General features: G+C 40.1%; 1 protein-coding gene across 3 annotated transcripts; it reads right to left on the bottom strand.

Moving 5' to 3' along the window:
• Positions 1–53,393: 53,393 nt before the first annotated feature.
• LOC131255385 (flowering time control protein FCA) lies at positions 53,394–115,153 on the bottom strand. Of its 3 annotated transcripts, none has more exons than XM_058256080.1 (19): positions 114,698–115,153; positions 109,451–109,521; positions 108,305–108,383; positions 100,279–100,361; positions 100,099–100,162; positions 81,701–81,768; positions 73,197–73,263; positions 73,011–73,090; positions 72,849–72,913; positions 72,689–72,751; positions 72,413–72,575; positions 72,208–72,291; positions 68,050–68,616; positions 67,707–67,910; positions 67,381–67,617; positions 67,253–67,291; positions 55,943–56,008; positions 55,805–55,850; positions 53,394–53,741 (listed from the first exon to the last, which is right to left on the bottom strand). In XM_058256080.1, exons 1-19 carry the CDS (start codon positions 114,981–114,983, stop codon positions 53,734–53,736), a joined length of 2,340 nt encoding a protein of 779 aa, XP_058112063.1. In that variant the 5' UTR covers positions 114,984–115,153; the 3' UTR covers positions 53,394–53,733. The 3 variants fall into 3 exon arrangements, with proteins under 3 accessions (XP_058112063.1, XP_058112064.1, XP_058112066.1); XM_058256081.1 differs by having other exon boundaries at positions 100,111–100,162; positions 114,698–115,152; XM_058256083.1 differs by lacking the exon at positions 72,208–72,291.
• Between the last annotated feature and the right edge of the window lie 29,026 nt (positions 115,154–144,179).

The following is a 144,179-nucleotide window of genomic DNA, read 5'->3' as shown; positions in this document are numbered from 1 at the left end:
AGAATTTAATCTAAGAAAAGAAACAAATGTACTTGGTTTAGGGAATTATCTTATTCAATAATAACAAGAAAGAATTAAGGAACGATTATTGCAAGATGTTTTATTTATTTTGAGTTCATTTACATCCTCATACATCCCTTGATTCTAGAGTAAATTAAATACAATTAAAGGTATGCGATAAATGAATAAATTTGAATATCGATTTCGGCAGCATTCCGGATCGCGATATAATCATCTAAACAAGGAATCCGTTACGTGAAAATGATATTATCTTGACTGATCTCGATTGATCTTGGTTAAATTTTGAAGAATCCCGCCCTGTTTGTGTGATTTAAGCCTCCCACGATGCTTAACAATCAAAATTCATCATCAAAGAGAAATTGTCCACGCAACATAGCTATTGCGCAATCAAATGGGCGAACTACTCCATTGGTTTTGTGGCTCACTGGTTGCACACTGCACAACAGGTACCCTTAGTACCTATCTCTCTGAAATTCTGAAATCTTCTCCTCTTGGCTCTTGAAATCTTCCAATAATGCAAAAGAAGGGGAAATGAGGTATTTATAGCTTGTCACACGTGTGAACTCTCATATCCGCGCAACACATCTTCGTTGTGTGTAAGGTGGGTCCCATTGTGAGAGGCGCAACAAATCATCTTGATCTTCCATTACGCGGCCACCATCTAGGCATTGTGCTCTACACAATGATAATTTAATTCTAATATGTGTTACGCTCCGCGCAACCAAAAGATGTTGATTATCATCTTCTCCTTTTTTTTCTAATTTTGTGCTCCAACAGATGCCTTATTGATCCTTCATTTGATCACTTTTGATGAAATGGAGGATCAATCGATATTACAAACAAAAAATCACTTCCCAATCTTCATTAGTGTGCAATGACCAATCTCGTTGCACTATTGGGTCCGCACAATGGACTCGGGTCCAGACCGCTATATAAAGAGGACTTCACTTCATTTCTCCCATCTTCCTTCCTAGAGTGAATTCCCCCTTGCGCATAATTCCTCTTCCATGCAATGCCCTTAGTGCACAACAGCGCCTTTCGTGCAACAAAATTCCTTACGCAACCAAATCCGTGCAACAAAACTCCCGCTCAGTCGAATCTGCGCAATAGCTTTGCATTCTGCAGAAATCTCCCAAGTGTCTATACTCTACCGAACTTTCTCCAACCTTTAATGGCTCGATCCAAAAGACAACGTTCTTCTCAAAGGGAGCAAGCTGTTGAATCCTCAAATCCTCTGTCTTCTACAGAAGATCACTCCCATAAGAGAGCTCGAACATCTGAAGACTGATCTTCTCTTTTCAAGGAACCAAGTCTTCCAGTCATCGACTTCTCTGATTGCATCATACTCCTCGCCAGGCCAACCCGCAACGCAATAGTGGTGGGCGAGATCGAGAAATCGCCTAGAGAAGGCCACAAATCCGATTGGGAGACCTAGTTAAAATCTACGGTGAACTTTTGCACTGAAAGCACACGTCAGAAGAGTAAAGCTGAAATTCTATAAGAAAATATCAAAGAACATAGTATCAAATGCTACCAAAACGTATGGGATGGCATAAGATTTCAGGAAGATGTAATCAAATTTTAAAATCCTCATAAGGATGAGACCATCATTATTCTGATGAATCTTCATCGCCATCTCTCCATGCTCCAAAGTGAACCTTCTGACCACATGACACAGAATCGACTGCTCTTTATCACAAATTGGGTTATTAAAGATCCAAAGATTCTAGAAGGCTTTCTCACATAAAAGGGGCTTCAACAAAAGATGAGTCAAGTATCATACATGAGGTTCCTCATACCACGCTATAAACCACATTCCCTATATCCCACTCATTACTCTGAGACCGTTCAACAGCGTTTTTGCAAGAAAGATTCTTTGTGGGGAAGTGATGAGTTTAGAACGCATAGTTTTCTCTCCCACAGACTATATTACAGTGCATGGGCCAAAACTATTCTTCACAAATATACGCAGAATCTGACTGACATCAATTTCTACATCGCCATTGAAGCGGCCTTAGACTTCTTCCACAAAGATACCATGATATACAAAGGTTTCTTGAAATATTGGTCTCCTATAACAAACTCCTTCCATCTCCCATTTGGCAAAGTGAGCATTACTCTTTGGGATCTACACCGCATGACAGGCCTTCCTGTCTTGGGAAAATTCCTCGATGAATTCATTCCCCTGAATGAAGAGTTCGTATATTTTGACCCTGAGAGAACTCCTTCAATCTCTGCGACAACCATAGAATTATTTCGGGAGATATCCAGGTTCCTTGATATTCACAAAGTTTCTCTGTTTCAGTGGTTTGCACACTTTACGAGACATTTACAGTATATTTTTTGATTCCTTCTTCTTTTACATATGCATCTATCTTTACATCATTATATTTTCTTACACATTCTCTTATTTCTTTTTTCAGATTTTCTGGCAGCCATTCTTCAGACATAGAGTCCGTTCGTCAAAAGATAAGAGGCCCTGCAAATTTCATTCCCAAGACTAAATTGACTGCTTTCCTTGTTTATTGGCTAAGCTTGGTGGTGTTGCCAAGTTCCAAATGGGTAGATGCCATTCGTCCTACCTTGTTCATTGCTGCTGGGGCGATGGCCGAAGGCAAAAGATACTCGTTGGCTCCCCATGTCTTATGCTCTCTCTACAGAGCATTTGCAGATGTCGTGACACATTGCTCAAGTCTGGCCATAGGGGCTTCCTCTTCCTACACTCTATGGCACTATTTCTCTTATTGGTTAGTCATATACTTTCCTCAGATGTATGGTGATCTTGAGAAGGCTTATACCAACCTAGAACGTCCTCCTCTGTTCCACTACCACAGGCGTAAAATGCCAAAAAGAACTTATGATTGGATTGTTGATAAGATTAAAAGCATGAAATCCATCGACTTTTTTCAATTTTCCATACTCATCAGGCCGAAGACAGAGACGTGATAGATAACAATGATTTGGAGCCAGTTGAAAGAACTTTTCTGATCTGCATAAGGTCCTGCAGTCTTCCTCTTCGGGAGGGGAGCGAGTTCTGGTGAGAAAGCTACTATCCTAGTAGGTTCACAATGCAGTTTAGATACGACCAAACCATTCCACAAGCAGGAGAAGCGGTTACCCGCGTAATGCGAAGTTACGGGGTAGGTCCATATAACTGGGCCTTGATATGGAAACAATTATTAGCCGGGAACTTCGGCTCCCATTTCATTTTATTGGGTTTCAATCATCAGGTACATGCCTCATTTGCCTATATGCGTTGGTGGGTGCATCAATTCTATCTGGTGCACAACTGTTATCTGGTGGATCGTCTTATTTGGATTCCTCCCCTGAAATTGAGGAACTATAGACTGGAACAAGGAATTGGTTACTTCATAGAGAGGGATCATGCAACTACTCCTGGCCAAATTTGTCAAAAGAATTCTTTAGAAGAACCTATCCGTGAGATAAGTCGGTTAATTCTTTGGAGATGGATAGCCTTTGGGTCTTCTTTAGATTTGGTCAAGCAATTGGAAGGACAAGCTACTTCTATGAATCGACCTAAAGCTCCCATCACTTCTTTGGACTCTCCTACCCAAGGGACAAAATATTACACCATGACCGCAACTCCTATTGCAAAATCGCCTCGTCATTCTCCGAGGATTCATTCTCAAACTAGATCCCAATCTCCACAGGCCCCTGCCCAGTAGGTTTCTCCTCCTCTTCGGGATGTTCGCCTTTTTCCTATTAAGATGAGGTTTTCATCTGAGTACAAGGAAGCAATTTCTGAAAGTAGTTCATCAAGCTGTTCGGTAGAGATTGAAACTAGTACAACATCTTCTACAATAAGTCTAACTACTTAAGGTGATGTTCTGTTAGATGATAATCAAGAGGAAGATGCAGAGGTAGAGATTTGAGAAGAAGGTGAGATTGAAGTCGTTCCAGTCACATAGGTCTGACATGAAATTCAGTAGGCTTCTTCTCCAATGGTTCGAGTAACTACTCCTGTTGAGGAGGAGTAACTTGACTATGGAGACCTTTGTCACTCCCTAGGCATGAATATCTTCATATCTTATGACATTTTGTATTCTCCTTCGCCTGTGGAGATCACTGATGTGGCTAAACAAGGCCCCGCAATTCTTCCTACCATCGCGGACGTTTCTACTTCAAGGAAAGTTGAAATTTCTGTACCTGAATTATAGGAGACAGTAGAGGCATTATTTTCACCTCGAAGGTAGAAGAGGACCAAGACATTTTAGATATTCTGCTAGTTGCTGACACAACTCATGTTGAAAGTGTGGCATCTGTACGTCCTGCTCCTCTCCAACCAATTGCTCAGAGTCTTGAATTTCCCTCAGAGCCTATTGATGTACTGACACCAACAACCTTGGACTCGAGTGCTAGAGCTAAAGAACTATCGTTCAATATTACACTCAACGATGTGGATATTTCTACGTCTTCAGAAATGGGAATATCTTCACTACTAGATGCTCCTCAACTTGCTGCCCGCAGAGACGGTATATGTCTCCTTTCGAATTTATTTAATTTCATTCTTCATATTATTTACTGACATTACGTTACTTTCCTTTTCTTTTGAGTACAGTCATCCCTTCTTCGAGCGGGTTTGAGGGCTCTAATTCAATTGCTACAATATTGGACAAGATTTCTTTAAATAAAGTGTCCCCTATCATGCTTTTACTGCTCAAAAATGTTATTTCTGCCACTATAACTGCTTTCAAAGACCCTGAACAGTGGCCTTATTAAGATAGCGCATTGGTTGTTCTTGATCACTCAGTGAGGATGACACATGTGAATATCCTTCCATTGCATAACTCTTTATCTCATCTCTTTAGTTCCTTGAATAATATGGAATTGGCACGAAACATGGTTGTCGTTCTAGAAGTTTTAGAACGCCAGAAAGAACTAATGTCTTTAAAAGAGAAAGTCTCTCGGACTGCCGCTGTTATATCGGGCTATAACATTGAATATCAATCTCTTCAAGAGAGACTAAAAGCTTCTGATCAAAATAGGATAATTATAAAAAAAAAAAAATTACTCTTTTGAAAGAACAGATCACCCAGCTTGAAGTCTGAGAATGAGAAGAAGAGTTGAATGTAAGTAAGGTCAGGGAAGAGATAGAAGTCACTATTCATCACATCACAGATCTTAAAAAGTCTGAGATGATCAAGGATGAAGAAGTTGTTGCTTCTTTGGAGAAAGAATTATCTGATGCGCTTGATCAAGCCAAGATCATCCTTGAAGCTGAATTGACAAATGCTACGCACAATTTCAGTTGAAAGAAGACTTGCGAAGATACATAGTAGCATTGGGCATGTCAAAGGACTTATAAAGTTTTGTTCATATGTAATTGCACATTTCATTGTAAAACTCAACATATTATGAATGAACTTTTGATCTTAATTATGGCATAATGAGCATATTTCAAAACTTTTATGAATATGGGAAATGACTAGATATATGCTCGTATCACATTTTCTTTATCAGTATTTATAGTCATATTTTGATGAGGCATGCAATTTCATCATATGATAGGATAACGATATATTTCATTATTACTAGTGTCACATATGTGGTATTCATTTCAATGGGTGGAGCTAATTTTCAATTTTAGTTAGCTCTAAACGTACTACACATAGTTTAAGCTCTTGAGTAATTGGAGCAATCACAATTTTTGAGACACTTAAGTAGTTGGAGTTGAGGGTCTTACATGAATGGTCTCTATAACTCTTGTGAGTTTGTTGAACCACTACGGCCAGGGAGTTCACAAACTACGATCCATCAAAGGGGCAGAGTGAAGCTATGGGGGCAGTGACTCGGTAGGTTTTATGCACAGGGTTGGCCGTAGTAACTCTCTAGAGTTCAAGGGGCTCACAAAGCTACCTTAAGGGATACCAAATCCAATGCCACCAGTCCATCAATGAGGCGGTAGCTCATATAGAGGACCCATCCCCATGAGTAACTACGGAATCAAGCTAGGAATTTGGGGGGTCTTATGCATGGTTGGCCTATTTATGAACGAACCAAAGAGCACACAGTGCAAGGTTTAACCCATTCATGAGAGGGCATTTTCTTTTACCATCCCCCATGGCGCTGTCAGAAACTATATAAATGGCATTGGTCTCACGCGTGGTTGGCCATATAAGCGCACTCCGTTGCCCACTTGGGTCTAAGCATGTGATTGCCTTCACAGGCTTTTTTTAGGGCCACTAGCTTTTCATTGCTACCCGCATAATATTTTGGCGAATTGCCTATATGATAGGTCTTATGCATGGTTGACCGTATAGGCACACTCTGCCACCGTAAATGATAAATCGCCATCACTGATAATATAGGGCTTATGCGTGGTTGACCATATAGGCGCACTGTGTTGTCATAAATGATAAATCACCATTGCTGATAATATAGGGCTTATTCGTGGTTGGCCATATAGGCGCACTCTGTCGCCGTAAACGATAAATCATGGTAATATTTTGATAGTATTTGTGGTTGTCATAATATATCAGCTTGGCAATAACATCAATTTGGCGATTAGTGATAATAAATGATGATCGACGATAATAATTGACAATTGATGATAACATGTGGCGATTGACAATAATAATCGGTGATTGGGGATAATATCAATTTGATGTAGAGAGCTTTGATATGCTTGTGAATTTGTCTTTTCATTCATTTATGGAGAGGGATACATGGCATTGCCTGTTAAGGCTTTTTCATTATTCTACTTGTCTTGCCCCCTTTTGATTGGGACAGATTATCCTGATAATCTTCATAATCAAAACTTCATCGATCTTTAAGGATAATATTTTTTGATGAAACGGGCATTGACGAGTATACCAATGCCTTGTTCGTTCTGATTTACAACTCAATAAGCTCCATTCGTGTATACTTCAGTTATTACATACAGATCGTCCCATTTGGGGTCGAACTTGCCCCCTGTTATGTGAGTGAGCACTATACGTCTTTTCAATGTTAGCACCATATCGCCTTTCTTGAAGAAGCAATGTTTGACTTTCTTCTCAAAGGTCGTAGATATTTTTTTAGGGCCACTTGGGCCTAATCGTTGTTGGGCTACTATCCACTTTTGATCGAGTATATCCAACTCGATCAGCCTTATTTTGGCATTTTCACCGTCTGTAATTGATTCATGTACCGTTACCCTGAGTGACGTGACTTGCGTTACAATAGGAACAATAACTTCAACACCATATACCAACGAATATGGGGTGGTTTTTGTTGCGGTTCGATGAGTAGTTCTATAAGCCCATAACGCTTTCTATAATTTCTCATCCCAATCACGTTTATTTCTGGTGATGGTTTTCTTCTATATTTTTACAATCATCTTATTGAAAGCTTCTGCCAATCCATTGGTTGGCAGATAGTAAGGCGTTGAGACTGAATGTCGAATCCCCATTTTCTGACATAATTTATCCATACCCCTGTTCTTGAAAGAGGTGCCATTACCGGTGATGATCGTTTTCAAAATACCATGGTAATATATGATCGCATGTTGGATGAAATTTATGATATCCTTTTCTTTGATGTTTCGTGGTGCGATTGCTACAGTCCATTTGGAAAAGTAATATGTTGCTGCTAGAATGTATTGTCATCCTTTAGACGAAGGTGGATTAATGGGGCCGATAAATCTAGTCCCCATGCTGCCTAGTCCCCATGCTGCGAAAGGCCAAGAGGCTACCGATTGATGAAGATCTTCGAGCGCACATGTATAATATCTCTATGGATTTTGTAAGGCCCGTATCCTAGTCCGTACCATTCCTTAGACTTCCACAATCCTCCCCTTCAAATTCTGACAACCCACGACCTATAATCAGCATTTGCGCACGACCTTAAGTCGCATCCTGTATATCTGAGTCGACTCAACCCGAGACTTGTACTCTAACGACCGCGCCGTCACTGCGATTCCAACGCTGTGACTTGCGCGCCGGTGCGATACCTAAGCCAGGAGTTGTGGGCCGCGCATATTTCAAGGAAAATGCTACGTGTTGCAAATCTCGAGAGAATCTCTACCCAAACATCACATCAATCAATCAAGTACTAGTCAAGTACACATCCCATCACAACCCATCACTCTACCCATCACACCCATCCCTCTCTTACACAAGCCATTCCCAAAGTCAACTCTTTCTTACACCACTCATCCCTCTCATCCCATCCTTCTTACACAACACCATCCCTCTCTCCCATCCATCACTCCATCCCATCTCATTCTCTGTCATTTTCCAAGCAACCAAGAGAGAAAAATTCTAAGGAGAGAAAGTGAACCCAAGATCAAGGCCCATTTTTCTACCCCAATATCTCACCATCCAACCCTTCAATTCTCATCATCCTCCATCAAAGAGGAAGCCTATGAGCTAAGGAGTCCAAGGATCTAAAGAAGAGGACCATAGGTGGGTGATTTGTAGGATTATATTGTGTTTTGATGATGGGCCAAGTGGGGCCTACCGATTGATGGTATGGATCTCACTTTGGACTCTAGGTTTGGCCGATGCCCCCCCTGATTCATATGATCATCCCATGATAGGGCCATTCTCCCCGGACCCCATTATGATGTTTATTTTACCATTGTGAAAGGTCATCTAGACCTTACATTTATTTGGTGGAAAGGGATCTCCATTGTTGATTTTTATGATTTAGGGCCCACATGATTTAGGATTTATTTTGATGTATGTATTATATTTGCATGGACCACCTAGGGAGGGCTCATAGTGGCGAAACCCCTCCCCTCCACCGCGCGTATCTCTCTCTCCTTCTCTCTCTCTCTCCTTTTCGTGTATGATGGCCCACCATAATGTATGCTCTAATCCACACTGTCCGCACCATTCACTGATTGGACGGTGGGACTTCACTGTAATGTATGTGTTTTACCGCTGCTTGTCTAACACATGGACCCACCTTTTATGTGTGCATACACACTGTCCAGGGGTTGGGCAATTAAAGAATGTAATAAATATATATAATATTATATAATATAATATAATATTATACGGTGGGACCCACCTCTGTGGAAGAAGATTGGCTGGTGTACGTTACACAGCTATATGGCTGTTGTATTGAAGTCAGCAAGTGGTGTGGGGTCTGATCATGAGGTATGTATATCCACACCATCCAGATTGCTGGACGGTGGGACCCACCGTTGAGGTATGTGTTATATCCAAGCCGTCCACATGTGGGACATGTGGACCCACCTTGATGATGGGTTTCATCTAGGTCATTCATCCGCTGGATGTCCAGGACGCTTGAATGAAGGACAACACAAATATTTGCCTGATTCAAAACTATTGGTGGGTCCACACTTGTGGACCCATTTGATATATATGTTTCATTCATGCCATCCGTCCCTGGGACGGTAGGACCCACCTTGCACGTGTGGGGTCTCCATCATCTAGCTTGGACGTGGACCCCACCATGGTTTATGTGTGATATCCACACCGTCCAGATGGGTTGGACGATGGGGCCTGTTGTAATGCATGTGTTGCACCCACGCCATCTAGCGGCTGTGGGGCCCATGTGATATAAGTGTTATACATCCACATCGTCCAGTTGTTTAGGACGGTGCTGGATGCACCATGATGTAAATGTTGTATTCACACCATCTGCCCATGGACCCTACATGATGTATGTATTTTACGTCCATGTCATCCATCTGTTTTATACTCACGCCACCCATCTTATGCAATGCGGCCCACTTGATGTATATAAGGCCCACGCAATGCGGCCCACTTGATGTATATGAGGCCCATGTGATACAGCCCACTTGATGTATATGAGGCTCATGTGTGAGGCCCATGTGATACAGCCCACTTGATGTATATGAGGCTCATGTGTGAGGCCCATTATGATGCATATGAAGCCCATTGATGCAGCCCATTGTGATGTATATGAGGCCCATGTGATGCGACCCATCGTGATGTATATGAGGCCCGTGTGTGAGGCCCATTGTGATGTATATGAAGCCCATTTGATGTGGCCCATTGTGATGTATTTGAGGCCCAGGTATGAGGCCCGTTGTGATGTATTTGAGGCCCATGGATGTGGCCCATTGTGATGTATTTGGGGCCCATTTGGAGAGGCCCAATATGATGTATATGAGGCCTTAAGTGAGGCCCAATATGATGTATATGTGGCCCTTGTATGAGGCCCAATGTGATGCCTATGAGTGAGGCCCAATGTGATGTATGACCCATTGTATAATAGATATGTGGCCCAAATTGTGATATGTGATTCCACCATGATGTGTATGTTTATAATGCCCATTTATCTCCTAGTTAGTATAAGACTATGGGTGTAAGGCCCGTATTCTAGTCTGTACCATTTTGTAGACTCTCGCGATCCTTCCTATCGAATTCTTACAACCTGCGATCTGTAGATAGCGTTTGAACGCGACCCTAAGTCCCATCCTGTAGATCTGAGTCGGCTCGACTCAAAACTTGTACATTAGCGACTGCGTCGTTGCCATGGTTCCAACGCTGCATCTTGCAACAGATAGGATGCCTAGGCTAGGAGATGTGGGCCCGTGTTTATCTCGAAGAAACGCTGTGCATTTACAAATCCCGAGAGAATCTCTACAACCCATTTCATCAATCAATCAAGTCAAGTACACATCCCATCTCTAGCCTATGCTTTCTTTCTCCCCAAGACAAGCAACCCACCAAAGTCAACTCTCATGTCACTCACACCCATCACTCACACCCATCACTCCACCCATCACCCATCACCTCTCTCTTACAACCACCCTCTCTCTCTCTCTCTCTCTCTCTCTCTCTCTCTCTCTCTTTCTCTACTCATTTTCCCAAGCATCATGAGAGGTGACCATCCAAACAAGAGAAAAGGAGAAAAAAAGCTAGGTGTGGCCCACTTCCTACCCTCAAACCTTTCAATCCAACCCTTCAATTCTCATATTCCACCATCAAAGAGGAAGCCAAGGAGCTTAGCTTTCCAAGGAACCAAGAAGATCTAACGGTGGGTGTTTTATAGGCTTAAATTTATATTTTGATGATGGGCCAAGTGGAGCCTACTAATTGATAGTATGGATCTCACTTTGGACCCTAGGTGTGGCCAATGGCCCACCATGATTCATATGTTCATCCCATGATGGGGCCATTCTCCATGGACCCCATCATGATGTTTGTTCTCCTAGTGTAAAAAGGTCATTTAGACCTTACATTTTGGTGGAGAAAGGATCTCCACCGTTGATTTTGATTGAAGGGCCCACTTGTAATGGGACTCACTTGATGTATGCTTTGTAATGCATGGAAGGGAGGGCCCATAGTGTCGGGTCCCTCCCATCACACGCCTCTCCCTCTCTCTCTCTCTCTTTCCCATGTGTCGTGGACTCCACCTTAATGCAGGATGCATCCACACCGTCCATCCCGTCTCTTATATATGAGACAGATTCAAATCTCGGGTGGAGTACACTGCTGGACAGCATGTTCTCTAATGATGTAGGGCCCACTGCAGGGTCCCATCGTGATGTGTGTATGGTATCCACGCCATCCAGCTGTGGGTCCCATGCATCTAATGAGTTGCTGTATGGACGTCAGCAAGCGGAGGGGGTCTGATCATGAGGGATGTGTTATATCCCAACCGTTCATCTGGGACCCACCTGATGTATGGATCTCATCCACACCGTCTGTCCATCTGGATGGGACCCACCATAAATATGCTTTATACCCACACCGTCCATTTGTTTTATATCCAAACCATATGTCTAATGAACTGTGGGCCAGCACTCGCAGCAAATAGTTGTTGTATATGACGTCATCAAGTTCTGTGGGGTCCTCCATGATGTATGTGCTTCAGATCCACACCATCCAAACCGCTAGATGGTGGGTCTGATCATGGGTCACGTGTAATATTTGGACTGTCCATCTGCTGGATGGCCAGCAGCCATAGCTGCTGGATCAACGCCAGCAATTCTGTGGTTCCTACATGATGTGGGTTTCATCTATACCGTCCATCTGTATGGACCCCACTGCAATGCATGGGTTCCATCACATGCCATTCGTCCATCTGCTAGGTCACACCAGCTATATTGTTGCTGTAGTGATGTTAACAAAGGTGGGCCTGATCATGAGTTATGTGTTAGATCCAAACCGTCCATCCACTTGTGAGCTCGTCTTAAGGCTCGAGACTAAAGATAAGATAGATCTACCTATCAAGTGGACCACATTGCAACAATCAGTCGAGGATTGAACGTCTACCGTTGAAACCTGTTTGGGGTCAAAAGTTTTGGATCAATATGAAATTTATTTTCCTCTTAATTTAGGTATTTGAGACCTTATGAACAAATTGGATGGAAAATCAACATTATGGTGGGCCATGTGATTACTAGCAGTGAAAATCATTACCTCCACTACTAGTTATAGTATGGTCCAGATGATCTTTCGATATGATTCATTTTTTTGGGAATGTATGAGGCCCATGTATATGAGGCCCACTTGATGTACATGAGGCCCATGTGATGTGGCCCACTTGATGTATATGAGGCCCATGTGATGCGTCCCACTTGATGTATTGGAGGCCCACGAGTGAGGCCCAATGCGATGTATATGAGGCCTACGAGTGAGGCCCAATGCGACGTATATGAGGCTTATGAGTGAGGCCCAATGTGATGTATGAGGCCCATTAAGTGAGGTCCATGGAGATGTATGTGAGACCCTTATGTGAAGCCCAATATGATGTACATGGGGGCCATTGTGGGGGATGAGGTCCACCCATGATGTATGTGTTATATACATGCGCTATCCATCCTTTTCCCAGATAATTGGAGGGCCAAGGCCTTGTTATGATTTCGATTCCGATTTCCAAACGGACTGCACCTTAGGACAATGGTGGTTAAATGTCCACCGTTGTAAGCTTTCCTAGGGCCCATTGTTAAGCCCATTTCCACCCTTACCCATTGGGCTAACCCAAACTGTTGGGCCCCCATTGATGATGATACCTTTCACAGTCCTTGCAGGGGACCTCGCCTTAGAATATATGATATGCTAGTACATTGATGTAAGTTATGATAGTCTAACATGGACCATTCCATATAGACTTCTATATGATTAGTGGGGCGTATCGTTTTGCCCCTACTCTTGTAAGTAACATACCGGTTAAGACCGATCATAGCCTGCTATATCTGATAATCATGCTAGTGTACTTAGTCTAATAGGACACACTGAGAACATGCTTAGTATTGCATCATGATACATGCCATATGCATCATTTGTATGCCTGTTATGAGGGTGTTTGATCATAGCATACGCCGTTGGGCTAAGACATTTATGGGACTCCTTATGAGACGGAGTGTACCACATGATCGCAGGGTACGCATAGGACTGATGTATGTCTGGATGATATGACTCATGCATCTCACATTTTTGTGACATGATCACTGAACGCCCTAGCGAAATTAGGGCCGTGGCCTCCACAGGCACATTGTGGATGGCCAGATTGGATACCAGAAATACTTGGTTCTAGCAATGTGGGCACATAGGATGTCCTTGGGTGAAAGTCCCAGAACCTTTTGGTACCAGGGGATGCTCTAATGTCTAGACCGAGTGGAAACATGAGTGCACGAGTGCCGAATACCAGTAGGCCATGTCTCCCACTGTGTCGAGGTCGGTTGGAAGGGGGTGTAGCGTTATCCACCCAAGTGAGGGGGTTGTAAGCTAGGCTGAGTTTGACTAGCTCACAAATGGGTCCACTATCGACGAGCTAAGTAGGTATTAGCAGACTACTGGTCAGGCAGATAGTGTGGTCTCTTTCACTCGCTGGGTTATACAACTAAGCAGGCGGCAGTCAGTGTGGAGTGTACTAGACCCCGGTGATATGCCAGAGAGGAATTGTACTGATATATGTACTTGATGAGGATTGGCATGTTTGCGTTGCATCTTCCATATGACATTTGGCTATGTAAGCCTCGCATCGCATGGCCTTAGTATGGCTAATAGCATTCATGCCTTGCATCGCATAACCTTAATACGACTGATAGTATTTATGTACTTACCAGTATATTTATGCATTACTCTAATATTGCATACTTGACACTTACCTTGCGCACACACTTACACCACCCTCTAAGATTTTCGTAAGCTTATGCACAATCGTTGCGTGCAGGTGGCGTCGGATCGCAACAGCGTTGAGGTAGAAGCGCGTGACAGATTATTTTGAAACTTTTTGATCATCTTGTATTTTCCTTTTCGCATTGTACTCAAATGTTTCATTATAGTAGATATGTGGTGATGTTGTTTTGTGACTTGGTTATACTTGTGGTTATGCTCCATTATAAAAAAATTCATATTAAAAATCCTCCTCGTAGGATCTCAGGATCGGAATCTGTTATATGGGTGCCAAGAGCTGAGAATGGGGCACTATGGAGGTTGTCGGCGTCGGATTCGGCGATCGAGAATTTTGTGAGTCCAGTTTTTGAGTTTGTGGTGTGGCAATGGGCCCCCATTATAGGATAGGTTCTAAGTGGGCCATGCCTTGGGAGCAATGGTGGTTAAATGTCTATATTGTAAGAGCAATGGTGGTTAAATGTCCACATTGTAACTCCCCCAGGTCCTGTTGTTAGGCCCATTCTCATCTCCTCTTAGTGAGCTAACCCAAATCGTTTGGCTCCCACAGTTATTAGTATGACCCACCTTACTTTAGTGGATTAACCCAAACTGTTGGGCCCCCCTCTATGGATTATGCTTCCACCATGCCTTATAGAGCCACCTTGTGCTTGTTGGGCCCTTATAAAGTCCAGATTGCTACGTGATGGGATGGGCAAGGAATCCCACTCCTTGTTCTTAGGCCCATTCTTGATATGAGTAGGCCATCTATTCATTTAGGCCCATCCTTGATATGAGGAGAGTGCATCAGCACCTATATGGAAGGATCGGTGGTATCGGATTTGGTATATCCACTGTTGAGGACTGATCCTCATGTTATGGATTAGATTTGCTGTCCTTCTATGGAACCCTGCTGTATATATGGGCCAATTATCGATTACGACTATGTTAGTATATGCACTGAGTATGTGTTTGCATAGCATTATGATTATATGAGGCCCATTGTGATTATATGAGGCCCATTGTGATTGTATGAGGTTCATTGTGATTGTATGAGACACATCGTGATGGTATGAGGCCCATTGTGATCGTATGAGACCCATTGTGATTGTAAGAGGCTCATTGTGACTATATGAGACCCAATTGTGATGTATGAGGCCCATTATATGTGAGGCCCATTATATGTGTGAGGCCCATTGTATGTGTGAGGCCCAATTCTGATGCGTGAGGCCCACCATGTGTGGGTGATTATGTGCACACTACCCATTTACTTATACAGGCCATGGGCCGTCTTATACCAACCCACCATGATGTATGTGATTATAATTATGCTTAGTATACTTCATGATACATGCTCATATGCATCATCTGCATACTTGTTGTGAGGAGTGATTGAGCATAACATGTGCCATTGGGCTAATTGTTTATGGGACTCCTTAAGAAGTAGAGTTGCCCCACATGAGCGTGTGATATGCGCAGGTTTGATGTATGATTGGATGGTATGACTCATGCATCTCACATTTCGTGATATGACTACCATACGCCCTAGCGACATCAAGGTCGTGGCCTCCACAGGCATATCGTGGATGGCCAGATGAGACACCGAAAATCTTTTTTTACATGGGGTGTGATAGATGTCCCTAGGTGAAATTCCCTAAATCTTCATGGTACCTGATGATGCTCCAATGTCTAGACCGAGTGGAAATATATGAGCACATGAGGGCTGTATACCAGTAGGCTGCGTCTCTCACTGTATCGTGCTCAGTTGAAAGGGGGTGTGCCCTTTCCTGCCTGAGTGAGTAGGCAATGTTAGGCTGAGTCTGATCAGCTCATAAATGGGTCTACTATCAACGAGTTGGGCATCGATATTAGTAGGCGAATAGTGAGGTCTCTTTCACTTCCCAGTTATACTCTTGATGAGGCGGCAGGTGACGTAGAGTGTACTAGACCCCGGTGATGATCCTAAAGATGTACGATACTGATATGTGAACCTACTAAGTAAGAGTTGCATACTCAGCATTTGATTGATTCATTCATTCACTATCCACTTGGGTTGGTGGTGTGCAATCAAATCATTGTGTACCTTCGCAGTGGCCAGGGTTTCGATTGAGACACACGACCAACCTGAGATCAAGAGTTTACTACATTAAGTCTGGTTATCCAAATTTAGGTATGAGACTGGTTTGGATAGAAGTCCCTTGTGATGGACCCCACAACCTGCGATACTACGTACTATCATCTCGACTTCACGCTCTATCTTGGTCATTTCTTTTATACCGCATATTGCATTGCATCCCCAACACATGACATTTGGTTTACCTTGACCCCACATTGCATAGCCAATCTGCATACTTTGATATTGTATGACTCTTAGACTTGTCAATATTTCTGCTTACTTTGATATCATATGACTCATAAACTTACCAGTATTTTCGATATTATATGAATTGTGGACTTGTATTATATACTTGGCACCTACGTTGCGCACACATGTACACTATCCTCTAAGCTTTCTATAAGCTTATGCACAACCGTTGCGTGCAGGTGACGTTAGGTTGCAGTAGCATTAAGGCAGGAGCATGCGTCGAGCTTGTGGAGATTTTGTTATTCATGTATTTCCCTTTTCAGCATTGTAATCAAATGTTCATATTAGTGGATATGTGATGATGATTTTGCCTTTGTTACTCTTTTTCTTGACCGCAACGTGATTACTACTGCCTTGCCCATATTTTTCAGAGATTTAACTGTGTGTATGTTGTGGCTTCCTCTTTCTCTAGATCTCATATTTTCATGCACAGTTTCCCAGATGGATAATACATTTGTCGTCGCTTTCCTATTTCTTTCTTTCTCTTTTCCTATCACAATCTTGCCTATATTTATCATTATCTGCAATATGTTTTATAGTGTAATGCAGTTTTCCGTGGGGTGTCCTAGCAAGCAATGATAGTGACAATAGTTTCTCTCTTTTGTTTTCTCAGCTTCTTTAGGGCGCTTGGGCTGGGGCAGTTCTATTGTTCCGGCGATTAGCAATTGTTTCATCATAGGAACCACATCTTCTCTTTCAAATGTATACCCTTTGTGAGAATCAAACGGCTTGGGTCTTTTGTCACCTGTGAGTCCCCTGTAGCGATCCGCATCTTCTCTTCTTTTCATTCTTCATTTGTCATGAGGAACATCGTTCTTCTTTTCTCGGTCGACGACAATTGCAATTAACCTATTCGATCATCTTATGTTTATCTCGCTCTGAAATGTCGGCATCTTTTTGGTCATCAATTCCAATGCATGCGCCTTCATGGCGAGATCACGGAAGGTTCATATGTCAGCACTTGTGAGGCTGAACGCGATCCCTGTTTCCATTGAATTTAGACACATTTTCACTTGTTCCTTTTCCTCTGGAAACTTGTTGCATGATGCCCCCAATGTTTTCCATCGATTGATAAATTTCTCTACCGGCTCATTCTCTCTCTGTCGCATAGATGCTAATTCGGTGATGCTGAGATCTCAATTAGACAAGAACAAATTTTCCTTAAACATGTCTTGCATCTATTCCCAGGTTTGTATAGATTCAGGGGTCAACTTGAATACCATTGAAATGCTTTCCATGTTAAAGTCGAGCCGAATAGTAGTAGGCAATACTGGGGTACTGTAGATAAGTTGCCCATAGGAGTGATAAAATGCATAAGATGTTCTTTTGAAGATCCATCTCTGTTAATCTTCTGATAATCTGGGTGCTTGAAGTTAGTGGGGAACGGTACATCTTCTACTTCTCTGGGGCACGAAGTTCTGTATCGGAATCTCCCCAGATGTTCTCGTTCTATCTTGGTCCTAACTACTTCCATTATTACTTTTCGCATTTCATCTTGTGTGATCACTCTTGCTACGGGAGCTAAACCGGGCGACCCTGCCCTTGGCGAATGCGAGCCTTTAGGCTGCTGTTCATGTCTATTCATAGTGGCCATCACGGGGGAGCCACAATTTGAGCCACGTTGTGAGCGAGGGTGGCCAATGACTCTAGGAGGCTTCATTCTTCCATCAGAGTTCTCTGTGCTTGTGCCATTTCGGCCATGTGCTCATTAGTAGTCGGCAATGGATTTTGACTTGTTCCTACCATGCATACAGCAGCCTCTCTGCTTCTCAATAGAGTTGTTGCTGGAGTGGGACAAGAGTATCTAGTGTGAGAGAACTTGACGAGAGAGGATTCTTGTTGGACTCTTTGATATTTCCGCAAGATTCAACTGATTTAGACATGGTTTGTGGAGGCGTTGTTTGCGAGGATGCAGTGAAATTTTCAGAGGGAGATACATCTTCTGCAGGTGACTTGCCTTTTTCTTTCCTAGTCCATTGGACATTTGCAATAGGAAGAGCTAAGAAGTCTTGCGATGTAAAGGAACAAGGAGACTTTCCAGGATATAATGCTGGTGGAGCAAGCGTTGGGTTCTCTTTTGCTACATTTCGTGTTATCGGTCCCCTGATCATTTGTGATGGGGCTAGTTTAATAGTCGCACAAGCTCGCATTCTCGACCTTCGGGGAGATACAACAATCCATTCATCACCGTTGTCTTGTGCTATGGGTGACACGGATATTACCCCGGTGGTGGCTCTTGGTACCTTTCTTTTGATCAAGATTGGTTCATCTGTTCGATTTAACAATTTGTTATGAGCATATTCTATAACGAACCCTGTTGGCATGAAGTAAAAGACTGTCTTGTTTATAGAGGTTATCATTTCTATCTAAGTGAAACTATAAGTCTGTCAAAACAACGCGATACATTATTAGTAAGCGTTTGGATATATTTGTACTTTGGAGATGAAGGGGAGGATGTTCCCAATGAGAGTCATCATTTTGGCATCTATGTGGCGCCAAACAATGATAAACCTTCTCTTGATAATTTTTCAAGTTTTTTTTTGAATAAGAAATAATGTCCCCAGTAGAGTCGTCATTTTGTTTCGACAAGCAACGAATGTAGTTAGTTTGGGAAATTATCTTATTCAATAATAACAAGGAAATAATTAGAGAACGATTATCGCAAGATGTTTTATTTATTCTGAGTTCATTTACATCCTCGTACATCCCTTAATTCCAAAGTAAAGTAAATGCAATTAAAGGTACGCTATAAACGAATAAATTTGAATATCAATTTCAGCAGCATTTCGGATCATAATATAATCATCTGATTGAGGAATCTGTTACACAGAAATGATATTATCCTGATTGATCTCAATTGATCTTGGTTAACTTGTGAAGAATCCCGCCTTGTTTGTGTGAACTAAGTCTCCCACGATGCTTGACAATAAAAAAATCATCACCAAAGAGTAATTGTCTGTGCAACAGAAGTGTTGTGCGATCAACTGGGCGAACTACTCCATTGGTTGTGCGGCTCACTAGTTGCGCCCCGTGCAATAGGTACCCTTAGTACTTATCTCTCTAAAATTTTGAAATCTTCTCCTTGGCTCTCGAAATCTTCCAATAATGCAAATGAAGGGGAAATGGAGTATTTATAGCTTCTCACACGTGTGAACTCTCATATCCGCGCAACACATTTTCATTGTGTGGAAGGTGGGTCCCATTGTGTGAGGGGCAACAGATCATCTTGATCTTCCATTGCGCGGCCACCATCTAGGTATTGCGCACCACGCAATGATAATTATTCTCTTATATGTGTTGCGCACCACGTAACCAAAAGATGTTGATTTTCATCTTCTCCTTTTTTTTCTAATTTTGTGCTCCAACATCAGCAAAATGGAAGAGTTGTATAAATAATTATAAAAAGGACTAAGGATTTAAGAATCTTCAATCAATAGATTTTAAATTCAATTCATCTTCTCGAGTTAATAACTCAACTAGAATTGGATTCCAATCCATTCTAATTGAAAGATAACACATTAATATCAGTAAAAAATCCAACATATATTAGAATCATGATAGGCTTGATCTCTCATGAAGATCTAGGTGATCACATCGCAAGGAATTGAAAACATCTAATGTACCCACAGGTGACAATAGATTAAACAACTTTGCATATTGATTTATTCTCCAATATATGAATTCAACCATATCCAATCACAATTCAACATAAAAAATATTAACTTTCGTTGAAGAAACGAATTAGACCTCAAATATCCATTAAAAGGTTCATCCCTTAGCCTTAGCTAAGAGATTAAAAAAGCATGACTAACATCTTAAACAAAACATAAAGAAAAACTAGAAAATAAACTAGAACCGAAGGATTGAGAATGCAGGATTATTATGAAGAAGCTCTGCAACTTTAGGTCTCTCTCCTCTACCTTAATTCGTACTTAAAATAACATAGAACACCCCTTTAAATAGGCTAATTTCGCACCGACTTAGAACCAACTTCAATCTTCGTACTTTTATTACGCTTCGGTTGCACCGACTGTAGCCTTTAATTGCACCGAACATTACTTCGATCGCACCAAATTTGTCTTTCAACCACAACAGAATTTCTTATAAAGTCTTTGTCTCCCTTAAGTTGCATTGAACTCTTCTTTGATGGCACTGAACCTAACTTCAGTTGGACCTAAGCGTTGAGCCAAATTATCTTTAAAAATCACAGTTTGTTGTTGGACTATTCTATGCACATTCGGTCAGACCGAGCTAACCTCAAGTGAGATCGAACTGTCTATTAATTCTGTTATTAAATTGTGTGATTTTTCAGTCCTTCATCCTTTGTACTTGGTTTTCTTAGATCTTTGGCATGTGAATTCTTCATAATGACTTTATAATCTCCGAGTATTCTCTCGATTATTCTTTTGAACTTTAATCATCCTTCTTAAGCATGATTTCCTCTTAGTTTTCTAAATGACTTCGCATATATAAAATATATGTTAGTTAATCAATTAAGCATTTTGAATGCATGAAAACTAAAGTAATTGAGAGGATAAATATGTAATATTTAAATGTTATCAATCAACAGTTCCCAGATCCTATATAAGACTCCATAATTCCTTCCCAATATTCCTCTCCCATGCTATTGTTGCTTATGTGTCTTTCTATCACTCCACACTTTTCTTCTCTTTGCACTCGCTTCCTTTGGAACACTTGGGTAGTCTTTCACATTCTTATATCCCTCTTCTAAATTCTCCTTTAGCCTAGACCCCTCCACACTCCTCTACATGTGGCCATAGTAATTGTAAATTGTTCCATATCTATTCCCCACCATTGACAGTTCATGCTTTCACCCATGTCCCTTGTTCCTTTTTCCAACAAAATTTTATTTCTTACTACTTACATACAAATATAACCAATAATAACATCCACTAATAATATAATAATTATTTAAATCTTATTAAGTAATACATCAATCCATGCATGCATGCAAATAAACATACAACCAACATCCATCCATCCATTCATCCGACCATCCATCCATCATCCAACTGTGACACCTCATACTTTTCCATACTTAGACTGTTACTAGGGAGATCTAATTACGTTATGTATGTGTGAGAATACGCTATCATCCATCATTCATTGATTCGTACTTTGCCATCTTAACTATCGGATTTTGCACTTTATCAAACCACAACATATCTGTAAGTTTTAGGAATAATTTACCTTTGATAAACCTTTAATCTCTCAACATAGATTACATCATGAATGGTTGTACAACCCAGAAACTAAATCAGCTTATATACCTAATCATATATTTATCTAATCATCACATCATTTTGGAATCAACTGCAGAAAACGCATTGGGAAAATTTTAATGATCTTAGAATCGTTGATGAGTGATTCCTGGCATTGAGATTTGGGATAGACCGTTCAATCTTAAGATAGACCATACATTTACATTAGGACTCTTCAAAGTAACCATGGGCCAATTAGTGTACATCAAGATCCATAGTTAATCATATTTACAACTGTTAATAGGCAATCCATTGAAAGTGCCCTGATTTTTCAATTACGTGAGTATTGAGTCAATCTGTCAAGTGAGCCCCATATTGAAGAATCACAAGATCAAAGACTCATCAACTAAAGAAGGTCGAGAGCTCCACATAGGTAAACAAAGCCTCACTTCCCCAAGTAAATCATTGAGGTATATGACCCCATCCATAAGAACCTAAACTTACCCACAACTGTTTCTGAAAATCCCTTGGTAAGCTTAGTTTTGAACATTTTGAGTATTGGAGGAAATATGAACTATATAGGTAAATTCAATGTCCTGACGATTGCATCAATACGCAATCGAGGACAATTTTGATGGAATCAAACATGGTTCAATTGCATCGAAATCAAGCCTAAATAGTACAACAACAAACTGAATATATGCTGGGTATTGTCTATTACATCCAATGAAGTTCGATGACATCGAAACTTATGTTTTGATGGCATCAAACCCACTTTGATTGAATCAACCTTGGACTTCTTCCTTGCACCATTTCTGAAATACTCTAAGTGTTCCTCGATGTAATTGAACCTCCCTCGATAGCATCGAGAGTAAGTTGTCAATGGCATCGATGCTCGTTCGATTGCATCTATGTAAGGACCAATTTGTCCAGCAAGCTTTTAAGGAAAATCTTTTATCTTCAATTACATCAATGACCGTTCGATGTAATCGAAATTCAAATTTTGATAACATCGAAGGTCTGATCGATGACATCAAAATAGGGGATAAACTATCCAGAGAGTTTTTATTGAAAAATCATATTTCTCTCGATGGCATTGAAAGAAGATCGATGACATCTTCGAAGGAATTAAAACAGTGATTGATAACATCGAAAAAGGCCTCAAACAGTCCAGTAATCAAAGTGTATTTTTCAAAGGAATCCCAATGGCATTGAACCATCCCCCAATGACATCGAAGTGCACGTCAATGACATCAAAGGTTACTCAATGAGATTAGATAAAATCTGTCCTGCACCTAACTGAATATCTTGATGTAGAAAGTCGATGCAATCAGAGAAGGTTCGATGACATCGAAATTCAAAATTCGATGGCAACGAATACCCTTCGATGGCATTGACAATGTCAAATTTTTGCCCATTTTTTTTACGATGGGGATTTATCTTTATATACTGCTTGTGTTTGTTCACCACCCCAAGTATAGGGTCGCGATGTAGTAATAATCTCGGTAAGACTGAGGTCAAATCCACAGGGACTAAACCTTGTACGTATTCTGAAAGTAACCAGAACTAGAACTAGAAGAAGATGTAATCTAAATCAGAGAATATAGGATAATAATTGTAAATTATTTAACTAAAACTTCTAAAATTCAAAGGTGGGAAACTAGGGTTTCCAAGGATCCACTTATAGAGATCAGGGAGATCTATGTTTGATTAAAAAACACAATTGGAATCAGAGTCCCATCTTCATCCAATTAGAAGATATCTCGTTAAAACTCAACTATGAACTTCCTTTGATCTAGTTCTCAAGATATGAGAGGTATTAGAACTAGAATTGATTCCATCACAAAACCATGCCCATGAGACAAAGCAAACAACAGAATGTACTAATCCACAACTAATCTGGGAGAATTATGAACGTTAGGAAGGATTCCATCATCCAACTATGTCCATGGGACGACGGTGAACAACAGGGTTCCCAAGTTCACAATCCCTGTAATTAAAAAAACACACTCTAAGCTATCGCAGATCTATTATAATTTAAGTCACAACAAACCATTAAAAACTAAAAGTATTTCTTACAATCAAACTAAATTCAAAGGTAGTTTAACTTAACATGAATCAAAGCCATAGAAGAGATCCCATCATGCTACAAGCTTCACATCTTAGCCCTAGCTAAGAGGTTTAGCCAATCACAGACATGATTGCACTAAAATCTCAAAAAAAAAACATTAAAGGAAAAGAAAAACCAAAGAAGGAAGAAGGAGAACTTGATGCCGGCCACACTCTTTCTCTCTTTCCATGTCGAATGCACGTCCTTGGATGATGCTCTCCATGTCTCTCTCTCTCCTTTTATAGCAGCAGGGAGGGTCGGCTGGAGAACGTCGGTGGTGTGCGTAGACTTTACGCAGCAACAAGTTTAGAGAACTCCTCATGCAACAACCGGTTTTAGCAAAAACGGAGATCCCATTGCGAAATTTGTTCCGGTCAGGCTTCTTGGCCTTGGTTGGTTGTCACATGGGAGGAGTTTGGACGGTCCAGATTGTCTGTCCGATCATGATTAAGATCACATAATGGACCAAGGTGGGCCAAACGCTGCTACGCACGTCCTTGCTCATCTAACTGCGCTGGGATACTCGGTGGGCCCCTAGTCGACGTCATCAGAGAAATCCACCCCGTCCATTGGATTCGTAGTGGAATTTTAGTTGGTAATGGATGCATTTGCTGGAGTTTGGTGTGACCTAAGGGATCAAATCTTCCTACCGTTCATCCTGTGTTTGAACGTAATCCTCTGGTGTGCACGTGCATGGCGGGACATGGTTACCATGGTTGTGGTCGAATTCTTCTCCTTGTTTGAATAGACATCTCGGATCATCATTTGGATGATCGTGGTGGGCCGTCTCAACTCTCAGCGGACGGACATCTGCGTAAGAGGAGTTTTCCTCACGCGTGAGAGAACTCAGGTCAAACTGGTATTGACCGGTTTTGTGATCCGGTGCAATGATGGTGTGCATGTGCTGCGTGCACACACCACTCAAGGTAGGGTCCACAGTGATGTAGTGTGAGATCTACACCGTCCATTCATTTTACCATCTAGCTTAAAGGTTGAGTTCAAGATTGAGGCATATCCAGAGATCAGGTGGGCCCTAAATCGATGATTTTGTGGCTGATCTTTCCGTTGGGCCACTTCCACAAAGATCCAATGGCTGAAATTTTACGTGTACGAGTACTTTATGATCCTCAAGCTAGACATAAAGTTTCGAGCAAATCGGATGGTGGGAACCCCATGATCTTGCATTCAAGATGATTTTCAGGCCTCTTTATCTTCGATCACTTAATTTCTTCGAATCTTTGGCGTGTGGATTCTTCAATCTCGGTCTCCTAAGATCTGTCCCTTGCCTTGGTGATTCTAGAGCATCAAATCTATACTTTTAGTACCATTTTTCAATCCAAGCTCTTAAATTCACCTTGCAACACAAACATGATTAAAATAGAGCGTTAAGCATTATCATGTTCATAAAACCAAGTAATAACTGGGGTCTAATATGCAATATTTGACCCTCAACAGTGTTGTTTCTTGGACTTTTGAGCTTATATTGAAGAGAGTTTTGAGAGAGTAAATATCATAGTTAATACCCTAATCCTCAAGCTCTCTTTCCCATAGGAGTTCATCATTCAATCTATTACTCAAGCATTTATTGATATATTCAATAGCTTGGATTGAACTATGAACTCCAACATTCATTGATCTTCCAGCAGTACTCTTTATTATCAAATCATTGTGCTGGGATCATTGAATACAAAGCTCATGGGAATCTTCTCTAGGTATTTATTTCATATCATTTAGTAGAGAAGATTAAACCAAACCCTAAATCTCACAACCTCACATCATCAATTGAGACATCTACAAGTGGTTGTGGTTTATGGGAGCTGAAGATTCTTCACCAATAAAGAAGACCATCTTCAGATTGTGCTAAAAAGGGGCTCACTCACTTATTTGTAAGTATAAAGAGTCCATTGAGTCTGAACCCACTCTTTGTGTATGATAGGGATTTAGAGTTTAAGTTGACAAACTCGCAAGTCCTTTTGTAGGCCTCCGACGGGAGAATACATTGTGTCCTTGTGTAGGACTTAAAGGTTCTTATGTAGGACCGTGGCCTGTTGTAATGCCTCAGTTTCCAAAACCCAAGTACGAGACTCATTCCAAAAACCCGAGTGTTAATAAATCAGGTGACTAACAAAATATCAAAATCATAGTGCGATAGCAAAAACAAAGCGAGAATAGTATCATATCATCCACATATTTGACCCACCTAGCTGGGGGCCTTAAATACAAAATTTATAAGTTTCAATATACCAAAATGACTATAAAGAAAATGTTGTCTACTGGTTAAGCCCAAAATATTCAACCGCTTTTTGCTACGGCTCTTCTTCATAGTATCCATCTTCAGATCCGACCATCGCACCTTCAAGGCCTGTATTGCAATCACCTCCATTTATACCTGCATACTCTGTATGGTTGAACATTCGATGAATGAGTGGCTAGCTCAGTGGGAATACCCCTCAAGATTACACACTGCCGCCTTGGCAAACATAGTTTAAAGAAAAATAATGAAATATTCAAAACAACATGATGCAATCTTATTTAAAATGCATGTATGCATGAATGCACATAGACCTGAGGATGCTCATCTAGTTAAATTTTGGGCTCGTCATCCATGCATAAGACCGGTCACTAGCGTAGCATATCTCATACAACATAGTGACCAAGTCCTTATGTAGGTCGATAGTTGATAGTCTGGGAGCTAGCGAAACGATACCCCACTAAAACTAAGGGCACATACTACAGCATTCAGAATTAGCTACCTATCATTATCAATATGCTATAAATGCATGATTACCCAAACTGTTATTATTCCAATTACAATCAGCCTGTTTGAGTAACTCAACGGTCACTACGGGGGGCTCGTCACCAAGCGTAGGCCGACAACTTGGGCATAGTGTCCCATGACCACGATCCCCAGTCCATGAGGTCTTCCACTTTAGGATGTTTAATAAAACCCCTCAACAAGTGGTCAATCAATTTAGGTACAAGGAATTTTACCACTGCATGATTGGGTAGGTATGAATTTTCGAAGCCGTAAGGGCAAATACCAAATCTTTGGTCAACAGTAAAATCGGTGTGGTAAAAATGATATGCATTAAAAATTGCTAAGACAGGATGGTGGCTACGTTAAATCAAATTGGTAAATAATTCATCCCATGGCCATATAGGTGGAAGTATTCCCATGGATGGTAAGACCCCATTGAAATGATTCTCATCAAAATAACCTCCAAGTCGAGGGTCCTATTTCTCACACAATCTATCTGTTGCATCCTAAGTGTGGCTCACATGCAATAGTGGAATTTTCCACGTATAATGCAGTGAATTGAATTTTGTAGGCGACTTACAACAAATCACTAACATGTAGAGATGTACAAGATTATATAATGGTAGTAGAATTTGAATTTGTAACGTGGGATCATGAAAATAAAGTATGAACCATTAAGTAATACAATGTTAAAATATGGAATTCAATGATCATTGCATATGAACAATATTTATGAATTATCAACTAGTATGTGAACCTAGCATGTAACATTTATTTCATGTGAACATGGTTTATCAATCATAGATCAAGATGGGACAGCTAATAGAATTTGGTGATTTAACGCAAATAATCAGAACCTTAAGCTAGCGATCATAATTTAAATGGATACTATGTTCGACTAACTTAGAGATGGAAAGCCCAAGGGGAAAAGTCATCACCTTTTAGGGCGAATTCCCCTACGTAGTCCCTCCCTTTTAGCAATCCAATTTCCAGCGATCAACCCTCGATCCAATGCCACTCGATTAAATACCTAGGGTCATTCCAAATAAGAGCTTAGGATCAATAATCGTATTAATGGATGATTCCAACGGATCCTGGCTACCTAGGCCTAATTTAACCTAGGTTTCCTTTCATACAATGGTGGAGAGGTCTGTTTCCATATGTCCCACGTGGACGTCACCTTTATTCCTATCTTTGAATGGCCCATGACATTTCTTAGCCACCACAAATGTGTAGGGATTGTAGGGACTTACCCAACCCATTGAAACTAGGCCCAAACCCAGCTGATTTGGCCCAGCAACCTACGACCCAAAATGCGGCTGGACTGATTGGCCTAGCCTAACTATGCGATCCATTGAGCCTTGTTCAAGTGCGGCCCATAGCTACAGCTGGGCCGACTGACCTAGCCCAGCTATGCGGCCCAGGTGGTGGCTAGTTCTAGACCAGATCACGGCCTAACCGTTAGGGCCTACTGTGTGGTTGGGGCCCAATCCAGACTCGGCCCAGATCCGTGGCTGAGCCCAATTGGATTTGGCCCAGATCGTGTGGCTGGGCTTGGTCCAAGCCACGCCCTAAGTTAGTGGCTACACTCGGCCCACATCTCAGCCCATTTTGGTGGTTGAAACCCAGCTCAAACTTAGCCTAAGTCTGATTTCAACCCTAATCTGGGGCGGATTCCAGCCCTGATCTCAGGCTCGTTTCGGCCCTGATCTCAGGCAGCTGAGTCCGGTCTCTCCCAACTTGAGGTGAACTCCCCGGCTTGTGTTAAAATAGCGGTGAAGACCACTTTAGTTGAAGTAGGAATATGTCAATATGTCCTAGAGGGGGGTGAATAGGACTTTTTAAAGTTTTTATGGTTTATTTAAAATCCTATTACACTAATCCTAACAACAGGCACACATTAAGATTACTCAAAAGTAACTCTACTAGCTTCCAAGCCTGGTAGAGGATCTAATCACAAACTATTTAAGGAGTAAACAATATTCAATCTAGTTTATGATGGATATGACTATGTAGGTGTGTGAGGTGTGATTACAAATATTCAAATATGAAAATATTAAAACAAATCACACAAACAAAAGAATAGCAATCTTAAACACAGTCATTTTTATAATGGTTCAACTACTTGTCTACTCCACTCCCGATAACTGCACTCAACCCTTGAGTGTACCAGATTTCACTAAGGAGGTTTCACAGCAGTTCACCTCAAACCTAAGGTTTTAAATCAGGTTTACCTTCAACCTTTACAACCTACACTGAGGCTGACTGTTTATGCTCTCACGAGTAAGGGTCAACACAACACACCCACTTTTAGGCATACTGGCCAAGGATCTTCCATAAGACCCTAAGGTTTCACATGGTTTACCTCTAACCTAAGGTTTTAGACAGGTTCACCTTCAACCAGATGTTTATGCTCTCCACAGAGCAAGGGTCCACACAACGCACCCACCACATACACTCCCGCTGGAGGCCTCCTACGAGGGCTTGAAGGGGTGAGAAACACCTTTAACCCAATCCTAAAAAGGAATGATCATAAGTGTCCTCTGGACTCTGGTTACTTACTGATAAGCTGATGAGTCCCTTTTTGAACGTTGATGAAGATCTCCTCCTTGTTGATGAAGAGTCTTCTGCTTCCTTGATCTGCAACTTAAATGATGTACCAATACATGGCGACGGGTTGGGTCAAGGTTATGATGGAATCCTACTCTCTAAATATTTTCCTATCAGGAAGATAGAGCGATTTCAATCATCTATGCATTCAAGGCATCCCAGCTTAATGATTTACCATTAAGGTAGTAGCTGAAGGATCCTTGAATGCTGAAGTTCATTCCCCAATCCACTCTATTGAATATCAATGATGAGGGTGGATTGGAGGATGAACTCCCATGAGAGAAAGGGCTTTGGGTATATGATCTAAGGTTAAACACTCAAAAGCACTCTCTTCTTTCTCTACCAACAACAATAGACAAGCTCTCTTTATATAGGTAAAAGGTTCCAACAAATATAAAACGGTCACATTTATGACAGAGTTCGATATCATCGATCGTATACTCTCGATTATATCGATTGGATGCTCGATGATACAAACTCAAATGTCATACGCTTTTGAAATCTTTTACCAACTGGTCGAGGGCATCGATACTTGTGTCGATGTCATCAGATTTCGAACTCGATTTCTTTGATACGAGGATCGATTCCTCGACATTTGAAAATGAGAGAGACTTGCCTTGAAATATTTCAGGTTTATAAGAATGATCGAGGGACCTTCGAGATCATCAGAATTTGAATGTCAATGATATCGATAGCTGCGTCGATGCATCGAAAAATCCAGAGGATTTTCCATTAAGCTTGCTAGACAGTTTCTGTCTTTATTCAATGCAATCGATATGGCTTCGATATCATTGATATTTGAATATCAATTCTGTCGAGTGACCCCCGATCATAGATAAACATATCCTAGAATAATTGCTGGAAATATTAGCGCCCATGATCGATAACATCGAGAGCCTTCCGATATTATCGAGATTTGAACTTCGATGATATCGAGAAGATCGTTGATATATCAATGCACATGTGATTTTCTTAGGCAAAAACAGGGGCACCGGAGATTTGTCTGTCGATATTATAGAGTCACCTTCGATGGACTTAAGATTCATATATCGATGATATCGATAGGTAGATCGATACATCGATAAATCAGTCCAGAGATATATATAGTTGTTGGACACTTTTGTCCTCATTTCAACGATATCGTTTAAGCATCGAGGACATCGACAGCACAGGTCGATCATATCAAGATGTGTATCGATAGAATCGACAAAGCAAGAAAACTTAGAGAATTTTCTGATTTTGAAAAAAAATTTCTTAACCTAAAAACCTAAGATGTTCTAGTTATTTTTAAGGGTTTTATGTACTTGGTGTTTTGGGACAAGGGATGTGAGGCTCAGATTTACCTGTGGCGAGCTTGAACACATCCAGTTGAGGCAGATGCTTTGAATTGATCTTCCTATGAGGCTCTGTTGTCTGACAGACTCAACATACATGTTAATTGACAAACCAGGGCACTTTCATGTGTTACACCAGCTGTGCAAACCCTATAAATTTTGAGTGGAGTTGGGCCCGAAATGATCGGATTTTTCGACTGAAATTTGGGTTCGGTTTCTGTTCTGACCCGCAAAGCTGGCCGATACTAGCCCAATAGCCATGGCTAGCCCATCGGGGTGTGCTGCCAGGTAGAGACGGAAGGAGGTCTCAATTATCAGGGTGGTCTGGGCATTACCTCAACTGATCTTAACATCAGTTAGCTCGGCGACGTGCACCATTGCTGGAATGCTTCGAGGCCGGTCAGTGACGCTGGCATCAGCGGTGGTGGCTCTAACCCGAACAACCTGGTGCGATAGTACTCCTTCCTCCCTATCTCTTCTTCCTAGCCTCCTCTCACCCCTTTAGAGATGCCACTGGTCTGCACTGGTTCGACTCAATCCGAACAGGCCGGGTTGACTTAGTGTGGCACCAAGTTCACACCTACCCTATGTCGTTCACTCACCCTATCCATCTCTCTCTCTCTCTCTCTCTCTCTCTCTCTCTCTCTCTCTCTGGCCCTCTTACGATGGTACTATAGGTCTGTACTGACCTAACTCGGCCCGAGCTAAAACGATCTGGGTTGGTGTAGTGCGGCACCGAGCCCACACACTCCGATCCTCTCTTATGTTTCCTCACACTCTCTCTTTCTCCCTATCCTTTCTCTCTAGCTTGGTGAGGATCCCGAGGTAGATGTTCCTATTTATAGGCATGAAGCATGCTCCAACCGTCCTAGTCGACAGTCGAGATGGGTGCGGCTGTAATCATGCTCCCATTCTCGATCCTTTGCATCTATGGGATCAATCTAATGCAAGGGATGGGTTTTTGCCACTGCGGCCCACTGAAAAAGTACTTTTGATTACCTAGTGGAGCCCATGTCATGATGATGGGTCATCGGGTTAGACGAAGAAGATGATGTAGCCATCAATGGTGGATTTTTGTCTACGGCATATTTGTGTGATCTGGTCCATTTGAATGGATTAGATGGGGATGCTGATCATTGCAGGGCTCACTTTTCCCAGCAATCATAGTCATTTCATCCTTCTCACAAACTTTCTCTGCCTCCCTTGATTTCTCACGAGATGAGAAGTCTCTTTGAGGGAGCCGTTGCTGCCCTACAAGGAGCGACGGGGATCTCTCCATGTGACTTCGTGGAGGGTCTGGATCGTGCTAGATGGGTTTCCCAAAAGGGAATGCTTGACTGGCCTTTCCATCCTGTAGACAAGATGTCTGCCCATTTTTGGCACTGAGAGAAGCGCTGAGATGCGCTCTCAACGGACGACCAACATAAAAGGTGTGGTGTTGCCACGGATTGCCAAGTTGGTAGATCCAACATCGGCGTGGATCATTCGTCTAGACGTGTGGCGCACATGATCTAATCGCGCCATTGTTTTCGCATGTGCCCGCATGCATGGAGGTCAGCGTTTCACTGGGTTCCGATAACGTGGACCATTCGATCATGATGGACGGATTAGATGACGATGATGGGCCGCAGATTAGGTGGATAAGAGTTCCTGTTTTCAAATTTTTGGGTTGGTGGGAAGTATGGGAGAGGAATTCTGCCTTTTTGGTTTTTCATTGGGTCAAATGTTGTTTGATCCGATACTATTGTTCGGCACACAGCGGGTGCACAGCTCCGGTGCACACGCATCATGAACGTGGGGCCCACCACGAGGCGTGTGGGAGATCTGTTCTGATCATTTCCTTTGAGGGCCCCTGTAAGGGCCCTTGGTTAAAGGTTGGCCATATTTAAGGCTCAGATGGTTCGCACTACGCAATCTCATGGCTGGGTTTGGTTCAAAATTGTTATCCCATGGCCACATGTGACCCTAATAATAGTGGCTGGTTGGATATTTACTATCCCCTTTGGGATGGTCGTAATTGTTTTAGTTCCTATCACTTTATTATCAGATGACCAATCTATTAGTGAAGGTTATCCTTGTGGCTAGTGGATGGTCCCGTTTAGCTCCCAGGGGACCTTGGTGGCTTGTCTAGGTGTTGATGGATGGTTTCAACAGGGGGTTGGGGGGATTCTTCTTCTTATATCGTTTTAAGTTAGAATCATCTATAAATTAGGTTTAAATTTATACTAGCATGAGTTCTAATGGTAACACCTATGTATCAGAGGTGCGGGGTGTTACACCTGTGTAGCTTAAATCGTTAGGATGTCTTGTGTAGGCTCCCAAGTAGTGTCCTTGTGTAGGACTTTTTTTTTGGGGTTAGCTTGTTAGTACACACTCATGTTAGTACACACACTCCATGTTAGCCACCCTCACTAGGGATCGATACCAAGACCTCAAGTGTTGAAATGAGGTATCTCCACTCAATCTACCAGTTGAGCTATGGATCTGGGTGTTCCTTATGTAAGACTTATTTCCTTGTGTAGGCACCTAATGATGTCTTGTGTAGGCTTCTTAGTTAACCTTGTGTAAGTTGTGAAGGTTCATGGTTAACCTAATTTAAAACCATTGGATAATGAAATTCGATACACTCTAAGAGAGAGTGCATCCGCTGGGAGTGGAGTAGGAAAGTAGCCGAACCACTATAAATGACTGTGTTTGGGATTGTGATTTGTGCATCTGTTTACTTATGCTTGTATGGTGAATGCTTAATCATATGCTTGTATGGTTAGATATATGCTAGAACTGATAGATAGTACATCTCACACACACATGTACACTATCTTATAGACTAGTTGCTTTACTTGCATATCATTTGTAGTCTATATGTGTGATTAAGACCCTTTATTGGCTTAAAAGACTTAGAGTTACCTTGCCTTACTTAACTTAATTGGTAAATTAGTTTAAAATAGGCATTGTCTATTTTAACAAGTAAATAATTTATGAAAGTCCTATTCACCCCCCTCTAGGACATTTGGACATAATTCCATACTTCAATTAGTGGTTCTACCGCAATTTTATCCATCACTTAATCTACCGCTAAGCCATTAGACTTTGAAAACAATTGCTAAAACCTATCCAAACTAAGCTAGGAACCTTCATAATGGTTGATAACCAGATCGTGATATAATTTGACCGTTGATGTTTGAATTGGAATCAATCTGACCATTGTATCAATGGAAAACGTCATTTAGACATAAGATCTTGAAGTATGGGCCTCATAAACTATGAGTATATCCCATGAAACATCCCGAAATTTTCGCAACCCGAGTACATACTCGTGCCGAGAATTTCAGGTGTTAATAATGTATAAATTGGATGCTTTAAAAATTACACCATATTTTTTTCATTTAGATCACATCCAATTACTTTCTTGAAGGTAACCTTTCACGAGAATAAAAATGATTGTATTTATTATTTCATTAGAGTAAAAGAATTCAACAAATTATCAAATACCCTCTCAATGGGAGCTTGTTATATTATCGAGTTTGTAGCAAAAATATAAAACTAAATTATAAAACTATCTTCTTATTCATTCAGTATAAACTTCCATAAGGAGATGATCCTCTAGGTCTTCAATCTGTACATCACCTATATCATCTGTACGGTTGGAGAGGGTCAATGCACTACTCATAGTGATGGTTATCCTTTAATATTAATAATAATTCAAGAGATTCATATAAGTAATATAAGGGTTCTGATACGTCTCGTACTCCACTACTACGAGTGGTATCAGTATGCACAACCAATGTATATATGAATGCATGCCAAGCAGAGTGTGTGCGGCTCATCATACATAGTGATCATCACAATGTGAAATATAATTCATAGAAAACCTGACTAGCCCCGCATTCTCACACTACGGAGATTCATCGACATGTCCAACGCTACCATGGATTTACGTGAACACCTCGAGGTGGCACAATACATGAGTAGAATGAATTACGTGACACGATTTTTTCATGGAGCGACTATTTATGACATCTAATCCCTAAAGTGATGTAACACGCATTGCAAATTAATTACTTACATAAATTTGTGCACCACTACCCAAACCCATGGAATTATGCGTCAAACAAGAGGGTCTCTACCTAGAGCACATTACATTTATGATAAAATATTTGAATCACTGGTTGTGATGCCTTTAACACGTCACTTGCACCAAAGAGGAAATAAATTGAATCATGAGAGTTTTGAAATTTCAAGACACATGCCCAAGCCTTAAAGTGATATAGCACAATGCTAACATAATAAAGGAGAAAAGTAGCGATAAACTAACTCAACAAAAGAGGAAAGTAGCAATGGCTAACTCAACAAAAGAGGAGAGTAGCAATGGCTAACTCAATAAAAGAGGAGAGTAGCAAGGGCTAATTCAACAAAATTGGTAAAGGCAAGGGCAAGACTTGTATCTATTACCCACATAAAATAATAAAGATCACTCGTAATTAACATCACACCATAATTCCCAAAAGGTAAATAATTGTTGGTGGTAAATTAAACAATTGCAGGAAGAGAATCATGGTAACATGAAAACAAGAAAAGGCAAGATAAATCATATCGACTTAAATCAATGTAAGCTTTTAAGGAATCCCTCACATAAATTCATAAATATCACGCATAATTAACTTCACACCTTAACCATAATTCTCAAAAGATAAATAATTGATGATGGTAAATTAAATATTTACAAGAGGATTCATATCATCTGAGAGAACAGAATAAATCGAACCAACTCAAGTTAATATAAGCATAAAGGAATCCCTCACCTTAGCCTTAGATCTAAACTCTACGTAGATGTCCATGTAGGAAAGTTTCTACGTGAAAAGCTTCCACATGAATCACCTTCTCTCTCTCTCTCTCTCTCTCTCTCGCATGTGAGAGGAGACGGGAATGCACACTCCTTTTTAAAAGGAGTGGGCGTGTGAGAGGGGTGTGTTTCACATCCCACTTGAATTGGGTTTCTCCAAATTTTTCTTTTCTAATGATCTTTCTTTAAATCTAATTCATCCATTGTGTCAGGGACATTGAATATAGTCGGTGTATATGATTTTCTTGGTGATATGAAATTTAAATTGGCTAATCTTAAAAATTCTCCTAACGAGTGTCAAAATGAATTTGATCTCAATTAACGATCCACACTTAATGATCATGGCCCAATTTTGAGAGAAATGTGTAGTCAAGATAGGCAATTGATTGGACAAATTTTGGTGGTTGATCGATTATGGAAAAAGCCTAAATCTAAAACTTTACCTTTTTTACCAAAAGAAATGAACTGGCTTCAACCTTCAACGGTGTAGGATTATAGATCGAAGCCTAAATTTTGTATAACCACATAGTTATATGAGACCAGAGTGTGGTCCAAATTTGGGTTGTGATAGATGGAAGAAAGTAGTTAAATTAGAAGATCCATATTTATAAGGAGTTGGTAGGCCTTGATCTTCGTGCCTAAGGAAAAGCTTACCAAAGCGGGGTCTTCATATTTCACACTTGGTCCATATGATGGGCAATCCAAGTCGTTCATATGAAAGGAAATATCCTACTATAACCATGAGGTTCCTTCACTTGATGGACACCAAAATGAATGGTTAAGGTCCTGATTTGTCAATTGGGTCACTTTTACATTGATCTAAGAGCCAAATTTTGAAATGTATGGTTCATTTATGATACATAAGCATGGTATAAAATTTTACATCAAACGGATCATGGGAACCATATGATCTAGAATTCGGGGTCTAGGTTAATAATATTTTCGTAATTATTGTTGATATGAGAGTTTTGGAAAATCTAATGGTTATAGGCACGTTTCTAAGTAATTCTTACAAAAGAACTTATATCTAAATCATTATGAATAAGGAATTATTTACTAAACTAATTAAGAGAATGTATATATATCAACCAACATAATGGATGGTAAGATGCTATATATGTTAAAAATAAAAAACCTTGATGGTTAGTATTCTGATTATGTATGTAAGTGGGCGTACAATCAGTTTTGTAAACGGATGATCACAAGTGAGTTTTTGGAGTGATCGAGAGGTAGAACATGTATACTGTTAGATTCAAGTGACTTGTTCGCATGTATAAGTTTCTCAGATTGTAGTTTTGATGATAGGTTAAGCATATTCATAGGTGGTGAACAAGATAAATGAATCAAAATCTCAATTTGATATATATACGAGTGGATGCTGAGATCAAGTAGGTAGTTTACTATGATCATGTGGTCCAAACCTAAAGTGGATAGTCAGATATCTTTACGTAGCGGTGAATAGTTTGACTGAATGGTGGGTTATGATGGACAAGTGAGAATACTTAGGTATATGATGATCCTATCTCAAAGTCAACGGTCAGATGGCTTGATCTATAAATGGAGATTATTCCCAACGGTCAGATTTGTGTTAGAGAATAAATGTAAGGTTAGAATAGCTAGATTGGTATCGTACACATGTACATAATAAGTTAAATTTCATGATAATACTTGAGAACTTTCAATACTCAGGTATTGAAAAGTTCAGGGTGTTACATCCCATCCTTGATCTAGGGTCCTAACTTGAGACAAGGAACTTATTGGTCGATGTGGATTAGACTTCAAACCCATCTGATTGTTAGATTGATAGAATATGTCATTTTGTCACTCAAATCAAGTTGTATGGCCCATTTGAGTTGTGGATTGGCCTCATTCTTAGTCAGATGACCCAGTTGGACATGTAGAATCTCATGATTAGAGTGGATTTCACAACCCACCACACAAGTATCATGTGTGCACAAAAGCGTGTGCACTTACAGTGCACCGGACCCATGTTCAGGTCAGATTAGGCGTTTACCCGAGCTTCTCTGAAAAGGAGAGTTTTCTTCCCTCCTTTTTTGCTAATGATTGGACAACATCCATTAATTTGAAATCTGACTCACCATCATGATTGTCCTGGATGATCTGAATCGTCCATCATGTTCAGAGGCAAATCTGACAAAAAACAAATTGTCCATACAAGTTCATAAACATGCGTGTTTGCACAAACATAGACACAATTAGTGTGTGTGCACGAACTTATTTTCAAAATTGAAAATCTGTATCAACTTGGTGAGCTAGCAAATCCTAGAGATCCTTTCTCTCTTAATCATAGTCGTTCATCCAGCAAATTCCAGCCCTTCGAACTAGGGCTTCTAGTAACACCCCAGATTTTTTCCAACTTGGAGATAGACATCCTTAGGCAATGGGTCGATCATAACATCTTATTAATTTCTCAAAACTCAATCTCTAAGTTTAAAATCACTTTTTTTTTACCCATTTCCTTCAAAATCTCACCTTTTACCACCTTATTCTTCAAATTTTTCTAAGTACTTTCATATTAGACATATATTCTAAAGTTTAAGTGATAAAGAACAATACTGAAACTAAAATTTACTATAAATAGTAAATAAATAAATAAAATAGATTTTTGACCATTGACCTTTTAGAATATCATGAAATAAATAGGTTATTTGGATAGATCAGCTTCTCCTACCCCATAATCATATATTGCATATCGAATAACTCATTCTAGGTTGCAAAATACACCCATTTTAAATATCGGGTGGCGAAACCACCACCAGACAGTCTAGCGGACTGCGGCGGCACCGTGCTGACTGCGGCGCACCCCGGTTCGTCCAGGCCTGTCGGGCCGCAACGGGCCCGGCGGCCCGTTTTCTGCCTCATTTTTTTATAAATTTTCATCCGATTTTGAAAAGTCATCTCTCTCGTTATAACTCCGATTTAGGTGATTCAAGAGCCAGATTGAAGCTTGATAAGTCTAATTTCATATAAAAATAAGTAAAAAATATAATAAAAATTTTAATATAATTACATATAGGTCGTTGTGACAACTATCCGAAAATTATTAGTTTGGACAGCTGCTGCTTCTAGAATTTTTAAAATTTTTCTACGATACAAAATCTAATAAAATTTGGTAAAGATGAACTAGACTTGATGATGAAATACTAGAAAAATAAATTAAAATAATATACTAATTAAAAGTGCCAGAAGGGGGCGTAGAACTACCCTAGGATCATATTCTGTCGTAATTAGGGCATAATTTAGTTAAGTACGAAACTGAATACTCAGTAGAATTAGCTTGAACCACTTTAAATACGGACTACAAGACCCAAAATGAGTAGAACCGCTAATGCTACATTACCTAAAAACTTAAGATCCATCTCTAAACCCAGTTGCTCTCGGGAGCACCTTGAAACTCCGTATTGGACCTGGACCGCGCGTCGAAAGTCCGATGACGGCGAAACTATACGGTTACGACCGCCTCATTGGACTTGACTACCGTCTCAAAAATTAAGTCCTAATAGTAACCAGAAACGCACAACTTGAGCCCGAAGCGAAGTGTGTGAGAAATACGAATACCTTTAGAAAATAAACTCAAACTTTAGTGAATTGAGTCGTTCACTTGCAGGTCAAATCTAAGGATTCAAACCGTCAGAATCGAACCCAATTACACCCTCGTATTAGGAAAAATTTTCAACACATGTCAATGTACTTGTGGCCCTGATCGAGTGTCGGTGACTGTTGAACTGAAAATGGTCCGCCACGGTCGATCTGTAAATCCAATCGGACCAAAAACTTAATCTAACCTAGATCCAATGTCATGAAGGTTAAGTCCGACCACATGTAGAAAAGGGGCATCTAGATGTGCTCCGTTGCATCGAAACAGATGCCCTTTGGCTATAACATAAGTAAACCATGGCCCTAGGGCCATTTGCGTCAGTTTTGGGCCTATATAAAGCCCTTAAACCCACCTCTCTCTCTCCCATTCTAATTTCTCCAAACTCTAGGAGAGAGGAGAGAAATAGAGAGAAAAGAGTGGAGATCGAAGGGAGATCCTTGGAGTTTGTTGCCGTCCTTCTGTTCTACTACTCCACAACTCGATTCACCCTTCCACGTCGCTACACCATCGATTTCAGCTCCGTTTTTGGGTAAGGAATCCTAACCCTAAACTGATATACATATCTAAATAGAGTAATAGGCGAAATAGCTAACCTATTTCAGGAATCAGGTAGCCGTTGTGCCGTAAACAGTGACGTAGTGATCGAACCACGTCCAAATCGGGTATACCGACAAAAGGTGTGGACTATAAACGTTTAGGTTATGGTTTTCAAGGCTTTCAATGTCAGTTAATAATTTATTACTGACGTGGGTGCTATTTCACATGCCAAATACGATTTTCGTTTCGTGTTTCAGATATACATGAACTATATTGAGTTTAGTGTATTCCATGTATTTGTAGAAAGGGTCGTATTTGAAAATATGTTTGTCATGATTAATTGCTATGTGTTTATACTAGTTGCATGTGTAATAACTCCTTGGCGAAAGGATTTATCCCAATACATGTTATGGCCAGCATACATCGTGTATGTTAAAAAGTGTAGTCTAAGTGTTTGTAAAAATGTCTGAATGAGCTAGTAGTTAGTAAATTATACTTTATATGATTGTTGAGATATGATTCTCAACTACCTTAATTATGTGTATGATTTCCTCCATGTATTTATGTTATAGTGTCTGTTTAGGCATGGAATGTATATGTGTGAATTTCATGTTTAAGTTGTATTTCCTAATATGTTCAAATGATTGTATGAATTGAATTATTGATTCATTACTGCCTTGATTTTCTCATATGATTATCTATTGAAATGGAATGCGCTTGGGACTATGATATAGTCCAGGCAATCGGTAACAGGCCCTGAATTAGTGGCTGAGGTTGTTTTCGCCCCACAGGACGTGTTCGATTAGTCCGAGCCGTACTTCGGTTGTCGACAGTGGTTAGGCCACATGGAGTGCCCGTGCACTTCATGTCGATCGATTCGAGGTGCGCTCGTACCAGTCGAGCTCGTCAAGTAACCCGATTGACCCGATGTATGTTCACCATATATGGACGCTACTACTTGAATCTAAGGTACCAAACTCACCAGTGAAAATCCCTTTAACCTTGGTACCTCGATCCGCTAAGACTCATGAGCCGGGCATGGTGGTATGGGACACCGTGGTCAAGCTGTCGGCCTACGCTGGGGTGACGAGCTTCCCCGTAGTGACCAGTGAGCAACCCAAACTCGTGGTATGGGACACTGTATTCGAGCTGTCGGCCTACACTGATAAGGTGACGAGCCCTTTGTAGTGACCTCGAGCATACTCTAAGACTGCGCAGATGCGATGAGTCTTTCCGTAGAAATTAGAGTATAAACTAGGCCTGTACTGATAAGGTGACGAGCCCTTTGCAGTAACCTAAAACCGCAACATCGTATGAGAATTACTAGGACTGACAACCCTAGAATGGATTATTGTTTGGGAATTGATATAAGGGAGGTACATTAGCTTCCCAATCCTGCTATATGAAAAGGACTAATAAGAACTTGGTAATCACGCTTATGCACTGCATTACGTATGCGTTTGGCGTAGCAGGTCAAGCACTGAGGAAGTGTTTCATGCGCGATCGTGAGATGAAGTCGCTGAGGAAGCGCAGGCAAGGGCATGCATCATTATTTCATATTATTCTTGCATTAATCAGAGTATTTAGGGATGTTTGAATGTGCTGCTTTATCATTACTACTTGAATGGTTTGATAACATGTTAACCTTTGCTTTATTATTCCACTGAGTTGATCACTCACTTCCACGTTACGGGACGGTGTTGTACACACCAACCAGACCCTGTTGTAGGTTCAGATGATGGCGTAGCCTGCGAGGCGGAGCCGGACTTTGAGGATGATGAGGAGGCATTCTTATTCATGCAGTATTCAGGCGGGTTCTCGTAGACCGTTCTGAATTGTTGGGGCTTCAAGGTTTATGCTTGTAGAGGACTACCACTCTTATGACATTTTGTATTTTAAATCAATACTTGTAACTATTTAACCTGGTAATGTGTTCATACTTTAGGGACCTACAATGGTATATTTATTATATCTACTTATCACAGTCCTCCGCTTGCGTGAATTCAACTGTCCCTGGAGTATGATTCGCTGTTTTAGCTTAATCTCATTCATGTTTTATGCACTAACATGGACAACATCAAATCATCATTATATTTGTTGCATAAGTGATGTGTTGGAACTCGGGAGTTGGGTACCTGCTCGACCTCCGATTTTCAGGGCGTTACAAGATGGTATCAGAGCAAGATTTGGATTAAACTGGACCTGGGTTATGGTAACACAACGCACACTGATGCACTATGATTTAGGAAGGGGGCGATGGAATCTAAAAATCACATTAGATCCCAAGTTTCACCGACAAGCGAGATTAGCTATAGTAGTTTAGCCCATACACGTTCAAGATCATGCGAATGGATCTCAATCACATCTAGACCGTTAGTCGACGAATTGGAGTTGTACTTAACAATTTTGAACTCGAAACAAATCCAAAAAGGTGTGAATATGTGCATGTACTGTTAGGAAAAACGGACCCAAAGCAATAAATTTAGAGAGGAGTAATGAGAGCCAGGACCTTGGAAATGGGGGTTATACAAACCACAATGACCATCAAATGGTGGGGCATTTAGAGTTTTGGAACTAGAGTCGGTACTCCTACATTTCAAAAAAATCTAACAGTTTAGGAAATCTAATAAATTGATAACGTGAACCAAAGGACCTCCTTAGTTGGTATGGTTATGTGTGAAGTTCTTGAGCACAGTTAAATTCAAGTTCAGGCAACTCAATTCCGATAAGGCAACCTTTGACCCTAAGCGATAAAACAATTTCCTATATTAGAAATGGTACGAAATTATCTAGCATATGAGCGTAGACTTTGGATTACAACTATTGGATTACCGCTACTCCTAAATTAAGACTAGGCTACTGGTTATATTAAGGAATGTAAAAGACTGAATATGCTAAGGTAATTGAAATATAGATTTAGTTAGTTGTCTTGATTAGGTTAGAGTGAGACTCCGTTCCTTCGTTGAATCCCCTTAATACTTATAGGCTTCTTTAATAACTCTTAAGAAGCTTGTTTTGATTAGAAACTATTCACGCTTAGAGAAAACTTATATATCCCTTGGATTTAACGTTAGGTCAAATCAATACACCCCCTTAGAATTATCTTCTTAAGGACTTGTTACAATTAGGAACACGAAGTAGAGAAACTATATAAAAACGAAGTATTCGCGGTTTGAATCGAATTCTCAATCCTGGTAGTTACCAATGAACTCAATGCTCTGATCAAGCAGAAGGTCAAGATCAAATAGGATTAAGAACTGATACGACAAATTTTCTGTCCTAGCTAGGCAGAAGGTCTATGTATCCGGCTCAGACCCACTACATAACTTTCCTTCCGTGTTGGCCCGACCACTCACAACCAAAAGTTTATTACTCCGCCTTTTAGAAGTGTTAAGAACATGTAGCCAATAGAGGTTTTCCTTTTTAGGCCCAAGAAATTTCTCAAATGGGCAACAGACAGTTAGGAATTAGGTCCCAAATCACAGACCATTCTGGCATACATATTGTACATATGAACTTAGAAGGATAGTCTGCCTGTTAACCTGTTTTGTCCAACTTCCTTATGTACTAATAATATATAGATTATCTTATGGTATTAAACTGGACATGATTAAAGAGGGTAAGTCAGGACCGTAGTAAAAGTTCATTCTTTGGTAGAATTAGGCATCTTGCCACAAACTCACACCCGTCCCTGGAATCAACCACAACACCCATCATGTTAGCTCCTTTCTATGACCATAGGTACCAATGTCATAGCACACATCATCGATGGAAGGAAGACCAATGTATTGGAGATCATATCACATTTCATGTCAAGATAGGTCCTAAATTACACCTTGTTCTGACATACGGATCAGGACATAGATACTTGAACCTTGAGGGTGAAAATAATTTTTAAGGGGGGTAGAACATTATGAGCCTAGTTAGGTTAGCTGATACAACTGTTGGATTAGAGTGACGTAGTGGAAGCGTAGTTGGCCCCTGCCCCACTGGCCCAGGATCGAAGGAAATTAATCTACACTGTGCGTAGGGATAGGTCACTAAATAGGATCTGAATCTTCCTTAGAATGTCAATAATGAAGTCATTGAATAAAAGTAATCAGGGTTCAAGTATTAAACCAATTCATATTAAAGAATAGGCCTAACAATGGGTGCAACTAAATTGCAATAACCAATGTCAATGTATCCACAAGGTGCTCGTTGAATACAGACCCAATAGGAGCCTTAGCCAATTTCAGGGCAAAGAAGTTTTAAGGAGGGTAGACTAAATTGAGTCAGACTAGCATAAATAGTTTACACTCTATCACGCATATCAACTTGAAATCAAGAAAGCTTAGCTAAAAGAAATAATGAAATCCTTACTTATTACCCTTAGCCAATTTCAGAGACGAAATTAATTTTAAGGGGGGTAGATTGTAACACCCCGGATTTTTTCCAACTTGGAGATAGACATCCTTAGGCAATGGGTCGATCATAACATCTTATTAATTTCTCAAAACTCAATCTCAAAGTTTAAAATCACTTTTTTTACCTATTTCCTTCAAAATCTCACCTTTTACCACCTTATTCTTCAAATTTTTCTAAGTACATTTATATTAGACATATATCCTAAAGTTTAGGTGATGAAGAACAATACTGAAACTAAAATTTACCATAAATAGTAAATAAATAAATAAAATAGATTTTTGACTATTGACCTTTTGGAATCATATTAAATAAATAGGTTATTTGGATAGATCAACTTCTCCTACCCCAAAATCATACATTGCACGTCGAATAACTCATTCCGAGTTGTAAAATACATCCATTTTAAATATCGGGTGGCGAAACCACCACCAGATAGTCCAGCAGACCGCGGTGGCACCGCGCTGACCGTGGCACACCACGGTTCGTCCGGGCCTGTCAGGCCGCAGCGGGCCCAGTGACCCGTTTTCTGCCTTATTTTTTTTATAAATTTTTATCCTATTTCGAAAAGTCATATCTCCCTCGTTATAACTCCGATTTAGGTGATTCAAAAGCTAGATTGAAGCTTGATAAGTATAGTTTCATATAAAAATAAGTAAAAAATATAATAAAAATTTTAATATAGTTAAATATAGGTCGTTGTGAAAACTATCCGAAAATTATTAGTTTGGACAGGTGCTTCTTCTAGAATTTTTAAAATTTTTCTACGATATAAAATCTAATAAAATTTGGTAAAAATGAACTATACTTGATGATGAATTACTAAAAAAATAAATTAAAATAATATACTAATTAAAAGTGCCAGAAGGGGGCGTAGAACTACCCTAGGATCATATTCTGTCGTAATTAGGGCATAATTTAGTTAAGTACGAAACTGAATACTCAGTAGAATTAGCTTGAACCACTTTAAATACGGACTACAAGACCCAAAATGAGTAGAACCGCTAATGCTACATTACCTAAAAACTTAAGATCCATCTCTAAACCCAGTTGCTCTCGGGAGCACCTTGAAACTCCGTATCGGACCTGGACCGCGCGTTGAAAGTCCGATGATGGCGAAACTATACGGTTACTACCGCCTCTTTGGACTTGACTACCATCTCGGAAATCAAGTCTTAATAGTAACCAGAAACATACAACTTGAGCCCGGAGCGAAGTGTGTGAGAAATGCGAATACCTTTAGAAAATAAACTCAAACTTTAGTGAATTGAGTCGTTCACTTGCAGGTCAAATCTAAGGATTCAGACCGTCAGAATTAGACGCAATTACACCCTCGGATCAGGAAAATTTTTTAACACATGTCAGTGTACTTGTGGCCCTGATTGAGTGCCGGTGACCGTTGAACTGAAAATGGTCCGCCACGGTCGATCTGTAAATTGATCGGACCAAAAACTTAATCTAACCTAGATCCAATGTCATGAAGCTTAAGTCCGACCACATGTAGAAAAGGGGCATCTAGATGTGCTCCGTTGGATCGAAACAGATGCCCTTTGGCTATAACATAAGTAAACCATGGCCCTTGGGCCATTTGCATCAGTTCTGGGCCTATATAAAGCCCTTAAACCCACCTCTCTCTCTCCCATACGAATTTCTCCAAACCTTAAGAGAGAGAAGAGAGAAATAGAGAGAAAAGAGTGGAGATCGAAGGGAGATCCTTGGAGTTTGCTGTCGTCCTTCTGTTCTACTACTCCACACCTCGATTCACCCTTCCACGTCGCTACACCATCAATTTCAGCTCCATTTTTGGATAAGGAATCCTAAACCTAAACTGATATAGATATCCAAATAGAGTGATAGGCGAAATAGCTAACATATTTCAGGAATCAGGTAGCCGTTGTGCCGTAGACAGTGACGTAGTGATCGAACCGCGTCCAAATCGGGTATACTGACGAAAGGTGTGGACTATAAACGTTTAGGTTATGGTTTTCAAGGCTTTTAATGTCAGTTAATGATTTATTACTGACGTGGGTGCTATTTCACATGCCAAATACGATGTTCGTTTCGTGTTTCAGATATACATGAACTATATTGAGTTTAGTGTATTCCATGTATTTGTAGAAAAGGTCGTATACGTATAGAATTTGAAAATATGTTTGCCATGATTAATAGCTATGTGTTTATACTAGTTGCATGTATAACAACTCCTTGGCAAAAGGATTTGTCCCAATACATGTTATGGCCAACATACGTCGTGTATGTTAAAAAGTGTAGTCTAAGTGTTTATAAAAATGTCCGAATGAGCTAGTAGTTAGTAAATTGTACTTTATATGATTGTTGAGATATGATTCTCAACTACCTTAATTATGTGTATGATTTCCTTTATGTATTTATGCTATAGTGTCTATTTAGGCATGGAATGTGTATGTGTGAATTTCATGTTTAAGTTGTATTTCCTAATATGTTCAAATGATTATATGAATTGAATTATTGATTCATTGCTGCCTTAATTTTCTCATATGATTATCTGTTGAAATGGAATGCACTTGGGACTATGATATAGTCCAGGCAATCGGTAACAAGCCCTGAATTGGTGGCTGAGGTTGTTTTCGCCTCACAGGACGTGTTCGATTAGTCCGAGCCATACTTCGGTTGTCGACGGTGGTTAGGCCACACGAAGTGCTTATGCACTTCATGTTGATCGATTCGAGGTGCGCTCGTACCAATCGAGCTCGTCAAGTAACTCGATTGACCTGATGTATGTTCACCATGTATGGACGCTACTACTTGAATCTAAGATACCAAACTCACCAGTGAAAATCTCTTTAACCTTGGTACCTCGATCCACTAAGACTCATAAGCCGGGCATGGTGGTATGGGACACCGTGATCGAGCTGTCGGCCTACGCTAGGGTGACGAGCCTCCCCGTAGTGACCAGTGAGCAACCCAAACTCGTGAGCCGAATATGGTGGTATGGGACACTGTATTCGAGCTGTCGGCCTATACTGATAAGGTGACAAGCCCTTTGTAGTGACCTCGAGCATACTCTAAGACTGCACAGAGGCGATGAGTTCTTTCGTAGCAATTAGAGTATAAACTAGGCCTACACTGATAAGGTAACGAGCCCTTTGCAGTGACCTAGAACCGCAACATCGTATGAGAATTACTAGAACTGACGACCCTAGAATGGATCATTGTTTGGGAATTGATATAAGGGAGGTACCTTAGCTTCCTAATCCTGCTGTATGAAAAAGACTAATAAGAACTTGGTAATCAAGCTCATGCACAGTATTACGTGTGCGTTTGGCATAACAGGTCAAGCACTGAGGAAGTGTTTCATGCGCAATCGTGAGATGAAGTCGCTGAGGGAGCGCAGGCGAGGGCGTACATCATTATTTCATATCATTATTGCATTAATCAGAGTATTTAGGGATGTTTGAATGTGCTGTTTTATCATTACTGCTTGAATGGTTTGATAACATGTTAACATTTGCTTTATTATTCCACTGAGTTGATTACTCACTCCCATGTTACGGGACGGTGTTGTACACACCAACTAGACCCTGTTGTAGGTTCAGATGATGGTATAGCCTGCAAGGCGGAGCCGGACTTTGAGGATGACGAGGAGGCATTCTCATTCATGCAGTATTCAGGCGGGTTCTCATAGACCGTTCTGAATCGTTGGGGCTTCAGGTTTTATGCTTGTAGAGGAATACCACTCTTATGACATTTTGTATTTTAAATCAATACTTGTAACTATTTAACCTGGCAATGTGTTCATACTTTGGGGACCTACAATGGTATATTTATTGTATCTACTTATCACAGTCTTCCGCTTGCGTGAATTCAACTGTCCCCGGAGTATGATTCGGTGTTTTAGCTTAATCTCATTCATGTTTTATGCACTAACATAGACAACATCAAATCATCATTATATTTGTTGTATAAGTGATGCGTTGGAACTCGGGAGTTGGGTACCTGCTCGACCCCCGATTTTCAAGGCGTTACACTTCTCCAACAAAGATAGAGGCGCGGGAGGAAGTAATCTTCTTGTTCGAGTGCTGGAGCAATCCTAGCTGCACATTTTCTTCCATTAATCTCTCCTAGGGTCATCCTAGACATCAGATCTAGGGCTTTCGGGAGTTCCTTTAGAGTCGGATAGGAATTCTCATACGAGAACTCAATTGAAAATCTCGGAACCCACCGATATTTTGAGGATGCTTTAATGATTGGTGGGTCCCACAATGATCACAAGACCAATTCACACTGTCCACACGTTGAGGATCATAAGATTAATCACCCATTAGCATTTCGCCATTAATGCTGGTGTCGTCTTGCTCTTTTACTGAAAAACCCATCATCTCAAAGTGGGCCCATTTTCTAACCAGAGACGTCCCTCTAGTGGGCCATGTTGTCAAATGACCATCTATAATGTTCGATTTTAGCCATGCAAATATATTATGAGGGCATCACCTCAAACTTAACTGTTAAAAATCCCTAACACCGTAGCTAATCTTTCGATTAGTTATATTCAAAAGCTCTAGAATCGGATTACAGAAGCCTATGAAAGGCTACTTTTTAGGGCATCCAATTATAAAAATAGAAAGTTATATATATATATATATATATATATATATATAGAGAGAGAGAGAGAGAGAGAGAGAGACATTTTCTTGCCGCACTAGGTAACTCGAACCGAGTCTAGTTGGGTTAACCTCCAAGTCGACTGAGTTCGGTTTGGGTTGGGTTGCAACTCTGGTCAATTCCAGACTCGGGTTATCCTAGCAGTTATTGTAGTAGAAGAAATTAGAGAGAAGAAAGTGGGAGAAGAAGAGAAATTAGAGGAGAAAATGGTAAGGAAAGTCCGAGTGAACCCGTGTCAACTCACCGTGTCATGTATGTCTCGACTCAGTCCAGTTGAGTCCAATTGTTGGACATCCCAGCAAAGAGTGAGAGAGAGTAAGGAAGAAAATGAGGAGAAGAGAGGTTTACAGGTCAAGTTCCGAGTTTGCTAAACTCGGTCGAGTCGGACTAGGTTATGGTGAGTCAATTGAGGTTAAGTGGAGTCAGGGCATGGTGTCCATTGTTGGACCAGATAAAATGAGGAAGAAAAGAAATGGAGAAGGAGACGGAAGAGAGTTAGAGAGAGAAAGATATTGAGTCACAACTCGATGCAGTTACTGAGTTGAACCTGGTTGGATCCAGTAACCCTGTTGGACCTAAATTTTGAAAGGAAAGAAAGAAAAAGGAAGAAAAAATAGGAAAAGAAAACATGAAGAAGAGAAAGAAGAAGATGAATATGGTGGTTTAGTGAGTTTAACTCGCTAAGTCATCACACCTCACGCATCTAGGCATATTCTAGCAGGACCGAGTCTAATATGTTGGACTCATATGGTATTTAGCAAGCACTGAGATGGGGTTGGTCAGATCATAACCTTATTAAGCCTTAGAGAATTGATTCTCGATCGAGTCCGGACCGAGTCAGAACTCGAGTCAAGATTAACTCGGTTGGTTGATGTACGTTGATCTTCTAACAATAATTACTCAATTTGAGATTAAGTTATTTGATTATATTGTGACTTGAGAGATTAACATTCCACACCTAGATTAATTCCCTTTTGAATCAAAGTAAGTCGATCTCGACTCAGCCACTGATTTGGCAAAGATATGATTTTGGGGCTAATATAGTTCCATCACGTAACAGCTGGAGTGTGGAGTTTGAGTCGCGATTGGGTTCGAAATCGGGTCGAATCGACTCAAGTAATTAAGGTATATTGATATTCTTATGGATTATCTCTAATGAAATTTCTAGTGAAATAATTTATGGACTATTGGTTCTATAGTTTAATCTAATTTGAGAATATTTGGTTGTAGACTTTAATTATCATTTAAGGAGATTAATTTTCCAACCTCATATGTAGATCTATTCCGATCAAGTAAGATTTGTTTTGGATTAACCCAAATCAAACCCTTTAGGTACCTAAATTCACCTAGGTTGTCACTAGAATTTGAATTATTGCTAACCTAGATTTAATTGATCATTAATTTTAATTTTAATGTAGGGAATTCATTGTTCCCAAATATCCTCTTAAATCCACACACTATCGAGTTACATAAATCAAGGCGAATTCGACTTGAAGGTGAGGAGCACCCTTTAAGCTTTCCAATATTATGATAGTTAATTAGTTTTTTATGAAAAATAATAATAATAATAAATAAATAAATAAAATACTTGTTCAATATAGTATTTAGTGGAATGAATGATAAATGTTAGTTTCTATTTGAATAATTCTTTATATAGGATTGACGTTTAGATTTCTATTCAAATGTTCTAATATGTTATAAATTTCAAATTTATCTCTTATGGTTTAAGATGAATAGTTTACATGTATATTTGTTATCGATAATATATATTGAATTGGTTATGGCTTGTTGTGCCACTTGGAAATTATTGAATGTTCCTCAAACTAGTAGCCATTTGTGAAATGGATTAAATGGAAATTGGGTTGTAGACTTACCATCTCATGGATCATTGTGCTTATGTGGCTTTTGGGTTAATCCCTGTTTGTCGTGCGCTTGAATAGACTTTCTACCCAATGTGGATTTTGCTAGATTACTTTTTACAAAATTGTGATGGTAAGTTCTACCCGTTGTATCATGATAAGCCCGTAGTTGTAGAAGTTTATATAAATGAAATGCCTTAAATTCTTTATTTTTCAATCACTACTTATAATTTTTTGAGTTTGTTAGAATCTTACTTGCTAAAGTATCATGAGCCAAGCATGGTGGTATGAGATACTATGCTCGAGTTGTCGGCATATGGTAAGTGATGAGCCCCCATAGTGACATTTGAGCTTCATTAAAATACCTATTTGTAATTTGATTAATAATGGTTGGGCTAATCACGTATTTCATGGCACGCGAGCATTATTGGGTAGAAAGCATGCATACAAACATACAATAAACACATGTATGGTGATCCATTCACCTAAACATCTAACCATCCATCTATCCACTCATCTATTGATCGATGCATGCATACATACAAACATACATAGACACATGCATGATGATCCATTCATCCAAACATCTAAACATCCAACCATACAACCATCCATCTATCCACCCATCATTGATTGATGCATGCATGCGTACATGCAATGACACAACCATTCATCCAACCAACCGTCCATCCATCCATGCATACATACAAAGGCACATCCATGATCCAACCATCCTCCAAGCCTGCATACATGCACACATACAACCATTTACCTAAACAAAATTCAAATTGAAAAATATTTTTTTTTTAGAAAAATGATTTCCACCAACTAATTTCTACCATTACATGCAACCATTTGAGCCACAAAAAAAGATATTAAAAGAAAAAAAAAATTCTAAAAAAAAGAGGTGAATTTACTTTTTCCAAATTAAATAGTTTCTTCTTCATTTTTTAAATATAAATAATTAAAAAACATAAATGGATGGATCAGCCCACCCTCATCATCATGTTAAAAACTGGGTCCCTAATACCTTAATTTGGGCAAGAAAATAAGGAAAAATAAAAACTTCCTCCATTTCAATCTTAATTTCTCAATTTCTCTTTCAAATCCACAACAATACATTAGAATCATGCACGGTCATGGATTAGAAGTGAAATCAATGGTATGGATGATTTCGTACCTTCTTGGTTCCAGCTCTTGATCACATTTATACCCTCAAATTGGAGATTTGATCCACACATTATGGAAATCCCCCTCCAATCTAAATTTAGAAGAAACTAGGAAAAAAAATAAAAATAAATAGATAAAATTGATTTTCACATGTTGCTTGTCAAAATAGGAGGCTAGGCAATAATATCGCTGAAACTCTTGATACTTGCCATTATTGTACTCAATACATTGGTGATACATGACGATATATCACTGTGATATTGCCGGTACCTAGAAATATTGCAAATTTCTTTAGTTTCACTCGGCAATACTGATAATTTTGGCAATATTATTGATAATAAACATGGAACATTGCGGAAGAGAATCTCAGCAGAGAGAGAAAGACCCATTTCATTTCCTGTCGAGCTTGTTAGTTCTCGTTAGTTTCCTGTCTGCATTTTGGGAGAGAGAGAGAGAGCCATTTCAGAACCTATTTGGATTTTTTCCTCCACTTTTCTATCCATGTTTTTCTTTTTCTTTTCTTTTTTTCTTTTTTTCCGTGTCGGGGTTGCAAATAACTACCTAAATAATCGGGTATTACAATAATATATTTGCTAATAACTACCTAAATAATAGGGCATTAAAATAATATATTTGCAGATAACCACATTATTAATCCATGGGTATTGCCAATGCTTACTTTCCATTAGTTATTTCTAATGGTCATTAACCTTTTACGCATATTTTAAGAAAAAAACAAAACTTACCCTTTACTAAAATCCTTCTTTGGGACTAAAAGAAGGAAAAAATCTTATTAAAATTATTTTATGATATGTTCCATATCAAGGAGAATTAAGGGAATTATACTCGAAAGGAGAAATTTTTTTGTACCGTCCCATGTGGACATTTTTATCATTTTATAACGGTTACCAACAAAAGTTATTAAAACCTAATCAAATGCCAAATGCGGCAAACTTTTAAGTGGTTATTTACAAATGGCATGATATTGACACTGGAATTTGCAGAAACCTTTTGTAAAGACGTGTAAATTGGTAATAATTATTTATGGGGCTGTTTGTTTTCCAATTCATCATTGTAAATACGTGTAAATTGATAATAATTATTTACTACTGTGATTCCAACACCTTTCTTTAGGCAGATGTCCACGTTTTGCTTCTTGAACACAAATTAAATTGAGGGGCGTAAATTTCATGTGGGGGTCCACCGTGATGTATATGGCTTATCCATGCCCTTCATCTGTTCTGCTAGCTGATTTCAGGGCATGAGCCCTCAGATCCAAAGCCCAAGTGTGTCAAGCCATAGGAAACAGTGGGAATTGAACGCCTACCATTGAAAACTTCTTGTGGGCCCCACAAGTTTTGGATCAAGCTGATATTTTGTGTTTTTCCCTTATCCATATCCGTGTGACCTTACAAACAGGTTAGATTACAAATAGACAATTTTATGGCCCCAGGAAGAAATAACCTTTCAACGGTCGAGAAGTTTTATGACCACTGTTTCTTGTGGCGTGGGCAACTTGAGCTTTGAATCAGCCTCATTACCTTTCCCACAAGCCTATTTCCTTTCCATCTCCTTGACTTGCACCCCATATGTGCAATAGTCCACATCTTCGCTTGTTCACCACATTCTAATGTGCCAAATGATCTTGTCCATCTTCAAGCACCCCACGTTACACGTGTCAATGCAGCCCATGCCTTAGTGCCAGTGCGCCTCATATGCCATATGTGGCACGTCTTCATGCGCCAATGTGATATCAACGCACCTTCCATCTTGAAGCACTCCCAAGTGAAACATGTACCAATGGGGGCACACCTCTCAACAATTTTGAAAAAAACAAAAAAAGTACAATTTCCACGCAAATTAATCTTTGCAATATACCAGACCTGAAAATAGGGAAACAAAAAGGAGAAACAAACTTTTCTTTCCCAGTTTCATGGGAAACACTCCAATTCTCTTTCTTTTTCATTTTTTTTTTTTCTTTTCTTTTTTCCCATGATTCCAAACAGGTCTCCAGGGTAAGATGTTATAGTAAAACCTCTCTTCATGAGAGAAAATCAAAGAGCATTCATGTTACATTTCCTCTTAACATTCAGTAGAGCAATGGGGTCAGATTGCCCCAATCATGGATGTTCTGTGCCGTACATTTTCTGGCAACGTGCCACCACCAATGCCATTCCGCGTCAAGCACCTGGAGATGCACAAGTTTTCAGCAAGTATTCTTCAAGGAAACAAAAAACCAAGATACAGATGGTTTTTTATAAAAAAATTTAATTTTTACTTTATTTAAAAAAAAAACCTGACTCGAAGAAACTGACATATTAAAAATATCAACGGTCGTAATAAAAATTGAAAATGATTGCATTTAGATATAGCTCATGCAGCCCATGATGCGCTGCTTATGGACATTTTCTTCCTTGGCTAAGATCATGAGTCCGAAATCGATTCTCTTTTTAAAAATTAAAAATTAAAAATTAAAAAATTAAAAAAAAAAAATAACAGAGAAAAAATAACATTACAAGTTAAGCAACCAAGCTAGCAAGCCAACTTAGAAGAGACCAGTTGATTTGCGACCCACTCGAAATCTCATTGATTCACCTAGTTTCAAGTCAGCGTTATAGGAATCATGTTCCAAACAAGAGGTATTATTACATTGATAGGAGCGAGTGTTTGTTTAGTTTGCTCTGGTCTTCAGCTCTGCCCATTATTCAGGGATGCACTGGTGGTAGATTTCTGCCCCTTCGTGCTTGGTATAGTTTGTCTGACAATTTCCCCTACACAATCATTTGCTTGCCCTTTGAAGCGTCCATGTCATAGTTGGACCGTGGGTCATGGAATATCAGTACCGCCAACATGAGACTTTTCCATGGCTGGTTCTAGAGCACAGGAAGAGAAGAAGAAGGTAGATGTCTGGTGGGCAGTAATTCTCAAAGCTCTAGCTAATCTACAATTTAAAAGCCAAAGAGGGGCATTTCTACCAAGCAACTTTTAGGGCTGTCTTTTTAAATGATAAATTTGCACAAATATTACAAATGGCTGCCCATCTGGAGATCAACCTACTTCTTTTACATGTGCTCTAGAACAGCCAATCGCAGAGGCTCACATTGACAACATTGGCATGCCAAGACAGTCCCACCTAGTACTCACCCTCAACCCAACCAATCCACACACACCTCAAAGGTCAAAGCAAGCAAAAGAGGGTTTAGAAGGGGCAATTGCCAGACAAAACAAGCAGAAGGGGCAATTTCTTGTGGTTTCAGTCGTTTGGCAGAGGGAGGGAGGGAAAGGGTTTAGAAGGGGCAATTTCTCGTTGTTTCGGTCAGTTGGCAGAGGGAGGGAGAGAAACGGTGATGGTGTGGGCATGACTACTTACATGTAAGCGGTGTTCAAGGGAGAGATTTTCCAAATATGCACACCCCGCTCTGAAAACAGGCCAGCATGCTGTTCAAATTTTTTTCACTTCACTAATCTACCATTAAAAGCCAAAAGATCAGCCTTTCTCACGGCAATTTGGTGATGGTGTGGGCAATGACTACTTGCATGTAAGCAGTGTTCGAGGGAGAATTTCCGAATATGCATACCCCACTCTGAAAACATGCTAGCATGCTGTTTAAATTTTTTTCAATAATCTACCATTTAAAGCCAAAAGATCATCCTTTCTCACAGCAATTTGGGGTTGGCTTTAAAAGGTAAATTCACAAAAGCTCTATACATGGTTGCCCAACAGACATCAACCTACTCATACCAGTGTCTTGAATTGGCAACAGCGAAGACTCGCATTGATGAATTAGCATACCAAAACGATCCAACCAGTACTAACCTCCCAACCCAACTAATACCCCCACCGGTCACACAAAAACATAGATTTCACTCGTACCAGATAATAAACACATGGACCCAAGTTGGAACTGGTGCGCATACATGTGTCACCATCAGACTAAAAGTAGAAAAGGACATGCTCAAGTTGTTAGCTGCGAAGAACAGCAGGGAACCAACACGTTTACTGAACACCGCTTCCATGCAAACACTCATAAAATGGTAACTTGAGAGAGCATCTATTATTAACTTACGAACAGAAAAAGACATTTTACTCTTGGAAAATTTTGAAAATATAAATTTATTTTGCTTTGGAGAGGGCATGTAGGATTGAACCAGCGGCCTAGACATTATGAACCTTAGGTATTAACAACATGTGCTTGAGGCTCAGCCTGGATGGGAGATGGAATTATAGCCAACAAAAGAATGGGAACAAACCTGCAGGCTTGCTTTTCCACATCCACTCTTGTGCAGCCTGTAGTCCCTGCAACCGTGAGCAAAACAAATGGCTGATATCAGGACACTACAGCTAAAGCTTGAATTCAGATGAAAATATGAATACTTTACATTGGATACCTGTTGAAAGCGAGCAGTTTCAGTGACTGAACTGTTGGATGCCTGTAATTGTGCATAACCAAGGTCCTGTAGAACAATAGAACACCCACAGGTTAGCAAAAACACTGTCCATTAATCACATAGAAGCTTCCTCTATGGGCTAATCCAAAACATACTCTCAGATGGAAAACAACTGAAATTCCTTAAAATGTGGTGTTATATGCACTCCCAAGTCCTAACAAAATCAAGATTTTCAATGTCTCAGGTGTCACATCACTACCAAGTTCTGCAAAAAATAATGATTCCTTTCATGGATCATATATGATACAGAAAATATAATTGGCTACAAGTATTGTTTCTTCCTGTGAGTATTTAATAAAACTGAGGTACCTAAAACTTCTCTATATAGTAATATTGAGTAAGCCCCAAGTGCCAGCAAGTTATGCACGTGACAAATTGTTGTCTTCAAGAAATTAAAATATTTCGATGCAATTTTACCACTGGCTAAAGCAGTGCACAGGCATAATAAGCTACACAATTTTAAAAGCTCTTCCTACAACTTGCAAGAAAGACTGAAACATGAATCATCATTACAGTAAATACAAGTGCCATTGCCAACTATATCAATGTAATTTAGGTATCCTTAAAGATACAATCATGTACCACAAGGTGACCTACATATCTCTTGGTGTTGTGGGCCCTGGAAGCCAATAATGATTGTTATTATCATGTATATGGATGACTGCATGGAGAAGATTCAAAAAGACTTTGGGAAGGCTGTGAAGAAGGGCATGAGCTCCACCTTGTGAACTATGTAGAGGTGCAAATTTTGAGAAAGGAGGTCTTGAGCTAGGAAGAACTAAGGGAAAGAATTGGACTCTCACAGCAAAATGACAGGGGTTTGGAGAAGAGACAAGCATTGTGGAGAGAGGTTATCTATAGGAATATGGCGATTCGGTAGCAAATGGTAAATACATAGATCACCGGTGTGGAAAGCGATGAGTCACATTGGTAGGAGATCTGATCAAACCGGTAATCGGATCCCATAGAAAGTGGGCAGCTTGATAGAGGAAGGCTGTAGATTTTTGGCGGATGGAGGCTCTAGAATTATATATTGGAAGGACCGACAGAGAATTCGCAATTGACAAATGCCTTCCTATCCTTATTCTCCCTGGAGATGGACAGAGAGGTGAAAGTATGAGTTCTTGCCTCTTGGGGGACTCCATGGTGTGGAATATCTCCTTCCAAAGAAACCTAAATGAGGAAATTGGAGACTTCGCATCTTTGATGAGTATCCTTCATGAGGTCAATACCGATACTTTGAGTGAGGATACCAAATATTAGAAGTGGGAGACAAATGGCTGATTCTCTTACAAGTCTATATTTGCTGAACTGTGTACTTCAGGACACCATAATCACCCCCCCACTCCAACAATCCAAGCTTTTGTGTGGATAGCCGCCTCCAATAAAATTCTTACCATGGACAATCTAAAGACGAGGTATATAGCAACAGCCAATACATATATGTGTAGGCATAGCGAGGAATCATTGGATCAACTATTTGCCAGGCAGCCAGAAATATCTGGGATCACTTATTTACGCAATTCAGAGTCAGTTGAGCGATGGATGGATCCCTTTTCAAGGTGATTCTTAGATGGAACTCAAGCCCATTGTACAAACATGGTAAAAGAATATATGGCACTGATCCCCTTTGAAATCATATGGGGAATTTGGAAAGAGAAAATGAGAGGTTTTTACTGGATAAAGTTGTCTAAGATGCTGCTCTCCTTTTCCAGCGCATCCATGGTGTTGGGATGGGTCATCAATCTCCCCAAATTCTCAGGATCCTTGGTTGCATCATTAAGAGGTGAATGGGATTCACCCAAAGAATGATCCCAGGCATTTTGATCTAATTTTCTGTTTTTAAGACTTTAGCATGTCTTGTAGAGTGATGGTAAGGTCACATTCCACCGCTGTTTACTGTTTTGATGTTTATTATGCTTTAATGAAATCTTCATCTTCTGCACGAGAAGGGGGGGGGGGGGGGGTGTTATTTTGCATATTTCATACCCACCAAACCACACCTTCAATGAATCCACATAACACTCATAACTATTTATTACCAATCGATTATTGTCATGTGTGTGTATCACATGCACGAGTAGCCACACACACACACAAACAAAAAAAAAAAAAAAACCCTACGGGCCAACTGCCAAATTCTGTATTGCGACCACCCCATGCACAAAGTCAGCCCCTAAAGAAGAATTGTCTCACACTGCCACCCTATACCCCATTCCCTTTAGAAATACACTTCCCAAACACTTTTTGGATGTTCCTCCATTTTACAGGGTTTTTTTTTTCCCCCACACACCCAACCCATCATCTTAATCAACCTCTCAAAGATCATCCTTAGTTCCCTATTTGTTTTGAAACACTCAACTCCATTAAGCTTTTGGTTCCTCCTCTAACCTTCACACCCTTTGAATATTAGATCCCAATTACTGTATTTTTGTTTTTCTCGTTCTATCTCAGAGTATCCATTCACTCGAAAGTCGAAACTCATCTACTTCCATTTCCACTATCTGTAAGTAAGCCTAGGCTTTTTCATGCTGCTCATCGTAAACCTAATTGGTTACTTCAAATTACATAAATCAATAGTTCAAACTGGATCCACTTTTTTTTTGAATTATGAGTCAAAGCAATAGAACGAGCATATAATTTGCCCAATGCCTATTACCACGTTTCTTTTTTTTTTCTTTTTTTAAATTCTTTTTTTCCTCACTTCAAACAACTCTATATAGACCAAGAATTGTGAATCAAAAAGATTGAGTTGGTACAAGTTTAAGGCTCAAGACCGGCAAGGAGAAGGCCCAAAACGGCGTGGATGGAGGTAGTAAGAAAAACTTGATGACCTATGTTCTAACTGAAGGTCTTGCCCTTGATCGAGTGGAATGGCATAACAGGATTCACGTAACCAACCCCATTTAATTGAGATAAGGCTTGGATGATGATAATGATAATAACACAACTCCATATGATGATACTAGATCTTTGTCGTGAGCTTTCCCAAGGAAGTTCCTACGATATTTATGTAGCCTTTTACAAACAAAATTGGGACTCCAATCACCCAAGGAGAAACCACTGAAATTGAGGTTTTAGAGCCCAAGGGAAGGCAACTCACTGAGCTTGGGTTTTATTCAAACCAATGCCTACTCCCATTTACTCAAACTAGATCCAATTTCTTTGTTTAATCTACTCGATACCTACTCCCACATTTCTTGTTTCCTTTTCTTTTCTTTCTTTTTTTCACTTCCACAAATTTATATGATGATACAATATCTTTGTTGTGACCTCCAAGGATGTCCCTATCATATTTCTCTAGCCTTTTTATTAGGGCTATCAATGGGCTCGGTTGGCCTGTAGACCTTCTGGACCTAGCCCACCTCGGGCCAGGCTCATTCTTAAAAATCAAGCCTGTTTCTTAATAGGGTCGGGCTTGGACTTAGATGTCTGAAAGCTCATCAACTCTGCCTGGCCCATTAGAGTTAGGGCTTTGATTGAATTTTTGTTGCTTGTTTAGGATAAGAAGGAATTTTAAGTCCCGAAGAGGGTCAAAATCAGAGGAGGAACTGCTGGTAGAGCCAAAGGCGGAGGACTGGTCGACGGTGTTGTCGTTATGGCTGGTGGAAGCCATGGTTACATGATCGAATTCGAAGTCGAGTTTAAGCCAATAAAGAACCCACTAGAGCCAACCAACGAAGATCGGCTTGTTTTTTGTTTCTTGGATCTTGAAATGAAGACACATTTGGTTGCTCCCTAAATTGTTGTTTTTTCTCATCTTAGGTATATGAAAAAGGAAGAAAAAAAAAAAAAAACCAATTCAGGCATTTTTCCCTTTTGAGATTCAGTTATCTTCTGAATTTTCTTTTTTGGTGTTTTTGGTTTCTATAATGTGGTGTCTGAAATTTCTTTTCTTCTCTCTCTGTAAATGAAAATTTTAGCTTTATAAAGTTGTTGGTTTTTCTAGGGTTTTTTTTTTCCAATATTTTTTCGAGTATTTATCATTTTTTTTAAAAAAATTTGGAATATCCGCTTTTCAGTAACGGGCTCCTCGATGGGTTAGACCCCTCCTTGTAGTGGGGATTTGACGGATCCAAAGGTAGAGTTCTTATCTTTATTAGATTGGCTTCGCTTCGTCCTTCCTTCTGACGATAGGGAAGAAATGGTTTGGAAAGTCCATAGTTTTGGTTGGTTTTTAGTTAGCTCCTTCTATAAGATGATTCTCTCCCTACTGGACGTAGATAGTGGTCACACTCAGTGTTTTAAGTATCGACAATATCGGCCGATACATCCCACAATATATCTTCTATCCCACTTGTGCAATACAAAACGCACAAGTAGTGGGATATATCCCACATGTTCGATCCGGTGAGCATTTTCGATTTTCAATCATTTTTTTTCTCTAAATCATGTTAAATCAATGTCAAATTGTTACAAATCCATGATTTTTCATGTTTTGCATGAAAAATCATAGATTGGGAGCTTCAATTTCGAGAACAAGAAAAATCAAAGATGGGGAGCTTCGATTTTGAGATTTGAAGGAGATGGGCCTACCAACTTCAATTGAATGTTGAAGATCATATAAGAAATAAGGATTTGGGTACCTCAAAATCTTCTCACAAGTTTGTGGGAGGGATTGATATACTCTCTTTTGAATCTGGACACACCAAACCCTAAACAAAGGTGAATGACGGAAAAGAAAGTGGATCCCACCTTCTGGTGTTATATGGATCAGTAAAAGTGTTTCAAACTTGGGAATTGTTCTTTTGTGTTCTAAAAGGAAATTCAAGGATAAGTTCAGCTGACAGAGATTGAGATAGATGATGGATGAAATGAAGGAAATCTAGATGAGGTAGCAACGAAGAGAAGATTATAGGGGTAGAAGATTGGACAAGCACCAATGCCTTCATGAGAACTTGCATAGTGAACGAGATAGCATGCAAGTTGGTGATCAACAACTACAGTAACAGGAATTACGTGTCAAAGATGATGGTAGATAACAGATAAATGTTGTGAGGCTTTTTTCAACTAGTGTTCAAAATATCGATATCATGTTACGTATCGCACCCTTGGGATACGGATATGTATCGGCTATCACATGCAATATATCGGTTGTATCACGTAATGTATCGTTGTTGTTGGAAACATGGGAAAACATTGGGAAATTGATCGAATTTTTCAATGAAACTTCATTTATTGTTAAAAAAGACATCAATACAAACTTAGGGCCTGTTTGGACAGTGGTATTAAATTGTATTAAATGGGATTGCATTACTAATCCCACTTTGAAATTCGGATTGCCATGTTTGGAAGGAGTGTGAGATGGGATTAAAATTAACTTTGTAGACTTTGGAAAATGAGTCTCGTGTTGGAAAGTGTGAGATGGGATTACTAATCCCATGGATGATGAATTCTTGCTTCATCCAGGTTCAATCCAAATGCAATTTGATAGTAAATCCTGGGATTTACTTTTTAATGTATACATTCCAAACATAGTATTAGAAAACATGGGATACACCCAATCCAGGGACAATACCTTACACATGCATTTATTGTAACTTCTACAATTTCATCCACCTTAATAGCACCTAATGCAGCTGGCCAAATAGGCCCTTATAAATCAAAACATTACAAAAAACAAGTGCACATAATAGGTTTTCTTTGTATGGGGTCCTAATCTATGCGCTGTCTAAATGAATTGATGTAAGTATATTCAAAGTATATTCATACAATTTATAATTGTAAGAAGATGCATGGAAACACAAGCAATACATTCAAAAGCAAAAGAAGAATCACTAGATCAAGTTACATACATGTTTGATTTTATGTTTGGATACAAAGATCGCAACTGATTTGCGAGAAATTAGAATTTTTATTTTTTTTTTCAATTTTCCACAACTCGACCCATCTCCTTCAAATCTCAAAATTGAAGCTCTCAATCTCTTATTTTTCAGGTTCTCGAAATCGAAGCTCTCAATCTATGATTTTTCATGCAAAACATGAAAAATCATGTATTTGTAACAATTTGACACTGATTTAAAATGATTTATAGAAAAAAAAAAAAAAAGGATTGAAAATCGAAAATGCTCACCAGATTGAACATGTGGGATATATCTCACTACTTTGTACATTTTGTATTACACAGATGGGATACAAGATATATCATGGATATATCGGCCGATATCATCAATACTTAAAACATTGTTGTCAACCTCATAGACAGTGTTCAAAATATCGGTATCACGTTAATTATTGCATCCTTGGGATACAGATACGAATCGGTTATCGCATAGGATATATATCGTTTGTATCGGGTAATTTACCGCACTTTTTGGGAAACATAGGGGATATGGTTGAATTTTTAAATGAAACTTTAGGGATTGCTAAAAAAGACCTTAATACAAACATTTAAATCATAACATCTCAAAAAAGAAGTGCACATAATGGGTTTCCCTTGTATAAGGTCCTATGTTATGCGTTGTCTGACTAAACTAATGCAATATTCAAATTGAATGCATAACATTTAGAGTGTATGTGATGATCATTACATCAAACACTCCTAAATACTTCGAAATTAGTTTCAATTGGCAACTGGTTGAAGGGAAATTAAAAAATATATTTTTTTAATAAACTTTTTTATTAATATTTAATTAAAATAAAATTATTTTTCAAAATTTGACAAGGACTTAACAAATCAGTAGATCAACCCTCATACATGCTTGATTTCATGTTTAGAGTGTAACACTAAGAGGAATTTGGGAGAAATTGGAAATTAGAATATATGTGATGAACATTTCCAAATCGGACCAGCTACACTCAAATTTCGAAATTAGAATACATGTGATGATCATTTCATCAAATATTCCTAAATACTTCAAAATTAGTCTGCAATTAACAGTTGCTTGAAGGGAAATTTCGGGGAAAAAAAAAACATGGAGAAAGTGAAGAACCAATGGATATTGAAATCAAAACTCTAACTCCATGATTTTTCATGCAAAACATGAAGAAATAGTGGATTAATAACCCTTTGACACTAATTTAACATAATTTCAACAAAAAAGGATCAAAAATTGAAAATGTTCACTAGATCAAACATGTGGGATATGTCGGCACTACATGTGCATTTCGTATCACAAAGGTGGGATACAAGATATATCGGCTAATATCGTCGATAATTAAAACATTGCTCACAGAGTGGCATGGTATCTGATTGGGAATGAAATTAAGGTAACGCACCATTACTTGATTTCTTTTCCATTAGTAATTAGTAGTAAAATATGATTTGGTATTATGTAGTGTCAATGGATGTGTCAGATGCATTTTCTTAAAAAGTCTAGTCCTACATTCAGGACCTATGATATTTTGGGAAAAAACTTTCTACACATTTAAAAGGCATGAAAGACATTCATATGACGTCTCGAGCCACTCGATGGAATGGACTAGACATCAAGGCTAATCATTAAGCAATCCGAGGAGGTTAAGCAGTTGGGGCTGATTTATACTTGTCTACTATGTAAGAACAAACTTCAACAGTGTTAAATTCATTTAAACCTTTTTTTAGCAAGCAATTATAAATTGGGATAGAACGCAAGCTCTCATGTTTGGTGGTAGCTTTGTTCCCTCTCTCCCTCCTTCTGTATGTACATACATAAATGCATTCATTCATTAATTCTTGCATACCACATGTATATACACAAGCATGCATACATACAACTACATGTATATACACAAGCATACATACGTACAACTACATGTATATATACATACATACACACACTCATGCTTTTTCTTCTTCTTCTTTTTTTTTTTTTTTTTTTTTTTTGGTGCGTCTTTGGAGAGGGTGAAAACCCTAAATCCAAGCTCCAAACTTGTTTGTGCATAAGCGATCTATCCTTCTTTCTTCTTCTTCTAGTCTTGTTTGTATAAAATCCTTCCACCCAACGTTATTATATTGTTCTTGCAAGTAGATTGGATACAGTTGGAGAATTTAAAGGTGATTTCTAGGTATTGGGATCTAGAATTTGATCATATGCACATTTCCAAAACTTTTTCTAACTCCATTCACAAATTGTTCTGATGGATCTATCTATAAAGATATTCATGTTGATATTGGTTGACATGGACATACAAGTCATGTTATACTGTTGAATACATGATCTCATTTCCAATCATGAATGATTGGCCAGGTTATTGATACAGATAATATCCAAATGCCAAATCCATTCTCTATGTGACCTATAAGAAGGAGAAGAGGTTCTTTGGAAGATCAAAGAAAGAACTTGTTCATCATCCGCAAGGAATTCCTCCAAGTTCTGAACCTAATCTAGAATTTGATAAAATGCACATTTCCTAAACTACTCTTGGGTTGGAATTGAAGTAGTCTGGTTTTAAGCTATCATGTGTAAGCCTTCAACAGTGTCACCATGTGTCTTCCACACTTCCAAGTCAGTGTTACTTTTGTCTCCTCTGTGTGATCCTCTTCGCTTCCAGTCAGGATCGGGTTAGGAATTCCTCCAAGTTCTGAAATCTAGAATTTGATAAAATGCACATTTCCTAAACTACTCTCGGGTTGGAATTGAAGTAGTCTGGCTTTTAGCTATCAACTATAAGCCTTCCCCACAGTTTCACCACGTGTCTTCCACACTTCCAAGTCAGTGTTACACTGTCTCCTCTGTGTGATCCTCTTCGCTTCCAGTCAGAATCTGGTAACCATCTTTGCATTTACCAACATCAAGATAAGTCAACCTATGATTATCATGAACGGTAATTCTTCTCACGATCAACTGGTACATTCCTCTGGCCTGTAGCTCAATTGACACCTTCACTCAAACATCTTCCCTAGTCGGAATCCAAACCCAAACAATTTCAAGCTCCCTGCAACAACTTTCGGATCCACCACCAAAACCCCCTTACACAGGAGCCCATCTTTTCAGTGGCAGCATCATCCCAAGCACGAATAGGAATGTAGAAATATCAAGTCCCCAGCCTTCAACCATGAAGGCCTTGATTGAACCCAACTACATTGTTCTACTCATAACCACTGCTGATATGATGATGAAATGGGACAATGGGTCCTTGATTTAGGCCTTGCAAAATCCCACAATCATGATCAAAATCAAACATTTATTAAAGAAACTATCAACCTTAGTGTATTTTTCATTAACGTATTGAAATATTAATACAAAGAATATGCAGCTTTCTCTCAATTCCTCGGAGTATCATATGTAAACAATGCAAGGCAAAAATGACAGAAGTTATTTCCCAAAAGATACATTGTTTTGGTTATCAGAGGACAATGTGAAGTAAAATTAATTAATTCAAGGACAAAAAATCTGTTTTCTGAGTTGTTAAACAGCTAGGAAGGATTATCTTGCAACAGAGAATCTGTTTCAAATATTGGATCCAAAGTTCCAAACCGTGAGATGTGTTATTTAGGATTGAAAGAGGGTATAGATCTAATTGGTTAGGTGAATCGAAGCAAACTGACCAGTTCGAATGACCAGTTTAGGTATTGATCTGATGCAACCAGTGTTTGAAGTATCGGTATTGCTACAAGTTTCGCTGGCCAGAGATACAGAAACAATATTGATATTGCCGATAATATCGCTGATAACTGGAAATGCGGGGTAACATGGGGAAAATGGTGGAATTTTCAGTGAAACTTCAGGAGATGTTAAAATGTACATATTTGCATATTTAGAAATAAAAAAATGCAAAAAGAATGCATACATAACAAGTTTCCATTTAATGGGGCTTTAAAAGCATATCTTGTTGTAAGAAACCAATCCAACCATCCCATCCAACCTATTTAACCATCCAACCTTCCATCCAAACATTCATCGATATTGCAAAATATCAACAACACATGATATTTCACCAAGAAATCATCAACAATTGGAAAGGAAACAAAATATTGTGGTCTCAATATCGCACGTTGTGATATCGATAATATCGAGATCTTATTAATATTATCAATGATAAATTGAACACTACATACAACCATGTGCCCATGAAAAAAAAAAAAAAAATTGAAATAAATTTTTTAATAAACAAATTGCTAATGATATCAATACATTGGCGATATTATTGAAACATCGTTGATACACTTATGATACAAGCATTACCTAGAATTTACATAGTCGAAAATATGGGTGATACATTGGCGATATTGATGCATTGACAATACAAGAGACACCTAGAATTTACATATTTGACAATATTGACGATTACATTAGAAATATTGATACGTTGGCGATACTTAGAGATAAATCACTAATACCTGAAAATTCTTATACTACCAGCGTTATCGGTATCGCTACAAGTGTTATCAGTATTGCTGAGCTAGAGAAAAAGATAATATCAGAGATAATTCTAACACTGGATGCAACTAGTTTCTATATCATGATTATTTGGTTGCAAAAAAAATTTATGGTCAAGTAGAAGAACAAGCAATCACTGCAGATTTTTTGGTTGCAGAATTGTAAAACCAAGTCATGCACCTAATAATACAATCAATGAAGAAGCCAGCTCAATCAGATACAGTAAGAGAAAAGTGTGGAACGGTTGGGATAAGGCTAAGATGATGGTGGGGGATCAACAATGCTGCATAGTTGCATAGGTAATTGGCCCTTCTTACGATCATAGCTTGGCAAAATTAGCATGCAGTCTAAACTTACTTTTGTGAAGTCATGGACTTCTCTCTCTTAAAAAAAAAAAAAAAAAACCACTCCCTGAGCATTCCTCATAAGAGCCTTAGGAATAAATTAGACAAAAACTTGTAGGAATGAGCAAACATATTACATATGTGTAATATAGCATCCAACACTATAATATAATAAAAATGCTGTAGCATAGAACTGGCAGCGCATAGCATATGATCCTAACCACAGCCAAAATGGAAGTATGAAATTTTTCAGAGACCCAGCACAAAGAAAACAAGCATAGCCAGATCACGTGATCCAAAAAAGACAACCCATTTCAACTCCATTTGCCTATTGATATTCACCTGTATATTGTAACAACGAGTTGAGCAAAGGATGTAAAAGACAGGAGTATCTCCAACCTAGTTACCAACATGGGATGTTAAAACTTAAAACAATCACATCAACGTGAATGTCCACTGCTAATCCTCCACCGCTCCAAAGAAATGCATACATTTCTGACAGAATTCTAATGATTATCCCACAAAGGCATCTCCAGTACAAATTCATCATAACATTGGAACATCGTTGAAATTTTTTATTTAGTTAGATACATTATGGAATTTACCTTAATATTTTGATGACTGACTGCACCAGAAGCCTGATACTGCAATGCCAATTTATTGCAATTATGATGTGAACAAAACTAACTTTTCATGTAAAATAATAATAAAAAACAGGTTATAAGGTACTGACAGATGAAGATAACGAAGGTTGCTGGAGCTGCATTTGCTGCTGCTGCTTGAGTTGAATTTGAGGCTGTAGCTGTTGCATTTGAGAAATTTGTTGGGTTGACTGGATCTGTGCAAGAGGCTGGGATTGTGACTGGGATTGAAGCTGTGGAACTGTATATTTTTGTTGATGTTGTTGTTGTTGAAGTTTCTGCTGTTGCTGTTGCTGTTCAAATAGCGTAAGCTCTTCGGGCTTCTCCCACTACATATGTATTTTTATGGCCATCAGTGACAATGATTGCTATTATTGAAACTTGATGGTAAATGCCAAGAAAAAGGCACAACTCTTACCTTGCTTTCAGTAGTTACACTGTTATAATAGTACTTAAATCCTTCAGGAGAGGTATGCTCTGTCCAATTACAGGTTAGAGGAACAGCGACCTGAGCACCGACAGGAATCACTGGAGCAGCAGATATTGTTGATGGTGCAACAGAAGCTGAAGCAGTAGCCAGATTGCTGGCACTCATCTGTGGCATGATTCCAGTCCATGGAGACTGAACAAAAGAATATAAAGATTGTTTAAAACAAATGAAACTGGCAACAAAAATTCCACTACTAAAGCACTTGAATTCAAAGCACAAACATGACTACTTTAGAAAGGCCCCATAAGATATTGATCTAAAATTGTGGTACCTGTGGTTTACCAGTCTGGGTATTCTGCTGCTGGATGAGACTTTGACTAGATGGTTGCATTAGATGCAACTGTTGTTGCAGCTGAGAAAATGCTTGTTGAGGGGATTGCATGCTTGACGGGTGTGTCTGCTGTTGAACTGCTACCTGCTGGGATGGTGATTGTTGGATAGGCAGAATCAGTTGCTGGATGGAAGAGGCAGGCAACTGTTGATGGTTTGTGGCGGCAGGAATTCCTTGCTGCTGTAGATTCAAGGGATTTTGCAGAGCAGCGGAAGCAGCGGGCTGCAGAATCTGAGGCTGAGAAACAGGCAACTTTCCACTCAGACCAAATAGATTTTGTGATGGGAGTACTTGACCAAAGGAGTGGTGACTAATTGGTGGGATTTGCAGCTGGCCAAGCTGCTGCATTGATGTCCACGAGGTTTGGGTCTGTGAGAAGGATGCTGAAGGTTGTTGATGATACAATTGCATGGAGGGTGGCAAGTGTTGGGGAGATTGCAATGGCTTCTGCAGTGGTGACATTTGCTGGCTGAAGGACTGAATTGATGCAGTAGATGGAGTGAAACTCTACAAAAAAAAAAAAAATGTTTATCAAGTGTGAAATCAGTCATTTTTAAATGGAACTTCAGCTTTACAACATTCCATATGATCGAATAATCATGAGGAGAAATAAGAACTAATTTGTTGCTGGACATTATAAATCCTTGAGCACAGGACATGCAGTATGCACAGCATCCTCAAATCTTGCTAGTGGACCCATGGATCGCCAATCCAGACTATGATCTAATGGGCCCCACCATGGAGGGGGGATTCCAAAACAAAAAGAAAAATCTCCCTCATAGAATAAATTTTATTCCTAATGGGAGGCCTACAAATATATGGTTAAGAAGAAAATACAGAAACAGCCCACATTCAACGGTAAAACATAGATATAGTATGGCCATACATTCCAATCAGGGAGATACCATAGGTGTTGACTAATAGGCTCCAAAGTGTTGGCTAATAGGCTCCAAAGTGTTGGCTGATAGGCTTCAAAACGTTGACTGATAGGCTTCAAAGTGTTGGCTAATAGGCTCCAGAATGTTATTAGAAAAGTTCTCTCCTCCTCCAAGTGTCTTTGTCGCGGGTAGATCAGTATTGGATGGCCCATTTATAGCCAATGAACTGACGGATGATTACACTAAGAGAGCCAGTAAGGCCAGTAAGGGTTTTCTGTTCAAAGTTGATTTAAAAAAAGCCTATAACAGTGCAAACTGGGATTTGCTCCATATTATTGGTGGTAAAAAAGCCTATAACAGTGCAAAATGGGATTTCCTCCATAATATTGACGTTGTGGACTTTGGGAGCCAGTGGCAGCATTGCATCAGAGCCCGTATCACAGATCCATGGTTTTCAATCATAATTAATGGCTCTCCAAAAGGTATTTTCAAAGGAGAGAGGGATCTTAGATAAGGACATCCTTTATCTCCTCTGCTCTTTTCCATAGTTGAAGTCCTGTCTAAGTTCCTATCAAAGGCAGCCAGTGATAATTTGATTGGAGGGCATGTCAGTGGACTATGACATTCTAACCGTATCTCATATTCAATATGCTAATGAAACCATGCACTTTGCAAATGGCCCAATCAGTGAAGCAATGATGTTCGAAGATATCCTTATGTGTTTTCATGTGGAGTCAGGTCTCTGGGTAAATCTGTTAAAAGTTCCATCTCTGGCAACAATATTGACAGATTGTAGTGGATGGGATTGCAGCAATTATAGGGTGCAAGGTGCCTCAGTTTCCGGTGAAGCATCTTGGCATCCCCATCCTTCAAGGCCGCGCAGGTGCAGGCTGCTGGGACTCTGTTAATGAGAGGTATGAGAAAAAATCAGTGACTTGGAAAGGGAAAATATTGTCTCTGGAGAATTACTGTTCTTAAAACAGTCCTTTCCAGCCTCTTGGTTTACATGCTTTCCAGATTTCCAGTCACGGATGCTGCTAGACTGGAGGTGATTCAGAAAAAGTTTCTTTGGGGCAATAGTAATGAAGCTCATAAATTCCATTTGGCCAAATGACAGGATATCTGTCAGCCTCTACATAATGGAGGCTTCGGAATCAGGGATGTAAGAATCATGAATTTGGCTTTTCTAGAAAAGTGGTGGTGGCAGCTCGGCAACAGTGACTCTTCACTGACAAGGGGTGTGCTCATTCACAAATATGGGACGGGGGCAAATGGATGGGATATTGTGCTTAAGGTTCATTTATTTGGAGGATAGTGCCTTCGGCTCAGGAGTTCTGCTCAATTTTCAGAGTTTGGGAAGATATTTGGTGTGGGAAATCTTCTTTTGCAGAATGTTTTGAGGAACTATATCTGCTTTCAAATCAAAGGGGGACATTGGTTAGTTAATGTTTCCAGAGCTCAAGCAACAACATTGTTCGGTGCCTTACTTCAAGAAGAAACCTTAAAGGCAAAGAAATAGTATTCTACTTAACTTTTGAACTCCCTGCAAAAACTGTATGTTCCACAGTTTTGGGTGGATTGTAGAATTTGGACCCCATGTTTAGACGGTAGGTTTTCTGTCAAATCACCTGTTTCTCTCCATGAGAACCAGAAAGTGTCTTCTTTTTCCTTGTTGAAGATTTGGAAGGCTGTGGTTCCTCTTATGGTAAAAGGTTTTGCTTGTCTTGTGGTTCTGGTAAGATCCTGACTGTTGACAATCTTCAGAGGCCTGGTCCAAGTACTCCAAACAGGCATTATGTGCAGCAATGATGAACAATCAATTAACCATCTATTTCTCAACCTATAGCTGTGAAGGTATGGTTAGAAGTGATTAGCAGATTAGGAATAATGTGGGTCTTTCCAGATCCTGTGATTTAGTTGCCAGATGGACAGCCTCCTCAGCTTGGGGTTCAATAGAAGGTATGTTGTGGAACTCTGTTTGCCAGGTTACTCTTGGGTGATATGGTTAGAAGTGATTCGCAGATCAGAAATAGTGTGGGTCTTTCCGGATTCCATGATTAAGTTTGTTGCCGGATGGACAGCCTCACCTTGGGGTCCAATAGGACGTATGTTGTGGAACTCTGTTTGCCAGGTTACTCTTTGGGTGATATGGTTAGAACTTAGAAGTGATTAGCAGATCAGGAATAGTGTGGGTCTTTCCGGATTCTGTGATTAAGTTTGTTGCCGGATGGACAGACTCGGCTTGGGGACCAATAGGAGGTATGTTGTGGAACGCTGTTTGCCAGGTTACTCTTTGGGTGATATCGAATGAAAGAAATGCCAGAATATTCAGCGTCAAATCATTGTTCCTGAATTCAATTGCAAATCGTATCTTCAGGTTTTTCTTTCAATGGTCAAGGGCGGATGATAGTTTTAGATGTATCCTAGTGCCACTTTTGCATTCAAATTGGGAGGTGCTCCGTTTTAAGAGAAAAAAAGGTCCAAAATCTAACTCCAGATGGATTCCACCTCCTGCTGGATTAGTAAAAATTACTTTTTTTTTTTTACGGCTGCTCTTTTGGGAATCCGGGTGTGGCTGGCATTAGAGGCGTTGTTTGGGATCAGAATGGTGAGCAGCTGTTTGAATTTTCTGGTCCAATTGGCATTGGGGATTCCAATATGGCAGAGGCTTCTAGTTTGCTTCAAGCTGTTAAGATATTAGACCAATTCAGTCTATTTCCGGCCATTGTAGAAGGTGTTTCTCGTAATGCCATTGGCTGGATCTCCACTGGCTTGTCCTTGGAAGATTGCAGTGCATCAAGTGGAATTTCGTCATGTTGAAAGAGGAGCCAATTCAAAGGCAGTTCAGCTTGACATGGCCAAAGGGGGTGTTGTCCGAGTTAACCTATTGATTGAGACCAAAACATCTCCCTTACGGGTCCTCTGTTGCTGTGTTTTCGTTTTCATTCAGTCTTCTTTCTCCTTTTACTGATCATGTATTGTTTGGTTTTCTATTCTCTATTCTGCTTTTCACTGAGATTGTTGCATGTTTAGTTTCTCTCCCTTTTAATAAATCTTTGCTTAACCTTCAACAAAAGACACTAGAGGTGTTGCCTTTTGATTTAGGATCCCACTAGATCAATACTCTGGGACACCAAGCCATGGGCCCCAATTGGACAAGATCAAGAGTTGAGAAACTTTGCACACCCTCCACTTGAGACCATATAGTCTTTTTAGCTACCTGTTGTTGTGTTGAGGATGGTGTAGCTGGAAGCCCCTGAAGAGAGCCATTTGTAGGGCCACCAAGGACTCCAAAAGAACCCACCTAAGATTTTGACAAGAAGAAAGAGAAGTTCTCATTCAAATCAACAAGCAAACTATAACAGCTGAATACACAAGTCTTATGACTAAAACAGTGTTACGCAATGAACTTGTATGATTCTTACCGTGGTTGAAGGCATTGCCTCAGTACCAACCCTAGCAGCCAAATGACTACCAGATGCGGGAGTACTAGCTTGGGAAGAAGGTCCAACATCCCGTGGACTAATTGGATGCCAAGGGTTGGGAGGAAAACGCCCTCCCATAAGATCACCAAGATTGGATGTTGGCCTGCAATAAGAGAAATATCAACACAGCGGTGTAGTACCAAAGAGAGACTTAAAAAGACAGAAAAGAGGCAGGGAGGAAAAGCCTTAAATGTCACAATGATATGTGAAACAGACCTGACTTCAAATGGTGATTGCGATCGAGGGCCAAAACCAGGACCCCCAAATGCAGGGCCAAACCTGAAACATATTATTAACCAATAAGGAGCATACTACAACCCCATATAAAAATAAAATTAATAAACAAATGAAAGAAAACAAACAAGCAAACATAAACCTTGATTCTCCAGCCCTAGGTCGCTTTGGATCAGCAAACCGAACAATTAACGGCTGATCACAACCCTAAATAGCAGGAAAAAAAAAAAAGTAAATTAATGCAAAACCTTTGAAAAAATTGGAAGAAAAGCAATACCATATTCTAGTAGTAAAGCAAGCTTACCCTCATCCTGAAGGTTCCATTAAGAGCGTCTATAGCAGCTTCTGCCATCTCCCTATTTGAAAACTTAACAAATCCACATCCTATGTAAATTATGTAAACAAGCATATCAGATACAGTAAGATAAAAGCCATCATGAGAATACAGCATATTAAAAACAGAACAGACAGGAGACTGTACACAGCATACCACGACTTTGCTTTAGATGGTCTCTCATGAGATAGACATCTTCGACACGACCATAAGGAGAAAAGATCTGTAATAGAAATATGGATCAGAACAATTGCAAAGCTCTCACACGATAATATTGTTCTGCAAGGGTGCATTAGCAGTATTAAATAGATGAAGTTGAGCTCAAAAAAGAAAATAAATAAAATAAAAACACATCAGGAATTTATGGCAAATAGAAATGTGGAGAGATTGAGAAGGATGTTGCCCATAGAATTCAAGCGGGGTGGGAGAAATGGAGATGAACCTTTGGAATTTTATCTAATTGCATGTACAATTCAAACCAAAAGGGAAATTTTATACAATGGCTATAAGACAGCCTAACATGCTTTATGGGGCAGAATGTTGGGTAGGCAAGGAACAACATGTCCATAGGATGAATGTAACTGAAATGGGGATGTTGTGATAGATGAGTGGCAAGACAAGGATAGAATGAGAAATTAATGCATTTGAGGGAATTTAGAAGTAGCACCAATAGGTGACACGATGAGGGAAAGTAGATTTAGCTAGGTTGGTCATGGGCAATGGAGACAGAAGTTAGGAGTGAGTTGGTGCAAGTTGAAGGCTCTAAAAGGTAATGTTGTCAAATAGCATATGCGATCGCATACAAACATCATATGATGTTCGCATATGCAATCACATAATCGCATATGCCATCACATAGTTTTCTGTTTTTTAAATAAAAATTTTGAAAAAAGAAAAAGAAAAAAAATCGAAAAAAAAAAAATCTAAGAAAATAGGAAAAACTTGCCTAATTAGTACCAATGATTGAATTGGGTTATTTTACTTATTTCATTGTAGTTTGAGTGTTTCATTAAATTATATATTTAATTACTAATATTATTACATAAATTTTAACAAAACAGTCAACAAGCTACATTAAGAGAATTAATTATTAAAAACTTCGAATATAGAAATTTTTTTTGAAGGATAATGAATGATTTTTATTAAAGGCCCGTTGCAAGGTAAGCGGGAAAAGAAAACAAAGATAAAAGGATTCCAACAATTTACAACCCAAAAATAGACTTGACAAGGTCAATATCAACATTCAGCGCCACCGCCCATTCCAAAATAAGAGATTTAATATGCAGCACTATATAGACCATAGAGCCCGCAGTCCTAAAAACATAGCCTATTCCGCTCCCCCCAAATTGACCACCGGATAGCCGAAAGAATCAAATTCTAGATTGGCCTCCTCTTTTTGCAAGCCCTATACCCGAACTTAGGCATTACTAAAGAAACACCAAAGATGGACAAAAACAGAGCCCACGCTTTAGCTGTAAAGGAACAGCTAAGAAAGAGGTGGTCCACGGATTCAGCATCATGTTCACATAGGCAACACATGTTGGGTATAGGCATAGCCCGCTTTTAGAGGATATCTATAGTTAACACTTTGTTCCTGCCAATCAGCCATAAAACCACCACTACCTTTGGGGGAGCCCCGAAGTGCCAGAAGTGAAAAGCGAAGGCCCCTGGAGGAGGGGTCACAGGAGAAGAGAGATACATATAGAAGAAGTTGATCGTGAACATCCCCAAAGGATGCATGAACCAACTCATAGAATCAGTCTCCCGAAAGAACCACGAACTGAAGGCGCACTAGGAGGGACTGGAGCTCCACCATTTCATTCTCCTAAAGGAATCTTCTGCCGGGTGGCATCCAATTGGTCGTCGAGCCCGATAGAGTGAAATAGTTCTCAACTTTGAGATTAGTAAAGGTCGCAAGGTTCGCCAAACGAGGATAATCTATCTCCAGGGGGTATTACGAAGCCACGTATCTTTCCAAAAATTGATCTTAGGGCCATTAACTAGGGAGAATGAGACCCCCTCCCAAAATTCCCTTCTAATCGCCATAATGGATCTCCAACTATGAGAAGATCTATAACAAGAAGAGTCCTTAGTTTCCCACCCTCCATCCTTTAGACCGTATTTGGTCGCAATGATTTCATGCCAGAATCTCCCTTCCTCAGTTCCAAATCGCCAAAACCATTTACCCAACAAAGCCTGATTCATAATGTGAAGAATTCGGATTCCTGCTCCCCCCTCAGCTATCGGCTTGCACACATCTTCCCACTTTACATGGTGAAATTTGAAGCTATCTTCTGTTCCTTTCAAAGAAAATCCCTACAAAGGCGATCCAACTTAGCCATCACGGACTTTGGGCAATTAAATAATGACATGAAGTATAAGGGCAAATTGGAGAGAGTTGCTTTAATAACAGTTAAGCGACCCCCTAAAGAGAGAGATAGACCCTTCCACTTAGACAGCTTTTTGTCCACCCTCTCCAACACCTTGTGCCACGGGTGCTTCATAGGCTTTCCAATGCAAAGAGGAAGGCCATGATATGTGGTCGGGAAATAACTAACCTTACATCCACATACAGTTACCAGAACATGAAGCTCGTTGTCCAGAATGTGAATGCCCAACATCTCGCTTTTGCTTATGTTAATCTTAAGCCCTAACACCGCTTCAAAATAGGCCACAATCTTGCGAAGGTTATCCACCGCGATAGGATCAGCATCACAAAATATGATGGTATCATCCACAAATTGGAGATGCGAAACCCAAGGAGCCACCTTGAAACCGTTGATAAGACTAGCCTCATGCCCCTTCACCAGCAATCGGCTAAAAGCTTCAACAATCACCAGGAAAAGGTAAGGGGATAGGAGATCTCCTTGGTGAAGGCCTCTTGATGACTTGAAAAATCCTCTAGGCGACCCATTGATGAGGAACGAGAAGGAAGACAAACTAATACATCTTTGAATCCAAATTCTCCATTTTTCTCCACATCCAAGTCTGCCAAACATATAGTCCAGAAATTCCTACTCAACGTGGTCAGAAGCTTTCTCCACATCTAACTTGCAAACAATTCCCAACTTTTTTTCTTTGAATTTGGAATTGATGCATTCATGAGTGATGAGAGCATTGTCCAAATTTTACCTTCCTGAAATGAAAGCCCCTTGAGATTTAGAAACCACGAACCCCAACACCCGGCGCAGCCTCGTAGCCAAAATCTTGGCCAAGATTTTATACGGACTGCCTATGAGGCTAATAGGCCAAAAATCATTTAAACCTTCAGCTCCTTCAATTTTGGGGGATAATTGCTATGAAAGTAACCCCAAGCTCCCTCAGAAGGGTACCATCTTCGAAAAATTCGGATATGAAGGCAATGACGGCCGCACCAACAACACTCTAGAAGACTCGAAAAAAATGCTAGGGGAAAGTCATTCGAACCAAGAGCTTTATCCCCCTCCAAGCTGTCCACTACCTCCTTGATTTCAAGTTCCAATATCAGTCTTTGACTCTTTCCAGGTCCTTGACTTGAGGTTCGTCCAGAGAGTCAAACAGGAGGTTATCTAAGGGTGGTCTACACCATTGTTCCTTTGACAGAAGCTTCTCATAAAAGCCCACTATCGCTTCGCATACCTTTCCCCTTTTCTGGATACTTTTGCCATCAACAAGAAGGGAGGTAACTCTGTTTCTTCTAGCTCTTGCCAACGCCATATTACGGAAAAATTGCGCGTTCTTGTTGCCTTCTTTCAGCCACAGGGCTCCTGACCTTTGTCTCCATTTGATTTCCTCTTCCCTTAAGAGCTTGGTATTCCATTAGAACCTCCGGTTGCTTTGCTTGATCTTCCTCACACTAGGCTCTCCCTTCCTCTTCCAAATCAATGGCATAGAACTCCTCCAGCAGGCTAGCTCTCTTAAGCTCCTGAGCTCACAAGACGTCCTTTCTCCAGTCCTTCATTTTCTGTTTTAGAAGCTTAAGCTTCTTATGGAATCTTGACCCTGCTTCACCCGTCACCTGAAAGGATTGCCACCACTCTTTAAACAGATCCTTAAACCCTTCCAGCTCCAGCCATCTTAGCTCAAAATGCTCTCGACATCCACTTGGTGTAAGATAGGCCTGTGGTTGGAGACCAGCTTCAAAAACTACTAACAAGTTACAACTAATTTAATGGATAACTTACAACTTAATTTAATGGATAACTACTCCCAAATGAAAGCGTTTGGGACCCTAGCTCTCAAAGTCCACTTGGAATAAAATATAGAAATTCTATTGATAAATGGATAACTTGAAACTACTCACAAGTTACAACTTAATTTACAAATATAATTTACAAAAAACAAGCACAACTTACAAAATATAAAAAATAAACATGCTTAAAATAGTTGTAGAGAGATTGAAGTAAGAGAGAAAGAGGTGTAAGAGAGAAACAGTGAGAGATTTAGAGCTTTGGAATAAAGATTAGTGAAAATAGAAGGGATATGAGTGCCTATTTATAGACAAAAGAGCCCTAAATTGAAAAAAAAAAAAAATTGATTGTTAGGAAATATGCAATTGCATATGCAGTATGCGATCGCATACTCGCATATGTGATTGCATATTGGTCTGATCTGATCCACAATATGCGCATATGCGATCGCATTTGACCACAATGCAAAAAGGGCAAGGGGAGGCCCAAAAGGACGTTAGTGAAGGTACAAGGAAAAGACTTGACCTAAGGTCTAACTGAAGTTATGGCCCTTGATTGAGTGGAATGGTGGAAAGATTCATGTAGGCAGTGTTCCAAGTATCGATATCACTACAAGTTTCACTGGCCAGGGATACAGAAACAATATCGATATTGCCGATAATATCGCTAATAACCGGAAATGCGGGGAAACATGGGAAAAACAGTGGAATTTTCAGCGAAACTTCAGGAGATGTTAAAATGTACATGTTTGCATATTTAGAAATAAATAAATTGTAAAAAGAATGCATACATAATAAATTTCTATTTAATGGGGCCTTAAAAGCATGTGTTGTTGTAAGAAATCAGTCCAACCATCCCATCCGGCCGGCCTATATAACCATCCAAACATCCATCGATATTGCAAAATATCAACAACACATGATATTTCACCAAGAAATCATCAACAATTATAAAGAAAATGAAAGATTGTGGTCTCAATATCGCGCATGTTCTGATATTGATAATATCAAGATATTATCAATATTATCAACAACAAATTGAACGCTACATACAACCATGTGCCCATGAAAAAAAAAAATTTGAAATAATTTCTTCTAATAAACAAAATTTTGATGATATCAATACATTGGCGATATTATTGAAATATCATTGATACACTTATGATACAAGCATTACCTAGAATTTACAGTCGAAAATATTGGTGATACATTGGCGATATTAATGCATTGGCAATACAAACGACACCTAGAATTTACATAGTTGAAAATATTGGCAATTACATTGGCCATATTGATATGTTGGCGATACTTCGCAATACATTGCTAATACCTGGAATTTCTGATACTTCCAGTGTTATAGGTATCGCTACCAGTGTTATCGGTATCGCTGAGCTAGAGATAAAGATAATATCGGAGATATTTCGATAACATTGGAGATAATTCGAACACTGCATGTAGCCACCCCAATTAGTTGGGATAAGGCTTCTGAATATGAATTTTTCCAACAAACAAAGAAGCAATTGTCCACAACATCTTTTTTCTTTATTTTTCATCTTCCTTTTTTTTTTTTTTTTCCTTTTTAATTATAACTTCAACTATACTAAAAAGAAGAAAAACCCAAAAGGAACAACAATACGAGAAAAGGCGATGAGAATTCATCTAAGGATACAACATCTAGGCCTCCCCAACAATCCTCATCTTGGTCCAAAGATAGGCCAAACAAAAGATAGTTGATTGGATTTCCTTTTAAGGAGACACTGGGAATAGAAGTATTAAAACAGAAAAAGAAAGCCAATGATTGGACATGCTCTGATCATCTAATGGGAGACCGCAAAGTGATCCCACTGCTGGTCGATAAATGATTGGCCACTGATCACAAATTAGCATGGTTTTGAGTATTGGTATTGATGAGTGTCTCTGACTGGTCCAAAACCAATATGATATGAGTGCATATATCCCCGGGGGGCGCGGGGGGTGTGTGTTAGGTATCTTTTTAAAAAAAAAATGTTTTGAACATGTATTCAATGGTATATCACACCATTCTTTGGTAAGAATGTTGTTTTTCAAGTTGACCTGTTGAAAGTCAACCAAATGGGCCTGAATTGAATGCAAATCAAGCATAATTTGGTGAATTACGGGCCATTACAATGAAATACAACAAAACGAAGATGAAAATACAAGAGAGAGAGAGAGAGAGAGAGAGAGATGGCTACCCTTTTTCCTAATTTTTCTCATAATGGTCTGTTCCGCTTTGATTCTTCAAATCCCACTCGAATCTTTTGTTTTGATGAGCAAAATAGGCCTAGATCTAATCTAAGATAACTTTTTAAGCTTCTTCTATGATTCTTTGAAAAAAGAAGAGGAAAATCAGATAATAATTAAAAACAAAATTTTCAAGTTTGGGCCTTTACCATATTGGCCTGTATACGCAAGTATTGGCCTTATTGGACCCATATCAGTGCCGATACAACCCGTACCACCCGATACAAGGCGATACGACCCACTTTTTTCCTTGGGGCTGATATGACCCGTATCACATATCCTATCAAGCTGATACAGATACGATATGGCCGTATTGGCAATAAGATTAAGACATTTCAATTCATCCAAATTAGGCCCTTCCAAGGGTCCTGATAAAAAAACTCATTGATTATCTAGACAATGATTAGAGATCATGTGGTACAGAATGAGAATCTGGACAACCCAATTCTCCAAATTGAAACTTTGGAAACAATCAACTTTTTGGATCTAACTAGTAGTTTCGGTGTTCGGGGACAAACCGGTACAACATGTCCCAAATCAGTATGTTTCATTACCATATCATTACATTTCCATCCCATATCAGTACGGTAACCCATTTCGCTTCTGACAGAAACCAATACAACTCAGATAATACGAAGTCCATATTGACCTGATTGGTGATCTGGGTCAAATCAGACTGATCTGTAATATTGAGAGCTCTATTTGGACTGTGGAGCATACAAATCCAATTGGCCTCTCCATTGGATGGTAGACCTGTGGAGCTCACATGACAAACTGGTTCCTATTCCTGTAATAAACAAGGACATGCGGTAATTTTTGGAAATAACTACAGTCGGCAGGAGTATTTTCAGAATGGTTGCTGCACTCTGGGAGTTTGCAGTTCTTTTTGGTATTTTATGTCTAATACCCAGTTTCTTTAATTAGAGAGTATCTTTTACAGCGTGGACTTTCTTGTAATAGAGAACCAATTCGAGAGTATCTTGTAATTAGATTATGCTGTAATAGGGAATCAATTAGAGGGTAATTTAGAATGTTCTAGAAGGCCCGATGATAGCCTATATAAAGCCCACACCAAAAAAAAAAAGAGCAATCACTCCCAACTATATGGACATAAACTTTATTATTTTTCGATTGGTTTCAATTTCTCTGCATAGTCTGCACTACACCCTGATGGTCATATGAATGAGTTGACTTTACAGCATGAGTTGCTTCCCTTTCTAGCATTTGCTGTTCTATCACCTTCAAGCATGCGCTGCTCTTCACATCATGTGCCCAGGTGAAATAATTTTTTTCATGGATGATAAAAAAATTTATTGAAGGAGAGTAACAAACAAACAAAAACTGGAAACCAGAAATAGATTACCGCAACATCCCCTGCTGCCCCACTCGAGGCCCCTAAAACAAACATGCATATAAACCCATCCCTCTGACCAGATCATTGCTATGCATACATGCTTATTAGCTCCCTTCATGGGACTATTAGCTTCCAAGTCTGCCTCACAGTGAACATGGGAGAATGAGACTGAAATGTTCTCACATACATCATGAAACTCCACCATCAGATTTGTGAACCTCCACGGTTGCAGGCCAGATTTGAGCCACTTGATGACATTGGCTGAATCAACTTCAATAATCAGTGGGCTGAAGTGACAATCTCTGGCCAATATGCACATCTTATTACCAGCTGGCTCTTCAGTTTATAACAATGGTTCCTGAATTTATTTGTTGCTCAATCATGTGACATGCCTGTGAGAATTTCACCCCAAAACTGGTACCTGTGTATTCAGATTCAGTTGGTCCAAAGTTTTGCTGCATCAGATGGCTAGAAGGTAAGAGTTCAGAATTACTTGAGCACCCAATGAAATTAGAAGTTCCTGTATTTTTGAACAACACGCACCCACTAGCAGGCAACATCAAATCTGCATGCAATAGGTAATTGGAAATACCACGATATTTTCAACTCATTGCTAATTGAAAATGTCACAATATAATCATGATATTTTCACGGTCCTTACATATTTCATTCCAGTTAATATGGATTTTTTTATTTTTCTGCGCTCTCTTCAATTTTCATCACTTTATTTCTCTCCTATTTTTGTAGTTCTGGTAATTTTATTTTAATGAGATTTTGCAGATACATCCCAAGAAACTTCCATGCCAAGTATCAGAGAATGACATATGTCACTTTGGTTACAGTAAAGCAAGATTATTCAATGTATGTGAAACTTACTTCCTCAACCTCCTTTTCCGTGGCTTGTCTGTTCAGTGAACCAACAAAAAGTTTGTACTCAACTGCACCTGACCAAAAAAATAAAAATAAAATACAAATCAGAATTAAAGACTGTCAATACAAAATTACAAACTGTCACAAAGAAGACATCTAGTCATAGATAACCAGAAAGTGGACATGCATACATATCATGCTGATTGGCATGAATGTTTCTAACGTAGCCAATATGATCAACATTATTAGCCATTTGCACGCATATGATTGCAAGGGACAACAAACAAAGTTAGGCGAACTTACACGTTCATTTCAACATGGAATGATGACTGAATCTGTTGCAGCCACATGCACGCGTGTTTTTTTTTTAAATGTCTTTATTGAAAGGGCATTTCGCCATTGTAATTGTACCGATTTACATAAACCACCATTCACCTTAGGGCCTGTTTGATTTTCCAGTTAAACAGTAAATGGTTGCAAATGGGTAATGATTATTTACTCTAGCAACTGTGTGGTGACATCACTTATATTTGACTGCAAAGATGATTCTGCTACATTTTTTGTTTCACCCAGAAAATCACTGTAACAATGGTACATTTTCACAATTTACTTTACCTACTTTCTTTACAAGTGTATTTGTCTCTCGATTTACAAGCCATAATTCTTATTTAAACAAACACCTAGAAATAATAATGATGGCTCATTTTGCATTTCAGAGGAAATTAGAAACCAAACAGGCCCTCAATGGAAATTGTTTTAAACATATAGAAAGATATTTTGGAATCAAGAACTTCGGTTCAAAATTATACACTTGAGCTGAAAAAACAAGTCAAAGATCATCTTACTTTGAGAGGACAGTCTCACTCAATCTGCTCCCTGTTTCTCCTCACCATTGGAAGATTCATACCATTCATCTAGAAGTTCCATCGTAGATGGTAAGACAACAACCAAGATAATCATACATGGCAAGATGGCTCCAAATGTTGCCAACTCCCTACTGGCAAGTGGTGATTGATGTAGCGCCAAGGGCAGGCGAAGGAGTGAAGGCACCCACAGCTCATGAGTGACATTACGGGGAAAGTGGACAGATGCATAATATGAGGACGTGAAGGAATACGTGGCCACCTTCAAACCCATATGGCAAATCAGAAGATGCACTGTTACGTGCGATGGTTGGACTAGCCCAACCAGACATAGCATGATTAATTTCATGGTGCGTGCCACTTGGGTACAATATTCCATAAATTGATTGATGGACTGGAGGAAACAAAGAATGTGGATTATATTTTCAGCCTTATGAATAAGGTAGTTGATGAGATTGGAGATGAAAATGTGGTGCAGCTTGTGACCGATAATGAAGCAACGTACAAGGGAGCCGGAAAATAAATAAATAAAAATTGATGGAGAAGAGAACACATTTGTTATGGTCACCATGTGTTGCACATTACATCGACCTCATCTTAGAATATATTAGAAAAAAGAAGAATGTCAGAAAATTGGTTGACAATGGAAAAAAAGTGATGACATTCAGCTATAACCACAACCAACTAGTTGACAGCATTTTCCATATCATTATCGACGGATGTATCGCACCCTTGGGATATGGGTTACGCATGGGAAATATCAAATGTATCGCGTAATGTATCGTTGCTTTTGGGAATCATGGTGAAACATTGAGAAATTATTTGAATTTTTTAATGAAACTTAAAAATCAAAAGATCACAAAAAACAAGTGCACATGATATGTTTCCTTTTTATATGGTCCTAATCTATGCGTTGTTTCATTGAAGTGCGCAATTACAATCAAAATCAATTCATATAATGTATAAATCAAAGAAGATATGTGTGAAAACACAACCAATTAATTATTTTTAAAATTGCACATGCGGCATACAAGTAATTGAAATTAAATTATCCAAATTAAGTGATGAGGACATCAGACCCTTCAAAGTTTATCAAAAATGAAGGCGGTCGACGAATACATCTTTATGGCTCGATGATGGTTCGTGGCACAACCAAGGAGCATTTTGAAGACCTTACACGTGTCCCTGGATTAATTGAAGGCCCCACATTAGGAGGACAAACGTGTAGGATGAGTTAGAAGACTGATCTGTTACGCATGATTTTTATTTTTTTTGAAAGCTTTGTTTTGCGCTTTTTTTTTCTTTTTTGTTATAGGGGTAGTTTAGTCATTTTCTTTTAAATCCGAATTTTATAAATAGGGTTCTTTCTACCCTAAACCTAATAATGTTTTCTTAATGAAAGCTTGGTGCCTTCTTTTCCTTTCTCTCGGTGGTAAGTTCTTCTCTTCCCCTAATCTCTTCTCTTCTTCTAAATTCTATTTTTAGCCCTCCAACCTTCTTCTTCTCTTTCTATGCCTAGTATTTTTTTTATTGCTATTGACCCTGAAAATTTGAGAATTGATGCCAACCCTCTCAGATTTTCCAGCCATCCCTATTCCGGAAATCTTTTGATTTCCTATACTAAAGAAGTTGCATTGATTATTAGATTGAAACCATGCAAGATCGGGAGGTCTCATCCCTCGCTGGATCCAATCCACGCATGATTTGAATACGGTATCGCAGCATTGCGATGATGGTCTACAACCATTGCATATTTCCTTTGTTATTATCTTTACTATAATGTGGAATGTTGAATTTTTCAATTGATTTGCTTAGTTATTTCGCTAGATAATTTCTGTGCTCACACATGCATTCTAGTTTAGACTGTCCTACATCAAATTTGGTATCAAAGCATTAGGTTTTGCATAGTTTTTGTCATAATGAGTATCTGAACTTAGGATCATCTGTTTTCTCATCTGGGATTGTCTAGATTATTCCAAATCTACATCCCACAGAAATTGCAAACCTGATTTTTCAAATTCACAGTCCTGTGAAATATAAATCTAAATTTCCAGATTTGTGTTTTCATTCTAGTTAAATCTAAAAATCTGTAAAATTCATACATCATATAAAAATAGGATCATACATCCATATTGAGGTATGTTCAAATATTATTGTCGGGTATGGAAAATTGAGTTTGAGTTTTTGGTGTATGCCCACTAGAAGTGGTTAGGGTTTTGACCAACACCCCATCATGAGTAACGAGCAATTAAGCGATCACCTTCGCTCAATTACTCCAAAAGATAACTGCCATAGAGACATCCAACAAAAATATCAAACGAAAACTGACCAACTTGAGCGATTAAAGGCATCCCAAAGGGAGAACCCCATTGTTGGGGGAAATGTGCAGTCGCGGGCAGGTGGTGTTGGTGAGGAGTCATCCCTTAGACAAAGCCCACCAATGGTGGGCATGTGGGTAGAGAACAGACATATCAAAACCGCTTTGATCCTGACGAGAGAGTCATGAAAAATGTCAGGATTGATGCCCCGAGCTCTGATAGTCACTTTGACCCCAAGGCATTCTTTGATTGGTTAGCTGACATGGACCACTTTTTGAGTGGCATGAGATGTCAGAGAATTGACAAGTGTGGTTTGCCAAAATGAAGCTTGTGGGGCAAGCGAAAATGTATTGGACCAATAAAGAGCGTAAGATTGAATAGGTGGGAGGAGCTCCCATTACCGAATGGAGCGAGATGAAAACTATACAAGAGAGAAGTACCTCCCTCTCTCTTATCGCCAGAAGCTCCTGGAACAATGGTAATCTTTACGCCAATGATCCATGCCTGTCACGGAATACATTGCGAAATTTGAGGAATTCATGATGCGATGTGACATTGAGGAAGACCCTCTAGTAACGCTCACGCGTTTCAAGATGGGCCTTCGATCGAATCTTCTGCATGAGATTTGGGCTCGTTCAGTGACAGCTTTGGATGAGATATACCTAGTGCAGGAATTAGAGCAGTATTTGAAGACTCCTATCACAAGATGGTCCGATTCCTGAGACTCTAATGTTAGGATTGATTCTCAGGGAACTAGACCCAACACTGGTAATCAACCCAAGGCGTAAGCGAATGTTACGCCTAGGCCTAGAGATGACAAGAGAAAAGGCATCCTTGGTGTTGGTCCAGGTGGAGGACAGAATGTGCGATGCTACGAATGTGGAAATATTGGTCATCTTGCAACTCAATGTCCCACTAAGAGCAAAGGAAAAGCCTTAGTCATTGGCGATTCCCAGAATACCGAGTATGATCAGGGCGACTCTGAAGTTGAAGAATATCAGCCCGTAGGGTCATTGAGTGATGAGGATGAGGTGGGTGATGATGCCACACTAGAAGTTGTCAGGTGTGTGCTAGCCCAGACTAGAAGCAGTGTTGGCTGGCATCGCAACACTATCTTCTACACAATTGCCAAGTGTGGCGAGAAAAATTGTAAGGTGATAATGGACAGTGGGATTTGCTAGAATGTAATTTCCACCAGTATCTTAGGCCGTCTAAAGTTAGAGGCCACCTCTCATCCTGACCCGTACAAAGTCTCATGGGTAGACAAGACTTTCCCTTCCTGTCACCCATCAATGTCTTGTACCCATCGAGTTCGGGTCTTATAAGGAGTCCATGTGGTGTGATGTGTTGCCCATGGATGTAGGTCATATCATCCTAGGTAGATCGTGGCTATTCGATAATGACGTTACAATCTACAGCCGTTCTAATGCATGTACCTTCATGCGTAACAGCAAGAAGATCAAAATTAATTCTATGCCACCACAAAACACTGCACAGAAGAAAAGTGAGAAGGATAGTGAGCCTAAAGAAATGAGAAAATCCACACTCAAGTCTCTCCACATCATCATGGCTAAAGAGTTTGAAAGAGAGACTAAGGAGGATTCTACGGTGTATGCCTTAGTAGCTTGAGAGGCTACACCAGAGGTACCAATAGGGTTACCCCACGAGGTAGCCGCGGTCTTAGAGGAGTACAAAGATGTAATCCCTAAGGATTTGCCGGATGAGTTGCCACCCATGAGGGTTATCCGGCATGCCATTGATCTTGTCCCTAGGTCGACTCTACCAAACCTTCCTCACTATAGGATGAACCCTACAGAGTATGCAGAGTTGAAGAAGCAAGTAGATGAGCTCTTGCGAAAGGGTTTCATCCAGGAGAGCATGAGCCCGTGTGTCGTACCTGCTTTACTAACACCTAAGAAAGACGGCACTTGGCGCATGTATGTGGACAGCAGAGTCATTAACAAAATCACGGTCAAGTATAGGTTTCCCATACCTAGGCTTGATGACATGTTAGACATGATAGCTAAATCCACCATTTTCTCCAAAATAGATCTCAAGTGTGGATATCACCAAATCTATATACGCCCCGGTGATGAATGGAAGACGGCCTTTAAAACGAAGGATGGACTATAGGAGTGGTTGGTCATGCCTTTTGGCTTGACTAACGCCCCCAGCACTTTCATGCAGGTGATGACCCAGGTCTTGAGACCGTTCAAGAGGAAATTCTTTGTGTACTTAGACAATATCCTGATCTATAATACCACTAGAGAATCACACCTTGAACAGTTGAAGTTGGTCTGTAGCGTCCTAAGGGTGAAGAAATTATACACTAACCTTAAAAAGTGTTCATTCATGTCTAGTCAGGTTGTGTTCTTAGGGTTTATGGTGCAGAAGGGATGCATGCAAACCCAGATAAAGTCAAGGCCGCAGTTGATTGGCCTGAACCAAGGAACATCCATGAAGTGCAAAGCTTCCATGGCTTAGCCACATTCTATCGTTGGTTCATTAGGAGTTTTAGCACGATTATGGCTCCTATTACAGAGTGTATGAAGAAGGGAGAATTTGTAAAGTCGAAGCAGCAGTTAAGGCGTTCAAAGAAATTAAGGGCAAGATGGTTGAAGCTCCTGTCATGCACTTTCCCAACTTTTCTAAAGTCTTTAAAGTTGCGTGTGATGTGTCTGGTGTTGGTATAGATGGAGTCATAAGCCAAGAGGATCATCCTATTGCCTATTTCAGTGAGAAATTGAATGAGGCAAAACAAAAATACTCTACCTATGATAAGGAATTCTATGCAGTAGTGCAGTGTTTGAGACATTGGCGCCACTACCTCCTACAACAGAAATTTGTCTTATTCTCTGATCATGAAGCCTTACGTTATATTCACTCCCAGAAGAAACTTAACCCACGGCATGCTAAGTGAGTTGCATTCCTTCAAGAGTATTCGTTTGTCTTGAAACAAAAGGCCAGAGTGGAGAATAAGCCAGTTGATGCCCTTAGCCGTAAAGTGGCGTTGCTCAATTCTTTAGTGTAGGAGTTGTCGGCTTTTAGCAATTGAGAGATGAGTACCTCACATGTCCAGATTTTGGGGATACCTATACGTCACTCTCGAGTGATCAACAAAGTGCGGGGGATTTCATGTTAAGAGATGGATTCCTTTTTAAAGGAAATCGTTTATGGATTCCTCATATGTCCATCCATGAATTCCTCGTCTGGGAGCTTCATTCGAGAGGGATAGCTGGCCACTTTGGCCGCAATAAGACTATTTCCCTCGTAGATGATCGTTTCTACTAGCCAAGTCTCAAGCGAGATATCGCCAAAATTTTAGAACAGTGTAGAACGTGTCAAATGGCGAAGCAGCAAAAGAAAAAATCTGGATTATATACATCATTACCTGTGCCACATACTCCGTGGCAAGACATTAGCATGGATTTCATGCTTGGGCTACCCAAAAAGCACGATTCCATTTTTGTTGTTGTTGACCACTTCTCTAAGATGGCACATTTCATCCCATGATCTAAAACTTCGGGTGCGTCTAATAGTGTTAAAGTCTTTTTCAAGGGTGTGGTCCTTCTCCATGGTTTACCTAAGACCAGTGTTTAAATTATCGGCGACAATATCGATATGTCGCCGATAATATCGGTATCGCTGGCTCAGCGATACCGAAAACCCATTTATTCGAATCATTGCCAAATATCGTCGATAATGTCGCCGATATTTTCGAAATATCGCCGATATTTTCGAAGGGTGAGAACTGTAGCCAACAAGAGATGTTTTTGGCGATAAAATCGTCGAAATCAAAAACAAAAAAATGCAAGAAAATACCAGTTTTTCGCCCAGATCTGGTTGAAGACGTGAATTTCAAGAGCTTCACAGTTGTTGAGTGTAAATTGGCAACTTTTTGGTAAGATTCAACCCCAAAAAAATCGATTTTTCCGTCGAAAAATCCTCTGGCAGCTTCTCAAGAAAAAATTGACTTGCGGGCTATGAAAATCTCGAGATTTTGTTGGAAAATAGAGGGTTTTTTTTTAATTCTTGGGACGAGGGAGAGGGATTTTCGGGTTGAAAATCCAGAGATTTTGGTGGGAAGGAGAGGATTTTCGGCGTTTTTACGGAAATTGGGGATGGGATTTCATTTTAAACGGGGCTTTGGCTTTTGACGGTGGAGGTCGGTGCTCCGTGGGCCCCACCATGATGCATTTGTTGTATCCATGCTGTCAATTAATTTTAAAATATCATTTTAGAGCTTGATCGAAAAAAAATAGGTAGATCTAAAACTCAAATGGACCACACCACGGGAAAACAGTAGTCATTAAATGTCCACCATTTAAAACCTCCTGGGGCCCACTGTAATGTTTATTTGATATCCAAGCTATTGATTACGTCTTAAATACCTGAGTGAAGGGAAAAAAGAAATATCAGCTTGATCCAAAACTTTCGTAGCCCGCAAGAAGTTTTTAATGGTAGACCGTATACGTTCAATCAACATTGTGTGGTCCACTTGAGATTTTAATCCATCTCATTTTTGGACTTTTATCATAAAATGATCTAGAAAAATGGACTGACTGAATGGATTAAACATATGCATCATGGTGGGACCATAGAGCATGGACCAGTGGCGAGGCTTTAAATCGGATTGCGTACTGAGCTACTCGGTACGCTTTTATGGTAACTCAGTACGCTTTTATGGTAGTGAGTCAACTCATTTTGGCCCACTGTTAATGTATATGATTTATCCACACCTTCTATCCATTTTTTCTGCTAATTTTAGTGGTTGATCCCAAAATTTAAGTAAATCCAAAGCTCAAATGGACCATTCCATGGGAAACAGTGTGGAATAATGATTTCAACCGTTGAAACCTTGTTAGGGCCCACAATTATGTTTATTTGTCATCCAACCCGTTCATAAGGTTGAACAGATCTTGATGAAGCGAAAAAACGAATATCAGTCTGAGGAAAAGCTTCTATGGCCTCCATGAATTTTTCAATGGTAGAGGTTCAATCACATTGTTTCCTGCGGTGTGATCCACTTGAGCTTTTTATGTTCGTCAGCTTTGTGGTAAGGCCATAAAATTATGTGTTAAAATGGATGAACAGAGTGGATGAAATAAATAAATAACGGTGGACCCCACAATGTTTACTCAGTACACTAAGGGTACTGAATAACTCAGTACGCAATCTGCTTCCTACCGGAACCGAATTGGCTAGTGTACCTCACACCAGCTATATATCTGGTGTATTGACGTCAGCAAGTTCCGTGGGTCTGATCATGAGGTATATGTTATATCCAAACCGTCCATTCATTTGGCGTGCTCGTCTTAAGGCTTGAGACGAAAAATAAGATAGATCTAACTATCAAGTAGACTACACTGGAAAAAAACAAAAAGAGCAGTGGGAGATTAAACGTCTACCATTGAAACCCTTTTTGGGGTCACGGAAGATTTCGATCAATATGAAATTTGTTTTTCCTCTTCATTCTGGCCTTTGTGACCTTATGGACAGATTGGATGGAAAATAAACGTTATAGCAGGCCCGACGAATTGTTTAACGGTGAAAATCATTATCTCTACTGCTATTTGTGGTGTGGTCCACATGATCTTTGGATATGATTCATTTTTTGAATAATGCTATAAAATCATCTATAAAAATACATGAACGGTATACATCACTGTAGGCCCATGTAACTTTGATCTACTTTGAACTGTCCGTACAAGAGGAGCGTCGGTGCTCGTCTTCGCATGACACGTGCCTACAGCAGCTATATAGCTGGTGTGTGGTACACCAGCCAATCGGCTTCCACTTTGCGCACCTCCGTACACAGAACTTTTACTGAACGGCTAAAACTATGGGACCCACAAGAGTCAGTTCATGTCCTAAAACCAGATTGATTGGAAGATTCTTGTGGGACCCACAGAAGACACTCCCCCACCATGATGCATGTGTTGTATCCATATCATGCATCCATTTGGAGCGATCATTTTATGGCATGAGAAAAATAATGACATCCACCGTTCAAAATTTCTTAGGGGCCACAGAGATCAAGCTTATATTTTTGTTTTCACTTCATCTATGTTAACTTGTGAATAGGCTGGATCTTAAAAATACATCATGGTGGGCCCTATAAATGTTTCAACGATGGGTGTGATTGATCCCACGGTTTTCTGTGGTGGGTCCACTTGAACTTTAGATTTACCTCATTATTCTTGTAAGCTTGCATTTGTATTATATAAACTTATTTTGATTACTATTTGAGTGATTTCTTACGACAACGCATGCCTTTTGGCCCCCATTAAATGGAAACTTATTATTTAATGCATTTTTTTTCTAATTTTTTCACTTTTGAATATATAAATATGTGTATTTAGGCATGTCCTGAAGTTTCACTGAAAAATTCCACCATTTTCTCCATGTTTCCCCCCTTTTCCCTGCATTTCCGGTTATCGGCGATAACGATATTATATCTTTATCTCCGGCCAGCGAAACTTGTAGCGATACCGACAACTCGAACACTGCCTAAGACCATAGTCTTTGACCGTGACTTCAAATTTACCAGCAATTTTTGGAAGACATTATGACACATTGACACATGATGGGAACACATTTGCAGTTTTCTACTGCATTCCACCCCCAAACTAATGGCCAAACTGAGGTGGTTAATCGCAACCTTGGAAACCTCTTATGATGCTTAGTGGGTAGGGGTGTACATCGAGTCGAACCGAGTCGAGCTGGCCTCGGCTTGGCCACTAGCTAACCTCAGCTCGAACTCGGCTCGGCTCGGTCCTCAAGCCTGACTGGCCAGCTTGGCTCGGTTCAATCAGCAGCTCGGGCCAGTTCGAGCCGAGTTCGAGGCAAGATCAAGCCAAGTTCGCCATTGCAACATTTTCACAAACACCTAGACTACACCTTCAAAATCTCATTGTATTTGAGACAGCAACAATGATTTTACAGGTATTTTATCAAACACCTTCTAAGCAACATAAAAATCAAGAAAAAAAGGGTGTTGGTTACATATACATACCTTCCTTGCCACCAGTCACACTTCTTTAAGTCATTTCATCAAACACTTGGTGAGCAACATTAACATCAAAGTAACCGAATCACCGAACTGGTTCGATAAAAGTTCGATTCAAGCTGGGTTCGATCTGAGTCGAGTCGAGCTGGGGCCAACTCGAACTCAGCTTCGAACCGAGTCGATCAAGCTTTTTCGAGTCGAGTCAAGCGAGCTAACCGAGCTAGCTCAGTTCATGTACACCTCTATTAGTGGGTGAATGTGAAAACTTGGGATTTGATTCTACCTATAGTCAAGTTCGCCTACAATAGTTCAGTCAATAGATCTACAGGGTTGAGTCCATTTGAAATTATTAGTGGGTAAAAACCTCGGATGCCCATAGACTTGTTACCCATGTCAGTTACCCAAAGATTTTCTGAGTCAGTCAATGCATTTGCACGACACATTCATGACTTGCATGCACATGCTAGACAGCGAATAAATGTGAGTAATGATAATTATAAATGTTCAGCTGACCAACATCGTAGGTGGACAGAATTTAATGAAAGGGATTATGTAATGGTTAGGATTAGACCAGAATAGTTTCTTCCGAGTTCCGCTAAGAAATTATAAGCTCGCAATACTGGACCATTCAAAGTATTGCGTAAAATTGGGTTTAATGCGCACAGGGTACACCTTCCACCTGAAATGAGAATAAATCCGATGATCAATGTGAAAGATCTAGCCTCTGTCCTAACTCTTCCATTGTTTCTTCTTTCCACCCTTGGTAACTTTCCGACTTTACTTATCAACCCACTCCACCCCTTCCACCATCAATTGACCGTAAGGAAGATATTGAAAGGATAGTGGATGAGAAAATTGTTTCCACACAAGATGGGGGCTTCCAAAGGTACCTTGTCAAATGGAAGAACAAGCCACCATCTGATTCCACGTGGCTTACAAAAGCAAAACTGTAGGGGATTGATTCGGACCTTCTCGATATGCACAAAAGTTTTAACTCGTCGGAGCCGAGTTCTCACTCGAAGGGAGTTAATGAGGACATTAGACCCTTCAAAGTTTATCAAAGACGAAGGCGGCCGACGAATACATCTTTATGGCTTGATAATGGTTCGTGGCACAACCAAGGAAGATTTTAAAGACTTTACATGTGTCCCTAGATTAATTGAAGGCCCCACATTAGGAGGACACGCATGTAGGATGAGTTAAAAGACTAATTTGTTACACATGATTTTTATTTATTTATTTTTTTAAGCTTTGTTTTACATGTTTTTTTTCTTTTGTTATAAGGGTAGTTGAGATTTTGTTTTAAATCCGAATTTTATAAATAGGGTGCTTCCTACCCTAAACCTAATAATAATGTTTTTTTAATGAAAGTTTGGTGCCTTCTACCCCTTTCTCTCTGTGGTAAGTTCTTCTCTTCCCCTAATCTTCTCTTCTTCTAAATTATATTTCTAGCCCTCCAACCTTGTTCTCTTTCTATGCCTAGTATTTTTTTATTGCTATTAACTCTGAAAATCTGAGAATTGATCCCAACCCTCTCGGATTTTCCAGTTGTCCCTATTCCAGAAATCCTTTGATTTCCTGGACTAGAGAAGTTGTATTGATTGTTGGATTGAATCCATGCAAGATCGGGAGGTCCCATCCCTCGCCAGATCCAATTCATACATGATTTGAATACGGTACCACAGGATTGTGATGATGGTCTGCAACCATTGCATGTTTCCTTTGTTATTATCTTTACTATGATGTGGAGTGTTGAATAGTTCAATTGATTTGCTTATTTATTTCGCTGGATAATTTCTGTGCTCACACACGCATTCTAGTTTAGACCGTCCTAGTTATTTTGTTGGATAATTTATGTGCTCACACATGAATTCTAGTTTAGACTGTCCTGCATCATTGTCTCATAACCCAAAAATTAGATTTATTTCCTCGTCCAAATGAGATCGATGGACATTTATTTCTCAGTTAAGAATGAAAAACATCCAATGGTCCTATTGCAACAAACAACTATCCACGAATGAATGATGAGGATCGTTCAAGCAATCTGAAAAAATCAAGGGATGGGCTTGTTTCAACGAATCCATTTGCCAGCTCATTTTGGAGCATGGGCCCAATAATGAAGCATATCCAGATCTCAAGCGGACCACACCACAAGAACAATGGTGATTGAATGAAATAAATTATGGGACACCCTTGATTTTTTTATGGGGCCCACCTTGATTTGTATGTGAGATCCACCCCGACATTGATGTGTATTCTCACATTACTCCCGAGCCAAAAAATCAAGCAGACCTATGATTCAAGTAGGCCGCACCAAAGGAAATAGTTTCGAAAGAGACTTTCACCCTTGATTTTTACTGGGCCCACCGTGATCATTATATGAAATCCACTCCCAACTATTATATGCCACAACAAAATTTAGGCATGGGGCCTTAAAATCACGCCCGAATGTGATTCACATGGGACACACCATGGGGAATAGTTTAGAGGGTGGTGAGCGTTGCCTTATACACTAATTACAATTGTGTGGTCCACCTAAATCACGGATGGGGCTAATTTTTGGGCCCTAAGCCTAATGTTGGGTGACCCACCTGGTAGTTGGGGTGGATTTCCAATAAACATAACGATGGGCCCACCTTTTAAAAACAATAGATGGATGATGCTACACTGGCACCTGTTTTAGGTGCAGATTTATTTAGGTCGGTCAGGTCATGTGATGCAGGACAATTAACCACTTGCCTTGAAAGCTCAAACTAATAGAGCATGGCGAATAAATCCCTTTATCTCATAGCCCAAGCCCCACATCGCATGGGTTAGGACCTCGGCCGAACCCCCCTCATGGGCCCTACTTCACATGAGTTCCGCTTCACACGAATGGGGCCCGCCTCACACGGGCCGCCCACCCTAAGTGTGCCCATGCATCCCACATGCAACCCCACTCGAGCTCGATATGAAAATGCCCCTGCATTAATCACCCTCGGTGAGGAGTCTCGAACACGAGACCTCCCGCTCTGATACCACTTTGATGCAGGACAATTAACCAATTGCCCTAAAAGCTCAAACTGATAGTTAATCCATTTATCTCATGGCCCAAGCCCCACATCGCATGGGTTAGGACCTCGGCTGAACCCCCTCGTGGGTCCCACTTCACATGGGTTCCGCTTCACAAGAACCACCCGCTTCACACGGATGGGGCCCGCCTCACACAAGCCACCGGCCTCACACAGGCCACTCACCCCGAGTGTGCCCCTGCATCTCACTAGCAACCCCACTCGAGCCCGATGTGAAAATGCCCTTGCATTATCATGATTGTGGCCCCACCTTGATGCATGTGTTGTATATCCATGCCACCCATCCATTTTGCTAACTCATTTTAGGGCACGGGCCAAAAAATGAAGCAAATCCAAATCTCAAATGGACCACACCACACAAAACCGTGATGATTAACCATCAAAAACTTGTGGTGGGCCACAAAAGGTTGGATCAAGCCGATATTTATGTTTTCCATTCATCCACATTTGTGTGACCTTATCAACAGGTTGGATGGCAAATAAACATTACGGCAAACCCCAAGAAGCTTCTAATGGTGAGCGTTCAATGATTATTGTTTCCTATAGTGTGGTCCACCTGAGATATCGATCTACATCATTTTTAGGCCCATGCCCTAAACCTAACGTGGCCAATTAGAGAGTGTGAGCTCCTGGGCTACATTTAGGATAGTGAGCGTGACCTTGCCCCTTGGGCAATGGGTGCAGGTCAACTACGCTCCATTTTGGGCAGTAAGCGGAGCTCTGCACTTTAGGCAATGGACGCAAGCACCAACTAAGCTCATTACCAACGACGGAGTAAGTGAAAGGTTCTCCAAAGTTGTTCTACAGGAGAATTTGGAGATCCTCACCTGGGCGTAGGTGAGCTCAGGCAAGAAAAGCAGGAAAAAGGCTCAGAGAATCTCAAGGAAAGAGCTCTGGAAGGTTAAATGTAAAATTTACCAAATGAGGGCCCTAGAGAGGATTTATAGGCAAAGATTGGCAATTTTGACGATTGTTGACGATTATTTGACAACTGGCATGGCCAGAAGACAACAGTGGACACTGGACACGTCGAGCTCTAATTGGACGATCTCAGAGATTTCCGTCTGCGCGTGCTCACGAACTGGCCAGTTGCACCTACACACTAGCTAGCCACGCCATGTGACAGGATGCAGGTTAAGACAATGGCGCACCCTTAGGGGTTTGGGCGGTGGGCTTAGAAGGGATTAGGTGGGATGGGATTCATCTAGTCCTGTGCCAATTCCACTCCATGTTTGGGAAGAATGGAAAAGCTTGGAATTACATTAAATGGTATTGCATTGGGTCCCGTGCCAATTTCACTCAATGTTAGCACGTTGTGTAGGTCCCACCATGATGTGTGGGCTATATCCACACCGTCCACCCATTTATCGAGATTATTTAAGAGCATGGGCTAAAAAATCAGGTAAATCTAAAGTTCAAGTGGACCCCACCATAGAAAGCAATGGGGATTGAATACTTACCGTTGAAAACTTCTTTGGGGCCACATAAGTTTTGGATCTACCTCATTTTTAGGGCCATGCCATAAAATGAGGTTACAAAACAAATGAACGGTTTAGATATAACACATGTATGTTATTCTCAGTAATTTCAAATGATGGTGGGTATATCCGTACCACTGTATTAGCAACAAAGCATGGCATTATCTTATCCCATGGCAACAAGGGACAATCCCTGCCATGGGTAATAATTATGTTTTTTGAATCCCATCCCACCTAATCTCTTCTAATCCCAACGCCCAAATAGGCCCTTAGGCAGTTTGACTGCCCACCTAGCAAGCGCCACCCTCACAACTGTGGGCACACTCAGAGGAAATGGCCATTATAATGAGCTAGCGCTCATAACAAATGAATAAGAAAATGAGTCAATGCTCATACATAGCTAGGCCAAAAGACCCTCACCACCTACATGAAGATGGGCACGGATAGGTTTGAACCCCACGCTCATATCATCCCTTAACTTTATGTTATAAAGGATTCCTTTCCAATGATGGACGCAAGTATAGACTCCAATATGTATCTTTTTTTATGTGTCAACAACTGCCCTCTTCCAAATCATTATCCACACACAACGAAGTCAAAAGGACATCCGTCGTAGCACCACTTCTTGGAATGATAGTAGCATAAGTTCCACACTCTACACAAGGCCTATCAAAGTTCGGGGGTTGTAAACCCATAAAGGGAAGTAGGAAGGAGATCAACAAATTAGGAAGGCAATTTGGGGAGTGAAAATTGCCCGAAGTAAGCAAGTCTACATTGTCCACGTCAAAACCATGAATATTCGGCTCTTCCCAATGCGTCTTTAGTAGGAACTACCCTTATTTGCTTGGCCCCAAGCTTCGAACTACTTAGTTTCTACTATAAGGGTCGGAAACAAAATGGTTTCTCACTATAATGGGGCAAGAAAAGTTGTTTTCTCCGCGAGATTTTGATTCCAAACGGAGATATCATCCCTCATTACTACTACACAATTTCAAATTTTAAATCTTAAAGAATGGCTTAGTTTCATTTATCTACATATTGGGAAGATGATATATGATACTTCTAAAGAAGAATATAAGAAAGGGCGGGGAAGGAAAGGAAAGGAAAGAGAAATTATCCAAACATCCACCACTAACATCCAAAATGTGTTACCGAGTCCAAAGAAATAATGCCATGAAGATGGTGATTTCATAAGGTTATCCATCCTGAAATCCATCTCAACGATATGAACCACCCCCTCATAGTTAGGGAAAATGAAGATTGAGGTGTTTACAACCACCTACATTACTGTGATCTCTCCTCCCATGCCCCATTTAGCCACATCTCGTGAGCTGGGATACTAGCCATTGAGAAGTAGGTACCACTAGAATCCTACCTGACCAACTTCCAGTTTTCTTTCATGTTGTCCCCCACTTGAATTAACGTTAGGCCCATTGGTCATTGACGAAGTCAAGTGATTTGGAATCTTGAACTAGTCCTTTAAAGGAGCTTGTGGGGTACAAATGGGATTCCAAATATCAGCAATATTATTGATAATATCGCCGATATTATTAGTATCGCCAGATCAGCAATACCCAAACCCCCAGTGACATAGAAAATTCCAAAGATTGCCTGTAAGGTTGATATTATCAGCAATATTTGGTGAGGATTTGTTCCTCAGGTATTTTGCCCATGACATTTGATTTTTGTTGAATCAAAGCTTAGATTTTGAGAAGAAATAAATCTCAACTCGGAGTGGAGATAGGCCAGAACTCAAAGGTGACAAAAAGTCCATGGAAATTTCTTTTTTTTTTTTTTCTAAAGTTTAGCATGGATTGCAATATTGATTCATGATTCGTATGACATGGATTTGTGGTGAATAAATCAACATTTGAGTGAGTGAATGGGGGGAATTAAAGAAATCCTAATCTCCTCCATTTTCACCCCTCAAATTGAGGATTTACTTCCATTGCATGGTGTTTTAAAGATATGAACTCATTTTTTATACAATTGTACTACTTTTTTCAACATCATATGGTTTAGGCCCCTATAAAATGGAAATTTAAATGGAAATTTATTATGTATCATTGTTTTTTACAATATTTTTATTCTTAAATGAATAAACATGTGTCTTTTAAAATCTCCTGAAGTTCCATTGAAAAATTCCACCTTTCTCTTAATGTATCCCCAATGTTTCCCTCAGTCGGTGATATTTTTCTTTCCATATGCTCAGTCATCAATATGTGTAAAGATACCAATACTCTGAACACTGAATACGAACAACCAAGGATGTAAATCAGCCTGACAACAGGAATTGTTATCTTTGATATAATGGTTTCTGAATATTGAGATTGCTTCATCTGTACTGAACACACTCTTTCTCCAGTAGTTCTTGCGAAGGGATCGGATAATCTAGCCCATATTTAGCATACTGCAGATGGAGGGTCTTACCATTGATCTCTGGTGAACCATCTGTGTAAACGTTCATCAGTCTAAACCCAAAATGTTTCCCTCGGTGATATTTTTCTGAGTATGGACGATAATATTGGCAATATAAATTCATGTTTTCATATCCTCAGTCATCGATACATGTAAAGACACCAATACTCTGAATGCTGGATACGAACGATCAAGGATGTCAATCGGCCTGGCAACAGGGATGGTTATCTTTGATATGAAGGCTTCTGAATGTTGAGATTGCTTCATCGGTATTGAACAACCTTTCTCCAGTAGTTCTTGCTTATAGCTAGTGCATCAGATGAATGCAAGCCCCCAATGATGATCAATGCATTTCCCTTCGGGATTGAGATTTCTAATACCTTGCCAAACTTGTAGAAATGCGGGAGGAAATCAATTGCTGTCCATCCCTCAAAATCAGCAAGAAATGGAGTAAAAAAAACTCAATTAAAGGCTGGGCTTTTTCTCTATCTGCAACCCTCTTTTGATTAGAACCTCTGTCCAACCATTATCGTTCACCACCAACCCCCAGGCCCCAACCAAAGAAAACTGATTGTTACTCAAACAAGATCTTCAGATTTCAGAAAAGTAAATTACCGAACAAAAAGAAAATTGATGGTTATTTGAACATGATCTTCAAATTCTGACATGTAAATTGTTGAACGTGAAGAAAATAAATTGTTACTTGAACATGATCTTCAAATTTTGAAAATGTAAATCATTGAGTATGCAGCACAACAACATATCATCATCATCATCATCATCATCTAAGCCTTCTCCCAACTAATTGGGGTCAGCTACAACAAACAAAATCTAAGTAAGCATACAAATTCATTATTTTGGTAGGCCATGTGGACTTGAACCCGAGACCTCAAGGTTGCAGCATAGAGTGCCTTCCATTGAGTAATGAGCTCGAACCATGCCATTGCATGTGCAAACGTACAAACAGTAGATGCCAGATGTAATCTTGTCTAGAAAGTAAACAAAGTCACTTTTTGCAGACTTGCACACATTCGTGCAACAGAAATGAAACATTCAAAAGCACACACTGTACAAGCATATGCGGGCACGTATATATATGCAACACCAAGTATTTTGATGGATGAAACAGACAGGTGGATTTTGCAGGCATGTGGGTCCAGACACTGTCTACGTGCACCATGATCTCAAGACATGTAATGGGTATTGGTATTGCTTAAACAAGCTTCAGTGCTAAGATAGGAAAGTACTTGAAAATTTACCGAGACGTTCCCGTTCCCCATCAGCATATCTAACTTGGATAGGACCTGTTCCCTGAAAAACCAAACATGAGTTGCTCAAATGACGGGATTTTTTTTCCTTTTCTGATTCAAATGATATGATATTAATTAGCCAAAAGATATTACTGAGAGCAGCAATATGGAACTCACCCCAGGCAAAGTACATTGGTTGTGCAAAGCTCTGATGGCTCTGTCAGCTTCCTCCGGAGTTGCATATTTTATGAAACAACATCCTGCAGAAGTAAATATTTTGTACCCCGATTCTATTAGGTTACCGGTACTCTTTTATCTATGGTACAAGTACGCTGCTACATACAAAATGCCATACAGCATGCTGAAATAGTTAGGTACAAAGGAATCCACAAAGATTGCAATAATTGCATATGAAGTTCTCGACTGCATGCATATACATATTGAAATGCTAAAAATGAAAATAGATTAGGTTATGTTGAGATATAAAGTCAATAAAACCAATCAGTAAGCTCCATCTAACTCCTTTCTATCTACTCTCATGTCACACCACCTAGTGATAGAAGGGCGACCTATGATGAGATTGTCGTCATCAATGCTTTGCCACCAGATTCTTGCTGGGCCCTTCAGCTTGACATTGACAAAGGCTACTCGTTGGACATCGTCCATGTCATACCATGCAAAATAATCTTCAAGTGTTGCAGTCCAGTGGAGAAAAGCCTTTGCATCAAGGCGACCTATTAAGTCTGGAACTTCAACTCATACTTTCTTGGGCGTTTCTAACAAGTCGTCGTGGGCACTTTCTACAAAGAGTCGTTGCATTTAGTCATAACAGGCTTCTGAAGACCGATACGCTTTTTATTCACCAAAGGTTCTAGCTAGACACCTAGTTGCGGATTTGGGTTACTACTAGGATCTCCACTAGAGTCAGGTTCCTCTCCATGCCATTCTCCTCATAGCTAGTCAATAGTGGCTTCCAAGCTAGCTACCCTTGCGAATAGCTTGATAATGCAATTATGTCATTATTGATTGATCAGCCTTCCTCGATAAATGTGACCACTATAGGTGGATATCGTATCAGGGGAGCGACGCCGACAAATGAATGGACAGAATATCTGGGCTAGAATAGAGGACTGCGATTCTGGACTATATGGGTTGGAACAAGGGTTGGAATTTGGAATGTTAATGGTTGGATTCTAGGCTTTTAACAGACAGGAATATAGGGCTAGATTTGGGCTTTTAATGGGCTGGTTTTTTGGGCTCTTAATGGGTTGGAATAGGGGTTGGGCTTCCTTACTGATGGGTGAGTTGTGAGGCTTAGGCTTGGACCTATTGGGCATGGGCCCGGCCCATGAATCTTCAGCTCAGTTCAGACTGCATCAATGTTCCAATTTGCTGGGAATCTTCTGGAATTCCGGCTGGTCCCCCCTTACAATTTCAAAATTGATATTTAAAGTAGGACGGATGTTTGGATCTAATTGCAATTTGGCAGAGAGAATGTAGGGAGGAAAGATGGGAAGGTTTCAAATTCTTTAAAAGCTACAATTTATTAAAGTTGAGATAAGGAAATGGAGCAAAGCTAATTTTGGAGCAAATAATATATGAGGAAGAATTATTATTTTTCAGCAAGCGAAAGTCTAGATAGAAAAGAAGGGCAAAGAAAGGAAGGTCAGAGAAAGACAAGGACCAGGCTTAAAATCAACTATCAAGTTATTCAAAGAAGGAAAGAGGCAGCATGGAGGCAAAAGTCAAGGTCAACGTGGTTAAAGGAAGGGAATAAGAATACCTCTTTCTTTCTTCAGATGGCAAATGGGAGGCAAAGGCAAAATCATATCCATAACCTCTAGGTTCAAAATTTGATTGTAAGAGCCAAACAGGATATCCATAGGCCAAACCTCGATGGGCTTGCTTTTAAGCAAATTTCATGAGGTAGCAAGGTCAATACTCAATAGAAAGAGATTTTGAGGAGGTAGTTCAAAGGGATGTTGGGGGAATGGATAGAGACCAGGCTCCAGTTTCAAACGGGTTCTCCATGGCATTGTCCGAGAGTAATGGGACTTTGTCAAGGAGAAGATCATGTGCATCATGAAAGAACTCCAAAAGTGTTATCTTGAACAACACAATCATTAAAATGCTCATTCCCAAGATCAAAGAGGTAACAAAAATTAAAGACTTCGATAAGTTATGTTGGGTGGGGCCTACAAAATACTTGCAAAGTGTCTTTTGATGTAGTTGAGGGAGGCTTTAGGCCAAGTTATCTCACTAAGTAAAGAAGCGTTTGTGTAGGGCAGGCAATTGGATTGAATCTTAGTAGCAAACGAATGCATTGACTTGAGGAAGAAGAAGGGCGATCCCTATATTGTCCGCAAGTTTGATATGGATAAAGCATATAATCATGTGGGACTGGGACTTGTTATTTTACAGCATGCAATTGATGGGTTCAAGGCTAGATGGATTAGATAGATAAAGGATGCTTGTATATCGCCAGCATCCTTCTCTATTTTAGCTAATGGGTCCACATGTTTCTTCTTCAGGAGTTACAGAGCTCTTTGGCAAGGTGATCTTGTATCCCCTTTTTTGTCTATTAACTTGACAAAGAGTCTAGGTATGCTATTAGGGGAAACTACTTATATGGGCCTAATCAAAGGATTTGAAGTTAGTTTCTATGTGCTTTTTATATCATATCTGCAGTTTGCAAACATACACTAATCATTGTGATGCTTCCTGGGATCATGTGAAGATTCTAATAGGGACCTTCAGATGCTTTGAGGCAAGCTCGAGGCTTCATGTTAGTGTCAAAAAGAGTGTCATGGTAAGGGTAGCTTCAAGTGAGGACATTAAAAATTTGACAAACTAGATGGGGTGCAAGAAGGTTAGCCTTCCGATCAAATATCTCAATTAGGTGGAAATCGTCAACTTTCGTATTTTGAGACCCCATCACTGAGAGGATTGAGAAAGATCTAGCTGGGTGGAGCTTATTTGTGTTTGAGTTGTAGAACTCTGCTCATCAATATGGCCACGGCCAATCTCCCGGTAACCTATCTCTTTTTAGGATATCAGTGGGGGAGCCAAGGAGAACTAAAAACTTGGAGAGAAATTTTTAATGGGAAGGCAATAGCAAGTGGCATAAGTTCCATCTTGTGCACTGCGAGAATGAAAAAATAAAAAACGAATGGAGATATGGGGTTGGGAAGGGTAAGGGAAAATTTGTACCCTTTTAATTAAGCATGGCAGAGATTTAGTAGCTAGTTCTGTTCTGGCTTTGTTATTTCATTTCTGTTTGTTCTTCTATTCTGGCTGTTCAGCCAGACGGTTCTTTGATAAAGTGATTCATAGCTCCTCAAAAAAAAAATAGTGAAAAGGCAGATGCGCTTTGGAGATCCGTCATCAATCTGAGATATGAAGAGTCATTTGGGGTTGGTTTCCGAGTAAACATCCCAAGAATGCAAGCTTTAACATGTGGAAAGCTATCTATACATTCAGAAGAACAAACTCTAAAAGGAAGTCAAACCTTTTCTCAAAGGGCAAGTAGCTTGTTTGCTAATGGTGTCTGGTAAGTCATGGGGCATGGTGACAGGGTGAGTATTGGCATGATTCATGGCTCGACGAGGCCCAATTGTTAGAATCCTTCCCTTCACTTTTCCACTTAACTGTAAACAAGGAAGCCATGGTAGCAGATTGCTACAATCCAAAGGGAAGTAGTAGTTTGTAATGTGCTACTTCACCAGAATCTAAACTAGGAGATTACCTCTTTCGGACTGCTTATTTGAAAATTGTATGAAGTGCAATTCCACATGTTCTATAATGATAGGAAAACTTCGAAATGGTAAAGGAATGACAGATATTCCTTGAAATCATTTTTGCATTCCATGACGCCGATGGCCAAGAATATTTCTCCATTTACTAAAGTGTAGAAGTCTTCTATGTGACCTAGGGTCCAAATTCTTCTATGGATTGTCATGGCCAACAACATCGTCAGAATTGACAACCTCAAGAAGAGGAATATCACGATGCAATTATGTCTTTCATGTGTAAGAAGCTGAAGAATCAGTAAATGTTTTTTTCTGATCTAATCACAGGATTGGGGAAGGGGTCGTTTGGGGTGTCTTTAGTTCTAAATGTTTCCAGTTCAGATCTAATTACAGTATGGGAGAAAGGGCTTTTCGCCCCCCGAGGAATTATTATTTGGCAAATGTATCAGCCGCCCCTTTTTTTTTTTCTTTTTTTCCTTTTTATTCACCATCATGAGTGGAATGTGAAAAGAAAGGATTAAAAAGATTTTTGAGCGCAGAGACACTCTGGTTGAATAGCTAATTAGAGTGATCCTTCACATGGGCGTAGAATGGGCTGTGCACAGTTAAGAATTTCAAGGGATTTTTCTATCAAACATTATGAACAATTGGAATTATTGCAGAAGAGATTCTTAAGGCGAGAAGGACCAGCGCTTCCTATGCAACATGGACTGCCATCTTTGATGATTTTTTAATTTTTATATTTTTCTTTGCTCATTTTTCTGGGATGATAACTCATCATCACTCATTGATCAGGGGTTGATGATCCACTTCTTTCTAACAAAATTCATTTGTCATACAAGGAAAAAAAAAAAATGCTTCACAACAACTAAAATATTATACAAACCACCACTCAGATAATGTCGACCATAATGTAAACAATGAAACCACGTGCTTGATTACTAAAAAAATATCGAGATAACCCTTGGAATAATAGACACATACATTTGCTACAGCCATAGAGATATCCAATGAAATAAAGTAGCAAATTAAATACAGCAGAGAAAATCAAAGAAGATGCCCATGATCATATTTAGAATAACCCCAAAGAATTAACATGAAACATTTATTGGAATGTAGAATTTTGTTTCGATAAGCTAACAGACCAATCATAAGAAATGACACTTGAACTAATAAACCAAGTGCAAAAACTGAAAATAAGCACTCTCACATAGCATACAAATAACAATAGCACAGAAAAATGGCGAGATGCAATTGGCAATCTAAAAGGGATCAACATAAAAATGAGACTGAAATACTCACAGCATAAATAACCCACCCTAGGAATTCAATGTTGAAGAAATAGAGCAATATGTTTTTTTAGAAATGTCACTAACACCTTGAGACATCTAACTTTGAGACATCGAAACACTACACAGCCCTATAATAGTCTCACAAAAAATACATTTCAATGGAACATCCAAGATTTGAGAATGTACTACACTGCTAGAACTTAGGAAATAGAGATCACTTACAAACACAAACATTGTGGAAAGATTCAAGCACATATTGCATCTCACAAACCAAAGCTAAAAGAAATAACTCCCATTAACAACTGATCTGTTAATCCTGACACCCATCTCACCCAACCACAATCAAACAATAACAGAGGGTACCGCTTTTACAGTTGCCAAGATTTTGCACTCCCAATGCACGCATATCAGTTCTCATTCCCATCATTAAAAAGTAATGCGATATACAGAATCCTCAATTAGAATCCTCCGAACTAACAAAACTAGGAACTGATCCATCACAAAGTAGTACAGACAAATCCATAAGCGAAGTGGGCTGCAAGCACTTAGGAAAGGACTCAAATAGGCCTTCGCACAGAACTAAATCACTACATTTACATGAAGATAGCATAACAACCAGTAAAGGTTGCTCTCCAGATTTTTTCATTGCATAACATGTATTAGTAATGCAACTGCATGCCAATGCTCATGGAAACAGACATTGTCATCAGGAAGCCTATGCAGAATCATTCAGACGGATCCACAATTTCAAAATGGATGAAGCACATTGTCTTCAGTAAATAGCTGTAATGCAGAAACCCTGCAAGTTTGCCTATTTGCCCACATACACTCCCTCAAGGAAAAAAAATCATAGAATGGCAAACCCCACAATTGATTGAAAACAAGGCCAAAAATCTTCCACATGATAAGACCTTGGGTATCCAATACCGTACACAAGAAACTAATGGCTGAGGCATATAGCAACATCCCAAGTTCAAATGGGAAAGCAACCAAACAGAAATTTTCCCAAATCCCTCAATAGTTGCATTCCTAGAGCAAATAACTGAAGCAGAAACTGTGAAAGCTCACCACTTCATTTGCACATTCTCCAGAAAGAATAGTAATTTAATAGAAAAGCCCACAATTAATTAAAAACCAAGACAAAGTTCTCCATATGACCAGGCCTGGAGCATCCAATACCACAGTGGTTGAAATTCATAGAAAAAAGAAAATTGTAGCAGCATCACAACTTCAAATGGGAAAGGAAGCAGGAGTGGCATCTTGAGCAGAAAGTTCCTGTAGCTAAGCTCATATCACTTAACAGGTTGTGCTTAAGACTAAAGAAGTGGGCATAGAATCCCTGAAAATTCATCAATTAGCACCCACATGCTTCTGCAAAGAATGATCACAAAATGCAAAGAAGAAGAAGAAGCAGCCAAAAGTTTATGCATGATACGGCCTTGGGTATCCAACACCATAAACAAGATGCTAATGGTTGAAACTACCGAACCATGCCAACTTACAAAAAGAAAGTAATTGACAAGAACTTTGTTCATATATTTTCTTTTCTTTCTTTCTTTTCCTTTATGAAGTTTACAGGTTGCACTCTAAGAGTAAACAAGTGAACACGAACCCTGAAGAAATTCATTCATTCACAAAGAAAGATCACCAGATTCACCACGCAGCAAAACCACAATGGATTGGAAACAAAACCAAACATACTCCACATGTAAGGCCTTGGGCATCCCACACCATACACAAGAAACCTGTAGTTGGAATTTGTATCAGCAACCCAACCTCAAATCGGAAAATAACCCCAACTGATTTTGCCATATTGCCTGGCAGGCTGCACACGTAGAGTAACCAAGAAAACACAGAAATCAGGCAAAGTATGCCATTAAACTCACACTCTTCTACAAAGACAAGTCACTCGATAGAGCCCATGATTAACTGAAAGCTAAGCCAAAAATCTTCTGCATAATGAGGCCTTCGACATCCAACACCATACACGAGACTAGCGGTTGAAATTCGTAGCAGAATCCCAACTCGAAATGAGAAACTAATCAGCAAGAAATTTTGCATACATCACTTAACAGGTTGAAGTAAAAGCGAGCACTCAGTGCATACACACATAAGGCATTTCAGAAGCCAGCTGCAGCAATGTTATCTACAACAGCTGACAAATAACAAGGGCAATTTAGAACTTCTAACCACAAGAGAAACAGAGGGTGATCTTAGCCCCACATGATACCATTCTCTCCCATATCAAGCAGAAAACAACAGACGTTACAAGTCCCAATTTTCACACACAAACCACACATGAAGCACAACAACCACGAATGAAGCACAATTCACGCCATATCCAATCATTCAAGAAAATGCCTCCATACGAGAGGAGTCTATTGAGCAAAATTCAAGCTCCAAAAAAGATGTCCGCAATTTATGATGTTTGCTCAGTAACTAACCTGACATAATCACTGTTTTAGAAATGCCAACAGCTTTATTCTTTGAAGGAAAAGAGATTTCTACCCTATCATCCAAGGTCTGGATTCAGAGTGTCTCTTGATGGACAAGAACAGTTAATTGCATTAATAAGAAGATGCAGTGACCAACCAGATTGAAAAGAACAGACATGATGGATCATCCCAAATCAACAACCTTATAAATGGCATGTATATCTACCAAACCAACAATGGCAAGAATTAGCTACGAAGATAATGGAAGATAGACTTTCCAATGGAATAGTCCACATTACACAATGGCAGTTAACATCCGTTTACGGCAAACATCAATGTCTTGCTTCATCACTTACTGTACAACAGTTACACATGGCTAAACATCTTGACCTATAAATGATAAAGCATGGGATTGGTCGACAATCCTCCACTACGAATGACTTGCTTCCTCAGCACTGGTGAAATGTCACCGCTGCATTGAGGGTACAAGAGCAGGACCTATCTGCATTCCAGCTAAACATAACCAATGTTTCGTAGATTACGTTGTCTTGCCTTCTTCTGGACTGACCGGAAGGACAAAAAGAAGATTGCCAACCAAAGCCAACAACCTCTGAATGGTGTTCCAAAACCTAACTGAGAAGTAACATGAGCTTACTGTTCCCGTCAGAGGACCTGAAAGGAGACACAAGTATAATCACAATCAATTCACAAAAGCATCCATACGCACCTTGTTGTTGACCGGTTCTCTTATCCTTTATCAAAGCAACCTCTATAACATTTCCATGCTCCTCAAACAAGGGGCGAATCTGACATTGAATAAGAGACAATTAGTTGGAATGTTAGCCATCCTTCTAGAAGGCATGCAGGGGTGAATGCAACATCTGTTGATAATAAAAGCAGGAACTCTCCATCAAAAGTTTAAAAAGTATATAGTCAACATGATAGATAATAGTGGGTTAGCATCAAGGATTGAACGGATACACATGGGATGATATGCCCAAGTCTCAGTCAAAACAGTCCCAAACCCCACAAAATGCATTAAAACATATTAATAAACATTTCTAAATACTTGTCTCCCTCAAATATGGGCTTATAATAGGTGAATCCAGAGGTTCTTGGTGTTACTAGCTCGTATCATCAGGCACCAGAACTGATATGTGTCAAGTGATACATATTGGTTTCAGACAACACTTCAGAACTTGCTCAGAATCTTTTGCCAAGGAAAGCATTGGAGTAAAATGTGAGCAAACAACACTAGACAATACATAAAATGACTAGTCAAATTTCCAACTTGTAATTACACATGATAAAAGGAACTATAGTAATCAGATAGTAATCATACGCAAAAGTTAGCAAGTACAAAAGAGTGTCTTTCCCAAAGAACCAAAAAGAAGAATCGATAAAAATAGTAAAAAATTCACATATTGGAGCTTTTGATGCCAAGCATTTCCAGTGTATCTGGAATGCAAGACAAGGACACATATAAGCAAGAAGTAAACAAACTTGTACTAGTAACTTAAAGCAAAAGGAGAAAATAAATACATATACAATAATTACAGGTACCAAAACAGAAACGTTACAGAAAATCGTGTAAAATAGTTCCTTTTTTGTTTTTATTGTTTATTTAACACTGCTTTCATGATTTGTATAGGCTTTAGTTCCATTAGCAAGTTGTCTAAAATGTTTTAACTTATTCACTTCTACTATGCCGACACTGATACACCAGTAAAGAAAAAATGAATTTACAACATATTTTCAATGATGAATAAAAACAACAAACAAAATCCAAAAACTATTTGAGGTCAAGGATATCATTTGATGACTGAAAACAGATAAAGGTTTGGTTCATGCATGATGATGCAAGAAAACTTACATCTTCTTCTGTAGCTGTCCTTGGAACAGACCCAATGAAGAGTTTAGCAAACTTGCCACCATCTATCTTATCTGGGAAAAATAACATCAGTAATGTGAGAAAGAAAGATCAATTTGCCCATTTATAAAAAAAATTTTAAAAAAAAAATAATAATTTACTAGAGTTAAAAGGCAAATTGAGTACATGAGTGTTGATTATTTGAAACAAAGAACAAATGAAGATGGTAGCATGCAAAAAATACACTTAGCATTATGAAGAATAACACGACTAAGAGAATAGATTTGTCCATAAAAAGCCATTGAAAGTAAAGGCAAATTGAGTGCATGTGTATTAATTATTCGAAAGAAAGAGCAAATGCTGATAGCGGCATACACACAAGCTGATGCAGGACAACTAACCACTTGCTCTAGAAGCTTGAACTGATAGGTGAATCAAAACCTTTATCTCATAGCCCAAGCCCCACTTCCCATGGGTTAGGTCATCAGCCAAACCCCCCTCGTGAGCCCCACATCACATGGGTATCGCCTCACACGGGCTGCCCACCCCGAGTGTGCCCCCGGATCCCACAAGCCCAATGTGAAAATCCCCCCTCCCCCCGATGTTCTTGCATGTGAAACATCAGTTGGAAAGAAAAAATATATATGCGAACGTTCACATCAAGGAATGAATATCAGTTTCGATTTACCATATTGGTCACCACTGATCCGAGTTGTGTAACCCCATATTGGGCCATTTCAAGTCAACAGAGGCATATACAATTGTATCATTCATGGACAAAACCTGTCTATATCAGGCGATACGTATAAGTTTCGAGTGATACTTTGATCCTTGGTTTACATACAAGTGTTGTATGTAATCACTTCTCATCTATCTACCGACGTGGCAAAAAGAAAAGGGAAGAAGACCTTCCCAAGGAATGTTATTGCTAGGTCAACTCACTTGTGTCATCAGGAATTCACAACAAACGTACCACTAACACACACACTTGTACATAATATGGGCCATCCATCAAATGGGAATCACTTTGGGAGTACCCAAACGTGACCTAGACCCACCCAGTCTAGACCTAACTCATGGTGAATGATAATAGGCATTTTGCAGGAAGAAGATTAGGATGAAAGAATTTTGAAAAAACAAAAGTAAGCTGGGCTTAAACTCGACAACCAAGGTGTTCTGTAACGGTAACGGTGGTCGTAGCGGCCACCACCGTTACCTTTACGATACAGGTCATAACGGTTGTTACGGCCCTCGTAACAGCCATTACGGTCTCTTTTTTTTTATTGAAAAAAATCCTGAAAAACCTGTATTTGCCCCATAATGTTGATTAAAAAGTATGGAAAATCTGTATCTACCCCATAACAGGCAATTGCGGGACTGTTATGGCCTTTATTGGGGACGTAACGTGCCGTTAATGGTAATTAGGGGTCATTTTTTCCATAACGGCCGTTATGGCCCCATAACACGTAACGATTGCCACAGTTACCTTTACGTAACGGCCTTTACGGCACACCATGCCGACAACTCAATTTTGACACACATGCTATCCATCATTGAGATTTCGAAAGTTTTCACACTCTACAAGAAAGAAAAAATCCCCTCCTTTAACTCATTAAAGCCTTAAAGCATCTAAAAGCATTTGTACAGACGCTTAGTAAAAGAACCTAAAGATAACTTAAAACTAACCCCAAAGCTCCAATGAATATCTAATTTCAACCCATAGACCTTAATTTCCTAATAACATAGGCTAACACTAATTTACTTATTTGACTCATACTCTAAGAGAACTAAAGACTTCTTACCCTCACCGGCTCTTAACCAATTAAGATATCAGCAAACTTGCTAGAAAACAGATTAATTCTAGAAACTCCAAACTTTAGAGGTCTCTAGAAAAAGATAACTGAAAGCTCCTTGTAGGGACCACTCATCCAACTAAAGGGGCTACTTCTAGGCCCCACTTGACACAGGAGTCCAACTCTAGTCACAACTTGCCAATTCTTATCCGAAGCGCCACGTGGGCATGTTGGAAAGGTAACTAGATCAGCTATCAAATGGGACCAATTTCATGTCTGAACACCGTTTGGTAGTCAAGAATAGGACAGGATGTGGAATGACAAAAATCTGCTCAGCCCAATCACTTCGCATGCATTGGGCGCCATGGAAGACGCTGGAGTAGGCCATAAGAACATGGGGTCCACTGGGATAGGACATGTTTTTTTACAGGTAACGTAGAATTTTATTGATGCAAAAAGCAGAAAAAACAGAGGGAGAGTTGAACTGCTGAGATAGCCACTGAGCTACTCCCCTAAAAAGAGAAGATTACAACCCTTTAGCTTATTGACAACAAATGCCCACTCAACTATAAAGTGAATCACCCTATTGACAATAGCCTCTAAGGACTTCGAAATGTCATTAAAACACCTCCCATTTCTTTCTTCCCACACAGCCCACCAAACGGCCAAAAGAGACATTCTCCAAAGCTTTGTCCTTTGCTTTCCACACCTTATACCATGCCAGGCCTGCAGCAAACAGCAAACAAAATTTAGAGAGGTCCAGTGGATCTGAAAGCGGGACAGAATTTCAGTCCAGATCCGATATGTGAATGGACAGTGAACAAAGAGATGGTCCACCGTTTCTTCATTTGCCATGCAACATAAGTAGATATTAGTAATGCACATGCCCCTTTTTCTCAGATTGTCAACTGTCAGGACCTTTTTCTTACCAACCAACCAACCAAAAGCAGCTATCTTTGGGGGGACTTGATGTTTCCAAACATTATACGACGAATCCTCTTCGACAGATGGAGGATTTTTAGCAATATGATTGTAGAGGGACTTTACCAAGAACATTCCTGATTTGTCGAGATGCCAAACTAATCTATCTTCAAAGAACTGATCCGGTTTGCTGCTGTGAATACGATTAAGAAGCGATACATATTTGTCGATCTCTCGGTCATGAAGGTGTCTTCTACACACCGGATTCCACACCACTACTTCCCCAAGAACCACATGGCAGGCATCCACTGTGATGGACTGATTCTGGGCCAAACGAAAGATACGTGGGAAAGCAACACGAAGAGCTTCCTCACCCGCCCAAATGTCTTCTCAAAAATGAGTGTGTTCGCCATTTTCAATTGCGATTCCCGTACCTTTAAGAACCTCCACCTTGATGGACAAAATTCCTTTCCAAAGGACCGAAGCTTTGTATTTGGAGGAATTCTTTGTCCACCAGCCCCCCTCTGAGCACCCATACTTGCTTTTGACCAACTTGTTCCATAGAGTTCTATTTTCGGTTCCTAACCTCCAGGTCCATTTGCCTAATAAGGCCCAATTCATGCTTTTAAGATCTTTTACGCCTGCCCCTCCTTCTTGGATATGCTTACAGACTTCCTTCCAATTAACCAAGTGAAATTTTTTCTTGTCTTCCTTTCCATGCTATAGAAAATCCCATCTAATTCTTTCTAGAGTGGCAAAAGTTGACGCCGAACCCACTGGCATAGGCCATAGGCAAATCAGTTGGGTTTTTTGAACCCACATCTTCATAGTGGTTACAGTCAAGATACGCCATAACAGCCCTTGCATTGATGGCAACGGTTAGGCGTTATGTGATCATAACGGCCATAATAGCTATTACGGGAAAAGAAAAAAAAAAATGTGACCTTGTAATGGTCCATTACGAGGTCGATATAGGTATTCTTCCCTTTTTTTTGAAAAAAAAAAAGGCTATAATAACCGTTACAGGAACCGTAATGGTTGTTACGCCGTTACGGCCCGTATCATAAAGGTAACCATGGTGGCCATTACCATTGCATTAACGAGTGAATTGAATTGGGGAAAGGTGTATAATGCAAATCATTTGCCAATTGGGCATGGAGAAGGATATGAAATGGAAGTTTCTCCATCACATACGAAAAAGTGTTTCTATGACTTTTTAGTACTTTATTTTGTTGAAAGTCCAAAGGTTACATTTACTCGTATCAATTATCAAGGGGTCCCACTATTTGCTTCTTCTACTTTGTCATGCAAGAAGCATTAAGCAAAATCTTCCCACAACTACATTACGGGTGATTTTCAGAAGAATTCAAGGTGCACAACATCAAGTTGATTGTCTCCCACTTCCAGCCATCTAATCAGACCCACTCTTGAGTAAGTATCATAAGAATCACAATGACAGCATCATCTTAGCAAGTGGCCTAAGGAAAAGATCTATCATCGAGATCGAGGTGGAGGGGACCCTTTGTTTGATTTCTTGCAGAATTTTTAATTACCAGGACACTTTTCTAATCACCTACTTGAGCATCCCTCCAGATAGGAAAACCACCTAAACCTAAAGCTTTGTGGAACCTGGACCAAAAAATTGTGGTAAAGAGGGAAAATCAAAGCAAAATGTTCAAAGGGCTAGCCAATTAAGTCCTTTGGAAGGTTATAGGTGGCAGCATTAGATTAGTTGTCTCTCACCTTTAGTCCACTAACAATGACATGGCTTTTGCGATGAATCATTCTTGAGTAAGTACCATGAGAATCATGTTGATGAGTATTGAGGGGGCATAGATATTGAGTAGATTTAAGTAAAAGCGCTGTCAATAGTCACCAGCTTTTTCTAGCCTTTTTTCTTTAGTTTCTTGTGTTCACTTTCTTTCTCTTTTATTTTCCTTTTTTGTATTTGTTGGAATTTTTGTTGGAATATTGCCATTTCATTACTCAGAAAAATGAAGGTTCGCACAAGCCAGAGAGTCCATCATAACTGTATTTACAACTATATCTGGTGCATCCTGCCTTCATTCATGATAAGGATCAACAGCAGATGAAACCAAAATATCCAAAGCTGCATTTGCTTCGCTGTATATGTGTGGGGCAATCCACCAGCTAAATATCTGATATAAATAAAATATGTATTTTCCCACAAAAAAAAAAAAAAAAAAAAAAAAAAAAAAGAATAAGGAAAATCTGACTAAGAGATTGATATCTTTTGGTGAATCTCTTACTGCAAGCCATCGAATTAGTAGAGTTAACAAGAACGGATCCATCCGCATCAGATTACAATGAAACAATAAATGCCAACAAATATATATACATATATGTATAAGATTAAAAGAATAACTGATTCAAGTCTTATACTTTTCAAAAAAGAAAAAAGTCTTATGAAACCTAGAAACCCTAGAAAATAAGTAGAATACCACAAGAATACAAAAGGAAAGACAAGCTTTTGGAAATTGAATTCGAACGGCATCATCAGCAAAGAAGGGGATACCTGGAGAGACGCCTCTGCTTCCAGAGAGAGGAAAGCCGCCGCTGCCACGTTTCTGGCCAGACAATGGCACCGGCTGATTGCGAAAAGGTAGGTTTTGGTTGTTGTTGGGGTTGTCATCAGCTTCATTGGAGAAGCCACCACCGCTGCTGCCACTACGGTATCTGTTATGGGGGTTGAAAGGAGGAGGATTGTTGTAGTAATTGCTGTGATTGTTGCTGCTGCTGTAGTTATCGTAGCTGTTGTAGTTGTCAGAAGAAGATGAGGAGGACCACCTTGAAGAAGGCATCCTGGAAGAGTGCTTGTACGGCTCTGGATTACCAGAGCGGTGGTACTCACCTCCTCTGTATCTATCCAGCTTGAATTGAGAGAGAGAGAGAGAGAGAGAGAGAGAGAGAGAGGAAAGGGCGATTCTGGGAATGAAGGGGGAAGGGCTCTTCTGGGAAGCGAAGGGAGCGCAAAACGGGACAATAAAGTTGTGGAAACGAAATGCCTGCCACGTGAGCCAGGTCCGGTCGTCACGTGCCTGTGGGGTTTGAAAGGAAAACGCTTCGCTTTTACGTCGCGTGGTACCTGCAGGGGTCACTTTCTCTACGGAGTGGGGAGGCCCATTAATATGCGTGAAATCCATACCGTCCATCAGGTTCATCACCCCTGTTTAACCTTGGATCCCAAAAATCAGGATGATGCAACAATCAGGTGATCCATATCATAAAAATATACCTCGAAACCACTAACTTTACAAGGTGTGGCCCATCTGAGTTTGGAATACAGTGATTTTGGGTTATTCTTTCATCATGATAGAGCAAATCAGGTCAATGGATTGGATGGTAGTAAAACACCACAGCTCACCCTAACTACTCCTTAGTTTTTCTTAGGGCCTGTTTGGGAGCGTGGATATGAGTCCTCTATATTTTAAATCATGGTATTGTATTTGGCAACCATGTTGAGAATGAACTTTAATCCAAAAGTAGCTATTCATATGGTATTTGTGGTTTGAATTTAATTACTAAATCAACTTTAATATCTCTAATATGTACACTTACATAATTTTTAACATAATGGTTGTAATAAGCCTGTTTGAATATATATTTTACCAAAAAATGATGAAATTCCAAGTCTTGAATGAGTAACAAGTATAAGATCATGTCTGATTGACTAAACAATGATTTTTAACCATCAATTTACAAAGACAATGTTTGAATGGTGTTGATCTTCATATTAAAGTAATTATAGTGATGTAATTGATAATCTAAATTATTTTAAGATATCATTACTAGGTCATATATCCAATAGATTAATAGTCTAGTGATATACATGTTACACATGTAATGAGAATGATTTTAGTTGTAATCCAAGGTTTCACCTTGGATTTTAAACCCCCAAAGGGAATTTGAAACTCCCTGGATTTGAAACCCTTAGTTACTTTATGGTGTCAAACAACCCAAAGATTTGAAATCCTCCCCAATCCATGGTGCCAAACGACCTCTTAAGGCATTTGTTTAACATATGTTATCATTACTATTTCACTAATATTTATTTAAATTAGTACCTAGATACATAATTTGAGAATAATAAAAGATGACAAAGACTATTATCATTATAATTTTATATTACTATGATTATATATATATAATAAGAAAAATAAATATTATCATTATTATAGTCAAATGTAACTAATGTCATCATATAAATAAAACAATTTGTGACGCCCCGTCACTGTGGTCACATGTACGCGGGCACACGTGGGCGGGCCCCAAGATGGCTGGCAAGCTATTGTGCACACAGTGAAGGTGAAACTTTGTCCCACATCGAAAGTGTCGTCTGAAGTTGTGGTGGTTATATGTGGAGTTGTCACCCTATACTGTATGAGGCCTTTTGCGGGAGTCCCCCAAGAACAAAACTGTGCGGGCTGTGCTTAGAGCGGACAATATCATACAGTGTGGGCGTGGGTTGTTGCAAATGGTATCAGACAATTTATAGTCATTATCTATTTATTTTATAGTCTGTTTTTTAAAAATTATATATTGAACTTCTTATGAAAGTTTCACCCAGGTTATTCTTGGTGTGTGAAGTATGTTAGCTCCACTTGTTTTGATATTAATAGATGTGCTAAGGGGTTGGGTGCACTGTGCACCCAATAAGTACCCAAACCCAGTCTGAAATAAGTCAGGCATAGGCGAAGATAATACTTAAGCTCACCAAAATTTGATTAATATAACTAAATAAATAATAAAATTATATATATATATATATTGTCAATCTCCAAACTCGGTGACTAGACTCACAAGGAACCCGATGGCCAGTTTTGGCCGCAACAGCCTCCGTAGTACCCCATTCTCAGCTCCTAAGGCAGGTTCTGATCTTGGGATCTTACAAGGAGGATTTTGTAACGCCCCGACTTTTCAAGACCCGAGTACATGACCCATTTCCCAAAAACCCAAGTGTTAACTTTAAAGGATGGTTAAATTCGAGTATACATTTTTTTTTCATTCAGAGTAAGCAAATGAGTGTAGTATGGACAAATCAAACATAAAGGAAAGTTTGCATTATCATTTAAATATACAAAAGCTACCGATAATGGCTTATATAAACCAATGTCCCCATTCTTACAAATACAAAATGAAATAACATTACATGTGGAACAAGGTAATCTGCAACAATCTTGAACTGTGAAATCCTGTAGTAACTCTTAACAAATGGAATCATGCACCCTTGTCAACTATAGGCTGCTCCTCACTAACATAAATGTAAATATCATCTGAGCCGCCTGTACTACCTATACGGTTATATATTTGATAGATGAGTGGCCAACTCAGTGTGAACTCCCCTCAAGATTACTGTAACGCCTTGAAAATTGAGGGTCGAGTAAAGCTCAACGCCCGAGGTTCAGAACATCACTTATGCAACATAGATAATGATGTTTATATGTTGTCCATGTTAATGCATGTAAACATGAGTGAGATTATACTAAAACAACATATCATAATCCAGGAATGATTAAGTTTAGGAAGTGGGAGACTGTGATATATATATATATGGTATATAAGTGGTTATGAATCCCCAGAGTATGAACATGCTACCAGGCTAAATAAATACATGTATGGTTTAAATTTTACAACATGACAAAATGTGAATGTCCAACTAAACCAGTAAGCCCTGTAATCCCGTCGAATCAGAACAAGGTCTACGAAGACCCGCCTGACAACTGAACATAGGAGAATTCCTCCTCCTCGTCCATGAAGTCCATTTTAGCTGTATAGACTCCGCCATTACCTGCAACTAAACCAGAGTCTAGGTGGTGTTTTAAAATACCGTCCCAAGTGGGAATGAGTAGCTAATTCAGTGGAACTATAACGCAAAGGTTAGCATGTTATCAATTCAATCAAACAATAATGATAAAGCAGTACAACAATCAGGTCCTAAGTACTCTTATTAATGCAAAGATGGTATGTTATAATGATGCATGCCTTCGCCTACACTCCCTCAGCGACATCATCTCACAATCGCGGCATGCACCACTCCGAACACGTGCAACTTCCTCGCCAAAGCACCGTGCAATGCAATGTTATGGTCGTGTTAATCAAGTACTTCATTAGGTTTGTTCATGCAGCAGATTCGGGAAGCTAAGGTATCTCCTTTTATATCATTAACCTAAACAATGATTCATATAGGGTCGTCAATCCTATTTAATCACATACGATAGGCAATTCTAGGTCACTACGAAGAGGCTTGTCACCTCAACGCAAGCCTAGTGTATACTAAAGAACACTACGGAAAGGTTCGTCACCTTAGCGTAGGCCTAATGTATACTCGAGGTCACAACACCAACTCCTTACCAACTGGTAATCTATTTTCAATGGCTCGTCACCAACCCAACTGGGGACCACAACTAGGCTGCGCCAGTGTAGGCCTGATTTGTACTCGAGGTCACTACGAGAGGCTCGTCACCTGATCGTAGGCCGATAACTCGAATACAGTGTCACATACCACCGTATTCGGCTCACGAGTTTGGGTTGCTCACCGGTCACTACAGAGTGGCTCGTCACCCCAGCGTAGGCCAACACTCGACCACGGTGTCCCATACCATCATGCCCGGCTCATGAGTCTTAGCGGATCGAGGTACCATGGTTGAAACAGGTCTTTACATCGGTAAGGGGTACCTTAGGTTCAAGCAGTAGTGTCCATACATGGTGAAACACAATTGGCCAATTGGTTTATTAGACAAGTTCGACTGGTATGAGCGTACGCCGAATTAGCAGACAAGGTACCACTGTCGACGATCGTCATACGACTTGTATTTACCGAACGTGTCCGTGTGGCGAAGTTAAGTTAGCCACTCAGTCGAAATCAGTCACCGATTGCCTAGACTACGTAGTAGTCCCAATTGTATTCATATGCAATAGATAATCATATATGATAATCATGACAGCATTTAACAAACAATTCAAACATAATTCTCATTTGAGCATTTTATTAAATACTTTGAGCATATCGTCACATGTATGTATTTCACTCATAAGTCACATAGTAATAATTTAGATCACATGAAGGGAGCTATAAATAGTGATAAGGCCGTTGAGAATCCCATCTCAATACCCTCATTAATTCAAGTAATTTCTCACTCAGACATGTTGTCAAACACATATAACATGTTATTACATAAATGCATTTTATACATAAATCACGTAGCTAAAATTAAGTCGACGTAAAAGAAATTATACATCTAGATAAGGTAGTTGAGAATCCTATCTCATCACTCTTAATAAATACAATTCGTCGGACAATTTCTCATTCAGACATTTTGACAAACACTTAGACTTCATATTTCAACATACACGAACCAAATTACTTATCACATATATTATGGCAAATCCTTTCACAAAGAAGTTGTCATACGTACAACAAACATATATTCTAGCTTAATAGTCATAGCAAGCAAGAATCATAATTTCAAGTTCATTCAAACATTTCAACAAACACCTGGAATGCATTATATATATATAGTTCATACACATGTATAATCTATCGAATACATCGTAACTAAGATCGTATGGCAGCAATAAAGTCAAACATAAATCATTGCTGACATTAAAAGCCTTAAAAACCATAACCTAAACGTTTATAGTCCGCACCTTTCGTCGGATTACTCGATTTGGATGCGATTCGAACACTATGTCACTGTCTACAGCACAACGGCAACCTATAGCGTGAAATAGGTTAGCTATTTCACCATTTACTCTATTTGGATACTTAAAATAGATTAGGGTTAGGATTTCTTACCCAAAAATGAAATCGAAAACACCGGTGTAGCGACACGGGAGAGGCGATTCGATACATAGAGTGGTGGGAACGAATCCTGGCAACTAACTCCAGATCTCTCTCACTTCTCCTCACTCTCTTCTCCTCTTTTCTCTCTCTTCTCTCCTAGGGTTAGGAAAGTCATATGAAGGAGAGGGGTGGATTGAAGGTCCTTATATAGGCCCAGAATTGGTGTAAATGGCCCCGGGGCCATGGTATACTTAGGTTATAGCCAAACGTCATCTGTTTCGGGCCAACGGAGGTCATCTAGAGGTCCGTTAGCTGCATATGGTTTGGAGAAAGTTCCTTGATGATGGATCTATGCCAGGTTAAGATTTTGGTCCGATCAGAATTATAGATTGACCGTGGTGGACCAGTTTCAGTTCAACAGTCACCGGCACTCGATCAGGGCCATAAGTACACTGACATGTGTATGAAATTTTCTCTGATCCGAGGGTATATTTGAGTCAGATTCTGACGGTCTGGAACCTTAAATTTGGCCCGCAAGCGAACGGTCCAATTAACTTAAGTTTAGGTTCATTTTCTAAAGATATTTGCGTTTCTCACACACTTTGCTCCGAGCTCAAGTCGTGCGTTTCTGGATACTATTAGACTTGATTTCTAAGATGGTTGTCAAGCCCAGTGAGGTGGTCATAACTGTATAGTTTCGTGGTTATCGGATTTTCGATGTGCGGTTCAGATCCGATACGGAGTTTCAATGTGCTCCCGAGAGCAACTAGGCTTTGAGATTGATCCTAGGTTTTTAGATAATGTAGCGTTAGTGATTCTACTAGTTTTGGGTCTTGCAGTTCATATTTAAAGTGGTTCGAGTTAATTCCACAATTAATTTAGTTTATTACTTAGTTAAATTCCACCCTAATTATGACAGAATAAGGTCCTAGGGTAGGAGAAGCTGATCTTTCCAAATAACCTATCCGTTTTGTGAGATTCCATAAGGTTAATGGTTAAAAGCCCATTTTATTTATGTATTTATTATTTATAGTAAGTTTTAGTTTAAGTATTGTTCTTCATCATTTAAACTTTAGAATTTGTGTCTAATGTGAAAGTATTTAGAAAAATTTGAAGAACAAGGTGGTGAAAGGTGAAGTTTTGAAGGAAATGGGTTGAAGAGGGGTTTTGGGGACGTCGAGATTGAGTTTTGAGAAGTCAGTAAGGTGTTATGATCGACCCATTGCCTAAGGACGTCTATTTCCAAGTTAGCAAAAATCCGGGATGTTACAATTACACACCGTCGCATTAGGTAAGCATAGTTATAAAGCAAAGCATACAAAACAATACATGATGCAGGTCTTGTTAGATGTATGGATGTGTGAATGCAGTCATCGCCCCAGGGATGCTCATCCGTGTGAACAGTGTGCTCGTCACCCATGCAATCATCGACCTGGGAAAAACATCTAGTCGGACAAATGCTAGTCGTCAGCGAATCATACTAAGTGCGGCATATGGCTGCCTTACGTATATCACATACGATAGCAATAGATGCTGGTCTGTGCCATGTATGCATGATTAGCCAATTCATTATTAGTCCAATTACAACCAGCCAATTTAAATAAGCTCAAAGGTCACTACGGGGGCTTGTCACCAGCGTAGGCCGACAGCTCGAGCATAGGTCCGATACCACCATCCCCGGCTAATGAGACTACTATCTTAAGATGTTTAATGGAAACTCGTCGACTAATGGCCAATCATATTACAATATATGGGGCTTACCATCGCATGGTTGCACAATACAAAATATCGAATCCATATAGGGAAAATACTAGAATAAAGTCACATAGGGCGATATCAAAACAAGCCACATAGGGCGTGTCACACCCAGAACTCGGGAACCGGGCTCACAAAATTCCCGATCGCCGAATCCGGCGCCGACAGCCTCCGTAGAACCCCATTTTCGGATCCCGACACCCATTCACCAGGTTCCGATCCTGGGATACTACAAGGAGGATTTCAAATCATCAGTCTGATTCATAATGAGCATAACAAAAGCATAACCCACAAACAATAACCACAAGAACACCACCACAAAATCTACTATGATCAAAAACTTTTGAGTACAATGCGATAGAAAGGGAAAATACAATGTAATAAAAGAAACAAAACTCCAGAAGCTTGGCTGCACGCTCCAACTACAGCGAGACTATGGCTGCGACTGCGTCCTGGCGTCACCTGCACGCATCAATCGTGCATAAGCTTATGGAAAGCTTAGAGGGTGGTGTAAGTGTGTGCGCAATATAAACGTGCTCAAAATGCAAAGTCAGAGTAATGCGGAATCATGGTGATGAGCACATGAATGCAATCAGCCGTATCAAGGCTATGCGGTGCAAGATATGAATGCTATCGGCCATAACACAGCCATGCGATGCGAGATGCAACTCAAGCATGCCAATCCTCATCATGTATCAGTACAGTTCTCATTCTAGATAATCACCGGGGTTTAGTACACTCCAAGTGGTACTGCCGCTCTCCTAGCTGCAGAGTCCAAGTGAGCGTAAGAAATCTCAATATCTGCCTGGCCAATAGTCTGCTAATACCTATCCGGCATGTCGATAGCGGACCCATTCGTAAGCTGGTCAAACTCAACCTAATATTGCTCCCTACCCTCGGGCAAGTAAGGCCACACCCCTTTGCAACCGACCACGACACAGTGGGAGACGCGGCCTCCTGGTATTCGGCCCTCGTGCGCTCATATTTCCACTCGGTCTCGACATTGGAGTCATCCTCTGGTACCATCGGGTTTATGGATTTTCACCCAGGGACGTCTATGGTGCCCGTATGCTAGAACCAAACATTTCCGGTATCCAACTCAGCCATCCACGATGTGTCTATGGAGGCTATGGCCCTGATGTCGCTAGGGCATACAGTAATTACAATCACACAAATGCAAGTGCATGAGTCACACTATCAGTCATGCAACAGTCCTGTATATACCATGCACTTATATGAGGCAACTCCACCTATCAGGGAGCCCATAAACGGTCTATCCAAAGGTATATGCTATGATCGGTCACTCCTCACATCAGGCATACATATGGTGCGAATGATCATGAATCATGCATCTATACTAAACATGTAATAAGAGATGGGTTCTAGGTATAATGGAGATGGGCCTAGACGGCCTACTTACCACAAGTTTGGGCCTATCAGTGGGCCTTAGGGAGAGCTATAATGCGGACATTTAACCAACACTATCAATGTGGACGTCAAACCAACATCGCTCCCAAGGAATGGCCTTCCATGAATCACATATTGTAATGGACCTTTTGTACATCTAATTGGGCCTTGACCCAAGGACCCAGCTACATCAAATGGGCTACATAACATGAGCCCCATATCTATATCAAGGTGGGCCTCAATGGGCCTTAATTTATCTCCAAACGGTTGGACTGTTGGATGAAACACATGCATCATGATGGAGCCCACACTAATAAAGGGTGTGGTTTACAATACTTACATAAGTGGGGCCCACCAAAATGCTCATTTTCCACCCAACCTAAGGCTCATTATAATGTTTATTTTTTTTTTCCACCCAACTATTCATAGGGTCATGTGGGCTAGGGTAGAGCCCATTGTATTATTATTTTTATTTTATTTTATTTTATTCCAATCTACCCATAAGGTCACGTGGGCCTGGATAGGGCCCACTGTAATGTTTGTTTTCCATACAACCCATGGATAGGTCGTGTGGACGAGGGGCCACTGAAATGTTTATTTTTCATCTACCCTGTTGATCAGGTCGCCCGGGCAGGGAGCCCACCGAAATGTTTATTTGACGTCTAACCTGTTATAGGGCCACCCGAATGGGGGTGGACGTGGGGCCCATCAAAATGTGGTTCACAAATCCAGCCCATCCATTATGTGGGTCCCATATAAATGACGGTACAGACCAAGTTTCAGCAACATCCAAAACTCAGGTAGGCCCCACCAACGATTTAATATATTTTAGGCATGACTACACATGATTTTAAATGATGTGGCCCACCAGAGTTCCATATACAGCTGACTTTTGGCGTGGACGGATGAACTGTGGGGACCCATCAAATGCTCGGTGTTGATGATCGAAATTCATCACCGTGGGGGCCCACAGCTGGAGCCATGAGGCCCCAGCGTCCGTCCGCTCGTCACTGCAACAGCAGCAGCGCTGCTGCTTTAAAATTTTATTATTATTATATTTTTTTTTTTGTTTTGGGGCCCACCGAGATGTGATTCACAATCCAGCCCACCCATTATGTGTATCCCACTGTTCTACCCGTCCAGAACTAGTTTCACCTGCATCCAAACTTCAGGTGAGTCCCACCGAGTACTTTTTATGATCTGGCATGTCTTCACATAGTTTTAGATGGTATGGCCCACCTGATGATCAGATCGCCTTAAAATTTTGGCTCAACGCCTAAAGAAGACTGGAGAATAGATTGGACGGTGTGGATCACATACATACATCAAGGTGGGGCCTGCATGGGCAGTCCACTAAAAAGTAACTTTTTCTTCCCCCCCTTTTTTTTTTTTTTTTTGCCATGCCTTACGCCTACGTCCAGCGTCTCTGGTTGGATAAACACTGCCTCATGGTGGGTCCCACGCGTGAGCGGCCCATGTTCATCAAGGTAGGTCCCACATGATCATGGCCTACCATATATATAAATATTAATAAAATATTATAATATATCATTTACTCTAAATAGGGGGGGTGGATCTTTCCTAAAATGAGGTGGGCCACCCTATTTGATGGATGGAGTAGATTTAATATATTGGTGGGGCCCACTTCATTCTGAGGAAGAGAGAAAGAGAGGGAAAGAGAGAGAAATAGAGAGAGATACACGGTGAGATAGAGGAGGGACCCCGCCACTATGGGCCCTCCATTTCATACATGCATACATCAAACGGGTCCCACCACATGTGGCCCAAAAAAAATAGGAGAAATGACGGTGGATCACCCACCTTATCTTCCTTCTCCTTGCTCCCTTGGACTCATTAGCTCTGCCTTGGATGGTGGATGATGGGGGATTAATGGTGTGGATGAGAGATGGGAGGGTGTAGATGGATAATGGAAGGTGGACCACACTTGAGAGGGAGATGGGAGCTTGGACGTATGAGGCTTGGGGTTGAGTTGCTTGGGAGAGATATGAGAAATGAGAGAGAGAAAGAAGATATGGATGGGTGAGGTGAGGTGATGGAGTGATGGGTTGGGTTGAAAAAATTGTAAAGGTATATGGTTGTTGTTGAAATTTGGAAAAGAGGAGTGGTAAGGTGGAAAGAATGGTGGATTTTTGGAAAAAGAGGGAATGGGTATAGTACTTTGAGGTATGGTTGCATTTATGGTTGATTAATGGGACTAATTGTGTAGAGATTTCCTCGAAATCCGCAACGTGCGGTGTTTCTTCGGAATAAACGCTGATCGGCATCTTCTTACCTAGGTATCGGTTCGGTGCGCAAGTCACGGCGTTGGAACTGCGGCGACGACGCGGTCGCTATGATATAACTTTCGGGTCAAGCCGACGTCGGTGCGCGAGACCTGGCTTAGGATCGTGCGCAAATACCAAATACGGTGCGAAGGTTGCCGAAATTTGACCGGAAGGACCGCAGAAGCTAACGGAACAGTACGGATTAGGACACGGGTCTTACAAGGCGATATCAAAACAAGCCACATAGGGCAATTATCAAAATAGGCCACATAAGATGAGTATCAAAACCATGCGATAAAAGACCATCCTTGAAAACTATTGGGCATAACAACCCTAGATGGTAGGCTCACATCAATGATCAATTTAAACTACCATTCAATAACCACTAAGTCGAAGGTTCATTACAATTACAACCAGTCGGGTTACATCCCAAGTATGGGCGTACATTTATAGGTGGGAGTTTCCCACTGATGTACCATTTTAAGCTCCATAAACAATCCACAGATAATCTGCAAGCATGAATAAATATGTAGGATAAACATTAAGCATGTAATGTAGCAATTCAATTTCAACAATTAACACATGTGACTATAAAATGGAGATATCAATTATAAATTAAAATAAAAACTATAACTTAAGCTAATGGGTAAATGGAAAGCTTAAGGGGAAGAATCATCAACTTATAGTTTGCATCGCCTACCAACCTCGCTAGGGAATGCGCGTTCCCTTAAAATCAAATCTTACCATAAATCAGGATGTACAATTAAATCCAAGTTCTACATACTACCTAGGGTTTAAGATCATAGCCTGGGGTTATTTTTTAGGGTTTTTAATGCAAAATTAGGGTTTTTATCCTAGGATTTAGTTAAACGCTTAGATTCTAAGATTTGAATTCTAGATTATTATTATTATTATTATTATTATTATTGTATAATGGGCCGATTAATATTCATAATAGGAGTATTAATCCATCAATATTAATAATGATGGTTCATAAATTCACATTTGAATGTATCGACATTATCTAACATCTTTATAATGACTAATAATCTCTTTAGACAATACAAGTAATAATAATAGGATATTTTCTAATGATAATACAATAAGGACTAACACTAATAATTATATCAACAAATATTTGACTAATCCCATAAGGGAAATGACAATATTTTCTAATGATTTTAAATCATAACTATCAATTCCAGTCATAATAATGGATACTATGATTTACCATAAATTATGAGGTTCTACAGTTAGATCCAACCCTAACACACTACTTAGGGTTAAGGTCTTAACATAGGGTTTAGATTGCTTAGGCTTTTAGGGTATAGTCCAAGGGGTTGAACTATAATGTGTGTAATTTTAGCAAAATGTAATAATATGGTTAGTGACTATTCATCGTTGATGATATATATGATTAGTATTTGCGATCATGGTGGTAACAAGTATTACAATGGTAACAAAAATTAAAATATATTATTAATGGTAATAGATTTCAAGTGATGGGTGCCATACTAATATCATTTAATAGTAGTTTCTAATATTAACGTAGACGGTGTGGTGATGGCTATTCATGATTAATAACTATCATGACAATGTTTAGGAGTGACAAATGAAGCACTAATATTTAACCATTATAACTAACATTAGTATAGGCAGTTTATTAATGGTTAATCATGTTTAGTATTAACAAATCTAATGACAATTGTAATGATAACAATATCATCGAAATAATCTTTATATGGAAAGGAAATGTGGCTCACCTAGTCGATCCAACAACTCGAGATGGCGTGTTGTATTGTGGCTTGGAGATCGCCTCTTGACTCGGTTCGACTTGATGCAGTGGAGTTGCTCCAACCCAATCTCTGAGAATGTCAGCTGGACTCGATCCCAAACCGAGTTGACTCGGCAGTGACTTGGGACTCAACCCCCACTCTTCTTCTTTCTTTCTCTTTTCTTTCTCTCTTTCTTTTCTTTCTTTCCTTTCTTCCCTTGGGTGAACTAGGCTGAACCAGGCCCGTTCTTGCCCAATGCAGCTCAACTCGGTGCTAACTACCGAGTCAACGGGTTTGGATGACAGCGAGTCGGGTTGGCTCGGAGGGTGCAACCACCCGACCACCTCTCTCTCTCTTCTCTCTTCTCTCTCCTTCTCTTTTTCTTTCTTCTTTCCTTCCTTCTCCCTTCTTTCTCTTTTCTTCCTAACTACCAGAGGTGTAGGACTCACCTGGACACTGCCCAACTCGGCGGACGTGAGTCACGGTGCAGCGCAGGCACACCTCCCTCATTCCCCTATTTTCTCTCCCTCATTCTCCCCTACTTTCTCTCCCTCATTCCTTCTCTTCCTAACTCTCTTTTCTTCTTGCTTAGAGAGGTCTGGAAAAGCCTTTGGACTCTACCCAGCAAGGTAGGCCAAGCCCGACCTGACTCAGCCCAAGCTCGGCTCTGTTCGGGCTGCTGTGCAGCCGCTGATGCTCTCCCTCTCTCTGAATTCTTTCTTCTTCCTTCGGTTTTCCTTCCTTCTTCTTCCTTTCTGTTTCTTTCTTCTTCCTTTCTCTAATAGAGGCTCAGACCGAGCCAGCTTGGCCAGCTGGGAGGTGGTGCGGCAACACAGTCCGCTGGACCCGCACCCCCCCTGTTCTCTCTCTCTCCCTGTTTTTTCTCAATTGCGTCAGCTAGGGCTGGAGAGACATGAGGCCACCCATTGCTCTGATTTAACAAATCCCTAGACCCATTCAGAGACGTTAGATCGTCAATAGATGGTCCGGATCTTTTCTGACTGAAATCGCCTATGAAACAAAGGGTGAAACCGTCGATTTTTCTTTGGTTTGCTAGGAACACCTCAAACCAGGGGAAGCAATGGTGGAGATTGCTCTAAATGCATGGCTGAGTTTCAAAGAAGGGTCTTCACGTAGATCGCGGGGAGGAAAGAGTCCTTTCCAGCTGTGGTTTCTGTTTTTGGAAATGCCGCCAGCAGCTCTTTTCGGGCTCGATTTGAGTGCCTGCACGTGTACATGGGCGTGTACGGATGACATGGGTTTAGTTAGACGGGAATGCTCTACCATATGAACGGTTTGGATTGGCTAAGGGTGGCCCATCTTAATCTCAATGGAGCAGTTTTGGAGGGGCTAGAAGCACAATCTCTCTTATACGTCAGCCATGTTTAGTTGAAATTGTGCACACGTTTGTAGGTTTCAACATGCCAAAATGGTTAGGTTTTGGTAAGGGCCATGCCCTAAACATGATGGATGGACCCAAGAGGATGGTCATGGTGGGCCATTTGCAAATCACACGGACGGCATCCGTTTCAAATGAAACCGAGCAGGAGAGAGGTGTCTCTCTATTTACGGAAACTGCGGGTCAGACCCATGTTGATCAGGTGCACGGTCTCATGCACCTCAGGTGTTATTGCACTAGTGTACATGCACGCCCTCGTGGGGGCCATGGTGATGTTTGTGATAAATCCACTCCGTCCATCCCTTTAGTTCTCCCATTTTGGCCATGGGCCCAGGGACAGGGCTAATCTAAAACTCAGGTGGGCCACGCTAATTGGTTTTTAGATGTCTTATTAATGTTCACTAATGACTAAATGGTCAGATTGGCTTCAGACGTTAATCTAAATGGTACCACGTGATGCTTAAGTCACCCAGTTCATAAACTAGGGTGTGTATCTCCATCCAACCATTAGATTATGTTATTTTGAGCGAATACGTTTATACACTTTAACTACAACGTTTGTTCTGTAAATAGACGACCGGATTGATTCAAAATCACATATCGCCTGTTAGCAGTCTTGTGAGTCATCTAGATGGACTTTGACATTTGGTTTATGCTTTAGTTGTTTGATTAGTGCGATCAAGTGGCGGATCATTTTACGGAATGTTGTGGGCATGATGGACAATGGATCTAATGAATGGTGGATTTGTGTGGTTCAGGGCTTTTAAGTCCAAAATGATAGGTTAGACTTGTTCCTCAATGAGGTTCGAAATCCTAAAAAATGGATCTTTTTAACAACATGATGGTTCATCTTAGATAACCTTGGATGGTAGCTTAACCTGTGGATGAATGTTGCTTTAATTGGCTGGCTTGAGACTAGAATGAACGAGTGTTTGCTTTAAATCAGGTTTGCATTTATACTGAGTCATGTTACACGGTAACACCCGAGTACTAAAAGGTACGGGGTGTTACAGATGTCCATAACCGTATATTCATTTCCGATGCAAGCATACCCAAGATCACAACAAGGAAATCTCGAAAATAACAAATGGACACATTACAAAATTCACTATAAATTTGAACTTTACAAGTACATAACTGAAAGGAAATACATCAGATAACAAAAGGAGAAGGAAGAAGATCTGCAACACTAGGGTCCTCGGCTCAACTCTAATCTAGGCTTTGCCGCTATGACGCTAACCTAGGATCTCCTGCACGCATTAATCATGCATAAGCTTATAGAAGCATAGAGGGTGGTGAAAGTGTGTGAAAATGATGCGCAGAAGAATAATAGGAGGTACAAGAAGGGAAACATGATCAATGACAATATCATTAGCCTTACTGAGGCTTATCATGAATACAATGCAATGAGTACTAGGCGTCATTTCAAAGTGATGCATAAGGGGCTTATATAGCCAATGCAAATGCGATGTGAAGTGATGCCAGTGCTCATATCCAATCCACATATCAAGTACATTTCCATCATAAGGAAATCACCGGGGTCAAGTACACTATTGGTTGACTGCCGCTCTCCAGACCCGCATGCATAGTCAAATGAGTGTAAGAGATCTCACTACCCGCCTGTGGACAGCCAATCACCAACAAGGCTCGTCGGCAGTAGACCCTTTTACGAGCTGGTCAGACTCAGCCTAACAATACCTTCTTACATTAGGTGGGTAAGGCCACACCCCTACCCAACTGACTATATGACAGTGGGAGTCGCAACATAACGGTGTAACGCCCTCGTGCGCTCATAGTTTTCACTTAGTCATGGCGTTGAGGCAGATCCTTGGTACCATAGAAGTTTTGGAAATTTCACCCATGGGCATCCTATGCACCCTATATGCTTAAGTAACATTTTCGGTGTCCACACATATGGTCATCTACGAATGTCCCTGTGGAGGTAAGGCCCTGATGAAGCAAGGGCAGTATTATCATGAAATGCGATGCCAATGCATGAGTCATGCATACAGATCATGCACTTGCTCCAAGCACTCGATGTGCACAAGGGGAGAAACTCCATCCCCCTATCATATCAACCCAATGACCACACCAATGCATTCCATTCACGCAAATGATGCAAATGGGTTATAAGGGTGTAAGTACGCTACTCGGCAATGATGACGTGGAACATACTTCTCCTTCCCAAGGAGGGACAAGGTCTAGATACATGAACATGTACTCTAAGGAGAAGTCCTCTAGTGGGGGCCCAATACTTTGGGGTAGCCCACAAGTTAAGATGGCTATAAAAGCCCAAGGAAGAAGTGGTCCGAATAAGGGTTCAAGGTGGTCCTTCAACCACTTATAACAACCCTGTGGACCTATCTTAGGGCCACCAAGGAGGACATCCAACCTCAACTGGGTCCTAAAAGGTAGCCCGCTACTACTTGAGTAAATCGAGGCCCAAGGCCTAAAACAGCTATGGGCCTAGAGGGCAATGTACATGACTCAATTTAGTAGACAACATATGTCCGCTCCGAACTTGGAAACCGGGCTCACAAAATTCCCGATCGCCGAATCCGGCACCGACAGCCTCCGTAGAACTCCATTCTCGGCTCCCGACACCCATTTACCAGGTTCCGATCCTGAGATACTACAAGGAGGATTTATAATCATCAGTATGATTCATAATGAGCATAACTAAAAGCATAACTCATGAACAATAACCACAAGAACACCATCACAAAATCCACTATGATAAAAAACTTTTGAATACAGTGCGTATGAAAGGAAAATACAATATGACGAAAGCAACAAAACTCTAGAAGCTCATTTGCACGCTCCTGCTACTACTATGTTACGGCTGCGTCCTTGCGTCACCTGCACGCATCAATCGTGCATAAGCTTATAGAAAGCTTAGAGGGTGGTGTAAGTGTGTGTGCAATATAAGCATGCTCAGAATGCAAGGTTAGAGTAATGCAGAATCATGGTGATGAGTACATGAATGCAATCAGCCGTACTAAGGCTATACGGTGCAAGATATGAATGCTATAGGCTATAACATGGCCATGCGATGCGAGATGCAACTCAAGCATGCCAATCCTCATCATGTATTAGTACAGTTCTCATTCTGGATTATCACCGGGGTTCAATACACTCCAAATGGTACTGTTGCTCTCCTAGCAGCACAGTCCAAGTGAGCGTAAGAAACCTCACTATCCGCCTGGCCAATAGTCTGCCAATACCTATCCGGCATGTCAATAGCGGACCCATTCGCGAGTTGGTCAAACTCAGCCTAGTATTGCCCCCACCCTCGGACGAGTAAGGCCACACCCCTTTCCAACTGACCACGACACAGTGGGAGACGCGGCCTCCTGGTATTCGGCCCTCGTGTGCTCATATATCCACTCGGTCTCAACTTTGGAGTCATCCTCTGGTACCATCGGGTTTAGGAATTTTCACCCAGGGACATCTATGGATCCCCGATGCTTAGTAACAATATTTTCGGTATCCAATCCAGCCACCCACGACGTGTCTGTGGAGGCTATGGCCCTGATGTCGCTAGGGCATACAATAATCACAATCACACAAATGCAAGTGCATGAATCATACTTTCAGACATGCAACAGTTGTGCGCGTACCGAGCGCTCATGTAGGGCAACTCCGCTTATCAGAGAATCCATAAACAATCTACCCGAAGGCATATGTAATGATCAGTCAATCCTCACATCAGGCATACATATGATGCGCATGATCATGAATCATAGATCTATACTAAGCATGTTATGTGGTGAGGGGCTCTGATCAAAACGAAGATGAACCTAGACGGCCTACACATTACAGGTATGGGCTTATCAAAGGGCCTTAGGGAGAGCGACAATGCGGACATTTAACCAACATCATCCTTGCAATGTGGACATCAAACCATCATTGCTCCCAAAGCATAGCCCGCTATAAGGGTCGACACATATACCATGGTGGAATCACACTACAATGGGCCTTATGTACGTCCTATTGGGCCTCGACCCATGGGCCTCTAATACATCAAATGGGCCTCATACATGGGTCTCGTATATATATATATATATATATATATATATCTATATATATATATATATATATATATATATATATATATATATATATCAAGGTGGGCGTCAACGACGGGCCACAAATGCATCAAGATGGGCCTAGTCACATGGGCCTTGCATACATCACAATGGGCCTCATAATATGGGTCTTATACAAATCAAGGTGGGCCTAGTATGTATCAAGGTGGGCCTCATCAATGGGCCTTAAATTATCTCCAAAATGGTTGGACGGTTAGATGAAACACATGCATCAGGATGGAGCCCACACTAATGGAGGGTGTGGATTACAATACATACATAAGTGGGTTCTAAGTAGGACTCACCATAATGTTTATTTTCCACCCAGCCTAGGGCCCAACATAATGTTTATTTTCCACCCAACTGTTCATAAGGTCACGTGGACCAGGGTAGGGCCCACTATAATATTTATTTATCATCCAATCTATTCATAAGGTCACATGGACCAGGGTAGGTCCCACTGGACCGAGGCCCACTAGAATGTTCATTTGCCACCCAATTGTTTATAAGGTCACACGGTCAGGGGGGGCCCACGGTGATGTTTATTTGCATCCAACCTGTTGATAGGGTCATGGAGACCTGGGGCCCACCGAATGTTTTATTTGACATCCAACCTATTAAAAGGTCACGTGGACCTGGGAAAACTGGGGTCCACCGAATGTGGTTCCTAAATCCAGCCACCCATTATGTGTGTCCCACTTAGCTGAGGGTTCAGACCAAGTTTCAGCGGCATCCAAATTTAGAGCTGGGCATTTCATACCCGAACCGGTGGATCCGGCCCGATCAGACCCGATTCGACCTGATTCGAACAGAACCGATGGTCAAGATCGGTCAGGATCGGGTAGCATAATCTAGATCCGAATTATTTTCAGGTCGAATTCGGATAGTACCTGTTCCAAACCGACCCGATCTGATTATATCCGATTCGGACCGACCCGATCCGGACCGCATATATTAGTGTGTGTGTGTGTGTGTGTGTGTGTGTATTTCGTTTTTACTTTTACCGCCTAAGCTTTCGCCTCGGTGCCAAAAAATCCCGCCCAATGTACACTTGAGCTCGTCCCTATCACTCTATCTCTCTCCATCTTTCTATATCATAGATTCTCTCTCTATATTTGCTTCTCTATTTCGGTTGAAGAAGAAGGCGAGAAGGAGGTTTCGGAGCCTGGACTTTGCTGCTGGAGAGAGATATACTGAGAAAGTTAGCAAGAAGAAGGCGAGAAGCGGACGGACTCAGGTAACGTTAGCAAGTTTTGTGGATTTGATCACGAGGTATGCGTTATATCCAAACCGTCCATCCAGTTGGCGAGCTCATTTTAATGCTTGAGACAAAAAATAAGGCAAATCTAACCATCAACTAGACCACCATGCAAAAACTAGAGGGAGATTGAACGTCTACCATTGAAACCCTTTTTAGGGTTATAGGAATATGAAATTTGTTTTTTCTCTTCAATCATGTACTTGTGGCCTTATGAAATTTGTTTTTTTAGGTACTTGTGACCTTATGAACAGATTGGATTTAAAATAAACGTTATGGTGGGCCTTACAAATTTTTTAATGGTGAAAATCATTATATCTGCTGCTATTTATGGTGTGGTCCAGGTGATCTTTGGATATGATTCATTTTTTGGATAATGCTCTGAAATGATCTCTAAAAATAGATGAACGGTGAAGATATAGTAAACACGTCACTGTGGGCCATGTAACGTGGATCTCCTTTGAACTGTTCGTACAACTCGGAGCTCGAGGCACGTCAGTGCTCGTTTCGCACGACACGTACCTACATCAGCTAGGTAGGCTAGCTACAAAGCAAGTACACGGTACACCCGCCCGTGGCTGATGGTCGGTGCTCTGTGGGCCCCACCATGATGTATGTGTTTCATCCATTCCGTTCATCCATTTTTAGAGATCATTTTAGGGCTTGATAAAAAAAAGTATAGGGATATAAATCTTACGTGGGCCACACCACAACAAAACAATAATGAATGGATATTCACCATTAAAATCCTCCGAAGGCCCACTGTACTGTTTATTTGAAATCCAATCGGTTGATTTCGTCATAAAGACCCAGATGAAGGGAAACAATAAATATAAGCTTGATCCAAAACTTTTATTGCCCCTAAAAAGTTTTTAATGGTCAAAATTTATTCAACAATGTTTCCTGTAATGTGGTCCGCTTAAGATTGAGATATAGTTCATTTTTTTCTCATATGATAAAATGATATATAAAAATAGATGGACGGCATGGATGACACACATACATCATGTTAGGCCCCACAGAACATCGAACATTATACTTTAGAGTTTCGAAACTTCTCCAAGAAGCCTCTGTGATGTAATGCTTCTTCAAGAAGCTATCTGGTGTAAAGCTTCTTCAAGAAGCTAAGCATCTATTTTATCCTACTGAGTTAATTATGTGGGGCCCATTTTGAGCTTTTTTTGGTTTATCAACACCATCCATCAGTTTTTTATCCAAACGTTACTCAATCCGATCCGACTCGATTTTCCTGACCGAGTCAGAGTCGGATCGATTCAGGCCAGCAATGGTTAGGATCTGTTCGAGTTAAATGACTCGGATCCAGTCCCGATTCTGATCGGGTTCGGGTCAAGACCTACAAACTTCGAACCTGATCGGGTTGGACCAAATCCGATCCGACTCGGTCCGATGCCCAGCTCTATCCAAATTTCAGGTCGGCCCCACCAAGTGTTTTTATATGTTTAGGCATGTCTTCACATGATTTTAAATGGTGTGGCCCACCTGAGTTCCGTACACAGATGATTTTTGGGGCGGCCTCCTGGTCCGAGGGGACCCATCAAATGCATGGTGTTGATGGTCGAAACACATCAAGGTAGGGCCCACAATTGGGGCCGTGAGCCCCAGTCCAACTGTCCGCCTGTCATGCAGTCGTAGGCAGCGCCTGCGTCTTCTGACAGTAGCGCTGCTGCTGTTTTAATTAAATTTTTTTTTTTTTGAAAACTAAATCCGGTGGTTTTTAGTAGGTAAGGCCCACCTCGAATGAATCCAACCCAGCCATTAGTCCCTGTGACTTGATATAATCCCAACGAGTCCAATATTAGACAGGTTTTGGCATACCCAAACATCCGGCGGTATTTCAATGGTAGAAACACAATTCGCTATACTATGGTCTGCCCGATGATCAGATTAGCCTCAAATTTTGGCTTAACGCCTAAAATGATCTAAGGAAGAGGATGGATGGCCTGGATTAAGTACATGAATCAAGGTGAGGCCTACCTAAATGGTCCACCTAAAAAGCAACCTTTCTTTCTTTTTTTTTTGTTAGTACACACCCACGTCAGTGTACACACTCCACGTTAGCCTCGCCCGTCCAGCGTCCAGGGACGCTAGACGACATGGATAAACACATGCATGGTGGTGGGTCCCACATGGACGTGGCCCACCAACTATATATATATGTATATTTATATAATAGCATAATATAAATATAATATATTGTGCATATATATATTGCAGGTGGGACTTCCCACCGGACGGTAAATGTGGTGGGCCTCACCATGTGATGAATGGAGTGGATTTAACATGATTTGGTGGGGCCTACTTCATTATAGGGAGAGGAAAGAGATATATATATATATATATATATATATATATATATATATATATAAATATATATATATATATATATATATATATATATATACGGTGGTAGAGAGGAGGGACCCCGCCACTATGGGCCCTCCATTGATACAACACGTACATCTAGTGGGTCCCACAACAAATGGCCCTTAAAATTGAAAACAATGGTAGATCACCCACCTTACTAGCCTCTTTCTTGGTCCCTTAGCCTTCTATGCTCCTTGTCTTCACTTTTAATGGTGGTTAATGGAATTTTGATGGTGGGCATGAGAGATGAGAGGGTGGGCCACACTTGGCTTTTGGAAGAGTTGGAGAGGCTTGGACGTTTTGGGGTTCTTAGTTGCTTGGAGAGATTTTTGAGAAATGAGGGAGAGAGAGAAGTGATGGGATGATAAGGATGGGTGATGTAAGGAAGGGTATGGGTTGGGTTGAAAATTTCGTAAAAGATGTATGGTTGTGGTTGAAATTTGGAAAAAGAGGAATGGTGAGGTGGAGAGAGAGTGGACTTTTGAAAAAAGTAGGGATGGGTTGTTGTACTTGAGGTTTGGTTGTACTTGACATTGATTGATTGATTGATTGATGGGACATATCGTAGAGATTCCCTTGATATTCGCAACGCGCGGCGTTTCTTCGAAACAAACGCTGACCTACATCTCCTGGCCTGGGTATCGGTTTGGTGCGCGAGTCGCGGTGTTGGAACCACGGAGACGACACGGTCGCTAAGATACAAGTTTTGGTTCGAACTGACTTTGGTATGCGGGACCTGGTTTAGGATTGCGCGCAAACGTTGGATACGGTGCGAAGGTTGCCGGAATTCGACCGGAAGGACCATGGAAGCTAATGGAACAGTACAGACTAGGACACGGGTCTTACAACATAGTGGGCCCCTAAGTAAGGGTCAGCCCAACCATAAGGATTACAAAACCCATGCATTGTGGTGGGCCTAATGGGCAGCCCAGTATTTCAACCATATGGGCAAATTCTTATGTTTGAAACAAGTGAGTTGGGCCTCATATCTTGGCCCAAGTATAGGGTTAATTTAATGAGCAACCAAGGGCCCAACTGCTTCAGTATTTGGCCCATAAAACTCATCACAATAGCATATTAAATATAGGCCCAAAGGTTAGGGGCCTATCAAGAAAGTTCCAGGACAATGGGCTTAGGAAATCCAACAAATAACTACGAATATTGGTCCAATAAAAACCCAATTGAAGTGGGCCTTAAGAGTGCACTAATTAAGCCTAAAACCTAATTAGAAATAGGGCAAGATATGTATAAAAATATCCCCAAATATGGTGGGCCATACTACCCCAAAACCTACATTTATGGTCAGCAACTTTGAGCCTATTGCTGAAATTCCAGCCCACCCACTATTTAGGCTTGCTGGAAATTCAATAATAATTAATTTATATAATTATTTTAATCTCTGGTGACTCACACATGTCACAAAGGGTCTCATTAGATGAAAGGAGTAGATAAAACACATAAATTAGGTGGGCCATGCTGTTGGACTGGACGTCTAGCAGCAGCCCAATGGGCCTGGGCGTCCTTTGGTGGGTGGTCCAAGGGGCTGGGACGGCTCCCCCTTAAACACATCAAAGTGGGTCCCACATGGGAGATGGGCCACACACATGGGGTCCACAATGTGGAGGATGGCATGGATAAAACATACATCATAGTGGGCCTTAGGAGGGTGGACGACCATCTCATGGCTAGACGCCAGCCTCGCTGGAACGTCCAGCTATGGGCTTCCATTCCAGCAGCCACACATCATTTTTCTGAGGTGAAAGTGGTGGCCAACACTCCCAAGATGAGTCCTAACATGATGGGCCACAAGATGGGCTATTGGAGAAGTCATAAACCCAAGCAAATCATGAATGAATTTCATGAACAACAAGGTAGGAATTAAAATTCTGCTGCACAAAATGTTGCTGTCCAAACAGTGTTCTCCCAATAAGGTGAGCCCAAACTTTTCCTAGGAGGGGAGGGATGAATGGTTGATATTTTTTCCACAAAATACAGCAAGGTGGGGTCCACAAAAGTAGCCCACCCCTCAGAAAATCAAACTAAAATTTGTGTTTTCCCTTCATTCTATAGGGCTGGACGGTCCAACAAGGTGGACCGTCCACCCCCTATGAGCCTGCCCTTTTGGGTGTTTTTGGATGGACAGATGGAGGTGTGGTCCATCACACTTCAAGGTGGGGTCCACTCCCTCAAAAGGCACCCCACAACAAGAAGAAAAAGAGTAGAAATCATGGACCAATCCCATACCAAACATCAACTACAACAGGCCATACAAACAATCCAGAATTTTTGGACAACCATATATGGCTGGACATTCCAGCCCATAACTAGATAAATACAGCAAATAAAAAGAGGTGTGGCCTTCCTTAGTGGGCCCCACAAATGTCCAGATCAAGGCCTCAAGCCAAAACACTTGCATGCAACAAATAGGGTAGTAAATGGGACACCCAAAATCATGAAATGGGTGGTAGGGGGGTCCAACCATTGCTGGAATTTTCTGGACGTCCCAGGCCCACCAAGTGGGCCACACATTCCATCAGAGAAAATAAGAGAAAAAGGAAGGGAGGAGAACAATCCGGCCATAGGGAAAGGGCTCCGCCACTAATGAGCCCTCCCAAGAACAATTACACCCATACATCATTGATTTATCATTACAACATGAATATAACACATGCATGACCTATAATCACAATGGATGGTTGGAATGCCATCCCAACAAGATGTTAAGGTCTAGATGACCTTAGAATGATTTAGATCATAAGATACATCATGATGGGGTCCATGGAGAATGGTCCCATCATGGAACAATGCATGCATGTAGGATGGGTCAAGGGCCACATCCAAGGGATCAAATGGGATCCCCACCTGGATTGGTGGGTCCCACATGTCCCATTCATGAAAAAATAAGAGGATCAAGAGATAGTAAAGAGATCAGCAAGTTATAGGCACCCACCTTCAAATCAAGCTCTCAATCTTCCACATAAGGGAGATCTAGCACCAAGGAAGAAGGTTTAATGGCTAGGATGAGTTTCTAAGGGTGGGATTGAGGGATTTTGAAGTTTCAAGGGGCTGGAGTAATGGAGGAAAATGGGACGTTTAGGAGAGGGATTTGCTAGAATGGAGAAAATGAGGAGGGAGAGAGATAAGGGGGGTGGGGGGTGGGGGGGGGAGAGAGAGAGAGAGAGAGAGAGAGAGAGAGAGAGAGAGAGAGAGAGCAATGATTAGTTTGTAAGAAAAAGAAATGATTACCTTAGGGAGGAGAAACCAAAGTTGTAGGGTAGGGTAGGTTTTGGGTGGTGTGTGTGGTGTAGGTAGTGTAAGCTATGGAAATTTAGGTGGTGTGTGTAGTGTTGTGTTGGAACTTGTGCCAAGAGTGGGGTCACATGCACTACCCTAGGTGGGGCCACATAATCAAGTGCCATAAAATGAAACGTATATAACTTGTGATCTATACATCGGATGGATGCACAAGACGCATCACCAGAACCATAATGACGATGCGAATAAGATGGCATAGGTTTCGGGCCGATCCGAGTCAGGTCAACTTGACCGGAATTAAGGATGACTGCAAACACAATCTGAGGGTCGCGGGTTGTCGGGATTCGATCAGTAGGACCATGGGACCAAGAGAAATGGAATGCATACCTACACACACATGCACACATAGGAACTCGGGTCGGGTCTTACATGTGTGTGTGTGTATTTCATGTATTAAAATAATAGACTGTAGCTCACTGAACATGTAAGATAACATGTGGTGCAAGTACAAAATATAGGAATTGTATAGAATTTATATGCAAAATGGAAAGTCCCAATGATGAATTTACATACCAAATCAAGAGTCATAATAGAATGGGGAGTTATCTGACATCCAAGCTGTGTATGCCATTTAATATGCATGCACAAATAAAGTTGTACACGTTGTAAACAATATTTCAAATTAAAGCAAGTAAATTATGGAATTCACTATCATTAAATAGCAATCCCAAAAGATTGGTTAAATAAACCTAACCTTTGATTCCTAAGTACTTGTTTGTCATTGAAATAAAACCATTAACAAAAGACTTTCACTCTTAACCATCCAAAAGACTTTCATCAACTAATAAACAAACCTAACTTTTGGTTTATTCTAAATTTGTGTCTGTGGTGTAATGGGATTATCACGGCTACGCATGTGGAAGCTTAGTCCCAATAAGGAACAATAGCTATGTCCTAGAGGGGGTGATTAGGACCAATTAAAAATTTTACCTTTTTAAAACATATTTGACTAATTGATACTAATTATTAATTAAACTAAGCAAGGTAATTAATTGTAAGTCTTCCAAGCCAATAAATGGTGTAATAACCAGAGATTTTGGATGCATGCACACATGCACGCGAATATGTACAATTCTATTAGCTTAGGCATACATGTGGAAATCCATCTGAAAACCCACCTTTTATGTGTGTATTAATAAAACTGACCATGCATCACTTTATATACAAATTAGAGTCCTAATAATTCGATTAGTTCACCTGTATCTAGTCATCTAGCTGTAAATCATATTTGTATTTGTCAACTAGCTCACCCAATTATCAAAGCAAACTATTTAATTTAAAGCCCGTAAGGTATACTTTAAATTCACTAGTTTAGTTTATACATGGGACTTGCAAACTTCGTTAAGGACCATAATCAAGTGAGAGCCGTTAAAATGAATCTTAGCCATCATTGAAAATCATTGGTCAATATTGATCTCATTAGATAGAATACATCAAATTGAAGTAGGACATCAAGTTTTGCCCAAATCCAATGGTTCAAACTATGGCTACATACGATTTAAATTTTTAGTATACATTGGGAGTTAAGGAAGACAAATTCTCTGGACACTATCACTTGTCCTGTAAATGACGTCCTCACATATTTTTTTTTAAAAATTAAAATTTAAATATATAAAACACAATTCCTACTTAGTTAGAATTGTTGCCACATACGTTGTTTCAAGACTTATACAATCTGTAACTCTTCATTGCTTTTGAAATACCGGTTTTTGTGGTGGATCTAAACTAACTACCATCAGAACTAGCGATCCAAATTGTCCAATAGGTGGACCCATTAATATGCTCCAAGTCAATCTTCCAACACTAGCCATCCCAAAGTCCCAGCCACACATCAATTATCAGTTAACCAAACTGCACCATCCATTCAACGTTTTCAAATTTTAACCATTTAAACTTCGATGACCATTAATCCAAACTATCCATTAGTAAGGCCACCTGGCTTATAGATCTGTCTTCTCTTTTAGCCCATACTCTAACTTAATGTCATAAAGCAGAAGATCAGTGTGGATTTCCCTGAATCCCTCTCTAGTGGGCCCCACTGCTAAAAAAGAAGAAAAAGGAAAAGAAAAACATAAACCACTTGTGACCACCACTAAGCAAAGAGTCCAACATGACTCAATCTCCCACCATCATCGTTGTTTCACAGCCACAACCTATCACACCCAACTCTACCTATAACCATCCACCATTTGGGACCGTCAACTAGATCCAAACCATTCTTTTGAATAGGAACCGGTAATACTTCAATGGCAGACATTCAATCCCACCATTATTGGTCTTACGACCCATCCGAGCGGTGTATCTTCTCCTTGTTTTAAGCCCATAATCTTACATGATCTGCAGGAACTAATGGGCGGCTTGGATTCCTCATCCCACACCTCAATGGACCTCACTAGGCGTTGCCATCATCTAAAACCCGAACTTTTACAAACACGCCAGTTCCGTTACAAACGGAACTTCTCCTCCGCACTTGCAGCAATGTCGCATCCTGTAATCCATGTGCATTACTCTCAAATAGATCCCAGCCATTCAAAACTCTCTAGATCTAACAATTCTCATCATTCTACCACATCTTCTCGTTGCCAACCAATCCTAGCAATGCCCTACTCGAAAACGCCGTCTTGAACACAACCTTGTGCGTGTGATACTCACACTCTTCTCTTTACGAAACCACCAAGAAAAGCTACCCAACCATCCATTCCTGCTGTCCACGAGCATCATGCACTAAATCAGAGTTGTCTACGAGCCTTGGTTTGAAGAAATACACCTTGTGATGAATTTTTCTGTTAACGACCATTTGTCTTCTTCGATTCATAGCACCACTGTCGAACCTTGTTCAACCTTGGCTTTAAAATCTAAAATGTGTGTTTTATGGGCCTTGTGATCATCATTAAAATAACTACCTATTCATATCAGTCGAACCCAATTCTTAAACGTAGGTAGCTGCACATGGTAACGTTGTAACCACACTATTAAAACCTTTACATATCTTTCGATGCTAACCTCATGCCATCCAAATCCGGAATTCGATTTAAACTCCAACATTCACAAGGAAATTCCAAAGAGGGAGAGAGAGATAGATAAAGAGAGAGGGAGAGAAAGAGTTCCCTCCATTCGAGTTCTGCATTCGACTCGATTGAGCCAAATCAAGCCATAGCAGTTCAGCCACACCTCCTTGTCGTATTCTGACAACTCCTAAAACCTGGCCAAGTCTTCAAGATCATCTCCAGGTAAGCCATTTGATTAAACCCAAGTATTTGTTCAAGCACAACCTGCTCTTGTGGTATCATTGTACCATATATATATGAAACCTCTAGCTTTTACGTAGTTGTTTTTATTTTTCTTTTAGCATGAGAATCGGGCCTGGCCTACGCTGATGTGTACAATCCAATCCACATCGTCCATCTAATTATTGGGGTTGAATTATGTTGGAACCCCGAATACTGGGTCGATCTGACATCAGGTAGACCATGTCGATCAGATGGTATTTGTTAAAAGAGAAGTACTAAAATTACTAAGTGGGCCATTATGGTTTTAGATCAAACTGATTATTTGGCCCTACTTAAACAATTCCCTAATGGCCCATTGATCGGTTGGGATCTGACTAATGTATTTAAAGCATACTTTGGATCTTAACTAAGAAAAAATCTCAAAACTTTGATTTATCTTTCAAAAAATGGAGTAGAATTCCAGAGTTTGTCAGTTGGACACATAGGATCATCGATCCAAACCGACGGAGAGATCCTAACCATATTTGACAGAGCATGCACTCTGTTGGTTCGACTCGATTCGACCGACAGAGGGTAAAAACATACTACTTATACTCTAAAGTTAAGTACTCTGATGAGTTGAGTCATTCGCTTTATGATTAACTATAATTGTTGGGTCATTTAAAATGTAAATGAAAATGGTAGAGGCCACTTTGATTAATCAAGTGGGTCTCGTATGAAATGGTTGTGATTACAGACCCTGTATCAAGGGTTGGATCTCTTCAGATCTATATTTGAGAATATTGTGGACCCTGATCATGTCCTCAATCAATTAAAGGTGAGCCCTCTCATATGAATTCATATAAATAGGATAATGATTCTATGTACATGTTGTGTTTTAGGAAATTCTAAACTACCATATTTCGATTATTTGAAAAACAATTCACCCTGCCAAATCATTAGGTGAGTGACCCAACTTGTTTCCTCTCCATTGTACTTAAAGTAGTTGTTTGATTGATATGTTGAGTGAAATTATTCATATTGGTTATTTTATTGTATTTGCTTAAGCTTGAAATTCTATCGATATGACATGATAATATACGTAACAACATGCTATTATGATACATCGATCATTCTCATCCATTCATGTCATGCATAGCGCACCTGCGTTGACTCATGAGGGCACGTCCTGGAAGACCTGTAGGTACTTATAGTACCAGGTGACCTAGGGGACCATCCTTGGATGCCCACAATATGTAGAAGCCTACCAAGATGGTGGAATCCTACCCAAAAAGAAGAGATGCAGGTTGATGGAATCCAACTCAAACAAGTGGACGA

This window comes from Magnolia sinica, chromosome 9 (assembly GCF_029962835.1).
Source record: "Magnolia sinica isolate HGM2019 chromosome 9, MsV1, whole genome shotgun sequence".
NCBI lineage: Eukaryota > Viridiplantae > Streptophyta > Magnoliopsida > Magnoliales > Magnoliaceae > Magnolia > Magnolia sinica.
Note: the sequence above shows the minus strand (reverse complement) of the source record. Positions and strands in the feature narration are given on the sequence as shown.

What these genes read in the sequence shown, in the direction of transcription:
- LOC131255385 (XM_058256080.1), bottom strand. Translation starts at nt 114,983, where the DNA reads ATGCCTTCTTCAAGGTGGTCCTCCTCATCTTCTTCTGACAACTACAAC. An exon ending in GAGAACCGGTCAACAACAAG is followed by an intron (nt 100,362 to 108,304) that starts GTGCGTATGGAT and finishes TTACTTCTGCAG; the next exon opens with GATGTTGTTTCATAAAATAT. An exon ending in ATGGAACCTTCAGGATGAGG is followed by an intron (nt 72,914 to 73,010) that starts GTAAGCTTGCTT and finishes CCTGCTATTTAG; the next exon opens with GGTTGTGATCAGCCGTTAAT.